The 143222-nt window shown below is 37.7% G+C and overlaps 12 protein-coding genes, 2 long non-coding RNA genes, 2 other non-coding genes and 2 pseudogenes across 20 annotated transcripts in view; 8 read left to right on the top strand and 10 right to left on the bottom strand.

The window, feature by feature from the left end:
- Positions 1–7927: 7927 nt before the first annotated feature.
- Positions 7928–9760, bottom strand: LOC147948544 (non-specific lipid transfer protein GPI-anchored 4-like). Its single transcript, XM_087467511.1, has 4 exons — positions 9559–9760; positions 9300–9434; positions 9110–9151; positions 7928–8286 (listed from the first exon to the last, which is right to left on the bottom strand). The coding sequence occupies exons 1-4, from the start codon at positions 9758–9760 to the stop codon at positions 8090–8092; spliced, it is 576 nt and encodes a 191-aa protein (XP_087323637.1). The 3' UTR covers positions 7928–8089.
- A 6917-nt stretch (positions 9761–16677) lies between these two features.
- Positions 16678–18570, bottom strand: LOC104720148 (non-specific lipid transfer protein GPI-anchored 4-like). Of its 2 annotated transcripts, none has more exons than XM_010438109.2 (3): positions 17987–18570; positions 17797–17838; positions 16678–16972 (listed from the first exon to the last, which is right to left on the bottom strand). In XM_010438109.2, exons 1-3 carry the CDS (start codon positions 18360–18362, stop codon positions 16776–16778), a joined length of 615 nt encoding a protein of 204 aa, XP_010436411.1. In that variant the 5' UTR covers positions 18363–18570; the 3' UTR covers positions 16678–16775. The 2 variants fall into 2 exon arrangements, with proteins under 2 accessions (XP_010436411.1, XP_087338840.1); XM_087482714.1 differs by having other exon boundaries at positions 17809–17838; positions 17987–18449.
- A 5319-nt stretch (positions 18571–23889) lies between these two features.
- On the bottom strand, positions 23890–25673 carry LOC147948543 (uncharacterized). Its single transcript, XM_087467505.1, has 2 exons — positions 25442–25673; positions 23890–24260 (listed from the first exon to the last, which is right to left on the bottom strand). The coding sequence occupies exons 1-2, from the start codon at positions 25671–25673 to the stop codon at positions 23890–23892; spliced, it is 603 nt and encodes a 200-aa protein (XP_087323631.1).
- A 9985-nt stretch (positions 25674–35658) lies between these two features.
- Positions 35659–44687, top strand: LOC104749719 (uncharacterized). The gene is made up of 6 exons (XM_087467499.1): positions 35659–35976; positions 36031–37824; positions 37900–39192; positions 43038–43259; positions 43725–44465; positions 44679–44687. The coding sequence occupies exons 1-6, from the start codon at positions 35659–35661 to the stop codon at positions 44685–44687; spliced, it is 4377 nt and encodes a 1458-aa protein (XP_087323625.1).
- A 6580-nt stretch (positions 44688–51267) lies between these two features.
- Positions 51268–53432, bottom strand: LOC109126511 (uncharacterized). The gene is made up of 6 exons (XM_087467495.1): positions 53253–53432; positions 52962–53005; positions 52314–52358; positions 51874–52032; positions 51659–51782; positions 51268–51591 (listed from the first exon to the last, which is right to left on the bottom strand). Exons 1-6 carry the CDS (start codon positions 53430–53432, stop codon positions 51268–51270), a joined length of 876 nt encoding a protein of 291 aa, XP_087323621.1.
- Positions 53433–54433: 1001 nt separating this feature from the next.
- Positions 54434–55436, top strand: LOC104720118 (protein DOWNSTREAM OF FLC-like). Its single transcript, XM_010438083.3, has 2 exons — positions 54434–54742; positions 54983–55436. The coding sequence occupies exons 1-2, from the start codon at positions 54589–54591 to the stop codon at positions 55306–55308; spliced, it is 480 nt and encodes a 159-aa protein (XP_010436385.1). The 5' UTR covers positions 54434–54588; the 3' UTR covers positions 55309–55436.
- Positions 55368–57847, bottom strand: LOC104720129 (uncharacterized). 2 transcript variants are annotated; one of them, XM_087482701.1, is made up of 7 exons: positions 57629–57847; positions 57103–57535; positions 56726–56825; positions 56466–56642; positions 56279–56377; positions 55943–56185; positions 55368–55872 (listed from the first exon to the last, which is right to left on the bottom strand). In XM_087482701.1, exons 3-7 carry the CDS (start codon positions 56795–56797, stop codon positions 55525–55527), a joined length of 939 nt encoding a protein of 312 aa, XP_087338827.1. In that variant the 5' UTR covers positions 56798–56825; positions 57103–57535; positions 57629–57847; the 3' UTR covers positions 55368–55524. The 2 variants fall into 2 exon arrangements, with proteins under 2 accessions (XP_087338827.1, XP_010436402.1); XM_010438100.3 differs by lacking the exon at positions 57629–57847 and adding an exon at positions 56955–57031 and having other exon boundaries at positions 57103–57247.
- A 331-nt stretch (positions 57848–58178) lies between these two features.
- Positions 58179–59321, top strand: LOC104720112 (uncharacterized). The gene is made up of 2 exons (XR_756730.3): positions 58179–58337; positions 58459–59321. It is a non-coding gene; the product is annotated as an uncharacterized LOC104720112 (long non-coding RNA).
- Positions 59322–59926: 605 nt separating this feature from the next.
- Positions 59927–61438, bottom strand: LOC104720103 (putative purine permease 13). Its single transcript, XM_010438072.3, has 2 exons — positions 61336–61438; positions 59927–61185 (listed from the first exon to the last, which is right to left on the bottom strand). Exons 1-2 carry the CDS (start codon positions 61337–61339, stop codon positions 60089–60091), a joined length of 1101 nt encoding a protein of 366 aa, XP_010436374.1. The 5' UTR covers positions 61340–61438; the 3' UTR covers positions 59927–60088.
- A 3580-nt stretch (positions 61439–65018) lies between these two features.
- LOC104749709 (uncharacterized) lies at positions 65019–65615 on the top strand. The gene has a single exon (XM_010471392.1). The coding sequence runs from the start codon at positions 65019–65021 to the stop codon at positions 65613–65615; it is 597 nt and encodes a 198-aa protein (XP_010469694.1).
- Positions 65616–69365: 3750 nt separating this feature from the next.
- On the bottom strand, positions 69366–75717 carry LOC147948542 (uncharacterized; annotated as a pseudogene).
- Positions 75718–87416: 11699 nt separating this feature from the next.
- Positions 87417–87525, top strand: LOC147948541 (small nucleolar RNA R71). Its single transcript, XR_015586164.1, has one exon. It is a non-coding gene; the product is annotated as a small nucleolar RNA R71 (small nucleolar RNA).
- A 10673-nt stretch (positions 87526–98198) lies between these two features.
- LOC147948540 (small nucleolar RNA R71) lies at positions 98199–98299 on the top strand (annotated as a pseudogene).
- A 2084-nt stretch (positions 98300–100383) lies between these two features.
- LOC147948539 (small nucleolar RNA R71) lies at positions 100384–100492 on the top strand. The gene has a single exon (XR_015586162.1). It is a non-coding gene; the product is annotated as a small nucleolar RNA R71 (small nucleolar RNA).
- Positions 100493–104454: 3962 nt separating this feature from the next.
- Positions 104455–105914, top strand: LOC104720093 (uncharacterized). Of its 3 annotated transcripts, none has more exons than XR_015578814.1 (2): positions 104455–104848; positions 105572–105914. It is a non-coding gene; the product is annotated as an uncharacterized LOC104720093 (long non-coding RNA). The 3 variants fall into 3 exon arrangements; XR_756729.3 differs by having other exon boundaries at positions 104600–104848; positions 105480–105914; XR_002033984.2 differs by having other exon boundaries at positions 104654–104848; positions 105294–105914.
- Positions 105915–106528: 614 nt separating this feature from the next.
- Positions 106529–107101, bottom strand: LOC104749690 (pectinesterase inhibitor-like). The gene has a single exon (XM_010471375.3). It carries the CDS (start codon positions 107099–107101, stop codon positions 106529–106531), a length of 573 nt encoding a protein of 190 aa, XP_010469677.2.
- A 22404-nt stretch (positions 107102–129505) lies between these two features.
- On the bottom strand, positions 129506–131610 carry LOC104749674 (uncharacterized). Its single transcript, XM_010471352.2, has 9 exons — positions 131438–131610; positions 131258–131306; positions 131063–131136; positions 130803–130946; positions 130570–130671; positions 130417–130473; positions 130145–130242; positions 129902–130045; positions 129506–129815 (listed from the first exon to the last, which is right to left on the bottom strand). The coding sequence occupies exons 1-9, from the start codon at positions 131459–131461 to the stop codon at positions 129560–129562; spliced, it is 948 nt and encodes a 315-aa protein (XP_010469654.2). The 5' UTR covers positions 131462–131610; the 3' UTR covers positions 129506–129559.
- Positions 131611–141032: 9422 nt separating this feature from the next.
- LOC104720085 (uncharacterized) overlaps positions 141033–143222 on the bottom strand; it is a 2212-nt gene continuing 22 nt past the window's right edge. Inside the window, exons 1-9 of the mRNA XM_010438059.2 lie at positions 143148–143222; positions 142973–143021; positions 142666–142751; positions 142424–142555; positions 142200–142313; positions 142036–142113; positions 141811–141953; positions 141564–141707; positions 141033–141469 (exon numbers count right to left, since the gene is read on the bottom strand). The exon at positions 143148–143222 is cut by the window's right edge and continues 22 nt beyond it. Coding sequence (XP_010436361.1) covers positions 141235–141469; positions 141564–141707; positions 141811–141953; positions 142036–142113; positions 142200–142313; positions 142424–142555; positions 142666–142751; positions 142973–143021; positions 143148–143180 — 1014 coding nt within the window. The 5' untranslated portion in view covers positions 143181–143222 and the 3' untranslated portion in view covers positions 141033–141234. The remainder of the gene's footprint in view (positions 141470–141563; positions 141708–141810; positions 141954–142035; positions 142114–142199; positions 142314–142423; positions 142556–142665; positions 142752–142972; positions 143022–143147) is intronic.

The following is a 143222-nucleotide window of genomic DNA, read 5'->3' as shown; positions in this document are numbered from 1 at the left end:
ATACGTATGTGAGTTGAATTCTCACATACGCATACATTTTTTAAAAAACAAAAAGTTAAAAAATTAAAAACCACACTAACATTTTAAACGCCTTCTTATTCATCAAAAAGGAGAAAATGAAAGAACACAAAAACTTCAGTTTTAGTTACCAATGTAATGTGTTTCTTGATCGAGTGAAAGCGAAAATTGAACAATTAAAGAAAATCTAATAATGAAATTAGCTACTGCCAAAAAGAAAATGCATGTATATATATATATTATATTTAATACTACACTATTTCAATACTCTTTTAAATCAAGCCCCAAGGGGAACAAACACAAAATCCCTCAATATTAATTACTCACATAATCGGTTTATCTAATTGAGGCAAAAACAAAATTAAAATTAAGAAAACATGAAAATAATAAAGTCAACACGTACCAGGAGATGCACCTGGTGTCGTACCGCTTGGAGTCATCATACCTGCAAAAAAAATAAAATAATAATAATAACACGTTAAAAACCTAAAAATATAACACAAGAAAAATAGAAAAAAAAAAGAAGAAGAAGAAACTAGCTTAGCATTTGAGACAAACTAAAATAATTTTTTTTTCTGAAAAAAAAAACTAACCGCAATGGGGAGGAGAAATGGAGAGTTTGCAAGTCTTAGGAGTGGCAAGACCTATTGTGTAAGATACGATTTCAAACTCTCCCAGGCACAGCAACCAAGGAAAGGATGAAGCCTTTTGTCCAGATCTCACCCACCCTTTCCCACCAATAAGAGCTGGACTACGGCTTTATCCGCCAGGTAAACAGCCCCTCCTGGCTTTGAGCAACTGTTCTTCAAACGTCTTCCTAGATCCTCAACCGCCTTCAACCAAAGAGCATACAAGCATTCACTCCATCAGAATCTGGTACGTACTTCACCACCCCACTGCATTTACTTCTACCTTTTGAATTTGAGAACGGGATTTGCTTGTCTCCACCCATATTTAAACCGCTTTCCTGCTGATACCTCTGTTGAACAACTACACCGAACCTCATCCTGCTTCCTATGTAACCCTGGTAACAATATGTCAAATCGGATACCATATCATATGAAAGGAAAGGAGTTAGCAAAAGATTACTCGCCTCCCCCCGAAAGAGAATTAAAGCACCAGAGTTGGATACTTCAGATCTAATCCAGGAGAACCATCTTACCCTTATCGGAAGACTCACAAACCCTGCTGGTCAAAGAATGTGGGCTATCTTCTCTTTTCTCCTGAACCTGAAAGGAAAAACAACTGGTGCTGACTTAGGACAAGGTGTTTTCCAGTTTAAGTTCGAACTTGAAGAAGATCTCCAACAAGTTCTAGACAATATGCCTTACCACTTCGACCAATGGATGGTTATCCTTCAAAGATGGGAACCAGTTATCTCACCCTCCTTTCCCTCACTAATTCCTTTCTGGCTAGAAATCCAAGGCTTACCAAAACATTACTGGAAAAAAGAAATCGTCCACTCCATCGGTGAAGCCCTTGGTGAGATCTTGGATTGGGAGATCTCTGATTCCTCTATCCAACTGAAGGTCCTAGTCAATGTTTTAGAACCTGTAACAAAAGAGACAGTCATCGAATTTCCAGATGGAAGCGAAGCGGTAATAGTACTAGAATATAAGAATCTGAAGAATTACTGCACACACTGTCTCCGCTTATCTCATGACAAGTACCAATGCCCAGGCCTGAAGGAAAGAATAAAGATAAGTCCTCCGAGAGCAAACCAAACACCATCGGGCGACTCCCTCATTTCAGTCTCAAGGAACTATTATACGCCCCAGGATAAATTTCTCCCCCCAAAGCACCACCGTGAAGAGCAAGCTGAAAAGAGAACCCATCAACAGACCCAAAGACCTACCACAAGGAAACGTACTTATGAGCACATGGAACATCGTTCCCACTCTCTCACTGAATCGTATTTGGGCACAAGGGACAAAAGAAATGATCATACGAGAAGACACTACTCCCGTGCACCATCAAGATCTTTCTCCAGGCCAGGTGACTCATATCGCCACCAAAGAAGGAGCTCTCAAAGACCCTCCCCACCAATCTGTAACTTTCAGTGGAGAGAAAAGTCCTTCTCCTCGACCGAACCCCACAGAGAACCTTCTGTATCCTCAAGAGCTAGAAGACCACCACTTGAGAGAATTTTACCAAACCCTGACCCACAAACTCCACCCCCTCTAGTGGACCAAGGAAACATATCAAACCTAGCTACTCAGCAAACTGTGGAAACAAACATTGAACTCCCTTCTAGAGATCAAGTCCTAAAGGACCTAAGGGAAGTCACAATCCAATATATGGCCTGCCCTGATCCAACAGAGAGCGCAGTTAGGCGTATGAGAGTAATCCAAGGGGAAACAGAGAACCTAATGGAACAAGCAGAAAACTCTATAATGGCAGCTAACCTGGCAAATGCGTCAGCAAAGAGCCCCCAACTCCTCATCTCTCTCCCAGAGAACTCACCCCAAATATCACCAAACCAAAATCTGACCTTTCAAAACAAAGAACTCGGAGAATAAAGCAAGCGGGGAAGGGGTCGCCCCCCTACACAGAAAAAAACGGCAAAGGAAATCAGCAACTGTTAGGAGCAAAAACACAGAAAAGAAACTTCACAAGAGGATCCCCGAGGAAACAGTTGGATACAAAAGGAGGAACAAAGACTGGTAGTACAAAGACAAACCAGAAGAAGAAGACTAAAACCCCCTCTGGAACTACTTCATCAAATAGTAGCCCCAATTACAAAACACCAACCAGAATCAAGATAATACTCAAACCCGAGATGGTGATGCACCAAACCTACCAGCTCCCACACCAACACCGCAGATCTCCTTATTTCCAACTAGCAGGAAGAAGAAGGTGGATTTTCATAATCCGCCGACTCCTCTTCCTTAAGAATAGTAAGCTGGAACTGTTGTGGGCTGGGGAACCCCATAACAGTCCAGAGACTAAAGGACATCAAGAGAACTGTATGTCCTGACCTTATCTTCCTCATGGAGACCAAAAATCAATCTGATATGGTGCTACAGACCCTTTAGTGGCTTGATTACCCGTCGCATCATCTGGTTCCCCCCCTCTCTCCAGGGGCAGGTGGTTTAGCTTTATTCTGGAAACAAAGCCTAGAAGTTGAAATCTTAAGCTCATGTCAAAACTTAATCGAAACCCGGATAAAAGCTAAAGGAAGGTATTTTTATGCTACCTTTGTGTATGGAGAACCTGACAGAACCAAACGAGTAGAAATCTGGGAAAAACTGAAGATGCAAACAGAATCTCGATCTGATCCATGGTTCCTAACTGGCGATTTCAGTGACATCATAAACTGTAATGAAAAAACAGGTGGTGCGCCTAGATCAGAAGGCTCTTTCTCCGACTTAAGATCCCTCATGTCCACCTGTGACCTCTTTGACCTCCAACATACTGGAAACTTCCTATCCTGGAGAGGGAAACATCACTCACATCTAGTTAGATGTAGACTAGACAGGGCAATGGCAAATAGCGAATGGACTATCGCTTACCCGTCAGGACGAAGTGAATACCTTAGATTTGAGGGTTCTGACCATCGTCCCTTAGTCTCGTCTTTTGATCCTATCAAGAAGAAAAGAAGTTGGCTTTTTAGATATGACAGAAGGTTGAGGCATGTTCCAGAAGTTAAAAAGCTCATACTTGATGCTTGGAATGCATGTTCGGATGCGGAATTAGAGAAAAGACTCCACCAATGTCGAATTGCCATCATCACCTGGACAAGGGAGCAACAAACAAATAGTCAAAAGAACATTGCTGATCTCAAAGAGCAAATTGAGGAAGCCATGACTGTGGATTCGAGCCCCCAACACCTTCTAGATGAACTGAACAGGAAACTTACTATTGCATACCGACAAGAAGAGGAGTTTTCGAAGCAACGGAGCCGACAACTCTAGTTAGCTTTGGGGGACAAAAACACTGGTTTTTTCCACGCTGCAACAAAAGGTCGAAAGGCGGTTAACAATATTTCAGTTCTTGAGTCAAAACAAGGTTATGCTGTGTATGAGGAACATGAAATTGTTAATACCATTACCTCATATTACCAAGAACTCTTTAATACTGCAGGAGAAACCAACACGACCATAGTAAGAGAAGCTATCTCACCCTGCGTGACTGAAACTATGAATGAGGAGCTTAATAAATTACCCTCCCAGCTTGAAATCAAGAATGCATGTTTCGACATTCATCCTGACAAGGCACCGGGGCCTGATGGTTTCTCAGCAAGCTTTTTTCAGTCAAACTAGGACACAATATGTGAAAGGGTGACTGTAGAAGTCCAATATTTCTTCCTCTCTGGAGCCCTCCCTGCACACTCGAACCACACTCATGTTAGATTAATCCCAAAGATTACAGTCCTAAGTGTGTAGCAGATTACCGCCCTATAGCACTATGCTCGATTTTCTACAAAATCATTGCAAAAATCATCTCAAAGAGGATCCAGCCCATACTACAAACCTGTATCTCCCAGAACCAATCAGCTTTCGTCCCAAGTCGAGCTATCACGGATAATGTCCTTATCACTCATGAGGCCCTCTACTACCTAAAAACATCAGCTGCACAAAAAAGAGTTTATATGGCTGTTAAAACAGACATGAGTAAAGTCTATGACAGGCTGGAATGGAATTTTATAGAGGAAGTGCTAACAAGAATGGAATTTCATACCCAATGGATAATCTGGACTATGCAGTGTAATCTATTTACGACTCTCTCCATTTTTAAAGAAAATGAAATACGTAGCCTATTAAAAAAGTAACAAATTTTACTGGTTACTCAAGCTAAGATGGTTTATATATGGACGATGGTCTTCGAACTTTCCATTAGCCTTTCCTGCACTGGCTATACAATTAGGTCAAACTTGCAATTGCATAGATGTCATGTTATACGAAACCTTTTGTGTTTAATGTTGTTTAACGAAGATTTAGATTCATATTTTAATTTAAATCTATCTATACTATTAAATGGGGAGTACACTTAGGGATAAAAATAAATAAATAAAATATAAATTCCATACAATGCCTCTATTATAAAGGGTGTATCCAAACATACATTTAGAGCCAAACACTAAAATTAATATCTAATATTATTCTGATTATGGATAATCAATTCAAATTAAGATTAACAGGATAAATAATTCGATTTTATATTTTTGCAAATATTAAGTTTTTTCCTCCTATAATTAACTCATTTGTTTCCTTTTATTTAGATATTATATTTATAATAATATTTATTTTTTGTAATATGCCTTCGTAGCCAATCATATTAAATCAAAATCTTCCCCAAATATCTAATATGTCTTTTGTAGTTCGAATTCTGTTAACTTGCTGCTAATCACTTACAAAAAAAAATCAAAATAAAAACTTAATTTTTTTTTAACACAAATGACAAAATAAAAACTTAAATTATCATTTTCCGTAAATTATATTTATTTATCACATTCGTTAAAATATTCTTAATATAACAACCATGAATTTCAGATTTGTTAGTTTCCTAAACTCAAAATAGACATCTTCAAAAAATATTCAAATTTTTAAATCTTCCCAAATATAAATGAACTAGAATATTCAAACAATAATATGCTAACTATAATATTTAATTTATAGTATTCGATATATTTGGAAAATTCTAAGGATTGTGGAAGAAGACACTTTACTTTTCTATAAATTCATTTTTGTGTGTTTATTTTTCATTCTTATGCTAGACGTTGAATTCTTACGGTGATGAGTTTTCTTATTTGATCGTATTTTGATATATTTTTTGTTAACAAAAAAAAACTTCAATTTCCATCAACGGTGAGTTTCGGATTGTTTATTTACTAAAATTGTTTGTTTTAAATATCTTGATATAGAATCTAACTAATGTTCTTTGTAATCGCTAGGGTTAGTAAGAAATCACTAATCCGTATAGCTGTTCTTTAACTTAGTGTTGATATTGTCGCTGTCAAGGACATGTTCATCACTAATGTTCTCAATAGAGCGTCATTCTCTATCATCCTTTGTCTGCCAATAAGGCTTCTTTGAGTTTCATCCTATAAGGCTTTTTTAGTTGCTTGCTGTTTTACCTGTTCCGATCATTTTTTTTTTGTTTTAATGCTGTTTTGATGCATTAATTACTTGGCTTTATTTAGTTATTGTTAGTATGATTGTCTCCGGTTTAATAATTTTAGTTGATTATTCAGTATGTTTTGATTGTTACAGGCCTAAATGTTCAAGTACAATTTTCTTCACCATCAATAGAAACACAAGGACATCTTAACAAATAGTACTCAATTGGTATCTTATGGTTGTGAATCTTAACAAAAAAAAAAGTATATTTTGGTATAAATATAATTACAGAAATTAAAATATTAAATAAAATATTCCTAACAAGTTCTAAAAAAACAATAGTGCAGTTTTTGAGGCAATATTTAAACTAATTTCCTTATCCAAGCAATGAATCACATGCTTATTACGGGTTTTAGCGGGTAAACTAATGCAGGTTGTGGATCTTGCAGACAAGTTCAGATGGATGTGGGGTGAATCGGCTGATCCGTTTGACATATGTAGTCTACACAAAAAATTGAAAAAAAAAACAAACAAACATAACAAGCTTGAGAAAATGTGAGTGTTTGCGCTTAAATGTACGGTGCATCAAAACCAAATGACAAATTTAACTATATTTTGTTTTATACAATAAAACACAAAATACATAACATTGACAAATATAACATCTTATAAAAAAATATATATATATACCGCCTGTGTACTGTTAGATCATATTTCTATATATCATATTATTCATATTAAATAAATAATTATTTGTATATTTTATTATATCTTAAAATTATTCATTGTAATATAAATTATGGTTTATCTATAAGGTTAACCAACAATTTTGATAGCGGTGAATTAACGGTTATAGTTAATATAATTATAACTATATATTACGCTTAACAGTCCGGTTATGATTTGAATACGGTTACAGTTTAGTTTTGATCATGCGTAGGACAAAATTACTTTTCCTCATTGTCTTTTTACGTAGTTATCTTTTTACTGATAATAATAATAATAAAAAATATCATTCATTTGTGTCTATTCTGAATTGAAAGTAAACCAAATATCATTGAAATTATGTATGTTATACTAAATAAATATTTAACAAACATTATTTGCACGTATGTGTACAGTCCGAATCTATTTTTAATAATAAAATATCTATATATTTTAAAATCCTAATTTTCAGTATTTCATATATCATTTCCTAATATATAGGACTACCGTATATCAATAGTTTTTTTAATTTCAAAATTAACATATTATCAAATTTTAGAGATTTTTAAAAATATCTAAACAAGAAATTTGATTTAAATTCCGAAAGGGAACAAAAATCACAGTTAAATATTCCCAAATTAAAATTTACAATCTCAAACAAAACTGTTATTAAAATCACGGTTATGAGATGGAAAACATTGATATATATGTGATGAGATGGATTTATGTCCCGAAATAGACATACTACTTTCTCTTACTATTTTTTTAGACTTATTTGTCTTTGCTCATAACAAGACAAATCCGATCATTTTGTGTCTAAACCAATTAAAATCAAATCGAATACTAAATTGGTATGAGGTTCGATTATGAATTTTAATAACATTCCTAAAAATTGGTTTACAAAGATAATCTATATATATTTAATATATTGCAAACCTGATTATAAACTTAGTTTTGAAATTAATCCCGCACATATGTGCGGGTCCGAACCTAGTTATAGTTATTATTGCGTTCCTCATATTTTATTCCATTTCTTAGATTCGTCTTGGGCCTCAAGGTTTAGATATGGCTCTGAGTAGACTTATTTTATAAGATCTAATCCTAATCGAATATAATTGAGCAGCCCAACACATGTTTTCACTTTGTTTTAAGGAAAACAAAATAAACATAAATAACGACGGTTGCATGATTGAAGAAAACTAACCTGAATATCCAAAAACATCAAAGAATCATGTATTCAAATGACGATCATAACAATGTTCAATTCATAGAAGAAAATACAAAGAAAAATAAATGAAAAGCTGTGATTAATTGGAAAAAGCCGAAACGTAAGCAATAGAAGAAACTAATACGGCAACGATGGTGAGTGCAGGAACTGAGACGATGCTTGTGCCAGAAGTGGGTGACGGTGCAGTCATTGACGGTGTCTCATCCGAAGATGGCGAAGTTGCCGGTGACTTGGCTGCAGATGGGGAAGTCTTGGGTGTTCCAGCCGATGGGGAAACTGAATCCATAATAACATTCATAATTATATATCTTTTTAAGTAACATACGAAAGTATTTATTAGTAAAAATAGAAAGGAGTAACACAAATGCAATGCGAGTAACACAATAACAATTACGGTATATCGAAATTCTTATTGGATAAGAATACAATACGGTAAAAGCTTTATAAAAAAGGTTGAGATTATGATTTTTTTTTCTTTTTTTCTTGTCAAAAGATATTTTATTAATTGATATGAAAACCAATTCAGAACCAAAAAACAAAAACAAAAAAGTAATGATTTATGGGTATGTGTACGTGTATAGAGTTTGTTTATATATAGGTTTTGCCGAAAAAGGTTGATAACTATAAACTAACAAAAGAAATCTTTATTAAAAACATTAAAACAACTCTAAATAAAACACATACGTATGTGAGTTGAATTCTCACATACGCATACATTTTTTAAAAAACAAAAAATTAAAAAATTAAAAACTACACTAACATTTTAAACGCCTTCTTATTCATCAAAAAGGAGAAAATGAAAGAACACAAAAACTTCAGTTTTAGTTACCAATGTAATGTGTTTTTTGATCGAGTGAAAGCGAAAATTGAACAATTAAAGAAAATCTAATAATGAAATTAGCTACTGCCAAAAAGAAAATACATGTATATATATATTTTATATTTAATACTACACTATTTCAATATTTTTAAATCAAGCTCCAAGGGAAACAAACACAAAATCCCTCAATATTAATTACTCACATAATCGGTTTATCTAATTGAGGCAAAAACAAAATTAAAATTAAGAAAACATGAAAATAATAAAGTCAACACGTACCAGGAGATGCACCTGGTGTCGTACCGCTTGGAGTCATCATACCTGCAAAAAAAATAAAATAATAATAATAACACGTTAAAAACCTAAAAATATAACACAAGAAAAATAGAAAAAAAAAAGAAGAAGAAGAAACTAGCTTAGCATTTGAGACAAACTAAAATAATTTTTTTTTCTGAAAAAAAAAACTAACCGCAATGGGGAGGAGAAATGGAGAGTTTGCAAGTCTTAGGAGTGGCAAGAGCTATTGTGTAAGATACGATTTCAAACTCTCCCAGGCACATCAACCAAGGAAAGGATGAAGCCTTTTGTCCAGATCTCACCCACCCTTTCCCACCAATAAGAGCTGGACTACGGCTTTATCCGCCAGGTAAACAGCCCCTCCTGGCTTTGAGCAACTGTTCTTCAAACGTCTTCCTAGATCCTCAACCGCCTTCAACCAAAGAGCATACAAGCATTCACTCCATCAGAATCTGGTACGTACTTCACCACCCCACTGCATTTACTTCTACCTTTTGAATTTGAGAACGGGATTTGCTTGTCTCCACCCATATTTAAACCGCTTTCCTGCTGATACCTCTGTTGAACAACTACACCGAACCTCATCCTGCTTCCTATGTAACCCTGGTAACAATATGTCAAATCGGATACCATATCATATGAAAGGAAAGGAGTTAGCAAAAGATTACTCGCCTCCCCCCGAAAGAGAATTAAAGCACCAGAGTTGGATACTTCAGATCTAATCCAGGAGAACCATCTTACCCTTATCGGAAGACTCACAAACCCTGCTGGTCAAAGAATGTGGGCTATCTTCTCTTTTCTCCTGAACCTGAAAGGAAAAACAACTGGTGCTGACTTAGGACAAGGTGTTTTCCAGTTTAAGTTCGAACTTGAAGAAGATCTCCAACAAGTTCTAGACAATATGCCTTACCACTTCGACCAATGGATGGTTATCCTTCAAAGATGGGAACCAGTTATCTCACCCTCCTTTCCCTCACTAATTCCTTTCTGGCTAGAAATCCAAGGCTTACCAAAACATTACTGGAAAAAAGAAATCGTCCACTCCATCGGTGAAGCCCTTGGTGAGATCTTGGATTGGGAGATCTCTGATTCCTCTATCCAACTGAAGGTCCTAGTCAATGTTTTAGAACCTGTAACAAAAGAGACAGTCATCGAATTTCCAGATGGAAGCGAAGCGGTAATAGTACTAGAATATAAGAATCTGAAGAATTACTGCACACACTGTCTCCGCTTATCTCATGACAAGTACCAATGCCCAGGCCTGAAGGAAAGAATAAAGATAAGTCCTCCGAGAGCAAACCAAACACCATCGGGCGACTCCCTCATTTCAGTCTCAAGGAACTATTATACGCCCCAGGATAAATTTCTCCCCCCAAAGCACCACCGTGAAGAGCAAGCTGAAAAGAGAACCCATCAACAGACCCAAAGACCTACCACAAGGAAACGTACTTATGAGCACATGGAACATCGTTCCCACTCTCTCACTGAATCGTATTTGGGCACAAGGGACAAAAGAAATGATCATACGAGAAGACACTACTCCCGTGCACCATCAAGATCTTTCTCCAGGCCAGGTGACTCATATCGCCACCAAAGAAGGAGCTCTCAAAGACCCTCCCCACCAATCTGTAACTTTCAGTGGAGAGAAAAGTCCTTCTCCTCGACCGAACCCCACAGAGAACCTTCTGTATCCTCAAGAGCTAGAAGACCACCACTTGAGAGAATTTTACCAAACCCTGACCCACAAACTCCACCCCCTCTAGTGGACCAAGGAAACATATCAAACCTAGCTACTCAGCAAACTGTGGAAACAAACATTGAACTCCCTTCTAGAGATCAAGTCCTAAAGGACCTAAGGGAAGTCACAATCCAATATATGGCCTGCCCTGATCCAACAGAGAGCGCAGTTAGGCGTATGAGAGTAATCCAAGGGGAAACAGAGAACCTAATGGAACAAGCAGAAAACTCTATAATGGCAGCTAACCTGGCAAATGCGTCAGCAAAGAGCCCCCAACTCCTCATCTCTCTCCCAGAGAACTCACCCCAAATATCACCAAACCAAAATCTGACCTTTCAAAACAAAGAACTCGGAGAATAAAGCAAACGGGGAAGGGGTCGCCCCCCTACACAGAAAAAAACGGCAAAGGAAATCAGCAACTGTTAGGAGCAAAAACACAGAAAAGAAACTTCACAAGAGGATCCCCGAGGAAACAGTTGGATACAAAAGGAGGAACAAAGACTGGTAGTACAAAGACAAACCAGAAGAAGAAGACTAAAACCCCCTCTGGAACTACTTCATCAAATAGTAGCCCCAATTACAAAACACCAACCAGAATCAAGATAATACTCAAACCCGAGATGGTGATGCACCAAACCTACCAGCTCCCACACCAACACCGCAGATCTCCTTATTTCCAACTAGCAGGAAGAAGAAGGTGGATTTTCATAATCCGCCGACTCCTCTTCCTTAAGAATAGTAAGCTGGAACTGTTGTGGGCTGGGGAACCCCATAACAGTCCAGAGACTAAAGGACATCAAGAGAACTGTATGTCCTGACCTTATCTTCCTCATGGAGACCAAAAATCAATCTGATATGGTGCTACAGACCCTTTAGTGGCTTGATTACCCGTCGCATCATCTGGTTCCCCCCCTCTCTCCAGGGGCAGGTGGTTTAGCTTTATTCTGGAAACAAAGCCTAGAAGTTGAAATCTTAAGCTCATGTCAAAACTTAATCGAAACCCGGATAAAAGCTAAAGGAAGGTATTTTTATGCTACCTTTGTGTATGGAGAACCTGACAGAACCAAACGAGTAGAAATCTGGGAAAAACTGAAGATGCAAACAGAATCTCGATCTGATCCATGGTTCCTAACTGGCGATTTCAGTGACATCATAAACTGTAATGAAAAAACAGGTGGTGCGCCTAGATCAGAAGGCTCTTTCTCCGACTTAAGATCCCTCATGTCCACCTGTGACCTCTTTGACCTCCAACATACTGGAAACTTCCTATCCTGGAGAGGGAAACATCACTCACATCTAGTTAGATGTAGACTAGACAGGGCAATGGCAAATAGCGAATGGACTATCGCTTACCCGTCAGGACGAAGTGAATACCTTAGATTTGAGGGTTCTGACCATCGTCCCTTAGTCTCGTCTTTTGATCCTATCAAGAAGAAAAGAAGTTGGCTTTTTAGATATGACAGAAGGTTGAGGCATGTTCCAGAAGTTAAAAAGCTCATACTTGATGCTTGGAATGCATGTTCGGATGCGGAATTAGAGAAAAGACTCCACCAATGTCGAATTGCCATCATCACCTGGACAAGGGAGCAACAAACAAATAGTCAAAAGAACATTGCTGATCTCAAAGAGCAAATTGAGGAAGCCATGACTGTGGATTCGAGCCCCCAACACCTTCTAGATGAACTGAACAGGAAACTTACTATTGCATACCGACAAGAAGAGGAGTTTTCGAAGCAACGGAGCCGACAACTCTAGTTAGCTTTGGGGGACAAAAACACTGGTTTTTTCCACGCTTCAACAAAAGGTCGAAAGGCGGTTAACAATATTTCAGTTCTTGAGTCAAAACAAGGTTATGCTGTGTATGAGGAACATGAAATTGTTAATACCATTACCTCATATTACCAAGAACTCTTTAATACTGCAGGAGAAACCAACACGACCATAGTAAGAGAAGCTATCTCACCCTGCGTGACTGAAACTATGAATGAGGAGCTTAATAAATTACCCTCCCAGCTTGAAATCAAGAATGCATGTTTCGACATTCATCCTGACAAGGCACCGGGGCCTGATGGTTTCTCAGCAAGCTTTTTTCAGTCAAACTAGGACACAATATGTGAAAGGGTGACTGTAGAAGTCCAATATTTCTTCCTCTCTGGAGCCCTCCCTGCACACTCGAACCACACTCATGTTAGATTAATCCCAAAGATTACAGTCCTAAGTGTGTAGCAGATTACCGCCCTATAGCACTATGCTCGATTTTCTACAAAATCATTGCAAAAATCATCTCAAAGAGGATCCAGCCCATACTACAAACCTGTATCTCCCAGAACCAATCAGCTTTCGTCCCAAGTCGAGCTATCACGGATAATGTCCTTATCACTCATGAGGCCCTCTACTACCTAAAAACATCAGCTGCACAAAAAAGAGTTTATATGGCTGTTAAAACAGACATGAGTAAAGTCTATGACAGGCTGGAATGGAATTTTATAGAGGAAGTGCTAACAAGAATGGAATTTCATACCCAATGGATAATCTGGACTATGCAGTGTAATCTATTTACGACTCTCTCCATTTTTAAAGAAAATGAAATACGTAGCCTATTAAAAAAGTAACAAATTTTACTGGTTACTCAAGCTAAGATGGTTTATATATGGACGATGGTCTTCGAACTTTCCATTAGCCTTTCCTGCACTGGCTATACAATTAGGTCAAACTTGCAATTGCATAGATGTCATGTTATACGAAACCTTTTGTGTTTAATGTTGTTTAACGAAGATTTAGATTCATATTTTAATTTAAATCTATCTATACTATTAAATGGGGAGTACACTTAGGGATAAAAATAAATAAATAAAATATAAATTCCATACAATGCCCCTATTATAAAGGGTGTATCCAAACATACATTTAGAGCCAAACACTAAAATTAATATCTAATATTATTCTGATTATGGATAATCAATTCAAATTAAGATTAACAGGATAAATAATTCGATTTTATATTTTTGCAAATATTAAGTTTTTTCCTCCTATAATTAACTCATTTGTTTCCTTTTATTTAGATATTATATTTATAATAATATTTATTTTTTGTAATATGCCTTCGTAGCCAATCATATTAAATCAAAATCTTCCCCAAATATCTAATATGTCTTTTGTAGTTCGAATTCTGTTAACTTGCTGCTAATCACTTACAAAAAAAAATCAAAATAAAAACTTAATTTTTTTTTAACACAAATGACAAAATAAAAACTTAAATTATCATTTTCCGTAAATTATATTTATTTATCACATTCGTTAAAATATTCTTAATATAACAACCATGAATTTCAGATTTGTTAGTTTCCTAAACTCAAAATAGACATCTTCAAAAAATATTCAAATTTTTAAATCTTCCCAAATATAAATGAACTAGAATATTCAAACAATAATATGCTAACTATAATATTTAATTTATAGTATTCGATATATTTGGAAAATTCTAAGGATTGTGGAAGAAGACACTTTACTTTTCTATAAATTCATTTTTGTGTGTTTATTTTTCATTCTTATGCTAGACGTTGAATTCTTACGGTGATGAGTTTTCTTATTTGATCGTATTTTGATATATTTTTTGTTAACAAAAAAAAACTTCAATTTCCATCAACGGTGAGTTTCGGATTGTTTATTTACTAAAATTGTTTGTTTTAAATATCTTGATATAGAATCTAACTAATGTTCTTTGTAATCGCTAGGGTTAGTAAGAAATCACTAATCCGTATAGCTGTTCTTTAACTTAGTGTTGATATTGTCGCTGTCAAGGACATGTTCATCACTAATGTTCTCAATAGAGCGTCATTCTCTATCATCCTTTGTCTGCCAATAAGGCTTCTTTGAGTTTCATCCTATAAGGCTTTTTTAGTTGCTTGCTGTTTTACCTGTTCCGATCATTTTTTTTTGTTTTAATGCTGTTTTGATGCATTAATTACTTGGCTTTATTTAGTTATTGTTAGTATGATTGTCTCCGGTTTAATAATTTTAGTTGATTATTCAGTATGTTTTGATTGTTACAGGCCTAAATGTTCAAGTACAATTTTCTTCACCATCAATAGAAACACAAGGACATCTTAACAAATAGTACTCAATTGGTATCTTATGGTTGTGAATCTTAACAAAAAAAAAGTATATTTTGGTATAAATATAATTACAGAAATTAAAATATTAAATAAAATATTCCTAACAAGTTCTAAAAAAACAATAGTGCAGTTTTTGAGGCAATATTTAAACTAATTTCCTTATCCAAGCAATGAATCACATGCTTATTACGGGTTTTAGCGGGTAAACTAATGCAGGTTGTGGATCTTGCAGACAAGTTCAGATGGATGTGGGGTGAATCGGCTGATCCGTTTGACATATGTAGTCTACACAAAAAATTGAAAAAAAAAACAAACAAACATAACAAGCTTGAGAAAATGTGAGTGTTTGCGCTTAAATGTACGGTGCATCAAAACCAAATGACAAATTTAACTATATTTTGTTTTATACAATAAAACACAAAATACATAACATTGACAAATATAACATCTTATAAAAAAATATATATATATACCGCCTGTGTACTGTTAGATCATATTTCTATATATCATATTATTCATATTAAATAAATAATTATTTGTATATTTTATTATATCTTAAAATTATTCATTGTAATATAAATTATGGTTTAACTATAAGGTTAACAACCAATTTTGATAGCGGTGAATTAACGGTTATAGTTAATATAATTATAACTATATATTACGCTTAACAGTCCGGTTATGATTTGAATACGGTTACAGTTTAGTTTTGATCATGCGTAGGACAAAATTACTTTTCCTCATTGTCTTTTTACGTAGTTATCTTTTTACTGATAATAATAATAATAAAAAATATCATTCATTTGTGTCTATTCTGAATTGAAAGTAAACCAAATATCATTGAAATTATGTATGTTATACTAAATAAATATTTAACAAACATTATTTGCACGTATGTGTACAGTCCGAATCTATTTTTAATAATAAAATATCTATATATTTTAAAATCCTAATTTTCAGTATTTCATATATCATTTCCTAATATATAGGACTACCGTATATCAATAGTTTTTTTAATTTCAAAATTAACATATTATCAAATTTTAGAGATTTTTAAAAATATCTAAACAAGAAATTTGATTTAAATTCCGAAAGCGAACAAAAATCACGGTTAAATATTCCCAAATTAAAATTTACAATCTCAAACAAAACTATTATTAAAATCACGGTTATGAGATGGAAAACATTGATATATATGTGATGAGATGGATTTATGTCCCGAAATAGACATACTACTTTCTCTTACTATTTTTTTAGACTTATTTGTCTTTGCTCATAACAAGACAAATCCGATCATTTTGTGTCTAAACCAATTAAAATCAAATCGAATACTAAATTGGTATGAGGTTCGATTATGAATTTTAATAACATTCCTAAAAATTGGTTTACAAAAATAATCTATATATATTTAATATATTGCAAACCTGATTACAAACTTAATTTTGAAATTAATCCCGCACATATGTGCGGGTCCGAACCTAGTTATAGTTATTATTGCGTTCCTCATATTTTATTCCATTTCTTAGATTCGTCTTGGGCCTCAAGGTTTAGATATGGCTCTGAGTAGACTTATTTTATAAGATCTAATCCTAATCGAATATAATTGAGCAGCCCAACACATGTTTTCACTTTGTTTTAAGGAAAACAAAATAAACATAAATAACGACGGTTGCATGATTGAAGAAAACTAACCTGAATATCCAAAAACATCAAAGAATCATGTATTCAAATGACGATCATAACAATGTTCAATTCATAGAAGAAAATACAAAGAAAAATAAATGAAAAGCTGTGATTAATTGGAAAAAGCCGAAACGTAAGCAATAGAAGAAACTAATACGGCAACGATGGTGAGTGCAGGAACTGAGACGATGCTTGTGCCAGAAGTGGGTGACGGTGCAGTCATTGACGGTGTCTCATCCGAAGATGGCGAAGTTGCCGGTGACTTGGCTGCAGATGGGGAAGTCTTGGGTGTTCCAGCCGATGGGGAAACTGAATCCATAATAACATTCATAATTATATATCTTTTTAAGTAACATACGAAAGTATTTATTAGTAAAAATAGAAAGGAGTAACACAAATGCAATGCGAGTAACACAATAACAATTACGGTATATCGAAATTCTTATTGGATAAGAATACAATACGGTAAAAGCTTTATAAAAAAGGTTGAGATTATGATTTTTTTTTTCTTTTTTTCTTGTCAAAAGATATTTTATTAATTGATATGAAAACCAATTCAGAACCAAAAAACAAAAACAAAAAAGTAATGATTTATGGGTATGTGTACGTGTATAGAGTTTGTTTATATATAGGTTTTGCCGAAAAAGGTTGATAACTATAAACTAACAAAAGAAATCTTTATTAAAAACATTAAAACAACTCTAAATAAAACACATACGTATGTGAGTTGAATTCTCACATACGCATACATTTTTTAAAAAAACAAAAAATTAAAAAATTAAAAACTACACTAACATTTTAAACGCCTTCTTATTCATCAAAAAGAGAAAATGAAAGAACACAAAAACTTCAGTTTTAGTTACCAATGTAATGTGTTTTTTGATCGAGTGAAAGCGAAAATTGAACAATTAAAGAAAATCTAATAATGAAATTAGCTACTGCCAAAAAGAAAATACATGTATATATATATTTTATATTTAATACTATACTATTTCAATATTTTTAAATCAAGCTCCAAGGGAAACAAACACAAAATCCCTCAATATTAATTACTCACATAATCGGTTTATCTAATTGAGGCAAAAACAAAATTAAAATTAAGAAAACATGAAAATAATAAAGTCAACACGTACCAGGAGATGCACCTGGTGTCGTACCGCTTGGAGTCATCATACCTGCAAAAAAAATAAAATAATAATAATAACACGTTAAAAACCTAAAAATATAACACAAGAAAAATAGAAAAAAAAAAGAAGAAGAAGAAACTAGCTTAGCATTTGAGACAAACTAAAATAATTTTTTTTTCTGAAAAAAAAAACTAACCGCAATGGGGAGGAGAAATGGAGAGTTTGCAAGTCTTAGGAGTGGCAAGAGCTCTTGTGTTATTCAATTCGATTCCCATATTATTGGCACTCACCAAACCGGAACAAATGCACTGTGGGTTAAATTTCAAAACAGTCTCTATCCCATCACAACAGGATTTCTCTGGCATAGTCTCGTTTGATCCGATGCTAAGGTAAGTGAGACAATCCATCATGTTTAATATCACCGAAGAACAATCAGCGCCTGATGGTCCTGGTGCTGGAGCTCCAACGGGGGACTTTTCCGGATGTGGTTTGTTACGTGCATGGATCGGTGTAACGAGTGATGATGATGATAGTAATAGTAAAACGATGGAAAGAAGAAGAGATTGCTTCATTATTGCTAGTTTTTGTTTTCTTTCTTTGAAGAGCGTATTGAGTTTATTTTGGTAGCTTTAATTTTTTTTGCTTGAGATAATATATTGAAGAATGGGGATTTTATATATGGAAGTGAAGCTCGGAAAAGAAAGGATAAGAATTATTTTCAAAGAAGAAAACGAAAAAAAAGATAAGGATTGTGTTGTTTGTTTTTTGAATTTGAAGTCCGATTCTTGTTCCTTAAATCTTGGAGTCTTGACATTATTGTTGAATAGAGGTTATTATTAGTTTATTATCATCGATTTGATTGTTTTGTGTTAGTTAAGTTACTCCGTTTTTGACTATCCGTTTTTTTGTAAAGCGTTAGTTAATTATCATACTATTTTAAAATAAAAAAATTTGACTTCTCCTATTAATTTGAATATTTATATAACGGAAAGTGCTAGTAGGATGCCTTTTTACAAAGAAAAGGATAGTTGCAATTTTGATTTTTATCTTTCTGTTATAAATTCTTTTACATATATTAATCTTGAATTTTTCTATAGTTTAAACCGAAACGGTTATAAATAGATTGTGTATTTTAACAATTTTCCTTCTAACCAATTTTTTTTTTTATATATTGTTAACACAATAGTTGCAGGTTTTCTGAAAATAATACCCTAATGCATTAGACATTTAGACTGAAATCAAAATAGCTTTTAAACATAGCACGGGTTGAAATTTCTTTTATTTATATTACAATTTTAGAATAAAATATAATTTATATGATTGTTTTTAAAAGTATTTTTGGATTATGCAATAAAACCATATGCTAAATATGATGGTTTGAAAAAAACACCTATTTTATAAGTTTTATATTGTTAATTTTTTGGTTTTATGTATGAGAAATGGTTATGTTTGTTGTTTGTGTTATTTTAATTTATGAACATGTTTGGTGAAAGTTTTTTAATATGACCCGTGCTTAGTTAAAATTTTATTTTTAACTGCATAATAAGATCTGAAAATCATGATTAAGTGTGATATATTGCCAACATTTTATTCTTTTTTACGTATAACAGTATATTTTTATGTCTAATAATATATATTTTGTAACAATACATGAAATATTAAAGACTTTTATTTTAGAAATTTTATAAATCATTGGAATATTCTCTTTAATAAGATTCTTTGGAATATTTTTACGTGTATTCATATAGCCCACAATTGACTAACTAATCTATAACTTTTTTTTTTTGTAACCAACCTATATTTAATCTATAACCTATTTTGTAACCAACTTATAAAAATTATATAGTCTACAAAAAAAAGTTGTGTACTTCCGTTTTATTATAGAGGGGATAGTTTTACAACAACTGAAAGAAGAAAAAAAATACTTGATAAAGAACCATATAAATGTTAGAGCTTCTCCAGTGGGGGCTTCTTACACGAAAAATAGTTAGGTTCACCCCTAGGGGTGAATGCTTGTATTCACCTCCTTTTATTACAACCAATCAGAATGTTTTATCTAATATTTCATTTAAAAATAAATCAAAATTAAATTAAAAAGCAACACAAATTAAGAAAACAAATTCTGTATACTTTTAATTAAGGAAAGTTAAATATTGAATAGGTTTAGATTTTACAATTAAACGAGATTATATATCGGTTTGGGTTTATAAATGAGAATTAAGATTTAGATTTTACAATTAGAACGAAATTATATGTCGGTTAGGGTTTACAAATGAGATGATTAATGTTTAGATTTTAAAATTAAAACAAAATTATAAGTCGGTTTGGGTTTACAAATGATGTGGTTAGGGTTTAGATTTTACAATTAGAACGAAATTATATATCAGTTGGTTTATAAAAAAATGGTTTGAGATTTTTATTTTACAATTATGTATACAAATTTTGTTTACTTATTTTATAAGGAGGTGAATGAAAAGGTTCACTCCAAGAGGTGAACCCAAGTATTATCCCTTCTTACACCATTTTTTATATTATAAGGACAATTCATGGGTTCACCCCTAGGGGTAAACCTCTCTTATTCACCTCCTCTTAATTAAGGAAACAAATTATAATTAAAGAAACGAAATCTGTATATAATTCAATTTTAATTATAAACATTATATTATAGTTTTTAATTATAACATCTAAATCCAAGTTACATTTTTATAAACCCAAACCGACATATAGTTTTGTTTAATTGTAAAATCTAAACCCTAACTACTCTTTTATAAACCCAAACCGACATATAATTTTCTTTAATTGTAAAATCTAAACCCTAACCACTATTTTATAAACCCAAACCGACATATAAATTTCTTTGATTGTAAAATGTACACCTAAACCCTAACCACTCTTTTGTAAACCCAAACCGACATATAATTTCGTTTAACTATAAAATCTAAACCCTGAACCTTAACCACTCTTCTATAAACCCAAACCGACATATAATTTTGTTTAATTATAAAATCTAAACCCTAAACCCTAACCACTTTTTTATGACCCAAACCGACATATAATTTTGTTTAATTATAAAATCTAAACCCTAACTACTATTTTGTAAACCCAAACCGACATATAATTTTGTTTAATTGTAAAATCTATACCCTAATCACTATTTTGTAAATCCAAACCGACATATAATTTTGTTAATTGTAAAAACTACACTCTAATCATTCCTTTATAAACCAAACTTAACATAATTTCCTTATTAAAAAATATACAGAATTTGTTTCCTAATTTTTTTTGTCTTTTTATTTTAATTTTGATTTATTTTATAAATATGATATGATATGATGTTTTGTTGTATTTTGATTGGTTAATTAAGAGAGGATGAATAAAAGAGGTTTGAACCCAAAATTTTTTCTAATTATAATAATAAAAAACTAGAAAAGGGTGAAGTGACCTTAGTGCAATGGCCACAGGTAAGTCCATCACACCCGGGATCATATCCCGCTCCCTACGAATGTAGAGATTAGGCTAATGGATAGGTCTGTTGTGGCCCAGTGGTTGACAAAAAAAAAAAAACTAGAAAGGGAAGGAGGAAAGAAGAGAATCTTTGATTATTTAATCAATCTAGAAAACGTTGCTTGTCATTTGTCATTATGTTACTAGGTATTTTTTTTATTGTCATTATGTAACTAGGTATTTTTTATTATTATTTAAAATTTAAATAAATAAAGAATATAATCCCCTTTTTAATAAAAGGGAAGTACACAATATAGTTTTTATAGACTTTCTATTTTTAATAAATGATTACAAATGGTTAAAAATAGGTTATAGATAGGTTATAGATTAATTTATATATTAATCGGTTACACCTAAATATTGGGTGCAACCTTAATTGGGGATATTCCAAATTGATAATTGATATATTAATTGTAACAAATAAAATCATGGATATTCCAAACTGTATTTTCGGAAGGTTTTAGTCCTATATCAAGTTGTACCAAAGATCTTTAAACACAATATTACAAATTTACTTTCCACATATTTTATTGATAAACCACAACGTTCAATAAAAATTAGGACCTGTGCTAGAGCACGGATTGAATTTTTTATATTTATATTATAATTTTAAGACTTACATACTCTAGCACGGGTTAAATTTTTATATACTCTAGCACGAAAGCTGCTGGACACACTCTAGCACGGATTAAAAATTTTATATATTCTAGCACGGATTAAAATTAACAATATAAGACTCACATAATAGATTTACATTCCATAAGTGATATTTACCATAAAAATTGTTTGCATGAATTGCATCCAAATAATATTATAAACAATTACATATATAATATTTTAAAAATAATGAAATCCATTTCAATCCGTGCTGTAGTACGAGTCCAAATCTAGTTAAATGAATATATGGAAGAATTCACATCCTCTCCCACCGTTGTAGAAGCTTTTATAGTCCCCAACCTGCAAAAAGGATCATGTAAATACCTACACTCAGTTCCTATAACTTCTATTGACCAGATCAATAAAACTAACAACGACTAAGTCTCAAACTAACAAATAACAAGCTTGTTAGTTTTCATACGACTCCAACAAATCTCTCCCTTACACTAGACATGTTACACTAACATCCAGTTTTCATTCCATGCACTCCAGAAAAGTAGAGATTCCAGTTGAGTTTTTTAGTAATTTAATAATTACTATTTTAAAGTTATATATATATTATTAATAATAAATAGATGAATAAGGGTAAATTTTTTTAAAAATCTTGTTACGAGAACATGAATGTGTAAATAATATTGTTAACTTTTTTATATTAAAATATGCATTTTTATTAGTATGTATATAATATGTCCAGCTGAAGACTTTGAAAATGAAACTTCTAAAAAATAAATAAGGATGCTTAACTATTATATAGAGTATATATTTAATAGAATCTTTGAATAATGCCTATTGGGTATCTCTTTTTTTAAAAGTATTGTTATTCTATCTATTTTCAATTTTATCTTTTCTAACTTCGTGATTCACAAACACAGTTGGAAAAATGTCTATTTCCTCTTTTATCTCTTGTTGTCGCTGAATTTCCTCTTTTATTTCTCGTTGTCGCTGAATTTTTTCTTTTATTCAAATAATATTTTTTATCTGCTGCTGGTGCTTGTTTTTTTTGTTGTTGGTAGAGATGAATTAAGATATAAATTGTTGGCGTAATAATATTTTTTTTATTAAAATCCTTATGTACTAATATTATAACACTGGTTATAAATAGATTTTGTAGTCATTTAATGTTTTTCTATTATTACAGTGCCAAATTAGTTCAAATATGTTTATTGAGAGTGATATTTAGTGGAGGTTATTGGTTTGAGATTTGAATAAATCAGTTTTAAAGACTTTAAATGTTATGTAGAATCAATTGTTATTAGATCAAGATTTTGTTAAATTCTGTTAAAGTTTATTTGTTATTTGTTTATGATTTGTAAAAAGTCATTTAAAATCTTAACAAATTTGAGTTATTGGATTCAGTCTTTTATAAAGTTTATAAATTTTTTGTGTTATTCACTTAAACAAAAGAATCTAGGATTGTTAATGAATCCAATTATTATGTTATTGATTCATGAGTTTCTATTATTTCTTCAGAAAATAAAGTCATGGAAAGTATCACAAAAGTACAGAGATTGTTTAGAAAACTTTACAAGATTTTAGAAAACTAAATAACAAAACTATAGAATACTCTCTCTAAGAATCTTTAAAAATCTTTCACTTATTATTTTTGATGATTTTGTTGTAGTTTTCAAATTTTATTTATAAATTAAAATCCAAATTGTTTGAGAGGTGAGACCGAAGAAAACAAAAAGAAAAGAAGAAATAAAAATAGAATTTGCGTTTTTGTAGCGAAGTGGGAGCAAGATTTTTTGCCACAATTATCGTCTTTTAATTCGTTGATAAAAGAGAAAAAGAGAGAAACCAACCGGGAACTGATTATGAGAATGAGTATTTTATTGTGGTCATTTTAGTTAAGAAATTATATATTACTAATAAATAGAGATATAATGGAAAAATTAGAAGAAATATTTCTTTACTTTTTTTTTCCTTCTAATGACTTTATTAAGGACCAAAGTTAAGATCTGTGTTTACAGCAGAGTATAAAAAGGATGGACAAATGTGATACAAGGCATATGGTTGATAGCTTGTAATCGCCGATTTTACTAAAGTATCAGCACAAGATATTTGTTCTCGTCGTTGGAAAGAGAATTGGATATCATCAAATCTTGTGCACCAATGCACGATCGTATCCATATAGTGTCGTAATCGTGGGGTGGATGCCTTCCTGTTGATGAGTCTTATAATGTCGATGTTGTCACCTTCAAACTCGACTCTTCTATAACCTAAAGCCCATGATGATTGTAGTGCCCACACGAGTGCTGTGCATTCTGCTTCTTCTATTGTGACTCGTTCTTGAAATTTTCCCATTCCTGCTTCAAGAAATACATTTGTGGAGTTTTAGAGTGAAACGACCCGACCCGTTTTTTTTTTTAATAAATAATAAATATAATATAATAAATAAACTACAACTAGTGGTCCCATACCCACTAGCCACCTAAACACAATCACAATCAACAGCAGAATACAATATCAATATCCAATAAATATAAATAACCAATATTCATAACATAACCAATATCCAAATAACCAATCATCAGAAAACGTGGAACCAGCAACCTAGCAATGTTTCTAATGACTCAACTCTAGCAACCTAGCAATGCCAGACAACATCCAATCGAGTCCCTAGAACATCCTCCTCTTCATTGCCTTGATTCCACGACCACACTTTGCCTTTACCTGCACTACAAACACAAATTGAGATGCATGAGTATTTTATAAATACTCAGTGAGGCAATCCTCCCATCTACTGGGCTATACACACAAGAAACAATGATTCCAATGTTCCAAACAATCAACAAACAAAGCATACAAAAAAGGAAAACGAACATCAACTTGCTGGAAGGGAGGTGTCGACCGACACCAACCAAGTGTCGATCGACACTGGCTCTTGGTGTCCATCGACACTCCCTCTGCATCTGCGATCCGCTCGAAGCTGAGAGTCGAATCTCGCTCCCAAACTCCACCAAATCGTCCAATACTCAAAACCCAAGCCTCATACATCCGTAGGAACCTGTAGCAACCAATCCCAGCAAGAAAAACACACAAACAAGCAACAAACAAGCAAGAACAAGCAAATCAAAGGCTTAGATTAGCCATGGTCATGCACTCACCTCTTTGCAGGAGGTTTCTGACCAACAATGGACGAATCTACACTCCCAGCAAGCTTCCTACACGTTCCTAACCTTGAATCCTCACTCCCACAGCAAGATCTCTCCCACAAAGCTCTGAAATCTCACAAACTCTCTCTAGAACCTCAAGAACAAACTCTCTCTTTGCTTTTCTCTCAAAGCGGCGAGACAACACCAAAAACACGACCCTAGGTCGTTTTCTTCCTTTTAAGACTCGGTTCAATGGTTTCCTTAAACCAAACTGGTCCAAATCGACGATTAAAGCAATCTAGTCGAACCAGAAAACAATGGTGTCGACCGACACCACCTTGGTGTCGATCGACACCCATCCAAAAAAACCAATTTTTGGTTCGCGGATGTTACACAAAGAATCCATCCCAATCCTGAGTCCCTGTTACCTTCATGATGGGAAGCATCGAAGTTGCATTTCACCCATCTTTGAGCTGGTGGTTTCCATTTTCCATGCCGTGAAGGTAAATGTTGGCTCCCCTGATATTGTTCTAGCTTCTCTGTTGTAGTGTTTAACCATTCTTCTGTATCAGTGAAAGCGTGTGTTCTTGTAACATTCGGATCAATCTGTTTCCGGTTGAACACCATTGAATTTCTGCTTTTCCATATGTACCACATAAGCCAAAATGGGGTGTATCGATCGAGTTTGGGAATACGAGTATCCTGGTGAAGGTGAAACAAGTGTCGTAGTTTTTATTCAAGTGAGACATTTGAATCCCCTAAGATATGTGTATGTATGCCAATAGATCTCCACATTGGTACGATAGTAGGACAAGAGAAGAGGATGTGTTCGCTTGTCTCTAATTCATAACAGCAACTTGAACAGTAGGGGTTTATCATTATGTTTCTTCTTCTTAGGTTCTCCGCAACACCAATTGTTCCGGAAGCAATACGCCAGAGAAAGTGCTTAAGTTTAGGAGCAATATCCAGTTTCCAAATGCTTTTAGCAATATATGGTTTTGTAGCCATGGGTGCCTTTGGTGTATTATCAGTTTTGGCGAGGTCAAGAGCTTTCTAGTAGCCAGATTTGACAGTGTACTAGACATCCTTCATGCAGCTCCATAAGATACTCATCATCAATCTCTTTGTATGGTAGATATATCTTGTGAATGAGATGGTGATCTCTTGGATCAACATATCTGGAAAGCATATTGTCATCCCTTTGTTTTGTCGAAGCATTAATCAATACACCAACGCTTAAATCTGGGTCAGTGTCATTGATTAGATTCGGGGCCTTGGGGGTATTTCTTTATTTATTACTAGGGGACACTCCGGACTACGCCCGATATAACAATTAATAGGTTTATTTTCATTTTTCATTTAATGTTGTATACAATCTATCATCATATTTGCTTATTAAAACATTTGCATACTTGTTCAAATGTTAAATATATTCATATAAATGTTACTTTTTTTTTAAAAAAATTCTTATAATGTGGAAGTCTTATTATTTTGTTGAATTTCTAAAATAAAACTTTTGACTAACATTAGCTTTTTTTTTGCTTTTACAATGTGAAACTATTTGTAAAACATGTTTATGTATGGTATTATAAGATAATAGATTTAAAGCTTAAATTTTTTTGAAACATGAACTGTTTATGTAATTGAATTTGCTAAGTTACATATGTATCTTCTATGAACATTACTGTCTTTGTTTTGATCCAGTAAATATTCAGTTTCTTTCATACCACCTTATGAACCACTATCATTTGGTAGATAGACTATTGCAAATATTAAAGTGTGACAATAATTAACTTGACTTATAAATTTGGGTTTTAAACGAAATAAAATAAACAATGACGAAAACAAAAGTCAAAGGGTTTTTCACAAGGTCGAGAGAAGGGAAAGTTCCTTTTTTCGTTAACTGGAGAGAACATAACTTTCAGATTCTGTAATTTCATTCGATTCTTATACCTTATTTCTTTCTATATCTATTGCCATCGCCTAATGAAGTCTGGGAATCGCCATAAACATCCTGATTTGCTGACTGAAACGAAGAGCAATACGAATCAGTTTTGGGATGGCAGATAAGTTTTGGGATTGCAGATAACCTTTCATTTTCCAATCGGAATGGAAATCTATTTTTTCATAGAGGTTAGCTTAAATCTCTATTCATCCTATTTAATTGTTCGGCTTTAAAAAACCAATTTGATAAATTGCTTTTAGCAGTTTTTTAATTTACATTAGAATGTCGATCCCTTTTCTTTCGATTACTGAATGTGTGATTTGGTGTGTGATCTCACATGCAGAATATGCAATTAAGGCAGAGAGGTGGTTTGTTGTCTATTCATCATCGACACCGGGAGAGCTATGAGCAAAGATTGATTCTATACTACGAAGGTTCGTTTACCAGATCGAGTTGACAAATTGTAGACTTGATTACATGTCGGAATTGAAGCTTTAAATTAGAAATCACATAGGTGCGTAAGAGAATACAAACCTGATGTAATAGATTTAAGCTTATATCTATGAAAAAGTTTAGATCATTGTACTTCTACATATTGGGCAATTTTGTTTTGCATGCAACCATGGAATTATACATTCATGGTGATAGATGTACTTGCAATTGAGGTTGTTGATATCATTGCATCCTTTGAATGTTTGCAGACAGATGGTGCACTCTTCATTTTCTTCTTCTGCGGTTGGAAGTCTTTGGAAGTCTCTAGATCGGCAATGAGGACATCTATGTCTAATCTGGAATTGGCATGGAGGGAGAAATCTGTGATTGTGAAACTTGGAAGAATAGACCTACCAGTTGGAGGTTCTGCTATTCGAACTGCATTGAAGAAGGTGATGAACCTTGATGTCATTCTTGTTGCGTCGATGTCTTCGATTTCATGATATGATAGAATGTAGTGAAGGTTGCTGCTCAAGGTTTGTGAGGTAGGTCCTCCACTGTTTGGGGTGTAAGGGATGCGTATGTTGATGTGGTTTTGATTCGTGTTTGGTCTTCTGATAATGACGGCGATTTCATGGGATCTTTGAATGTTAATGCTGATAGTTTCGTATGAAAAAGTAGAAATGAGATTTGGGTTATCTCCCATGGCTTTTTTTTTGAGCTTTTTGGTTTTTTTTTTTGTTTCTCTTTTCATAAGAGTAACTGGTTATTTATATTAGAGCTTAGTCGTTTAGAGTTCCATGGACGGTTGGTAACTTTGTTTTTGTTTCGAATTTCTTCTGTATTCATTGCCATGACTTTCTTATTTATTATTAAAATTCATTGAATCTTGGTGAGGTGGGTGTTTTTTTTTTTTTTTGAATCTAATGTTAAATTATATTCAAAAGAAAAATAAACATTTTTACAAAGCTTGGATATAAATTGTTTCAAAACATTTCAAAAACAAAAGAGCTTTAAACTTAATTGAATCTTGCTTCAAACCATAGCTGGATGCTAGAACCACCATCATCCTTGATTGTGCTCAGGCGGTTTCGAATGTTCTTATCAGCGAAGGTGACAAGCTTCATAACCGTTTAAGGTGTTTCACCATGGCGCTGTTCATTCCGCTCTCGCCAAAGTGAATGTATCGTATTCTGGAAGACATATCCCACAATGTATCGTATCCTGTTGCAATTCTGTTTTTTACCACCAGCCAAGTGATGAATGCGTATTTGGGGGTAGCATGTGGGAACCAAATCCCTTTGTGTTCCTCCATTATGAGACGGTTTACTCGGAGAAGCTGCCAAGTAGCCTTCGTCGAGAACCGTGCTTGATAAACACCCTCCTTGCATCGCCAAAGAGATACGTCAGAATCTGCAGATGCTCTTGTAAGTCGATATCTTTGGATTTCCTCGTCTACAGAATAGAACAAATCAAGTCTATGTGTCCGCTGTCAAGGCATAGCTAACACATCATCCACCATAGCAGTTATCGGGATCCCATTGCAATATATCCCCGATCACCAACCAAGTCTCGTAAACAGCCCAGGGAGCACAAGTTGTCAAACCAAAAAGAAGTCATGGAACCATTTTTTACCTCTACACGATGAAACTGCTTCGCAACCTCTCTATATTTCAGTAGTTTCTTCCAAATCCATGAACCTCCATTAGCGTTTTCTCTAACAGCCCATAGAAAACCATTATGAAGGAGATAACGTTTAACCCACTGAACCCACAGCGAGTCCTTAGCGGATAGGATTCTCCAGATAGGTTTAAACATGCATACTTTATTAGCCTCCTCAATAGAGCGCAGACCTAGACCCCCTTCACTTTTCGGCAGAGAGACCTCGTTCCATGATACCTTTGTTTTCTTGGCATTGAGAGATGGCCCCGACCAGAGAAAAGCCGAACACAACTTATTTATTTCCTGAATGCACGCTTTAGGTAGCCTAAAAGCTAATCCGACCAGAGGTGGGTGTTTGATGTTCAATACTCTATAGTTACATATTTTAAACTACCTTCTACAGGGAAGCTGATCCGACAAAATGGTAATCGTGTTGTTTTAAATCAGTTATATTATGATGGTTTTTTTTTTTTTGTATGTAGGAATGATCATTTGTATTTATGTTTTCATGATGATATTTGTTTTTGTTTTTAACGGGCCTTTCATTTAAATGTCTGTAGGCCCATTGAATTGTACCCATTGTTGTTTGGCCTTTTTAGGTAGTCCAACAACTTATGTATTGTTTTTTGGATTAGTTTTGTTTAAATGGGGCTGCATCCTAAAATTTAGCTACTTGGTCTTTTTTTTCTTCGTAAAATATCGTTTGTAGATTATTAGTCTCATTGACTAAGAGTAGATGTCTATTTGTTAAAATTGACTTGATTTTTTTTTTTTAACTACAGGAAACTCCAAATCGAGAATAAAGAAGAAGCTGTTATGTTTGGTTTACAGAAACATGTCTCATGGAAGTTTACATAAGATCCTTGTGATGCAAGTTCTGTATCTCTTCTTGTGGTAGTTAATCTATACTTGAGAGTCTTTTTCATTCCTCCACTTTCCCCGACTCTGCTTTCTTCCTTTTGGTTAAACCTGCATATGTGCGTGATTATAGACTTTGGTCAGTCGGTTTTTTTTTGGTTTGCATTGAAAAGCTAACATTGTTGTTTTCGGTCATTGGATTAAAATCTAGAGTATTTCTTACAATTGGTGTTCTGGAAGGTGTGTCTACGGTCTGAAATTCGATGGAATTTGATCCTGCATCATTAGAGAAGAGTGTCAATAAATTACATTTGTTTGGTAATAAGTGTAGGGATTTACCATTGTCTTTGGGTAGGTCATTGTAGATTTCCTTGTATACAATATTTGTAGTACCATCTTTTTTAGATTCTTCTCCTTGTAGAATAGTGAGGCCATTAGGAGATGTAACTCTAGAAAGAGCAACATATAGTTGTCCGTGACTAAAAACTGGACTTGGCAGATAGAGGACAACATTCTTTAAGCTTTGGCCTTGACTTTTATTAATTGTCATTGCATAACAAACTCTAACTGAAAATTGTCGTCTTCGAAGTATGAAGGGATGATCTGATTCTGGGGGTGATAAAATAATCCTTGGTATGAATACCTTCTTCCCAACATGCGTTCCTAGTTACTATTTCAGCTTCTATCACTCTTTCTCCTAAATTAGTGACTATCATTCTTGTACCGTTGCACATTCCTTCCTTTTGATTTAAGTTCCGTAGAAGCATTATTGGGACTCCTTTTTTGAGGGTTATCTTGTGCTTGGGCAAACCAGGAAACTCTAAAGAGTTTAAATACTCTACAAGATATAATGCTTCATAATCTGCTCCCACTGTATCCGCTTCGCCTATGCTATCTAAGCTTAAGTATTCTTTTGATTCTCCTCCAACCTGAGATAACATGTAGGCATTTATCTCATCAACATACTCATTTCTTGGAGTTAGGATTGCTTGTTCTGTCAAATATTTAAAGGTGGTGTCGGAGCTTTCTTGTAGTGGATATGCTGCTTCAGTGATTTGTTGGAGTTGGTTTCCTTTTGGTTTTAGAAAAAAAAAGAATGGTGAACTTGTACGACTTCACCTTCATCTTTATCATTCGCATCATCTGTTTCACATGTTGGTGCGGTTCCATTGCCAATAGTTAGTAGCCAAGCTGCGAATCTTGTTTATGAATGGTGTAGTCTCATGTTTGTTTCCAACATATATACTTTGCAGGAATTCCATAAATATGAGTGGCTTATAGATGCAAGTACCGTATCTGCTCTGGTTCCATGCGGTATCACAGGTAGGATCTGCCTAAAGTCTCCACTGAGTAGGACCGTCTTTCCGCCAAAAGGTTTTTCGCACGTTGAAGAGTCTTCTGTGGAAAGCAAGTCTCTCAATGTTCTGTCGAGCGCCTCAAATGTGTGTCGATGAGACATGGGTGCTTCATCCCATATGATCAAGTCATATTTGATTAATAGCTCTGTAAGCATTGTACCTTTTTTAATTTCACAGATGGAATCTTCAGTTACGATTAGAGGGATCTTGAACCTTGAATGGGATGTCCTTCCACCTGGGAGAAGCAACGCTGCAATGCCAGATGAAGCAACAGATAGGACTATCTGTTTCTCTGATTTTAATTTGGAGATTATTGTCTTGTAGACAAATGTCTTCCCAGTTCCCCCAGCTCCATAGAGGAAGAATAGTTGTCCCATATTGTTGTAGACGGATTCCAAAACTGCCTTGTAGACATTTTGTTGTTCTGGATTAAGTTGGTTGAACAGTTTATGATGTTCTTCTCCCTCTTTTTTTTATGTCGTATTGTTGTTCTTGTCGCCATAAGCTGTTGCCTAATTCTTTTAGGACTTTTAAATCAGGTTTAGGCATATCATTGAAGTCCATGAGTGACCGTTCATGTTGGTGGAGGATTTGTTCTATCTCGATCAAAGTATAATGTTGCAGCTCATCCTCTTTGAAATTCATACTGGGAAATCCAAAAGCTCGCCGTTGCTTCTTAGGTATGTCATCTGACATTGATTTCCACGTCTGTTCCCACAATCATAGTGGTTTTGCAGCTTCACAGTATATAAGCAATAGAACAAATAGTTGGCGTAACTGAAAAGCTGTTGCCCATTTATTCGCTTCATTCATAGCCTGATGCCACTCTTTATCGTTGTTTAGCAAACCTCTTGCGTAACATGTTGTCTTATAATCTGCTTGAATTACTCCACCTACTGTTTTGATGTCGTCGTAGTTTCATGGCCCTCTAACGACATTGAGCAATATCCTAAGGTAGTATAACTCACCAGAAGTTGGGTGGATATTGACTATTCTGCCTATTGAATAACCCCGTTGTCTCTTATGCCAGAGTTTTTTATCATTGTCCCAGACAAAGTGAACTGAAAATTCGACATAGGTATATTGTCTTGCTTTTTCACACTGGTCACATATTTCCATCCATGCTATGAACATGGTCCTTTCGATATTAGCTCTTGATAAGACATATTGCAAATTTGCTGTCTATTTGTAAGCAACTGATTGTTGACCTTCAAGATGGATAATCAATTTCTGAACTGAAGGCTTCCTTTGGTGTATGTGAAATGCAAAAATACGCCACATAGCTTCACAAGCAGAGAGATATCAACAGTCTAAGTACTCTTGAATTTCATTTCTTTCCTTGTCAACCCTTGTAGTCTCTTGACTATTGCTTGTGTTAGTAGTACCTTTCTCGATCAAAATAGTTGCTTTATCCACTCCTTTTGTTACATATTTGAAAAGTTACTTCACAGAATTTGAAGTGTTGCACCATTCCACATTGATGTGTGCTTGATATTTTTTCAAAATAGGCAGATTGTGTGGTATGACAAAGCGATTATCCAACCTTGTTCTCCTTTAATGACAGTGTTTTCTTCGTTAGGATGTCGACGATATATAATATAGCCGGATTGGTTAATCGTCGTGTGCTCATTGTAAGGACGGGGATACTTTTTCGTGCAGACTTTATTTGCCATGCAAGGAGACGATGGCCTATCAATTCCACAAGGTCCATGCATTATGTGCTTTTCCACCAGTTCAAATCCAAGTGTGTCTTCACTTTTGTTAGGTATATTGTCCTTCTTTTTTTAGGGATCTTCTATTTTTTTCATCATGCGGGAATTAGAATTAATTTCCGTTTATCTACTTTTATCCATGTGGGGTGGAAAGAAACGTCTCTATTCAACTACAAAATTTATTTTGTACACGGCAGGAAGTTCTATTTTTTTATTAATAGGAGTTTTAGGTATAAGTTTATATGGTTCGAACGAACCAACATTAAATTTAGAACTTTTAGCTAATCAATCCTATCTTGTTACACTCAAAATACTATTTTATTTTGGATTTCTTATTGCTTTTGCCGTCAAATCATCGATTATTCCTTTACATACTTGGTTACCTGACACCCACGGGGAGGCACATTACATTACATGTATGCTTCTTGCTGGAATCTTATTAAAAATGGGAGCATATGGGTTGGTTCGAATCAATATGGAATTATTACCCCATGCTAATTCTATGTTTTCTCCTTGGTTAATGGTAGTCGGTACAATCCAAATAATTTATGCAGCTTCAACATCTCTTGGTCAACGTAATTTAAAAAAGAGAATAGCCTATTCTTCTGTATCTCATATGGGTTTTATAATTATAGGTATTAGTTCTATCACGGATCCTAGACTTAATGGAGATATTTTACAAATAATTTCTCATGGGTTTATTGGTGCTGCACTTTCTTTCTCGGCAGGAACAAGTTATGATAGAATTAGGCTTGTTTATCTTGATCGGTGGAATGGCTATCTCCATTCCAAAAATATTTACAATGTTCACTATCTTATCGATGGTTTCCCTTGCATTGCCGGGCATGAGTGGTTTTATTGCAGAATTAATTGTTTTTTTTGGAATAATTACCAGCCAAAAATATTTCTTAATTTCCACAATATTAATTATTTTTGTAATGGCAATTGGGATGATATTAACTCCTATATATTTATTATCTATGTCACGCCAAATGTTCTATGGATACAAGTTAATTAATGTCAAAAACTTTTCTTTTTTTTGATTCTGGACCCCGAGAGTTATTTCTTTCAATCTCTATTCTTCTGCCCATAATTGGTATTGGGATTTATCCTGATTTTGTGCTCTCGTTAGCAAGTGACAAGGTCGAATCTATTTTATCTAATTATTTTTATGGATAGTTTTCAAGAAATTAAAAAAAGCATTAAAGTGAATTGTAATGAGAAGTCTTTGGTCTTTGTATTGAGAACCTTTTGAATCATTGTACTACTTGATTCAAAAGTTTCTTGATAATTTACTACTAAAACTAAATTAGATTTCTTAACTTATACGAAGTTAGAGTTAGATATAAATGCTATTTTTTTATTTAGATTTGGATTCCTTTTTGTTTAGTACTTTAATTCGATGTAAAGGAACCATAACTATGTAAACCTTTTCCTAAAAGATTGACGCCAAAATAGCATATCCAAATTAAAAGAAAACCTATCGAAGCCACAAGGGCAGAATTTATACCCCTACCATTCCTATTCGTTTTAATATGTAAATAAATTGCGAATACCGTCCAAGTAATAAATCCCCAAGTTTCTTTTGGGTCCCAGTTCCAATATGAACCCCATGTATCATTAGCCCAGACAGCTCCTGAAAGAATGCCAACGGTTAAAAAGATAAATCCAAGACTAATAATACGAAAACTCCAAAAATCTAATTGTTGAATCAGTTGATACCTATAATAATTTCTAGAAAAACTAAAATTAATGTTTTGTTGTAGTAAAATAGAATTTCTTTCATATATGTAGTAAAGTACATCAAAAGAAAAAAATTCATTTAATAAATATTTTTTTATATTCTTTTTCCAAAAAGAAAAAGTAGGTCCGACTTTCCAAAATGTAATCACTAGAAGAGCTATTGATAATAATGATCCGCATAACAGAGCGCCATAGCCTAATATCAACATACTTACGTGCATCATTAACCACTGGGACTGGAGAGCTGGTACTAATATTGCAGACTGAGGCATTTTGTTTAAAAGACCTGAAGTAGCAAAACCCTGAATAAAAAAAGCACTTGGCGCAGTTATTGCGTTTAAGTGATTTTGTTGTTTTTTATTAAAATAGGAAACCATATGAATAAGTGAAAAACCCCACACAAGAAAAATTAATGATTCATATAAATTACTTAATGGAAAATGTCCTGAATAAATCCAGCGAGTGAATAATAATCCTGTTATACCAAAAACCATAATTATGATTCCTTTATCTGATGAATCAAAAATCCTATGATTTCATCTAAATTAACTAAAAAAGTTAAAACAAATAAATTGTTAGTACAATTGAAACGACCAAAATATATATATGAGTTAATATATGCTCTAAAATTGAAAAAATCATAAAAATTTTGTTAAAAATTAATAAATTAATACTAGGTTTTACCCGATTTTATAAAAAGTCAGGTATTATTTTGATTATAAAACTTAGAATATCTCTTTTAGAAGATCTTATGCCGCTACTCGGACTCGAACCAAGATGCTCTAGCACTGCTTCCTAAGAGCAGCGTGTCTACCAATTTCACCATAGCGGCAACTTGTTCAAAACAATATTAACAATATAGTTGCTTCCATAGCGGCAACTTTTTTAAACCGTTTATCTCAATGATTCGAGAATGTGGGATGTTAGAGTTTCCGTGTTATGGGGAGTCTCTTTCATGGCGAGGTAATCGCTGCAATAATCAGGTAGTCCGCTGTAGGTTGGATCGTGCTCTAGGGAACGAAGATTGGCACACACTCTTTCCATGTTCGCGGGTGGATTATCTGGAAATGATAGGATCGGATCATCGTCCTATATTAGCCTCTTGTGCGAAAGCTGATGGAAGACACTTTCGTCAATTCCGTTTCGATAAGCGGTGGATGGGGAAAGAAGGGTTTTCTGGAGCAGTGGAATCAGGGTGGAATCGTACAAAAAATTTCAGAGTACCAATGTTTGTGGATAAAATCAAAAATTGTAGGAATTCTATTTCATGGTAGAGGAAGCAGAATGTTCCGAATAGCAACACTCTTATCTCTTCCCTAAAGATGGCTTTAGAGGAGGCAAAAAACGATGATTCTATTTCACACGCGGAGATTCACATTATTGAGAAGAAGTTAAAGGATGCATACCATGATGAGGAACTGTATTGGCAACAGAAAAGTCGAAAATTTTGGTTACGAGTGGGGGATAAGAATACTAGTTTCTTTCATGCTTCTACTAAACAGAGGAGGACTAGGAATAAGATTGTGGGGCTGTTTGATTCAGAGGATGTTTGGGATGAATCGAATGAGGGTATGGAGAGGATTGCATCTGATTACTTCAATAAACTATTTGCCCAACCAGATGTGTGTGGTATTTCAGAAATGGTTCAAGCGGTCAATCCTTTTGTCACCGAGCGTATGAATAGGGAGTTAACTAAGGATATATCTGAGATGGAAGTTCGTAAGGCCTTATTTGCAATGCATCCGGAGAAAACGCCGGGTCCGGATGGGATGACCGCACTTTTCTTTCAGAGGTTTTGGCCTCATCTTAAAGGGGATCTGATTGCCCTCGTTAGGGATTTCTTTCGAACTGGGAAATTTGACCCCAGACTTAATGAAACTAATATTTGTCTGATCCCAAAGGTTGATGTGCCTAAAAGGATGGCAGAATTCAAGCCTATTAGTTTGTGTAATGTGGGTTATAAAATTATATCGAAGATTCTGTGCTTTCAGTTAAAAAAGATTTTGCCCTTGATTATTTCGGAAACACAATCGGCCTTTGTGTCTGGACGATTAATTACAGATAATATTCTGGTGGCACAAGAGATGTTTCACGGGTTACAGACCAATAGGATGTGCAATACGGAATTTTTGGCTTTCAAAACGGATATGAGTAAGGCCTATGACCGAGTTGAATGGGATTTTCTGAAGGCGGCCTTAATTAGGCTAGGTTTTGATTCCAGATGGATTTCTTGGATAATGTGGTGTGTGAGTTCGGTTTCCTATCAGGTGTTGCTTAATGGTCAACCATGTGGCTCCATTTTACCAAAACGAGGCCTGTGGCAGGGGGATCCTTTATCCCCTTACCTGTTTATTTTGTGCACTGAGGTGTTGATTGCTAATATAAAAAAGGCAGAAAGGGAAGGAAAAATATCGGGCATTAAGATTGCCCGAGATTCCCCTCCTATTTCTCATTTGTTGTTCGTGGATGATAGTCTGTTTTTCAGTAAAGCGGATGAAGAACAATGTTCAACAGTTATGGATGTCATAGGCAACTATAGTAAAGCATCCGGCCAGGAGGTAAACTTAGACAAATCATCGATTATGTTTGGTAAAAAGGTGCCTGCAGAGGTCAAGGACAAGGTAAAATCTGTTATTGGAATTTCCAATGAAGGGGGAATGGGCTCCTATTTGGGAATCCCTGAGAGTCTCGGTGGCTCAAGAGTACAAGTTTTCGGTTACGTTCGTGATTGGTTGAATGACCGGGTTAATGGTTGGACTGCAAAATTTTTATCTAAGGGAGGAAAGGAAGTTTTATTAAAGTCGGTGGCTTTGACCCTGCCTACGCATGTTATGTCCTGCTTCAAACTTCCTCAAGGATTAACATCCAAATTGACGAGTGCTATTTCCAATTTTTGGTGGAGTTCTGATGGGAAAGATCGGGGGCTCCATTGGGTGGCATGGGATAAAATGTGTAAAGATAAATCTGAGGGAAGATTAGGATTTTGGGATTTGGAGATTTTTAATGATGTGTTATTGGCCAAACAGTATTGGCGGTTAATACAGTTCCTGAATTCTCTGTTTGCTCAAGTTTTTAGGAGTCCATATTTCAGGAATAAGCATCCGTTAGTGGCAAAAAAACCTTATTCTCCCTCCTTTGGGTAGAGAAGTATTTTCTCAACTAAAAGTTTAGTGGAAAAAGGAATCCGATGGACAATTGGCTCAGGGTTTAATATATTGGTCTGGCATGACCCGTGGATCCCTGATCAACACCCTCGACCTGCTCGTGGTAGGGGACAGCATCTGCACCCAAATTTAATGGTTAACCATCTGATTAATCCTCGAACTAAAGAATGGCATTTACCTATACTTCAGGAATATATGGATCCGGAGGATATTCAAATTATTCTTAGTTTGCCAATTAGCAAATATTTTAGACCAGATCGATTGGTATGGCATTATACACAATCGGGACGGTATTCGGTTAAGTCAGGGTATAAGGTAGCTCAAGACATGAAGGCTGACATTGAGGTTGGTCCCAATGTTAGTGCCCTGAAAGCTAAGGCTTGGGAACTCCCGGTACCCCCTAAAATCAAACACTTTTTCTGGCAGATCGCCTCGGGTTCCCTTCCGGTGACGGTGCGATTAGCCTCCCGGGGAGTTAATTGTGACACGATATGCAAGAGATGTGACTTGGAGGAAGAGTCTATTAATCATACCTTATTTGAGTGCCCTCATTCACGTCAAGTTTGGGAGAGGATTTTTGATGGACCTGACATGGATAAGTTCCCAGCTGGTTCAATCTACTCAAATTTAGATTTTATCTATGGCAAAGGTTTGGCTCATATGGCTTTAGGCACTACCCATAGCTCGATCCCATGGTTGGTCTGGTTTTTATGGAAGGATAGGAATAGCAAAAAATTTCAAGGTCTACGATCAGAGCCAATGGATATTATTAATCAGGCTTTACGTGAACAATTGTGGTGGAAGGAATCACAATTAACTGCAAGGGTTGATTCTGCCTCGACAGATTCTCCGATTACGCTGGAGCCTTTAATTCATTGTCAGGTGGATGGCTCGTGGAAAGCCACAGAACCTCATTCAGGGTTAGGCTGGTGGTGTGGTGATGGTGAGAATCAGACTTTGGTAATGGGTGCCAAATGTCATCGTCGCAGTGCATCTCCACTTTATTCAGAGTTAGAAGCATTATTATGGGCGATGGAGTGTATCCGATCCAGAGGGATTGATTACCGGAGATTCGAGACGGATTCTGCAGAGTTGTTAGCAATGGTGCAAGTTCCGGAGGAGTGGCCGGCCTTCTCAACGCTTCTGGAGGAGTTTCAGGCGCTTAGTGCTTCAATGCCTTCCTTCACCCTTATCAAGATCCCAAGGACGTCCAATGTGAAGGCGGATTGCTTAGCTCGTTCTTCCAGAGACTTAGTTTCAGAATCTTCTTTTGTTAACTTTTTTCCTCCAGTTTGGGCAACCAATCGAGGAGTTTTATTTTAATTATTTAATGTGAGGTTGAAAAGAAAAAAAAACAATATTAACAAGTTTTGATTCAATCGTCGAGATTCAAATTTAAATAAAGAAGCCAATTGATTCAAATTTCCAATTGATTTAATCAATTAAAACTTTTTGAAATATGTATTCGGGTTTTAATTCAATTAAGATCTTTTTTATCTGAGTTATTTAAAATTATTTAAATTCACCTTTTGTCCTTTATATTTTTCTAGAATACAATGAAAAATATAACTAAATTCAACTTTAACCCAAAGACAAAATTCGAAAATCTCTTTATCATTTTTTTTTCATTTATATGATAACAAAATGATTTTTCAAAAAATAAAAATTTCTTCAAAACCTTTAGACATATTAAATAAAATTAGATTTTCTTAATTGCTCGAGAGAAATCAAAAAATTCTCAAAATATTTTTTATGTATCTTTTTATATTGTACAAACATAAGATTTTTTTATCACTTGATTTTTTGATCACTTAAAGTAATTAATTTAAAAATATTTTATTTCCTCATTAAGAGGAAATAAAAGATCTTTTTTTTTATTGTATCAAGATAGTGGTGGGGAAAATATGAACCCCCCTTCTAAAAAAATGTGAACCTTTTTTTTTTTTCTTTTGGTTCCTATTTTTTTATATGTATTTTCAAAAATTAGTTTTTTAGTTAGGCTAATTCTAATTTTTATAGTTTTTTTATTTATTTTGCTGTACAATAAAACTTTTTGAATTACCTGTAGAAAGTGATTTCCCTAACGAAAAAGCTTTCAAAGCTGTCCATTATCCCTTCCTTTTCCAAATTTTTTTACGAATACGCTTTTTCGAGACAGAAGTATGTTTTTTTGGAACTACCATTCAAAAATGAAAAAAAAAATTTCAGTGGTATAATTGGATGTCAAAGACATTTATTATTCTATTCTTTCGTACTCCATATAGAGTTATTTTTTTATTATATATTATTTTCAAAACAAAAAAGACATAGGTATATTGTCTTGCTTCTTCACACTGGTCACATATTTCCATCTATGTTGTGAACATGGTCCTTTCGATATTAGCTCTTGATAAGACATATTGCAAATTTGCTATCTATTTGTAAGCAACTGATTGTTGACCTTCAAGATGGATAATCAATTTCTGAACCGAAGGATTCCTTTGGTGTATGTGAAATGCAAAAATACGCCACATAGCTTCACAAGCAGAGAGATATCGACAGTCTAAGTACTCTTGAGTTTCATTTCTTTCCTTGACAACCCTTGTAGTATCTTGACTATTGCTTGTGTTAGTAGTACATTTCTCGATCAAAATAGTTGCTTTATCCACTCCTTTTGTTACATATTTGAAAAGGTACTTCACAGCATTTGAAGTGTTGCACCATTCCACATTGATGTGTGCTTGATATTTTTTCAAAATAGGCAGATTGTATGGTATGACAAAGCGATTATCCAACTTTGTTCCTCCTTTAATGACAGTGTTTTCTTCGTTAGGACGTCGACGATATATAATATAGCCGGATTGGTTAATCGTCGTGTGCTCATTGTAAGGACGGGATACTTTTTCGTGCAGACTTTATTTGCCATGCAAGGAGACGATGGCTTATCAATTCCACAAGGTCCATGCATTATGTGCTTTTCCACCAGTTCAAATCCAAGTGTATCTTCACTTTTGTTAGGCAGTTCCGCCGAAATGATTGAATTAATTTGACCAGGGCTTGGTTGTTTCGGTGTCTTATCCAACCATAGAAGTATATGAGCGTGTGGGAGGCCGCGTTTTTGGAACTCAATGGTGTGTAGCACTGAAGGAAATGTGTAAATCATGTAAGTAATTAAAAATTTTAAATTGATTTAAACATAAATTAACATTGAGAATGTACTATTTTGTCTTTTAGTATTTTTAGGGCTTCCACTCCCCTCCTATATAAAGCCTTGTACCTGCAGCCACCAAAGGGGTCCAGCTTTTTAGATATTCTCTAAACCTAGTTTTTACCCTTTTGGGAATTATTCTTTTTGCACTTTTATTTTTCTTAGATCTTGTACTTGAAAAAGACTTAATTCTTCAATATTGTTGGTTTCATAACTTTCTTAATATTGAGAATTTGAGTTTGATCCTTTCATCAACATTGAAGATCTTTGTTTCATCTTTCTAATAATGCAAGTTTCAATATTTTCTGGGTTTTTGACTTTGTTCATCATGTATTGTTGTGAGTAGTTTGCTTAGGATCTTGAGGATGGGTTAGGATGGATTGATCTTGTGGTTTGTGTGATTTGGTCAAGCTTGATTGTTGTAGATCTCTTCTAGGCTAGATGTTCTTAATGCTGATCCTATATCTGAGAGGGTAGGATCTGATTTCAAGCTTCTTAGCATCACACCAATGTTTAAGAAGCATAGATAAGGCTAGATCTAGAGCTTACCATTAGGCTTGCTAAGAGATTAGAGGTCTTGTTTGGTTTGAGATGTATTGCTTAATGTCTGCTTGTGTAGCTTCTTTACTATGTGAGAACAAGTCTAGAAATGCATAGGTTTGATTGTTTCTTGCCATGAGAGTGGAAGAAACTTGTCTTAGATTTATATGTCTAGAGGTTAGCTCAAAGTTTGCTTGAGATTTGTTGACTAAGTTAGATAACCACAATGATTAGTTCATCCCATGAATCCATCCTCAGGACCTTCTTTCTTTATTGATTTTAAAGTCTTAATCCTGTTATCTGCTTGTTGTTTGATTCGTATTTGCATTGCTATGTTTTTCTTGAGTTGCTCTGTTTCCGGATTTAACTAGCTTGACCTACACTCGGTCGAGTGCTTGCTCGAGTTCATCCCCAGAACTCTTGTTTATGATTTGTGATTGTCCTGTTTCATTCCTGTTTCATTCAAGTTGCATACATTTAGTTTTCAGTTCATTAATTGTCTTGCAATAGTTCATTAGTAGTAGTTTCTATTTCTGTTCTTGCTTCATTACTGTTACAATCATTCTGTTTCATTTGCATTTAGTTCTTAGTTCTTGTAGTTTATTTTCTGCATTTTACATTTCCATCTTAGGATTGTTAGTGACAAGCAATCTTTACATTTGTCTTAACTTAGATTCATATGCATATCTTAATTGTTCACAAACACTCATTTAGGATTGATACCTCTTATACTGCAACAGCATAAGGGGAATTGAAACACCCATCCATCATTCCATTCATATCTCACCATTGCATACATTCATCATCATTCATCACCACCACACAATATAAACTTGTTTCAATTTGGTGTCGTTGCCCATTTGAGTGTGTTTTTGTGACATTTAGGATCCATATTAGTCTAAGATTAAGTTCGTTTATACACTTGTGAAGTTGCTGCACTCGAATCTTCTGTTGCTGGGTTGTCTTGAGTTTCAGGTACCCACTCGACCAACCACTCGACCACCACTCGACCGAGCAGTGATCGAGCACCTGATCGAGTTAGAAGCCGTATCTATTTAGACACCACTTCCCAGTCGACTCGACCTTCCATTCGAGCTGGTGCTCGACTGAGTGTCAGTTCGAGTCAGTAATCATGTTTCAAAGCAGTATGTTCCATTATGTACCCATGCACCAGCAACCAGAGTTCCAGGCTCAATGGTGTCACCCTCCAATGTTTCAGACCTACTATGCCCAAGAACCTGACTTAAGAGCTATGATGGAACAATTGTTGCTTGGGCAAGCCAATAAGCAGACTGAGGAGGCAAGGCAGTTTGAAGAGCTGACCCAAAAATTGAATTCATATTCTCATGACCTGAGTAACCAGCTTGAGAGTCTGACCTCTTCATTCCAGTACATGGAGAGCTCCATTGCTTCTACTTCAGCTCCTAAGCCACACCAACTTCTTGAACAAGCCATTCAAAACCCAAGGGAGATCACTGTTAAAGCAATCCATCTCCATGAGGAAAATATCACTGAGGACAGTGAGGTTCAAGTTGGGGAGGATTTGTCACTTATGGAAGCCCAGAGTGAAGGTTTTTCAATGCAGACTGAAGCAGGGAAACCACTCGACCATGTGCTCGAGCTAGCACTCGACCGAGTGCATGATCGAGTGGCCGATCGAGTTGAAGACATAAAAGCTGTCAAGCCTGCTAAGTACATTCCTCCAGCTTAAAAACCACCTCTGCCATTCCCTGGGCGTTTCAAGGCACAAAAGCTAAAGGAACTAAGGGAAATTATTGAGAAAAAAGAAATGATGGCTTTGCAACAAGAGGAAGTGAAGGTTTTTAAAGAAGGGGTTGTCATTGAGAAGAAAGAGGGAGTGATGGCTTTGAAGGAAGAAGTAGTCATTGAAAAGAAGGAAGTAATGGCCATACAACAAGAGGTTGTCATTGAGAAGAAGGAGGAAGTGATGGCCTTGCAACAAGAGGAAGTGAAAGTCTTGAAGGAAGTAATGGCTATACAAGAGATTACCATTGCCTACAAGGACTAGGAGAGAGGGCCTGACTAGGACAAATTTGTTCAAAATACTTCCTACAAGGACATGCTGCTTGAATTATCCAAGATGAAAGCTCAGGAACAAGACATGAAGGATCTAAAAGAGATTGGGGAAGCTGTTATACCAACAAAACTTGAAGATCCAGGATCATTTAATCTACCTTGCTCCATTAGTTACATGCACTTCAACAAATGTTTGTGTGACCTGGGAGCTTCAGTGAGTTTAATGCCATACTCAGTGGCTGAAAAGTTGGGGTATGAATACTTTAAGCCTTGTAATCTCTATATTGGCATGGCAGATGGATCCAAGAGGGATGTACTTGGGATAATTGAAAACCTTCCAGTCAAGATAGGAAAGGCAAGAATCCCAACTGATTTTGTGATCATGAACATGAATCAAGAGCCAGCAGATCCTCTCATCTTCGGGAGACCATTCTTAGCCACAGTTGGAGCTGTAATAGATGTTAAGATGGGAACCATCAAACTTCACCTTGCTAAAGACTTCACTATGAAGTTTGACATCAAGAATACTACTCATCAGCCTACTATTGAAGGTCAGCACTTTATGATAGGGAAAAAGGCTAGTTGTGAAGTTTTTGAGGAAGGAGGGAATCCTAGGATTAAAGGTTCAGCCCAAGCCAAGACTGTCCAAGAACTAGAGGGTTCAATTCAAGTGCTAGATGGTTTAGTGAAGGAACTTCAAGCTCAGCTCAAACAGAAATCTTTGAAGAAGGCAAGACCAAGACTCAAGCTTGAGAAGCAACATGGTTCAAGTGCTAAGGCAGTAGTGATCAAGAAGGAATACAAAGGTTATCAAGTAGAACCAATGGGGATTTCATCACCTCCTTGGTATCCAACTCAAGCTTGAAAAACTAGAAGAAGTCAAGCTTAGTGACTTTAAACAAGCTCACTAGGGAGGAAGTCTGTAAGGTATCCCTGTATATATTGCTTTGGAATTTTGGTATTTTGATTTTTGCTTTAGTGTTTTCATGGTCAGGGAGGCTAGGGAGTCTGAATAGAAGAGGAAGGGCCAAGATTTTGAGACACGCGGTCCAGCTCGACCCCCCCCCACTCGGACACGTACTCGACCGAGTCACGGTCGATTGCCATAGTCGAGCTGCCCCAAAGTCCATCTCCAAGTCACCAACAAGACCCTAACTACTCCTATGACAGCATGCAGATGGATGTGGACAACTTCTTCCACAATCCCTAAGGTACCACTATCACCTTCACTTGTAAATATCATTGCATTTCACAGTTGTGTTTTGTTTTTAGTCTTGAATCCTCTTACAAATTTCTTTCACACAGAGGACTGTGTGATTTAAGTTTGGGGGAGGGTTTGAGATAGCATTTAATGTTGTGTTTTGTGTTCTTATTTCAAATTTTTATCATCATCATGTTAGCACTTGCATAAGCATCTAAGGCATAGAAAAACCATAAAAATTTGAAAAATTTTGAAAAAATCTTCATAAAAAAAGAGTGTTCATGTAGTTTGCATTGCATATTAGGATCTTGTTTAGCATGTTTCATGTAGAATTGTATAATATTTGCATTAGGGATCTATGATGAGTTTGCCTTGTTAGCTAGCTTATTCACTAGACTAGGATCAATGCCCAAGTTAATAGTACTTTGATGCTAGTTGAGTAGTTAGAAGCATAAGATTGAACCAAGCCTTGAATTCTTGCATTGCATTTGGTCTAAACCGAAGCATGTTGAGATTTGAAACCATTTCCTATTTATAAGAACCTAATATTGACTTATAATTATCAATGTGTGCATTGCTTTAAACTCATGGATACCATATACATACTTGGATCATCTTTCTCCTTTTTACTACTCTTGTTGATCCAAGTAGCTGATTAAATCATTAAGATCAGTTCCCCTACCCCTAAACCAAACCTTCTTTCAAGCCTTGTTTATTCTTGAGTGTGTGAGGCCTATTTTTGGGATTGAGCTTGGTAGAAAGTGTTAGGTTTGAACTGACAAGAGTAAGACCTTGTGTAGTTCTAGTTTGCATTTTTCAAACTAGATAGGACTAGGTGGTTCACTTGTTGGGTTTGGGACTTGGCTGTTATAAAAAGAAAAGAAAGAAAAGAGAAAGAAAAAGGGTAGAGTCTTTAAGAGGAGATTGTGTTTAAGCAAAGTCTAGTGAAAGGGTGGGAAGTAAAATGTTGTTTAAGATGGTTCTAGTTAAGGAAAAGAAAAGAAAGAAAAGAAAAGTTTAGCAAAAAACTTATATGTCTTAAGAATAAGAAGAGAAGAGAACCATAGCAAATAAGTAAGAATCCCCCATCCCACTAGAAAGATCAAATAAGAAACATCTCCTAAGACTTGAAAACCAAAAGAGAAAAGGGTGAAAGAGAAAAGAAGAAGTAAAGGGTAGCACTAGGATCATTTGGGTTTAGATTGCTAGGATAAACACTTTGGGTACCTTTGGGTAGACAAGGTTTTGTTCTTGTATGTGTCTAAGTGTTCTTACCTTTAGCATTCTTCTAAAGCTCAATCCATTTTCATGAGAGAACCTTGATATTGACAAGCCCCACTCTAAAAAGAGACCATCATTGTCTCAAAACCCTTTATTACCAAGCCAAATGAGTTTAAGCTTTGCATAGAATTGATTCATGTTCTTGATTAATGAATGTTAAAGGAAATGGTTGATTTGAATGCATGTGGATAACTAAGGCTCAAATCAATAAAGGTTGTGATATGCTTGTCTAAAGTCTTTTATTCCAGCTCATTCAACTTGCATCATAGTATTAGTAACTTGGACATTAATTCTAGATGGTCTATTTGCAAGCTTTAGGAGCTGAGATCCCACTTTCAAACCTCACTTACCTTCTTATGTCTTGCTTATTTGCTTGAGGGCAAGCAAAGACTAAGTTTGGGGGTGCTGATGTTCATATATTTTACCTTGTTTTCCCTTAGTATATTCACATCTTTTGCATCTTTTGCTATCCATGCTAACCATTATTGTGTAGCTTTAGCACTAATCATGCATTAGAGTTTAGTTGCATTGCATTTGCATCATTTCATGCATATTCAGGTGATTTTGGAGCTTAAGGAGCATGGAAGCAATGCTGAGGAGAAGTGAAGCAATCATGAGGAGAAAGCAAAGGAGTTAAGGCTGAAACAACAAGGTCCAGAGTCCAACTTGACCGCACACTCGACCAGACACTCGACCGTGTGCTGAGGAGGACTCGACCGAGTGGAGATTGCACGAGAGAAGCCAGCTCAACCTGCCACTCGACCGAGCACAGGTCGAGTTGACCGAGCCGTTGACTATTTTGTCTTTTAGTATTTTTAGGGCTTCCACTCCCCTCCTATATAAAGCCACCAAAGGGGTCCAGCTTTTTAGATATTCTCTAAACCTAGTTTTTACCCTTTTGGGAATTATTCTTTTTGCACTTTTATTTTTCTTAGATCTTGTACTTGAAAAAGACTTAATTCCTCAATATTGTTGGTTTCATAACTTTCTTAATATTGAGAATTTGAGTTTGATCCTTTCATCAATATTGAAGATCTTTGTTTCATCTTTCTAATAATGCAAGTTTCAATATTTTCTGGGTTTTTGACTTTGTTCATCATGTATTGTTGTGAGTAGTTTGCTTAGGATCTTGAGGATGGGTTAGGATGGATTGATCTTGTGGTTTGTGTGATTTTGTCAAGCTTGATTGTTGTAGATCTCTTCTAGGCTAGATGTTCTTAATGCTGATCCTATATCTGAGAGGGTAGGATCTGATTTCAAGCTTCTTAGCATCACACCAATGTTTAAGAAGCATAGATAAGGCTAGATCTAGAGCTTACCATTAGGCTTGCTAAGAGATTAGAGGTCTTGTTTGGTTTGAGATGTATTGCTTAATGCCTGCTTGTGTAGCTTCTTTACTATGTGAGAACAAGTCTAGAAATGCATAGGTTTGATTGTTTCTTGCCATGAGAGTGGAAGAAACTTGTCTTAGATTTATATGTCTAGAGGTTAGCTCAAAGTTTGCTTGAGATTTGTTGACCAAGTTAGATAACCACAATGATTAGTTCATCCCATGAATCCATCCTCAGGACCTTCTTTGTTTATTGATTTTAAAGTCTTAATCCTGTTATCTGCTTGTTGTTTGATTTGTATTTGCATTGCTATGTTTTTCTTGAGTTGCTCTGTTTTCCGGATTTAACTAGCTCGACCTCCCACTCGACCTACACTCGGTCGAGTGCTTGCTCGAGTTCATCCCCAGAACTCTTGTTTATGATTTGTGATTGTCCTGTTTCATTCCTGTTTCATTCAAGTTGCATACATTTAGTTTTCAGTTCATTAATTGTCTTGCATTAGTTCATTAGTAGTAGTTTCTATTTATGTTCTTGCTTCATTACTGTTACAATCATTCTATTTCATTTGCATTTAGTTCTTAGTTCTTGTAGTTTATTTTCTGCATTTTACATTTCCATCTTAGGATTGTTAGTGACAAGCAATCTTTACATTTGTCTTTACTTAGATTCATATGCATATCTTAATTGTTCACAAACACTCATTTAGGATTGATACCTCTTATACTGCAACAGCATAAGGGGAATTGAAACACCCATCCATCATTCCATTCATATCTCACCATTGCATACATTCATCATCATTCATCACCACCACACAATATAAACTTGTTTCAAATAAGCGTCCTGACTTTATGATTGTCATTCATTCAGCCAGTCTTGTTTGGATTTGGTAAGCATAGAACTCTCGTATACTTATGTAAGTCCTTCTTATTTCGCCATTTTGTGTGACCGCATGGGGGATTTCTGTGTGAAACCCATATTCGCCAAATGGGAACAACAATGGATATTGCAAGCTCATGAACAAAGGATAGTCGTCCCTAATTTCTTGCAAGTGGCCTGACTGCAATTCCAAGATTACATCTCTGTAACCGGTAGTGGCTGTTATATCTCCCACAATAAGACCCGCCACTTCTCTCACTTGAGGTAAATCATACTGCTTACCTTTACCTCTTTGACCAACCAATCGCATTTTTAAATCTTGGATTTCATTTGCTTTGTATCTATCCCTTGCTTTTCGGAAGAACATACACAAACAATTGTGTTCATCTAACATCTTAAGCAAGCCCACAACTACTTCCTCTTAAAGATCGTTTCCTGTGTTTCTTTGTGACATTGTCTTCAATCGATTGGAGACCTCATTTTCAGTATCAAAGATATACATTTGTAAAAACTTTGGTGAGACGCCTGGCAATGGGATTAAGGAACCAATCTGATGGTAACTTTGGCCATGTATCCTTAAACATGGTGGGCCTCTTCCTGATGTCACAGTATGATCTATTTTGGCTCCCATTGATGTGAATGCTAGGATAGAATTGTAGACTCGTATGTTCATACGAAATGAGAAGCTATGTTCTAGGAGGTGGTCAAGATAAGCAGGAGTTTGTCTGATTGGTGGTAGTTTAACTCGTCCTTGTCCGCAACATCTTGTGAAAACTGGTTCTCCAGTTATAAAATCATCACCTGTTTTCTCTGAATACCATACTAATGCATTACAATGGCTGCATTGTAAAATTGGATTGTCTTTTGCCATAGATGTTGTTGGATGAATAGTTAAAATATAGTCAAATTTTATCCAAGGGTTAAAGAAGGATGATTATGGAGGATATAGTACTGTAGGATGAAGAGTGACCTCGAAGTTCTTTTCTGGCTTGCCTGGATAATTTTTGTGGCGTTTGAGAGGATTCACCTATACAGTAATTGTGTTATGGATAAGGAATGACACATATATTAGGTATTATTTTATAGATGGTAGAGGTTTTTTGTTTCCAATGATCAGCAATTGACCTTGTTCTTTGCGGGTTAGTCTTTTGGATAAGATAAGGGTACGTCTCATTGTTCTTCTGTTTTTGCTCCTCACTGTTTTTAAGTATTTATCTAATGTGTGTTAGTTATTGTAGAATATTTCTTTTGTAAATGACATAGCCGTCAAATAACATTACTGATGATCATCTTACCATATTCAGAACACCTGTCGCATCCACCTGCATTTAGCAAATGCTTTGGTAATTAGGAAATAAACTTTAGCATAGGTATATGTTTAATGGAGTAGTACTATCAGGAGAAGCTTACAATCATGATAGGCGGTGGGTTGATGCTTTGTTGTTTTGTTCATGTATTGTCCCTTGTCTGAATGAAGAAATGAAAAGTTTTAGTAGTACATCAGGTTGAATATTTCTATTGAATTAGATATACCTTTTTGATTTGTCGAAGTAGATGCTTGATGGTGAGTTGTGTTTTGGTTAATTCTTTGGCGCTTAATAGGTCGTCGGTTTGTAGAGACAGAGCGTTTGTTGTGTCGTAGCCATTTCTTTGAGACTATTATTGCTTTCTGATATGATCGGGCTTCCTTATGATGCACTGTATTAGAAATGCAATGTTCTATCTAGTATATGTGTTAAAGGGGTCGTAATATATATGTACTTATTCCAGGATAGAGGGATGGACCGTGTATGTTGTATTTTTTACAGCCACCTATTAAGACAATAGCAAAATTTATGTTAGCGGCCTATTTCCTGAATCGATGACTCTTGACCAGGTTTTTTTCGTTAGGGGATTGATAAAACTTACAATTGTAATAGCTGGTAATGGGACGCTATTTAGTTATATTTTTGAAGAAATTTAAGTGACCAGGTACCTTGCTCGTAAGTTATTTTCCTTTTTCTTTGATTGTCTGTATCCTGTAGCAGTGCTTTGTGCTTTTGTTTTTTTATTTACCATCGTTTATCCAACCTGAAATATGTAAAAACGTTTGGATAAGTAGGTGTGGTTCGGTATTTAGGTGTTTGTGAAGTGTAGAGTATATCAAACCTACGCTGGTGAGAAAGCTTTGAAGGTAGTAGGAGATTGAGGGTCAGGCGTCACTATATTATTTTTGTTTTTAGGGAAGTCAGGGAAGCTTTAGGGAGTTATGATGTAAGAACGTGAGGAGTTTTGTTTATAATTAGTGGGAAAGTTAAAGAGTGGATGCTTAATTTAATTATGAAGTGACGCCTGACTTCACTCTTATGAGTGGTTTTTAAAATGTAGCATTTTTATATTTTCATGTATGTTTTCTATAATTTGTATATAAATAACTTCGCTTTAACTACTAAGTTCTTTTTTTTGCGTTTTAGGTTCCTTATATTTGATGACAGGATAAGTACAAGGAGTTGTTCTTGAGGAAAGTCGAAAGTGGCATATGATGTTCCCAGAAGCTACATTAGATATCAGTTGGTTTTACACGGTATTTGTAACTTTCAGAAGTGCATTGTAGTTTTTCCTTTGGCCGTGGAGCTTGTTTGATGCATCTTGTGATGTTTACTTACGTTTGTTGGAGTTTTCCAACTTTTGATTTGCAATATAGATAGAACAACTCTTGTGATTAGACTTGAATCTCTGTCCTTATTAATAATATTTCAAGTACGTACTTGACCATAACTGCTACGATAGTGAGAAAGCAACATAATTTATTCAATATATTTAAGCCTTTGAACACCATAGAGTTCATAGAAAGACAGTGGGAAAGCATAAGTCTTGACACACAATGGAAATTATGAAAACAAAGAACAGCACTACTTATTATCCGGGCGGGGACGTTTCTCCTGAGTAGATCCATTCTTATCGGTTGAATCATTGACATGTGATTTTCCTCGAGATTTGCCTGTAGTGGTAGTACTCTGAATTTCAGGAATCAACTTGGTAGAACTTCCTTCTTCTGATTCGGCTGGATGGTCAGTGATGGTTTCCAAAATGCGGGAGATTGAGACAGTTTGGCGAGAAGTTTTGAAGTTGTATTCAGAGAGCTTGATTTGGAATTTGCAAGTATTGCCAACGATATGTTTTAAACATTCTGGGGTCTGCAAATTTATTTCAGTATACGAAGCTGTGCTGGAAGCCTGAGCATGAGTGTAGAAGTTAGAAAAGTAAAATTTCAAAAAAAAAAGTATAGTTGATCTACAATACCTCCATTTCTTCGTTTAAAACATCAGCAGCTCTATGCCCAGCAATTTTGGTGGCCTCACTATCGAGGACAACAAAAGTTGCAACATCTTTGTATATGTCATATACTCTTATCTCAAAACGATATCTGTGTAGTCATGAAAATCTTTAAATTCTGGTTTTTATTTAAAAAGGGCAAGACTATGTAAAGCACATGTCTGAGTTAGAATTTATGAAACCTGTTGACACCGATGTTGTTGGATTCCTTGCAATAGTTGCAGTACAAAGATGAATCAGCCTTCTCAAGTTTGTTGTTGCATTTGCTGCATGAGATGTAGTACCAACCATATTGTGGTTGTATGTCAAGAATGGTACCAAAAACAGTAGAAGCTAGCTTCTTGTTTTGTGTTTAAAACTGTTTAGTTAGATGAAGTTGTTTCAAAAATTTGAAGAATTGTAATTAAATGGAAAGTCGAACATCACCTAGGGATTCTCATTTTGTAGAAATTGGAGAATTTCCTGGATTGTAACTGTCTCAAGTTTGGTAACGGCAGAGGAGGAGCTTGCAATTTTTGGAGTGTTGTGACCATTATCACCTAACTTGTTAACCAAAACTGACTAAGATTCGATTTCAAGAGGAAGTGGAGATGTGTTTATTAGTAAGTAATGAAATGAATACCATGTCAGGTATTGTTTGGTTTCTGCGACGTCTGCGTCAAAAGATATGTGTGTGGAAGATGTTGAGCTGAGTGCCATAGCAGCTGAAAATATGTAGAAAAGTTTTCTTGTTAGATATTTAATTTATCTATTCTTCCTTACCAAGATTATGTCGAGTGTCAGAAAAGATTACATACGTCCTACTGTTTTTGGGTTGACAGTAGTGATGAGGAGGACAACTGGTTTGACTTCACTTTCGTTCCATCTTTCTCTAAATAGTGCAGCAATGGTTCCCCCTAGAGGTATATACGAATAGTCTGGCCACTAAATATGAGAATTATGTTATTTAGTTGTTTGTAAACTTAGTAATGGGTTTGCTTTTAAAAAATAACGGTAGAATGCATTACTCTTTCAGTTGGAGATGTAAGAACACTCTATCACTTGATCGGCTGCCTTCCACTTGCGGTGCTGTTTCCAGTGTTGAAGGAGAGTGGATATTGTCGCCAACAATTAGGCGTAATTGGCCAATAACATCTACAACATACAGGGAAATAAGAAGGTATGAAAATGGATCAAAGTTTAAGGTTTAAATAAATAAACAACCGTAAAGATTAACTGACCAAATAAATCTGCATTTGTGTCTACAATAGAGGCGAAATATTCATAGTTACGGAAACAAAACTTTTGTTCGTCGATCTGATGGTCTCCAATAGGCTCTCATACCATTGATGTTTTCTCCGTAAAGACGATCCCGTGTTTGTGGTCTGACATTTTGTACACCTTTTTGCTGGCAATGATCATGAAATTGTTGAGAGTGTAAACAGAGTTGGATTTCAGACGACCTTCGTAGTGGAATAGGCAGTTTTCTGGTATGTAAGCTTGGGCTGCATTAGACTGTAAGTTTGACAGTTAGGTTTCGTTTTTTATGAGAGTTTATTGGAAACATATATGGTCAACATACCTTAGAGTCGATGAGAAGCAGTTCAACGCCCATAAGCATGTTTCTTTTCTTGAAGTTTCGAGCTTCCCAAAAATAGATGAGGCGGACTAAAACGTCTTCCTTGCAAAAGTCTCCATCAATGGTATCAAAAATCTGAAAGGTGAATGATTGGGGAGGGGCTTGTAGTATCGATTTTTCCATCTATAGATTGTAGTGGTTCTCTGCATTTTTTTGGGTTGGTTGTATAATCGGTAAGGGTAGTCGACTTTATAGATTTTAATTTTGAAACTGTTGATGACTTTGGAGATAATAGCCATTAAATTGGACTTTGAAGAAGACGAAGTAGGGAAACTCAGAGGTTTGATAACTGTTGTTTCTTGGGTAAGATGAATCGATTGAAATTTAAGGTTTTGGGAAGACGACGACGGTGGTGGAGAGCGGAGGAAGAGTTCTCGATGAAGAGGTTTTTTTTTTTCTCTGAGTTTGGAATGTTTTAGATTTATGGGCTTATTAGCTTAAAGTTTATCAATGGGCTTAAGTAATTACGAAGATGGCCCTTTTAATTGGCTTCCATCAAAACAAAATAATACCTTGTATTGTCTCTAATTTATTTGAGAAAAAAAGGAAAAGAAAGAAAAAAAAAGGGAAAGGAAGAGATATTAGGTGATGTGGCATCTTCTAAGGTGTTTTAGAATTGGCTGATATAGATAGTCTGAGGAATTTCAAATAATCCCTTTTATTAGTAAATAATTATATATAATAATAACTGATATTGATGAATAAGGGAAATTTTTTAAAAAATTGTCATGATAACGTGGATTGTAAATAACAAATATTTTTTTTTGGTATTAAGTATAACTCCAAACATTTTTCGAATATTAAACGCCTAAAAGATAAATAAATAAACTCCTTTTAAACGCATTTCGGTAACTCTCACTAATATGTGACAAACAACTTTGCTTATTGGATACTCTTCGATCAAAACAAAATTGATCATCATATTCATAAGGTCTATAACTAATTATGGCATTTCACTTTTTAATAAAGCCACCGCTTTAATGACTGACGACTAATCTACAACTTTTAAGACCCAACCAAAACACTCACTCTTTTGCAGAAACTACAGTTACACTAGTAACCGTTTCTCTAATTCGGCGCGTACGAGAGAGAAAACACACTACTCCACGCGCTTCAATCATTTTGTTCGTTTCACGTTTAAACGACACTTAAGTGCTTACTCTGGCCACTTCCCATTCACACTCATTACTCTCTTCTGTGTCCCTCTCTCATTTAAAAAACCTAATCCTCTGTCAAACCTTTTCTGAGTTTCTCCAGTTAAAATCTTTCTTTTGCAAAAATGTCCAAAGCGGTTTTACTGGTTGCTCTCTGCTTTTTACCGGTTCTAACCATCGCGGCTAGGCCGAATAAGAACCCGTTTGTCGTGCGAGGCCGTGTCTATTGCGACACTTGCCTCGCTGGTTTCGAAACATCAGCCTCTACTTACATTCCTGGTAACGTCTTACATTAACATCCGAGATCTAAGATCCAATTTCCTATGATACAGATTTGCAATTTCCTATGTTTACATTTTTTTTCTTTCAGATCGTGTTTGGACTATGAATCAGTTTTGAACTTGCAGATCTGTGTTTTTGTAGAGTTTTCGATTAGAATCTTGAGAATCTGTTATACGTTTTCGGGTTTTGTTTTATAAGAGACTTGAGATCTTTACTATGAAATATGAATATATATAGGTGCGGTGGTTAGATTGGAATGTAAAGACAGGAGAACAATGGAGTTAACGTATAGCCACGAGGCGCGGACCGACTCAACAGGATCATACAAGATCTTGGTTAACGAAGACCATGATGATCAGTTCTGTGATGCAACGTTGGTTAGCAGCTCTCAGTTACGTTGTTCCACTCTCTCCCCTGGCCATGATCGTGCCCGTGTGACTCTCACCCGTTTTAACGGTATTGCTTCAGACGAGCGTTTTGCTAACACTATGGGATTTCTGAGGGATGCACCAATGCCAGGTTGTGCGGAGATTATGAAGCTATACCAAGAAACCGAGGACTAGTTTCTGTATCAGGGTTTACTGCGACCTATTGGTATTAAAAAATGTAATTGCAGCTTGTGTTTTCGTGCATTCTATTGCTTGCACATCTCTGTTATGGTTTTATTACTATAAGGAAAAAAAAATATACATATGGAAACTCTTCGCGGTGGAGAACAAAATACAAAAACATACAATGCTTGCAGCTACAAACATTGGATTGTAACATTGGATACTCAATCACGGGATTGGTCCCTTTGTCTGAGGTTGATGCTCGTCTTCAGAGACATCCTGAGAGCTAGGGTGACCACTGTTAGAGGCAACACCATCAGAGACTGATAAGATGCTGAGCGAGTCTAGAGAAACAGAAGCAATACCCTCCAAGGCAGCAAGTCTTTTCTTATCGTCCTCTTTCATCCTCTCTGAATGTATATTTATGTTGAAACCCGAGTCATCGTTTCCACCAAAAGCTGACTCCATCTTGTCCATGTCGAAGTTATCATCCATGATCTGCTTAGTATTTGGGTCATCCGAGTAAACAAACTTCACTTTGTTCCGTGTCTTCGGTTCTAAGAAGGGCCTCGCCACCTATATAATAAAACCAACACACTCATTAACGCTTTAAACCAACACAAACTTAATGAAAACAAATTCTAACCTTCCAGAAGGGTTCAAAGAACTTGGGAGGATTGTAGAGAACAGCGAAAGCTAAACGCTCAGGGTAATGTTCTTGTAACACATGAGCAGTTTCTTTTGTAGTTCTTAATGATACGTTAGCCAGACTATATCCGTGGAAGTCTATCATCCACACCATCTGTTCTTCCCCTGGTGGCAAATTTTGGACTGCGTTCTCCATACAATACACAAGGTATCTAATTTGGCCTTTCACTGACTTAGAATTCTGAACAACTCAGATCAAAAACTACATATGAGATCTCAAAGTTTCAGCATATATAATGCTCTCTGTGCATTGCAATTGATGATGGGAACAAACCTCAACACTCGGTCTCATGATAAGAACAGGTCTTCCAAGTTTATCGACACAAGTCGATCTATATATCTTCCCTGTCTCAGCTTCACCAGCTACTTCCTCCTACGTAACACAAAACAAACACATGAGTCATACTCAACAAGATCACAACATTGTAACTTCCATAAATAAATTTCATTATTTTTTTTACCCAACAAATCTCCTCAGGTTTGTACTGAACTCTCCATTTCAAGGTTTCTTTAAGCATTTTAGTAGCTTTCTTGACATGCCAATTCCTTGCTCTTAAGTACCTCAAAACCGCATCATCCGAACAAAAACTCGAAAGTTTCTCCGGTAATGTACCTAGCAGCTTCCTCACTTCCTCAATCTAAAATACAAATTAATACTAACAAAATCACAAATCTGATTAGAAAACCAAACTCTAAAAACACTGAACATATTCAAAGTTACCTTTGCTTGTTCTTCTTCAGTTGGAACAGGTTTCACACACCCATTAGTACTCATCACTGGATTAGGATTCATAACCTCGTAATTACAACTTCTTTAAACTCTAAAAAATGTTTCGAAAAAGAAAGAAACACATCAGTTTCCAAAACCCAAGTCAAATGATTACATTAAGAATCTTATTATTGGGATAAGAAAAAATTAGTGGTCGGAAAATGTCGATCTTAAATCTTACAGACAACAATCGTTTATCACGGAATCATAAAATCATGTGGTAGAAAATGTCGTGTCGGGAGGATCTTTGTCTATTACCTAATGAGTACAAAGATCAAATTTCATATCTGGAACATTGAAGAAAGATTTCGAAGGTTTTAAGAACTTACCTTTGCAAAATATTGTCTTTGGGAATCGAAGCAGAGAGAAAGGGTACGAGTTTTTGAAGTCAAACAAACAAAAAAAACGAGGAAATGTATTGGACCATTTTATGATGAAAAAGATATAAATATATTTTGTGATTGAGATCTGGTCATCTAACGGGTAGGTGAGTATTTTGCACTTTTGTGACCATTTTTTCTTTTGGGTCAAGATTTAGTGGTAATTGTAATGATATTTCTAAGATAATAAAATTTGAAGACTTAGCATAGAGAATCCTCAGAACCAATTATGTCCAAAAAGACAAAAACCCACGTATCGTGGCAGTTACTTTCAGCCTAGAGCTAGCTCTTTGCAACACAACAAAGCTCCATACAGGACCAGCCAAAGTGCCTATCTATTAAAAAGGCAAGCTCGAGAGTCGAGATGATGATGCAACAACTCCTGGTTTCACATCAAAAACAATATCAAGAAATCAATAGAAAGCTAGATACTATCTATGATGAATATAAATGGGTGATTTGAAGGCTTTTCAACCCATGTCAAGGAGCTATAGATGCAAAGTCGCTCAAACCGCATAAGCCGTAAGCAGACAAGCCAAGTCGTTAGAACACAAACCGGCGTGTTACTAGGGCATGTTGAAGGGTATTGCAATGCATTCTCCACCGTACCAATCTCTAATTTCCGAGTCAACACAGAGAGTAAAACCAAATCATGTAAGAAAATAATAAGAAAATAATTATTTCTTACCCATGTATGTGGTCTTATAGTTAGTAGGTTATTTAATTGGGTTTGTTATATTTTCATCAGTTGGGAACCAAAAGGACATGTGTTAAGCTACATGTAAAGCTTATGCTTATAAGGACAAGTATTAAGCTACATGTCATGCTAAAGCTTATAAGAGGACAAGTGTGAAGTTGCATGTTGTGTTTGAAGCAATACTAGACACTTGTTATCACACATGTCACCATTGTCTTCATCTCTACTATGATGGATGGTTGAGATTAAATCATGAGACAAAACCCTAATGAGGAGTAAGGTCCTCTTCCCACCTATAAATAGATGGTTTGCTCCATCACAAATCATCATAAGAACAAAAACAACACATAAAGAAAAGAGTTTATAGGAAAGGGGAGAGAAACCTTATCTTCCACCTAAAGATCATCTAAGAGTTTCTTTTCAAGCCTTCAAGCCATTGAAGAAGAAGAAACTATTCAAGGAAGCATCATTTCTACAATGAGTGGAGGTATTACTTTAACCCTCTTTATGATTCTATTATGTGATTAATATAGATGTTTAAGATTTTGGGGTTCATGTTAAAAGTATCTTTAACAAATCAATCATGCCTCTCTTTAATTCACATGAAGATATGATTCACAAGACGTGTCTAATCCTCAATGAGAAGCTTCCCCCGCTAACGAGACTTCCAAATACCGCAGACCCTGGGCGTTTTGTCTTCCTTTGCTCTATAATAACATGCATATATCATTTTTTTTTTGTTACTATCTTTGTGATTCCGGTTCTAACGTTAATGTAATGCAGAGATATTACCGATAAACATAGATTACGAGATAGAATGTTGATCCAACCTTAACTTAGTCATTAAGGATTCCTCACAAAAGTCAACGGAAGATAAATTCGTGATCTACAATTAGTTGTGGGAAACTGTATCGTGTTCATATGGACTTCATTACTTCAACATCCTAGGAATGGACAAAAAAAACTTGGTAGACCTTTGATTCTTGGAAGAACATTCCTAGCTATAGCTGGTTCAATCATCAACAAAGTTATCTTCTCCAAAATCGACAAGAGGAGGTTCTATTAATCAACCCATTGTACAAGACCGATTCAAAGAAACAAGAAGGATACAAGGAGTCACGAGATTGATAAGATGGACGTCAAGGATGTCACTAAAAGAACCAAGAAGTCTATGGAAAAGTTTTATGTGACTGAATGTGAAAGAGAGAAGAGAACTTTGGTCTGTTTGTGAACAAACTCTTATTTTCAACATTTACAATTGGGTTTTACACAGCCATTCCACTGTTTGTTGCAACGTAAAAACATCCTAAACCTGTTGGGTTACACAGCTTGTGTAGCCCTTCTGCTTTGCACAACTTCATGTACATTTCACACCAGCATTTGTTATAGTTATAGGATCAATAGCTCTGTTGCCAGTGACACATACACAAATGTTGCTTTGCTTTTCAGTAAAATTCCATGTTTTACTGAATTGTCACTATATACTGCTTTAGGAAATCATTCCTACTCTGTTTAAGCCAAACCCGCTGATTTACAATAACACTTTGATGAAGCTACTAATAATACGAGCTCGTAGAATGATTAACCTCTCTACAGGAAACGTTTCTGTATCCGTGGTTCTCTGGTTTCTGTGGCACAAAGCCTCTTGAGGCAAGTTTTTTGTTAAAAGACTTTCAATTATAAACATATAATGCCCAGTGGGCTATTTTCGGAGTAGGCCCATACATATATCCCAGAGGGTCCAACTCATTTACATCAAACCGGACTAAACCGTTAGAAAAACAAAACCGGTTGGGTTACAGTTACCGGATTAAACCGGCTACACACGAAACCCTAATCTACAAAACAAAGAACTCGTTTGTAGCCGCCGTCCATAATTGCGGATGCTCGACCGGAACAGGACCTCCGGCAAGCCTGGACGACGGTAGCCGAACGAAGATGGTGATCCAAGATCCGTTTGCCATCTCTTGAGGCAAGTTGTGTATCTATAGAGGAGACCCTCCAAAATGCCATCTTCTAGGTTGTGGTCTTGGTAAGAGGTTATTTGGGATCTGCTATATCTCATGAATAATCCAAAGTTCCAAACACTAGTATCTGGTTATATATCACGAATAATATCTGAATAAGCTTCTTCCGTTCGGCAATAAATTAATATTACAAACCAATACAACAATAGTAGCTTGTTGTTCTAAGAAAGATTACTAAAACACTTAACTAATAATAGAACACCTTAAAGAATCATTCAACCTGAGCTTCTCGTGCTCTTTGTACTTCCAAGTCATTAAGGTAAATCTGGTAGATATATAAAGCGAATCCCATGAAGGCGATAACCATAGCGACCATCTTAAGCTCAGTCAGCTTGTCGTGGAACACGGCAATGGCTGCAAGAGGTGTAACAATGAGAGAGAGCGTACCAATAAGGTTCGAAAACAGCGAAGTCACCAAAAATATCAGTGCCACGGCTCCAACAGAACCCAATTGCCACGAAACCGCGGTTCCAACTAAAGTCAAGACGTATACGACTCGACCTTCGTGAAACTCATCCATCTCCACACTCAACAGCATCCATTCCCCGCTCGCAAACAACCCTATAACCGCAACACAAGAGGCCACGAGGGACGTGTAGATTTGCATCTCGAGAACCATAGAGAAAGTCTCACTCTTGATAACCTTCTCGAATGACAACTGCATAAGAGAGAGCTGAAGAGAATAGATAAGAGAACCAAAAACAGTACAGAAACACCCAACTAAGTAACTCCACTTAGAATCTCCTGATGGGCTATTATTCGAATCATCATCATCGTCAAGAGAAACCAACACAGCAGAAACAGAGAGCAACAAAACAGAGAAGAAAATCAAAACAGTGATTTTCTGAGAGTTGATGTAATAAGAGAAGACACCATTGAAAGCTAACTGTGAAGCACATAGAATCGAGTAAGCTGAAGCAGAGAGATACGAAAGACCGAAAGAATATAGAAGATTGTCTAAACCAATAGCAAGACCGAGAGAAAGATAAATGCAAAGCAGAGTAGTGAAAGAACAAGAAGAAGAAGAAGAGTGTGATGAAGACGGAGGAAGGAGACAAAGAGGGAGATAAAGAATGGGAAAGCCACCGGTTTGGACAAGAGTAGAGATCCATTTACTGTTTCCACCTTGATTGTAATAAAACCGACCAAGGAGAACAGCGATAGCTTGAGCGGAGATGAGGAAGAAGATACTAATGAAGACAAGAATCCACCATTGGGTTCGTTTTAGCTTTAAGAGCTGAGTAGGAACACTGGTTCTTCTGATTTTTCCTTCATCTTCTTCCTTTAGAAGCAACAACGCTTGTTCATCTGTAACAACCAAAAACAACACATAAAGTTCACAGCTCTTTGGTTTCAATCACAGAGGAGGAAAACAGAGAGACCCTAAGAAGAATACAGGGAATTAGGGGTTTTTGATGGAAATTGGAATTGAATTGAGGAAAACTAGAGAAATTTTACCCATGATGAAGGGAGAGTAGTTGAGTGATGGATGAATGAGACGATTGAGAAAAGTCTGATAATTTCTGAAAAGATCTGGTGGACGAGAGATAATATAAAGTTTTTAAACATGTATAATCGAATATTTAATTATTTATTTAAATGAGAAATTTATCGATTGTGCGCATGTACAGTAACAAAGTAACAAAGTTTGTGGCCAATGCCAGTTTCAACTGAATATTTTCTAAAATGTTATAGGACCCACTATTAATACATATAAAATAGCAAAATTGTCCATGATCAATTCTTTCACATTTATGTTTGAGTTCTTTTAACAAATGTACCACATTCTACAATCAAAGTTGTGGGTTCTACTACATTGACTTAGTTTTTTCAGACTCTACCACAACGACGAAGTGCAAAGATGCATATAGCCATGAATTTTATACGAAGATTTTTTGTAAGTAAAAAATATTTTAAATTTGTCTAAACTTAGCGTGTATGTCATGTCTTTTCATTTCCAAGGAGTTAGACAATTAATATATTTGTTTAAATTTTTTTTGGTGCATTAACCTTCGAACTCTTCATATTTCCTACTCATGCTGAAACCAAACCCGATAAAATTTAATAGTTTCGTTGCCGGAGTTCCTATGTTAAACCCTAATTGCTGGCGGCGGAGTTTGTAAGTATAACCATTGTTTATGCAATTATCACTTACTATCCTATTTGTAGAGTTGCTTATTATGTTTTTTTTTCCCTTCAGATTGAACTACAACTTCAATGGTGGACCCCCCCCCCCTCTCCCCGGGGAATAGACACTAACGGTGACCCTGCCGGTGAACAGGCAGATCCTCCAACCGTGGCCATGACCCCCAATTTTAACCTGATTCCCGAAAGTTCTTCTTGAGATGCTGTCGAACTGGCCGACCCAGTTTTCTCGTAAGTTGAAACGGAACTTTCTAGTGATTTTGCTTTTTCGTACTTTTCAGAACTTTTTGGTGATTTTGCTATTGGTAGACCACCTTATTAAATTAAGTTTTTTTTTAACATAACACAGAGATCCCTCCGCAGTTGAGAATAACGCAGATCCCCCACAAGTGGTTCCTTCCCCCAACTTTGTCCTTATTCCAAAAAGTACATTTGTGGAAGCTCTCAAATCTGCTGACCCAGTTTTAGGGTAAGTTGCAACGGACATAGATTCTCTAATTCTCTCGGTGGACAACCATTTTAAACTCAATTTTGTTTTGTCTATACAGTGATATCAATTTCCCAGATTCTCAGCAGCCTACTTCAGACCGTGTTGAAACCAACAATGGACATCTTCCTCCACGTCTTTTTGCAACGGATCACTATCCTCTTAAGGATCGTATAAACTCATATTCCAAGCCTGAGTATCTTCTCGACATCGTAGATGCGTTAGATGGGTCCCCTGAGTTAGAGTGGCTGAAACAGTTTTGTTTTGGTCGTCTTCTCCAACTTCCTGTTCGCAAGAGTTCCCTCTCCGGCAAACTTGTCTATCAATTACTTTGTTGATCACTTGTCACCAGGAAAAAATACGAGATGTGGTTCGTTTATGGTGGACATCCAATCATGTTTTCTCTCCGAGAATTTGCAATCTTAACTGTTATAAATTGTGATCCATTCCCTTCGTCTGAGGATGATATATCTTCTTCTGATTCTGCTGGTTCTTCTGATCCTGATTATCTCAACAGTCTTGTTGGTCCGAACAATAGTTTCACAATCTGGCAAATTGTGGACATTCTAAAACAAGACAAGATGTTGCCGAAATCAAAGAGAATGGATGGTGATCGTAGGCTTCGACTGTGCCTTGTTGTAATCATCGATGGTATTCTAATCTACAATTCATCGAATGTTAAAGCTACCAGTAAAGTTGTCAATTTGGTTAAAGATATAAATGCTTTTGTCAAATATCCATGGGGGAGGCTATCTTTCGTAAGGACCTTGGAGAGGGTTTCCATTGGTGAGGTAGTTCAAGGTGCGGCTTCATTAGCTGACCTGTTCTCACACAGCTACTCACGGTTTCAGTTTATCGTTTCAACTGCTATTTCTCGATGCAATCCCAATGCTAGAAAGAATCCTTCCAGATGGAGACGACGCACAAACTTTTACTGACTGATCTGTGATTCATTTAACAAAGCTGAAGAGCTTTCACTTTTCTAACATATTGGAGACGGAAATCGATCCTACGGTAAGTTGTCACTCTTTAAACTACTTTAACATATATACGCATTCATATATTCATCATTTGTGTGTTGTTGCCTTTTATAGCTTCACATTGAGAATATTATTCACGGCAACAACTCCGATCTACCAGATCTTCAAAACTACTCATGGGATGGTGTTGACGACGAGGATCCTTGTGTTGATTTCATATTAAAAAATCTGAAAGATGGCCACAAGTTTAGTAAGGAAGACTGGCATGGCGGCCTTTCTTGTTTACCATTTATTACAACGGGTGTGGCAAAGACTAATACAACAAATCCATCTCTTAAACAGCGCAATGCAAAGCTGAAGTTCTTGAGGAAGTTCCTTCATCTTTGTCTACAAAAGGACTAATTCCCAAATCACCTCTCGAGATGCATTCAGATCTTTTGGCACAAATTCATAATTCTGCAAATTTGTACCAAAACACAAAGGCAGAAACTCCAATCAACTCCACAACTATCCCACAAGAGGTATTATGTAGAGTGTAATTAGTTAATTTGGCTTCTCTAGCTTATATTTCTCTAAACGTTTTACATTAATTTCACATGTATTTTCAAGGAGGCTGTGGACAACAACAACAACACTCAGTGGATAAACTACGGTCCACATACCCCAACAATCCTGAAAAGCATAGGCGACCTATACGAGGAAGACCCTACTTTAGTCCACAAGGTTTTCATATCGATTCTTTATTAACCAACAACTTTTAATGTCCACCAAATCAAATTAAATACTCAGGGTAATTCTTGTCAGGATAATTCCCCAAATCCGACTACCGACTCAGGGGATGGCTAGGCCTCATTATCTGATGATCCTATAATAGACGAGGTTATTTTACAAAAAAATATAATATTCTTCTCTTAGTTTAAAATGTTTGGAATTTTAAACTTTACTTACAATGCTCAATCAACTTGCAGGTTGATCTTGGTAGTCCCACATAAAAAAGGGGATCCAAATTATTGGAGCTATAAAATCCTTCCCTCCCTTCCAAAAGAACGAGGACGATGCCAAGAAGAAGATTTGGTCAGTGTTCTTCCTCTAAGAAAAAGCCTTCACAACCACTTGAAGAGCCTGAATATGAATACTCCTCTTTCTGTATTGTTAAACCTGCTATTCGAAAGGAATTTCTGACCACACTCTCCTCTTATCTGCATAAGTAAGTTGGTGGACAATAAATGTTAAGCTTTTTAGGAGCTATTTGTCAGAAAGTGCAAATCATTTGATTAATATAATCTACTTTGTTTTACATAGAGTATATCATAGATGGTCACGACGTTAAGCGTACGTTCTTTAAGGTTTGTACTCACCCACTTATTGGGTCGATTCTCTGGTATTTTTACCCTTTTTCCTCTATATGCATCCATTATTTTCATTTGTTATCATCTCAATCACTCCATCTGGGTTTTCTACTAATTTGATGTCCTTTTACTCGGCTTCTACAACATATGGAAGCAATGCTCAGCTGGCTTTGGAGGACGATGGGCCCTTTTCTTCGAGAGTCAAGAGTGGCAGTCTTGGATACTTGGTTTACTCACATGATCAGCATTGACTACGTCCACTACAAGAAGAGTAAGAAGAAATCAACATTTCAATGGAACAGCCTCATCAAGAACTACGTCCGTGGATCTGTCTACAGCCGTCAGTGCAATCTCACTTGGTTCAGCGATGTAGACACAGTTTACATACCAATGAACTGGGGTAAGCGCCATTGGGTTGCATTGGCGATTAAATTAAAAGAAGGCGTTATCGAGATACTTGATCCTCTTATTGCAAACCACGACGAGTCTAAGTTGCCACATCTCATGAAACCGCTAGTTGAGATGTTACCTATCATAATCAATGACCTAGTCAACCCTAAAGTAACCAACTGTCCTCTACCTGAATCGTTCAAGTTTGATAGATTGGTGGACGTCTACCAAAACGACAGAAACAGAGATTGTGGTCCTCTGAATGTGAAATACATCAAACTCCCCGCCCAAGGATTGGGCCTTGATACCCTCACGGAGAAGATGGTGGACGATATTAAAATGGCTTACGCGGTTGATGTCTACCAAGAATTCGTTGTTCAGTTATAAAACTGTACGACTTTTACAAATGTTTCACGTGTTTTCTACTATGACCATCGTTTGTTATGATGTTTTCCTTCAAAGTAGATGTTTTGAGGTTGTAACTGACACATGTTACTCTTCTTTTATTATGGACTATATTTCCTTTTGAATTTGCCTTTAACAACATATTTTTTTGTCTACTGTCAACTTGTCCCTTGACTTAGTTCTAGTCCACAAGGTACTATCACGTTGTCTACAATTAGACTATTTGTCCTCAATACTTGTCCACAAGGGTGAGTACTGTCCACTGATAATTAGTTCAGTCCACAAATTGAAAAGTTATTTAGTCTATTTATTACCATGATTAAAGAGCTATTTAACGTTATTATCATATGTCCTCAAAGAGAGTTGTCTACTTCCTTTTCAACATGCCCCTTTTCTTGTGGACAAGTCCTCAAAGTTGCACCCTTTCTTCATAAGGTCTGTTAAGGCTGGCAACCCTTACGCCTGTTACCAGGAAAGTCTTCGTCTTATAGCTAGAGATGGTCAGATTGACAAAGCCATCAACCTATTGTTTAATACCACCCCATTTTCTGAAGAAATGCAGTTTGCACTTGGTTTGTTCTTAATCTGTGCTGGCCATTACCACGAGGGGGTCTCCACGATCACCTCATTTAAGGATCGTGTTGGCTCTTATGCCATGGCTGAATATTTTTCAGAATCGGTCTTCGAAAACATTTGTCAACTTGGTCCATGTAGGATCAAAAGGTATTGCGATACTTGGAGGTTTTATAATGTTCCAAAGTGTGCCGGCGTTGGCTACACATGCACCATGGATTCCCGTTGTGAAGCTTGCTTTGTCTGGTGGAGGAGTATTCAATTCATATGTATATTTTAAGTGTTATCTTTTCCAATTTTCTCATTAAGTTCTGTCTTTTGTTGTTACAGTGGACTAATATATGAGCCTTGTCCACCTATCTACAAAAGTCTACGTCTTCGGTTGCATGTACTTGTTTGTTCACCATGTTTTAATAGACATATCTTTTTCTACTTTGTGGACTTAACATACAACTTTTGTCTACATTGTAACAACTCGGCTAGTCTAAACAAATATAGATTAACATCATTACAACCAAACTAGATCCTCTAACTATACTTAAACGCTAACTTTATTTTTGTCCTTTCTCGTTAAAGTCATGTCGCCATCAATCAGGTATGATATTGCTCCTTGCCTTACACAATGTGCAAATAACTTTACAACATGTATCAACAGATCCTTTAAAATTATAAAAATAATGGTCTATTACCTATTAAAACCACAAAATTCAAGAGAACATACACCATCACTTTCACAAACCCCTCATATTTCTCTTTACATTTTGGCGGATTGATCAACGACATGGGGAAATACAGTTACAGCCAGCCTTCTTTCTCTTCAGCTGACTTAGTTAAGTCACGCGACCGTCAGAATTCAAACTATGGGATACCGAAAAAATGCTGGTGTGGTGGAAATCTTGAACTTACTACCCATCAGGACGGTGGTAATCAAGGTCGTCTTTTCTACAAATGTGCTAGATCTGAGGTATTCTTTCTTTGTTTGTAACTACTAAGTTATAATTCCATTTATTAGATTTTAAATGTCCCTAGATCTGGCATAATAAACACATTTTATGATTCATTTCAATTAAGGATGGTGGTTTAGACCTCAACAAGCTGTGGCACAGGGCAATTCTCGAGGAAATCCACGACCTGCACAGCAAGTTTTCTGAGGGGGCGACCTTATGAACTACTTCAATCTTGGACCTAATGGAACGAAGGTATACCCTTCTATGCTGGCGGCCCAAATTGAATATTATGGAGAAGAGATTGGGCACCTTAAACAACTTATTCGTGAGATCAGTGATGGCTACGAAGAACTTGCTTCCAACGTCCACAACCTCACACCTAGGAACAATCCGTCTTCTACTCCATTGACCTTTGTCCACAAAGTGTTTATAGGATTCACCCTTGGCTTCCTCTCCTTCCTGCTGATTGCCTTCCTTTTTTTTTTTTGTTCACCAAGATTTTATACCATACTAATCAACCTCCAAAGAGGAAAACATTACAAAGGGAGGAGCCAAAGCTAACCAACTCCCTGATCCAAAAGCAAGTCCAAAGACAAGATACAAGCAGATAGAATGATAGAGCAAAGCAATCCTAAAACTTAGACAACAAATGTAATCGCGGAAACTTCGATCCTTGAAAACAATATAGCGAATAAGTAAGAAGACACTTTGGACAACACCAAACACTCAAGGTGAGATGTTTCTCAAGATTGAGTTCGCCACTAGGGCAGACAAGACAATCATAATATTGGCTGAAAAGACAAAGGTGACAGGGCACCAAGCTGACAAGCCGTTGAAACCATCAGAGGAAGAAATCTTTGGAAAGCATCCTTTAGACGGTTGAATGCACAAGCGCCATGGAAGCAAGGATGACGGTGTAATGCTTTTCTCCAATAACCTGGAAAGAGAAGCAAAACCAAAACCGGGGAGGAGGATAGAAGTATATCCCCTCCAGCAAGAGTGATGGACAGAAGTTTTTTCAAAACAAGGTCTTCTAAAATTCAGCAACGCAAAAACCAATCGGTCACCCATCAAAGCTTGACGAACACACCGAACAACCTCACAAGAAACAGAGTTGTGCAGTGGAGACATACTCTATTAATGGGCCAGACACACAAGCACACTAAGGAGAAGACACACCCACAGGTCCAAGAAGTAATGGACCAGGCCCACCAAAGAAACAGCTTCAGGGTCCTCCGCACAAGACCTAGCTCAGGCAAGAAAATATCACGGCGGCAGATAGGACGGGGAGGAGCAAAAGATGGATCGGAAGGCACCAGCAGCACCTGAAGAGACGGAAGCAGAGTCGATGTAGACGCTAAGGGGAGGGAGATCCGGTGAGGAAAATGCTAGAAGGAAGTTAGTGGCGGATGGGGAGAGAAGGGTTCTCCCAAAATTCATTGAGGGAGACTCAGACCCAGATCCAGGACAAGACACGGCAACACTTGGGCAATCGCCGGAGAAGAATCCGGTAGACGAAGTGATTTCGGAGGACCCGGTAAGTCGAATGCCAGAGACGAGAAGAGAAGACAAATCACAGCGGAAGTAACGCTAGGTTTGTAACCGGGAGTACGGTTTAAATGAGATCTTAAATTGAGACGAGCTTGGATCCCTAATATGTTGTCTATCATCTGCATCCCTCACAGTTGTCTATCAGCTGTTTTACATTGTCCACCTATATCTCCTTATCCTTTTGTAGTGTTATGTACTCTATGTTTCCCCTGGGATACTTTCTCTTTTTATGTCCACATAATTAATTATGAAATGATCTTCACTTAGATCTCCACAGTATCAATCCTTGTCTATCATTTCGCATAATCACTCCATAGTTAACGATTTTAGCCATGGTTAATGACTCTTACAACAATAGTAGGCATATAAACATTCAACCATAGTAGACCAAATATCTTACAACCGTTGATGTCGAAATAGTAGCAATTCAAGCCAAAATACCATCCTAATGCTGAAGGACATTAAGTATCTTACAACCATAGTGGGTAAAATGAGTTATATTTGAATCCATCAGTAGCAATTGTAGCAATTGTAGCCAAAATACTATCCTAATGCTGAAGGACATGAAGTATCTTATAATCATAATGGGCAAAATGAGTAATATGTGAATCCATCAGCATCCAAAAAACGTAGTGAGATAGACCTCTTAAGTAACCAATCTTCATTTCTTCAAATTAACGTCGAGCATGTTTTCCTGTTGTGACCTTGTCCAAAACATCTCCCACATTTTGTTACTCTCTTCTTCTGAAAAAAATTTATATCAAACAAGAAACGCTTATTTAAATGGACCGAAATTTTAAACAGTGGACATAAATGTTTTAATAGAATCACTTACGTGATGCACTTCACCCTATGATGGAATCTTTTTCTTTTTTGGCCTTCCCCCTTGGCGCTTTGTCCTTGGTGGGTTCACAGCTACATCCGTACATTCTTCTGGGATGTCGTGGTCTTTCTCATTAGGACGCGGCATTACAACTCTGTTGTAAATGTTTACTTCATATGGGCTTATTTGGTCTGAACCAAGAACTGGGCCTATATTGGTGTGAAGCCCATACAGGATCCGTGTTGTGTGGCCTGCAGGACTAAACCGACATAAGCTCTAGGGTTTCACTATAAAAGGGAAACTAGAGTTGAAGAAACATGTATGCTGAAGAAAGCCGCAGAGCACGCACTAAAGAAGCTGGAGGTACATTGGTGACAGCTGTAGGGCACAGCGCAGGGCGCTGTGCATGGCAGACGCAGAGACGCAGGGCGCAGTGCAGAGAGCATGCGCTGGGCATCATACAAGGAGCTTGAAGCTGTGCGCAGAACCATGATAAAGGAGCAGAAGCTCGGCTGGGGTCGAAGGGCTGAGAGTCGGACATAACCTTGTCTAGGTTTAAGGTGTCTTCAGGACACTCTGATGAGAGACGGAGGTGGAGCTGCTTCTTTGGGGTTCTGGAGGTGTTTCAGGATTATACATGGAGGGGAGAGCTGAACCAGAGACAGAGAGAGAAGAAGAAGAAAACCTAGATCTATTATGTGTTTTCTTCTTCAGGTTCTCTGTAGTTGTTAGTTCTCTAAGCTTGTATATGTAACACTGTGTAAACCTTGGTTGATTGATAGTGGATGTTTATGGGAGAAGGTTCCCACACGAGATGTACCCTCTGCATGAGGGGAACTCGTTAAATCTCTGTGTTATGTTTATGTTATGCAAACTGATATGTGAAGTAGAAGAGGAGTAGGGGTAGAGTCGCGGTCTGCGGTTCACTACAGAGGTGAATCGGGGTCTGCGATTCACAACAAGTGGTATTAGAGCTCGGGCTTAGGATTTCACAGACTCAGGCATGACGTTGTAAACATACAAGGAGGATCCAGAGACTTTTGTAGAAGACTCGGAGGTTAAATCAATTATGGGGTTGATTTAAGGTGAAGTTATCTACAATGTTTGATTCAGGTTCATGGATGGATGTGTGAAGGTGATTTGCACATGGCTGTGAAGAAGGAATTGAAGCATCATCCATAAGGCTCAAAACTTATCAAAACAGGAGTTCAGTTTTCCGCTGTGGTCACAAGGTACATGTGATGATCTGTTTTGGAGCTTCTGAATACTCAAAGCTGTTTCAGTTTAAGGAATCTAGACATAGGAAGAACAAAGGGATGTAGACGTCTTCAACTATTGAAAATTTAGTTTTCGGTTGTTAAAGGTCTGTGTGGTGGTGTTCAGGAATTGGTTGAAGGTACAACGACAAGGAATCACAGATTTACTAAGGGACGCCTTCAGAGGTGAATCTGTGTGTAAGCTGGTTGTTAGGTCAACAAGTTGTGTCGAAGATTCAGATGAGTATGAAGATGGACCAAGCAATTTATGTTGAAGTGGTCAGTTTTAAGAGGTGTTGGGTGAATGGTTAAGTCTCAAGAGGATCTGGTTGTTAGAGATTTGAAAGGACTACAATCAAGGTAGGTCTACAGAGAATGGGAATGCAGAAGAGTACCAAGAGTCGAAGTTGCAGTCAGTGAGATTTTTTTTGTCAAGGTGGAGTTTGCTCTACAAGGTGACTTAAAATCTCTGGAAGACTTTTGTAGACGTTGCAGGACTGTGCAAGAGTTTGCAAGTAAGTGCAAGAATCTACAAGGCTGGCGCAAGGTGACAGGGGTTAGGTTTTGCATTGAGAAGAGAATCAGAAACAGAAAAGTTCTGGTTTGCCTGTTTGCATCTACAAAGATGATCTGGTGGATGAATCTTCTGAAGTATCACTTGCAGGAAGTTTAAGTGTTTTGTCGGCACTTAATAAGGAAGCATGTGAGTATAAGGGGAAGATTCAAGTAGAACTTTGTTGGTTAAAGATGCATGTTATGCTAGACAAAACTAGTTGAAGACTAGTGGGTCTAGTAGGATCATTAAGTTTCTCAAGAAATTCACTTACATGGAGGTTAAGTGAGGATTCATCAATGGTGATGACATGTCAAGTTGGTGTTGATGAATAGTGAGAAAAGGTATGATGGTGGTACCAAGGTTCTTCTTGGTAAGGTCTGCAAACGTGAAGAACTATTGCAGGGTTATGTTAACAGTAGGTGTGGCTTCAGGGATTCTAGTGTGAAGCACTAAAGGCTGTTACAAGGAGACTAGCACATGTTTTAAAGCTGTTGGTCAGACATCTGTTTTAACATGAGGTTGAACAGGAGGTTGTACTGTCATATCGTACAAGCTGGGTTCAAGAGTCAGTTGGTTAAACAGATGGGATGTAAACTCAATCTCAAGAGTAATGCATTGGGTTGAGATTGTTTACAGGATGAATCAGGGATTGTTTCAGGTTTGAAGCATGTATGATTCATGTGTTCTGCATGAGATTCAAGGAAATTTGTTTTAAGCTCAGTGCACATGAGGGGAATCAAAGGTCGACCAAGTGAATCAAGTTGCAGACATATACAGATGATATACAATCATGATAACAGGTCTGTGGTATTTATCAGAAACCATGGAAGAGGTTGTGTGATTGTTGTAATCGTGTTCTGAGAGGTTGATGTCTCAGGTTTTACTAGTTCTAAAAGTTTCAAGATCAAGGTTCCATAAGCAAGCAAGGTGTTACTTGCGGGTGAATCAGAAGTTCTGGTTCTAGGTGGAGCTGTTGTGAGGAACAGGGGAATCGAGTAAAGGTCTTCATAAGTGTTTCTAAGACCAGGAGAAAAAAGGTAGAAGAAGATGATTCGTGTAAAGAGTTACACGAACTTGTTGGGACAGCTGAAGAGCATCGTAAGCTATTCAGGGAAGCTGTCAAGAACAAGGTGAAGCTGTATTGCTTCGCAGACTGAAATTTCAGAAAGTTCAAACATAGGGACAGTCATGACAGTCTAAGGATTCGATAGGTGCTGGGAATTTTAGAGCAATGTCAGAGGATGGCATTGAAGAACACAAAGGAACATCAATGGTTGGTTGTGTTCTATATTGATTATCAAGGTTTTCTTCAAGGTTGTCAGGTTTAGTGGTCAGAGTTCTTCTGCAAGTGGGATTCAGTCATCTGCAGATGGAAGCTTGAGGGAGAGTCGCGAATCTCTTGAAGTTTCTGAAGATGGAGTTGAAAATTCCTATGGTCGACGAACATAAGGATCATCGGAAGTTGCAGGTTCTCATGAGAAGAAAAGCTTTGTTTTTCTTCTCAGGAAAGAATCAACACAAAGGGGATTTTGTGAGTTAGACCAAATGAAGCAAAAGGTGGAGTTTGTTATAAATGTTTGCTTCATATGGGCTTATTTGGTCTGAATCAAGAACTGGGCCTATATTGGTGTTAAGCCCATACAGGATCCGTGTTGTGTGGCCTGCAGGACTAAACCGACATAAGCTCTAGGGTTTCACTATAAAAGGGAAACTAGGGTTGAAGAAACATGTATGCTGAAGAAAGCCGCAAAGCACGCACTAAAGAAGCTGGAGGTACATTGGTGACGGCTGTAGGGCACAGCGCAGGGCTGTGCATGGCAGACGCAGAGACGCAGGACGCAGTGCAGAGAGCATGCGCAGGGCGTCGTACAAGGAGCTTGAAGCTGTGCGCAGGACCATGATAAAGGAGCAGAAGCTCGGCTGGGGTCGAAGGGCTGAGAGTCGGACATAACCTTGTCTAGGTTTAAGGTGTCTTCAGGACACTCTGATGAGAGACGAAGGTGGAGCTGCTTCTTTGGGGTTCTGGAGGTGTTTCAGGATTATACAAAGAGAGAAGAAGAAGAAAACCTGGATCTATTATGTGTTTTCTTCTTCAGGTTCTCTGTAGGTTTTAGTTCTCTAAGCTTGTATATGTAACACTGTGTGTAAACCTTGGTTGATTGATAGTGGATGTTTGTGGGAGAAGGTTCCCACACGAGATGTACCCTCTGCATGAGGGGAACTCGTTAAATCTCTGTGTTATGTTTATGTTATGCAAACTGATATGTGAAGTAGAAGAGGAGTAGGGGCAGAGTCGCGGTCTGCGGTTCACTGCAGAGGTGAATCGGGGTCTGCGATTCACAACAAACTCCTTTGTACTTTTCTCTCCATGGTCCAACAAAATAACACATGGATATAAGTGTGTAGGGGTCAATGTTTCTTACTCGACTAGCAGCCAAAGCATGACAGCAAGGTACCATAAGTACATCAAACACCCTGCAAGTGCAAGATTTTTTCTCAAGGTCAACTGTAAACTCACACCCAATCCCGTCGTTCACTTGGTAAATCCAGTCAGTAGCTCCCAGTACCGCACAATTAAGTGACTCCTTCAGATGGTTAATCAACATTTCTTCTATCTCTTGTGTACACCTTGTCCTAGTCTTCTGAGCAAAAGTCCTTCTACACCAAAACCACCTCATCAACATTGCCCTTATGAATTCTACTATTGACACTATCGGATAATCCACAGCTTTTTGCATTGCGGCGTTTAATGACTTTGAGATGTTACTACTCATCAAATTGTAATGGTTGCTAGGGAAGTGTGATAGTGTCCAATGTGGTAGTCCTATATTAAGTAGATACTCTGCACACTCTGGTTTTGTTTACTCTATTTGCCTCCACCAATGACGGAAATCACCAACCGTATATGCTCTTCCTGCTTTTGAGACAAGACCAGCTAGACCACCGCAATTATATTTGTGTTTAACATTTCGGAAAAGATGGACTGCACACGCTGCATGATGTGCTAGTGGATACACTTTCGCCAGTGCAGAATATATGGAGGCATGCCTATCAGATACGAAAACAAGGTCTTCCTCGTCTGGAACAAATTTTGATAGATTCTTCAAAAATCACACCCAACCAGCACCATTTTCCACTTCCACTACCCCAAAGGCCAGTGGATATATCTGCATATTTCCATCCTGCCCACTAGCTGCTACAAAACAGCCTTTGTACTTACCCTTCATCGCTGTACCATCTATCACTATAACCTTCCTCACAAACTTGTACCCATCAATACATGCACCAAATGCGAAGAAGAGATATTTGAACAAAGTGTTACCCTTTTTGTCTACTGTTGTATGCAAATCTGTTATCGTCCCAGGGTTTGTTGACGTAAAGAGGTGTAGATACGTTGACAGAAATTCAAAGCTTCCTTCTTCAGTTCCTTGTGTAGCATTTACAGCCAATTCCTTAGCGTTCCATGATTTCATGTACGATATCGTTACATTCAACTCTGACAATACCATTTCTGGTAACTCGCAAGCCCTCGGTCCTTTCTTGCCATTGGTTAAATTTGCCTCGCAAAAGTCCAGCCAATATCTTCGCCGTTGCTTTCTCTCCATATCTAGACCTTGCGGCAACGTCGCAATTGTATTCCATTGTAACGTTATTCACTTCCAAATTTAAGGTGTTTGGATGAGTTACAACATAAACCCTCCAACCACAATTCTTGCCCATGCACGATGCAATTACTTTGGTTTTGTCGGAAGCAACTATTCAAAAGCAAAAAAATCTTCTTCATAGCATACAGTGATAGCACCTTGTGCATCTCTGCCTTATTTGCAAAGACTCTACCAATATAGATTGCATCCCCCGCTCTTTTCAAATCCATGTGTCTTTCATGGCTTGGCAAGCCTCTCATATTATCATGGCATGGTGGAGCGTCAGTCAACAATAGAGGATCTGTTTTATCTATCACAGGTCCTCCAAGACAATCAACCATATCGACATCCGAACGTTCATAACCAGAAGATGATCCCATTGCTACTATTGCATTGTTTATTAGGATGCCGCATTGGTTTCCCTCTTCCACAACCACATCCTCATCCTCGTCCTCATCTTCAGTCGTCCCCACCATGTTAGGATCCCAATCCGGAGGATACTCTTTGTTAATTCTTTCAGTCCACTCATCGTAATTATACTCCGGACTGCTATCCCCTAAAATAAAATTGTCCACTAATGGTTCTACAGTGGACAATGGATCAACAACATTACCAGATATGGCAACTATGTCTACGTTAATCATATTGTCCCCCATTTCTCTCATTTTGGACACTGGTACATCACAAAGGCCATCTTCCCCATTGACCACTTCCTCAACATGGTCAACAACCATTATATTGTTGACCACTTCCTCAACAAGGTCAACCATCATTATATTGTCCCCCCGGTTCTATTTCAGTAACCACATTGACCTCATACAGACCATCTCTGAGATTGTGGTCCATTTTCCCATTGTCCACCAACAGAGCTCTTGTGGACAACCCCTGAATATCCTTGTCTACTTTAGAAAACTTACCCAAATTTTCATTGTTGTCCACTACTTTAGTCATCTTAGCCTTATGACTTGCTTCTATCTGCTCCACATACGCCACCAAAAATTCATCATCAAGCCCATCGTCTCCTTCTTCCGCATCCATACCAACACACTCGTTACCAATTTTGTGACTCTTTTCTCCAACAGCCGACCCATTAAAAGTCACATAGAGATATAGTCTACCGTAATCGGCCATCAAACCCTTGAACTGATTCCAATTAATTTCTGAGTTTAATGCAACCAGAGGCATTTTTCCTTGACTCATAACCCGCGCATCCCCTCTAAAGCAAAAGCTCAGGTTTATGGTAGTCTCCTATAGTCGGACCCTGAACACTTGGCTAATTATCTCTTTCAACTCCACCAATGTCGTCCCGCTATTATACCCTACACACCTAGCCAATTCTCCCACGCGAGGAACAAACTTCCAAATCCCGCTGGGTTCACAAGTCCATTCACCAACTAAAACACATACACTTTCTTCCATATCCTACAAATTTAACGCCAAGTTATTTGAGGAAATTTTCAATAAATTATATTTTATACTACCATAAGATGGACAATAAATGCAGCAAACTGAAATACCAACTCGTTCTGTAAAAAAAAAAATTATCACAATAAATACTAACCTACCTGCGTCTTCGTCCACCATAAAAACCTCAATCTTCGTCTTCTACTCTTAAACGGAGAGAGACAAGTCCTTTTCTTTAATTTATGTTTAATTAACTTTATTTTATGCTTCCTTTTCCTCATGCTTCCTTTTACCCAGCATTTTCCCCTTTTGTCTAAATTAAATGCCAATTCAACTTACCGATGTAATTAATCCCATTAGGAGCGCCGAACACCTACGCTATTTCGCTGCAAGAGTTGAAGCACGGGATAGAAACGTCATTTGATCTCCCTCCTTTTGGTAGATTGAAAAAGGTTTATGAAATGTGGTAAAATTGGAAACTTCTATATCCAATGTGGTACATTTAACAAAATTCCCTTTATGTTACTTCTTCTTCTCATCTCTCTCATCTCTCTTGGCCACCATCTCTTTTTTTTTTCTTAAAACCTCCAAAACTTCAACTCTCTCTCTCTCTCTCTAAACCTCCATCTTTCCAAACCTCCAGCTCTCTCTCTCTCCAAACATCCATCTCTCTCATTTCAAAACTCCATATGATCCACCTGTCTCAGAAATTGCGATTTAAGAGATACATCTGATACATTTCCGGTGGACTAGATCCACAATCCATTGTCTATTGTCTCTCGATGGACCAGATTCGGTGGACCAGTTCCGGTGGACCAGATTCAACAGCCTGACAGGTTTTGTCCACTCCAATTGTGTCCATCGATCTCTTTGTGGACCAGATCCGTTTGGTTGTACTCTATTTGTCCATCATTACCAAAATAACTTCTCCACATTGTTGATATGCTCACATATTAAACGTGTTGTGCCTCCTATGGACCAGATTCAACCCCGACCATATTTTTGTCCATCACAAGTTTGTCCTTCTCTCTTTTTAGTGGACCAAATCTTCTTGATTGATGATACTTGTCGACAACAAATAATCCCGACATTAAAAAAAATCTCTCTTCACTTGTCTCTATCTCTAATTCTCTTCCCTTTTCCTTAAACCCATATGTGTTTCCAAAAGTATGATTTGAAATTGGACCCTCAACATATGAATTAACACCAAACATAATACAAATGAGTTCTCCTCTTTTAAACAAAGGGTAATTTCGTCTTTAAACTCCTCCCCAAAAATCCTAAACTGGCATTTTTCACAAACAAAAACAAAACTGGCATTTTAACAAGTTTTTCCATAAAAATTGCATTCTTAGCCAAATTCCCGTAAAAGGGCTCAAATGACATTCTTTACAATTCCTTACGTCTTTCTTTACCTTAATTTTTGTACATAACTATATACCTCATGATTTTGGCTATTTCATTGAACCCTTTATTCTGATGCAGATTGCCCAAGAAATTGGGTTAGAAGCCAAGTTTCAGAGGGACTTTGAAACAAGGTTTTCTATGGTGGTGTTGAATGATGATGAATGTATGCAATGAGATATGAATGGATGGATGGTAAGGTGTTTCAATTCCCCTTATGCAGTTGCAGTATAAGAGGTGTCAATCCTAAATGAGTGTTTGTGAACAATTAAGATATGTATATGAGACTAAGTCAAGCCAAATGTAAAGGATGTTTGTCACTAACAATCCTATGATGAAAATGAAAAGTGCAGAAAGTAAAACTACAAGAACTAAGAGCTAAATGCAAATGAAACAGAATGATTATAGCAGCTATGAAGCAAGAACATAAATAGAAACTATGCTAATGAACTAATGCAAGACAAGTAATGAACAGAACACTAAGTAAATGCAACAGAAATGCAAATAGAATGAAACAAGAGATAAGATATGACAACTACAAATCATAAACAAGAGTTCTGGGGATGAACTCGAGCAAGCACTCGATCAAGTGTAGATCGAGTGCAGGGTCGAGCTGGTTAAATCCGGGAAACAGAGCAACACAATAAAAACAAAGCAATGCAAAAACGAATCAAACAACAAGCAAGCAACATGATTAAGACTTTAAAATCAATAAACAAAGAAGGCCTTGAGGAGGGATTCATGGGCTGGACTAATGGATGAGGTTACCACACTTTGGCCAACAAATCTCAAGCAAACTTTGAGCTAATCTCTAGACATATAAATCTAAGACAAGTTTCCTCCACTCTCATGGCAAGAAACAATCAAACCTATGCATCTCTAGACTTGTTCTCACAAAGTAAAGAATCTACACAAGCAGGCATTAAGCAATACATCTCAAACCAAACAAGACCTCTAATCTCTTAGCAAGCCTAATGGTAAGATCTAGATCTAGCCTTATCTATGCTCCTTAAACATTGGTGTGATGCGAAGATGCTTGAAATCAAACCCTAACCTCTCAGTTCAGGATCAGCATTAAGAACATCTAGCCTAGAAGAGATTCTACACAATCAAGCTTGACCAAAGCAAACAAACCTCAAACACAGCCCAGCCTAACCCATCCTCAAGATCCTAAGCACTACTCACAAGAACACATGATGAACAAAGTCCAAAACCCAGAAAATATTGAAACTTGCATTATTAGAAAGATAAAACAGAGATCTACAATATTGATGAAGAAAATATACTCGAAATCTTGATATCTTGAAAGTTATGAAACCAACAAAATACAAGAATCTAGTCTTTTCTCTCTTAAAACAAGTACAAGATCTAAGAAAAATAAAAGTGCAAAAGGAATAATTCCTAAAAGGGTAGAAACTAGGTTTAGAGAATATCTAAAAAGCTGGACTCTTTGGTGGCTGCAGGTACAAGGCTTTATATAGGAGAGGGAGTGGAAGCGCTAAAAATACTAAAAGGCAAAATAGTCAACGGCTCGGTCAACTCGACCTGTGCTCGGTCGAGTGGCAGGTCGAGCTGGCTTCTCTCGTGCATTCTCCACTCGGTCGAGTCCTCCTCAGCACACGGTCGAGTGTCTGGTCGAGTGTGCGGTCGAGTTGGACTCCGGACCTTGTTGTTTCAGCCTTAATTCTCTTGCCTTTCCTTCATGATTGCTTCACTTCTCCTCAGCATTGCTTCCATGCTCCTTAAGCTCCAAAATCACCTGTTTATGCATGAAAAGATGCAAATGCAATACAACTAAACTCTAATGCATGATTGGTCCTAAAGCTATGCAATAATGGTGAAAATAGATAGCAAAAGGTACAAAAGATGTGAATATATTAAGGGTGAACAAGGTAAAATATATGAACATCAACACCCCCAAACTTAGTCTTTGCTTGCCCTCAAGCAAATAAGCAAGACATAAGAAGGTAAGTGAGGTTTGAAAGTGGGATCTCAGCTCCTAAAGCTTGCAAATAGACCATCTAGAATCAATGTCCAAGTTACTAATACTATGATGCAAGTTGAATGAGCTGTACTTAAAAGACTTTAGACAAGCATATCACAACCTTTACTGATTTGAGCCTTAGACATCCACATGCATTCAAATCAACCATTTCCTTTAACATTCATTAAACAAGAACATGAATCAATTCTATGCAATGCTTAAACTCATTTGGCTTGGAGATAAAGGTTTAGAGACAATGGTGGTCTCTGTTTTAGAGTGGGGCTTATCAATATCAAGGTTCTCTCATGAAAATGGATTGAGCTTTAGAAGAATGCTAAAGGTAAGAACACCTAGACACATACAAGAATAAAACCTTGTCTACCCAAAGCCACCCAAAGTGTTTATCCTAGAAATCTAAACCCAAATTATCCTAGTGCTACCCTTTACTTCTTCTTTTCTCTTTCACCCTTTTCTCTTTTGGTTTTCAAGCCTTAGGAGATGTTTCTTATTTGATCTTTCTAGTGGGATGGGGGATTCTTACTTATTTGCTATGGTTCTCTTTTCCTTCTTATTCTTAAGACATACAAGCATTTTGCTAGATTTTCCTTTTCTTTATTTTCCTTTCTTTAGCTAGAACCATCTTCAACAATATTTTACTTCCCATCCTTTCACTAGACTTTGCTTAAACACAATCTCCTCTTAAAGACTCTACCCTTTTTCTTTCTCTTTTCTTTCTTTTTTTTCATAACAGCCAAGTCCCAAACCCAACAAGTGAACCACCTAGTCCTATCTAGTTTGAAAAATGCAAACTAGAACTACACAAGGTCTTACTCTTGTCAGTTCAAACCTAACACTTTCTACCAAGCTCAATCCCAAAAATAGGCCTTACACACTCAAGAATAAACATGGCTTGAAAGAAAGGTTTGGTTAAGGGTAGGGAAACTGATTCTTAATGAGAAAATCAGCTACTTGGATCAACAAGAGTGGTAAAAAGGAGAAAGATGATCCAAGTATGTATATGGTATCCATGAGTTTAAAGCAATGCACACATTGATAATTATAAGTCAATATTAGGTTCTTTAAGTAGGAAATGGTTTCAAATCTCAACATGCTTCAATTTAGACCAAATACAATGCAGGAATTCAAGGCTTGGTTCAATCTGCTTCTAACTACTCAACTAGCATCAAAGTACTATTAACTTGGGCATTGATCCTAGTCTAGTGAATAAGCAAGCTAACAAGGCAAAACTCATCATAGATCCCTAATGCAAATATTATACAATCCTACATGAAACATGCTAAACAAGATCCTAATATGCAATGCAAACTACATGAACACTCTTTTTTTATAAAGATTTTTGCTAAAATTTTTCAAATTTTTAGGGTTTTTCTATGCCTTAGATGCTTATGCAAATACTAATATGAAGATGCTAAAAATTTGAAATAAGAACACAAAACACAATGTCAAATGCTATCTCAAACCCTCCCCCAAACTTAAATCACACAGTCCCTTGTGTGAAAGAAATTTGTAAGAGGATTCAAGACTAAAAACAAAACTAAACAAAATATGAAATGCAATTATATTTACAAGTGAAGGTGATGGTGGTACCTTAGGGATTGTGGAAGAAGTTGTCCACATCCATCTGCATGCTGTCATAGGAGTAGTTGGGGTCTTGTTGGTGACTTGGAGATGGAGTTTGGGGCAGCTCGACGATGGCGATCGACTATGACTCGGTCGAGTGCGTGTCCGAGTGGGGGGTCGAGCTGGACCGCGTATGTCAAAATGTTGACCATGCTGCTGGCAAAACTGCTGGTAGAGAGCTTGATCCATGTAGTATTGAGGTGGGATGGGAGGGTAACTTGGATAACCTGGATAAGCAGCTGGAGGTGGGAAGCCATAGGGTGATCTGGGCTGGTACTCGGTCGAGTACGTCCGTGGTGCTCGGTCGAGTGGGTGCTCGAGTGACCCGGTCGAGTGCCTCGAAAATTGTTGTTCTCGGGTACTTGAGCTCCTCTTCCTCTGATTTGGCTCATACATTGAAGCCCTAGCTGGTTCCAAAGGGTTTGCAACTCTTGAAAGTGCTCTAGTTGAGCTACTTCTCCTCAAAGGGCTTGATGGTGTAGGTGAAGAATTCCCACTCTTCAACTCAGCAATCTCCTTCTTTAAACCCTTGATAGACTTAGCAATGTTGGTCACCTTCTTCTTCAGCTTATCAAATCTCTTCCCATGCCACTTATTCCATTTTTGCAAAAGAGTCAACCTCTTGGTATTCTCCCTCACTCCTCTACTATCCCTTGGATTGGGCTCATCTTCAAAATAGAACCGCTCCTCCCCATCAGCCACTTGTGCATTCCCAGCTTCCTCAACTCTAGGTTGAACTACTCCATCAAACCAGTGCTCCTCAGCTGGCCAAAAGTCAATGTTGGCTCCTTCTTGAATGGTGGTGAGCCCTTGGTTAGGCAAGATGAATTGCTTTTTCCCAAGTGTTGGAAGCTCAAAGTTGAAGATGTGATTCCCTTGATGCATTTCCTTGGCTAGGATGAGAGTAGAGGTGAGGTAGCTTGAGTCAATCCATCTTGGTGAGACCCTTTCTCCCCTAAGTGGAACCTTGGCAGCTTGTAGAATTGGAGTAATGATGCCTCCAATGGTTAGTGCTCCTCTTGACCCTTTGTTCTCCAACTTGCCTACACAACTTCTCAAGTGAACCATGTAGTCAATGAGCACCATTGCTAGGTTAGTCTCCACAGTGCTCCCAAGAATGATGGTACCATTTCTTGCTTGAAAGATGATTCCATTGAGAGCCAAGTCAATCATCTTTAGCTCCCCCTCATTGATGTTCCCAGTTTCCTTCCTAGCAAAGAAGGTGTTGGCAAGAGCTTTGCGGAAGTACCTTAGGACTGGGCTCCTTATCCTTGAGCTCTTGGAATTGGAGGATGAGTAGAGTTTGTTATCCCCAATGGTTTCCCACACAGCATAGAGTTCTTCTCTTGGAATCATCAAACTCCTATTGCTCCCAACCTCAAATCCAAACACATTTGCTATCTTCTTCATTGAAAGATCATACCTCTTCCCCTTGATTGTGAAAGCAATGTGACCAGCTCCAAACTCAGCATCTTTCCTTGCATATGTGGTCAGCTTGACAGTGGCTAGGAACTCACAACTTTCTTCTTTGTAGCCCTCCATGCAAAGCCCCATGAACTTGGTAAGGTTGCTCTTCTCAAAGAGATACTCCACATCCTCATCAATGGCTAGCTTCTCCATGGTTTCCTTGTGTGGATACCTAGTCCCCAGGAACTCCATTCTGATGAAAGCATCATAAAGCTGTCTCTTTGATAACCCACAAGATTCTGCCTCTCCATTATCCCTTAACTCTTCTTCTTCACTTTCTTCCTCACTCTCATTTTCACTCTCCTCTTGCTCAACCTCAACTGCTGGCCTCTTCCCTTTGGCCTTGTGTCTCCTCATAAACTCATTGAGAGTTGGCTCCCTTTCTTCCTGACTTGCAGTCCTCTCAGGATCTTCCTCAACTGACTCTCTCCTTGGACACGGCATCTGGCTCGACCGGCTGCTCGAACCGCCACTCGGTCGAGTGCATGACCGAGTGGGGAGTCGAGTGGTTTTCCCAGATTCTCCTCTTGATTCAAGGTCAGCATCACGACGTTCCATGGAGCTTGCAGCGGTTTGTTGAGACTTCTGGGTGATCTTTGAAGACATTTTCAAAAGGAACTGAAAGGAATAGACTCAAAGCTCAAAGTTAATAGGTTAGTGACCCAAAAACTTGAAAGAACAAAGCTTGAGCAAAAGATGAACTTTGAGAGAGATTTTAAAACTTGAATTTAGTTGTTTTGAGCAAATGAGAGAGTGTGAGAGGTATAATTTCGTACAAGGTCTATATAAAGAAGCTAAGGGGACAAGGAGACAAGGGTGGAGCGTCCATACCATTCAAATTTGAATTGGGAATCTTTGACCTACCTTTTGTTGCCACTCGACCCCACACTCGACCAGCACATGCTCGAGCTCCCTTGACCAAAGTTTGAAAATTCAAAATTTTCTTCTTGTTCTTCCCTTCACTCGATCGTTCTAGCGATTTGAAGATCAAATGGGCCTTAGTTCTTTTCCAACTCGGTCGAGTACCTCTCGTGGCCTGGTCGAGTGGGCTTGCGTTTCCCCTTCTCCAAGTCCAAATCTCTCCTTACCCATCTACAATTTCACTAAAAGGCTTGTCCAACACAAACATAAAAGAAAACACATCAAAACTACTAAGAAAATAAAGCATATTTACAAAGGATACCTTAGGGACTTCCTCCCTAGTGAGCTTGTTTAGAGTCACTAAGCTTGACTTTGGGTTCCTTCTTAATCTTGGTCTAGATACCAAGGAGGTGATGAAATCCTCCCTGGAACCTCTTGGTCACTGTGAAGTTGATCCTTGATAACCTCACCCTTAGCACACAAACCATACTTCTTCTTGATTTTGAGCCTTGGCCTTACTTTCCTCAAGAGACCTCTTGCTAAGCTTAAATTGGAGATCATCAACCATACTAGTCAGCTCTTGAACTGACCTCTTAAGCTTTTCCACAGAATCTTCTTGAAGAGAGAGCTCAGCCTTTGGAGTTGCCTTATCACTTAACCCTTCTTGACCTCCTTTGTCCTTGATAGTGAAAGGCTGATCATCAATGGTAGGAAGGTTGGTTGGGTTATAAATGTTGAACTTCATAACTATACCCTCAGCAATGTTCAAAGTCACAAGACCTTCCTTGACATCAATGACTGCTTCAACAGTGGCTAAGAATGGCCTCCCAAGGATGATAGGATCTTCAGGTTCCTTGTCCATCTCCAATACCACAAAATCTGTATGAACCCTTGCCTTCCTTATCTTGAATGGGACATTCTCCAACCTTCCAACTACTTCTCTGTTTGACCCATCAGCTAGGCATACATGGAGGTTGGTGGATTTGAAATCAGTTCTCCCAAGCTTTTGAGCTATGGAGTATGGCATCACACTAGTTGAAGCTCCCAAATCACAAAGGCATTGGTTGTAGTGAAGGTAACTGATTGTGCAAGGCAGATAGAATGGTCCTGGATCCTTAAGCTTAATTGGGATGATCACTCCTCCAAGGTTCTCAAGATCTTTCTCATCTTGAGCTTGAGCCTTCTTTTTTGACAAATCAAGCAAAAAATCTCTATAGAGAGGATAAGGTTCGTACTATTCCAAGGCAGGTCCTCTCTCCTCTTCTTGATAAGCAATGATGATCTCTTGAATAGCCATCACTTCCTCTTGTTTCTCAACCACAACTTCTTCTTTCAAAACCCTTACTTCCTCTTGTTGCTTAGCCAACATTTCTTTTCTCTCAATGATTTCCCTTAATTCCTTGATCCTTTGTGCTTTGAAACTTCCTGGGAATGGTAGAGGTGGTTTGTAAGCAGGAGGAATGTACTTAGCAGGTTTAACAGCTCCTGATCCTTCAGCTCGATAGACCACTCGATCAGTCACTCGGTCGAGTGCTGGCTCGAGTACCTGGTCGAGTGCAATGGTGGATTCAGATTTCTCTGCACAAACTTCACTCAAAGCTTCAATAACTGACCAATCCTCCCCATCTTGAACATCACTGTCCTCAGTGACTTCCTCATCAGAGATATGGATGGCTTTTGCAGTGAACTCCCTTGGATTTTGAACAGCTTTTCCAGGGAGTTGGTTGAGTTTAGGAGCAGAAGTAGAGGCAATGTTGCTCTCCATATACTTCACTCTAGAGTTGAGACCTTCAAACTTCATGTTAAGATCATTATACTGGGATGTTAGCCTTTGATTCACCTCAGCAAACTGTTTGGCTTCCTCAATCTTTCCTTGTGTTTGCCCAATCAACAATTGCTGCATCATGGCTCTTAAGTCTTGCTCTTGGCCTTGGTTAGTCTGAACCCTGGTGGGGGACACAACTGAGGCTGGAACACTTGATGTTGTTGTTTGGGGACATAGTTTTGTTGCTGTTGAGGCTGTTGAGGTGGATACACTTGGTCTTGAGGGTTAGCCACATTGGTACTCCTATAAGAGAGATTGTTGTTCTTGAAACCTCCTTGGTTGTAGCCTTTGAATCCTCCCTGGTTTTGCATGTAGCACAACTCAGCAAATTCAGTCTCTCCCTCTTGAACTGGAACCTCTTTTTCACCAATGAAGTGAATAGACTTTTGTTGGCTAAGAAGGATCTTGTCAAGCTTCTCATTGACCATCTTCAAGTCCTTCTTGTACTTGTCCTCTTGATCAGTTGATGATGATCTTATGGTTCTGTCATAGTCTTCATTATAGTTGCCATCTGACTGAGCAAGGTTCTCAACTAATTCCCAGCCTTCTTCCACATTCTTGTTGAGGAAGTTGCCATTAGAAGCTGTGTCAAGAAGCATCCTTATCTTGGGAAGTACTCCTCTATATAATGTGCTCAAGAGTGACTCATTGTTGAAGCCATGATGAGGACATTTGATAAGCTCAAATTAATCCCTAGAGCTACTCTCTCAAACAAGAGATCACTGCAGTACTTAGGGGTCGAATCCACAGAGACTCAAGATCAAACACAATAGATTGTAAAGTTTTGTAAATTACGCTAAACAAGTTAAATTGAATTAAAATACAGCAATGCAAGTATTTAAATAAAAGTGTTGTGAATTCAGAAAATCAAAAGAGCTAAGCCTAGGGAATTTCTCAGGAAATTATGAAATATTAAATCAGATAAATTAATTAAGGTTCAAGCAATAAAAATCAGATCTAGAACTCTAAACTTTTGGTAAAATAATCAGTTCTCACTGCAATTATAATCTAAATTTAAAACCAGAAAATCCAAATCTCTTTGTAAAATTCCAAGTAATAAATCAGCTTTAAGCACAGGTTTAGATAAGTTCACAGAATTATTAATTCAAATCTCTTTGTAATAAACAATTCTGCTCATCAATGGTTTAATCAGGAAAACAATTATATTTTCATATCAATTATTTCCCTAAGATAACAATTCTAGGTGATCAATCAAGAATTATTGTGAAGAACAACCAAGGATGAAGATCATAAAAGATTAAGAACCCTAAAAATCTCAGATCTAATAAATCATAAAAACCCTATGAAAAACCCTAAACCTAACAAGCAAATTACTCAGACATGTTTAATGAAGAACAAATCATAATTCTGAATAACATGCAATAGATATTAAAAAGTAGAAGAGGGAGTTCAAGAATTCTTCTCTACAAAGCAGATCTCTCTCTCCCAAAAGCTCTCAATATCCTTCTCTCAAAAACTGCTAGAAAATAACTTAAGGGTTTCTAAAACCCAAAAACCATATATATACATCCTAAAATATGTCCAGGGGCTTATGTTGCAATTATAGAAGACTTTGGGCAAATTTGTAAAACTTCCAAATTTGTTGTTCTCTCGTCGGGTAAACACGAGTGTCGATCGATGCTCCTTTGTGTGGTGTCGATCGATGCTTGGTCTCTGATCCGACTCCAACTTGATTTCCTTCGGTAAAGTGCTCCAAAATGATCCAGATTGTTCTATATTGCTCCCTCCGTGCCAAATTCCTAAATAACCTGTTAAGACTCAAAAATAACCTAGAAACAAATCAAAAGACTCAAAAAGCACACTTATATCATGGTTAAAAACCGTAAAAACCATGATATATCAACATTGACTCTGAAATCCTTTGAACCTCTCCCAAGCTTCACAAAAGCTTTCATTGTTCCTTTGAGCAAACCCAGAAATTTCATTTCTCAACCTAGCAGTCCTTGCATTGGAGAAGAATTTGGCCAAGAAAGCCTTCTTGCAAGCATCCCATGTGGTTATTGCTCTAGTAGGAATAGTCTTCTCCCAAAGGTGAGCCTTGTCTCCAAGTGAGAATGGAAAGAGCCTCAACTTGAATCCATCTTCACTCACTCCATTAATCTTTGTAAGACCACAGATTCTGTCAAATTCATCAAGGTGGTCTAGGGGATCCTCCATTGGCAACCCATGGAACTTGTTGGCTTGAATCATGGAGATCAATCCACTCTTGATCTGAAAGTTGTTGTTTGCTACTGTTGGAGGCACAATACCAGCCCTTTGGTTGTGGGTGTTGGGTGCATCTCCAGAACCAATGTGCCTAGGTCTCTGCTCATGGTTAGCTTGTTGCTCCATGATCACTGGATCCTCTTGCTGAACTTGAACTACTCTTCTTCTCTGATTTCCCAAACCCTTTTGCAGCCTATGGATGTTGTCAAGAGGCTTTTGAAGATTTTGTTTCCCCTTTGACCTTGTGTGCATCAACAGACACGAGTACAAACTCGAACAGGTTCACAATTGAGCTCAGGCTCGTGTAGGCAGTCAAGTCGACTAGGAAGTGGTGTTCAAATAGAGATGGCTTCTAACTCGATCAGGTGCTCGATCACTGCTCAGTCGAGTGGTGGTCGAGTGGATGGTCGAGTGGGTACCTGAAACTCAAGACAACCCAACAACAGAAGATTCGAGTCCAGCAACTCCACAAGTGTATAAACGAACTTAATCTTAGACTAATATGAATCCTAAATGTCACAAAAACACACTCAAATGGGCAACGGCGCCAAATTGAAACAAGGTTTTCTATGGTGGTGGTGAATGATGATGAATGTATGCAATGAGATATGAATGGATGGATAGTAAGGTGTTTCAATTCCCCTTATGCAGTTGCAGTATAAGAGGTGTTAATCCTAAATGAGTGTTTGTGAACAATTAAGATATGTATATGAGATTAAGTCAAGCCAAATGTAAAGGATGTTTGTCACTAACAACCCTATGATGAAAAGGAAAAGTGCAGAAAGTAAAACTACAAGAACTAAGAGCTAAATGCAAATGAAACAAAATGATTATAGCAGTTATGAAGCAAGAACAAAAATAGAAACTATGCTAATGAACTAATGCAAGACAAGTAATGAACAGAACACTAAGTAAATGCAATAGAAATGCAAAAAGAATGAAACAAGAGATAATACAGGACAACTACAAATCATAAACAAGAGTTCTGGGGATGAACTCGAGCAAGCACTCGATCGAATGTAGATCAAGTGCAGGGTCGAGCTGGTTAAATCTGGGAAACAGAGCAACACAATAAAAACAGAGCAATGCAAAAACGAATCAAACAACAAGCAAGCAACAGGATTAAGACTTTAAAATCAATAAACAAAGAAAGCCTTGAGGAGGGATTCATGGGCTGGACTAGTGGATGAGGTTATCACACTTTGGCCAACAAATCTCAAGCAAACTTTGAGCTAATCTCTAGACATATAAATCTAAGACAAGTTTCCTCCACTCTCATGGCAAGAAACAATCAAACCTATGCATCTCTAGACTTGTTCTCACAAAGTAAAGAATCTACACAAGCAGGCATTAAGCAATACATCTCAAACCAAACAAGACCTCTAATCTCTTAGCAAGCCTAATGGTAAGATCTAGATCTAGCCTTATCTATGCTCCTTAAACATTGGTGTGATGCTAAGATGCTTGAAATTAAACCCTAACCTCTCAGTTCAGGATCAGCATTAAGACCATCTAGCCTAGAAGAGATTCTACCACAATCAAGCTTGACCAAAGCAAACAAACCTCAAACACAGCCCAGCCTAACCCATCCTCAAGATCCTAAGCACTACTCACAAGAACACATGATGAACAAAGTCAAAAAACGCAGAAAATATTGAAACTTGCATTATAAGAAAGATAAAACAGAGATCTACAATATTGATGAAGAAAATAAACTCGAAATCTTGATATCTTGAAAGTTATGAAACCAACAAAATACAAGAATCTAGTCTTTTCTCTCTTAAAACAAGTACAAGATCTAAGAAAAATAAAAGTGCAAAAGGAATAATTTCTAAAAGGGTAGAAACTAGGTTTAGAGAATATCTAAAAAGCTGGACTCTTTGGTGGCTGCAGGTACAAGGCTTTATATAGGAGAGGGAGTGGAAGCCCTAAAAATACTAAAAGACAAAATAGTCAACGGCTCGGTCAACTCGACCTGTGCTCGGTCGAGTGGCAGGTCGAGCTGGCTTCTCTCGTGCGTTCTCCACTCGGTCGAGTCCTCCTCAGCACACTGGCTTCTCTCGTGCGTTCTCATTACATAAATTAAAGCAAGTACAGGTGAGTTCTTACTTTGTGGTATTCAAACAGTGGCATATGGACTCTCTTCAGGCCAAGACATTCTTCTTACATCTCCTTTCCTCTCCCTTTTCTCACTTCCTTTTTTTTTCCTTATTCTTATTCTTTTTTTTTTTAGCAAAGGTGTAAGCGAATACCAGGGTCATCGGTAATTTACCTACCCCTCACTTCCAAGCTTTGTGTGATCATTTGACTCAAGAGTAGAATAATGAGGTCACTGGTAATTTACCTACCTCTCTAAACTGATCAAAATCATCTCATCTTTTATTTTCTCTTTTTCTGATTTTTCTCTTTTTTTTTTTTTTTTTTCTTAAACACTGAAGGGAAGAGAGAGGGGAGACATACTTTGAAAAATTGCACTGTCTTGTATGGCCTGAAGAAGAAGTCTAGTCCACTGATTTCCAACCCCAAAGTAAGAGATTAAGTCCGGTTAAAATCCTGATAAAAGTTGAGACAGCATTAGTTGAACTAGATATCCTTTGAATAAGGGCTTTCAGGATTGTTGATACAGCTCATAGTCTTTCCACACTTCAGTTCTGAGGTCAAGCTTAGTCAAGAATCATTAGAGTGTTAGCCAAAGAACAAGAACCATCAGTTAGAGATCATAATTCAACAGAAATTTTTGAAAAATTTGACTCAATAAAAACAAAAATACAGTTTTGACACAAGACAGAAAACCAAGTAAATAGTTAGTACTAACCTCCCCCAGACTTAAACAACACTGTCCCCAGTGTTATCAAAGAAGGGAAAAGTCAAGAAACAAAAATTGTGTTGAAAAATTGAATGAAAAAGTGAACAGATTCTCGGGTTACCCAGTGGTGTCGATCGATGCCGATATAAGGTAGCATCGATCGACACCTTCGGCGAATGGTGAATTCTGGCCGAATCTCCTTGTTAGTTGCAGTTAGTTGTGTGTGTTGTGGTATCAATCCTTTGATGTTAATTCTGTTAAGAAGCACTCAAACACAAACACAGGTTAAAAGCAACATGATAGATAGATAGTTCATAAATCCAAACAACTTTCAAACACAAACTGACTCAAAGCAAGAATAAAAATGACTTAATCCTAAAAAAGGAAAAAGATAAAAAAAAAAAACCATGATCAGAAGCTAAAATGTAACAGAAACATCATCAGCACCATCATCACCATCAGTATCGTCAGCATTCGCAACATCCTCAGCATCCTCAGCAGATGGTGAAGATGGCGAAGGGGACCTGCGCCTAGTACGCCTGGTAGGACAAATGCAGCCACACTGGGAGAGTCGAGCCATGCCATTCCAGATAGCACGCAAAGCAGAAACCACATAAGTCTAATGAGCTCCCTGGTCCATAGTAGCAGGATCCTCTGATGGCTCGGGAAACTCAAATGCTGCAGTCCCAGAAGAAGAACCAGTCTCAAAACCCCCAGCAGGGTTAGTAGCAGCTGCAGCATCAGTAGAAGTCCGCGAAGTGCGATGGCGACGGGAAGGAGCATAAACAACATAGTCATCTGGTGAAGGGCGAAAACGCAACTGCTCAGGATCATCACTGCGAAGTGCGATGGTGGTAAGATCAGGTCGTGGAAGGCGGACAAAGTGCTCTCTTGTCTCATCAACAAACCTCCACAACAAACCTGGTTTTAGCCAGTGTGCACTCCTCAAATATGGCTCATCCATAAGCTGTCTCCTAGTGATAACACTATAACCAGTAATAGGAATCTTCTTGAACTGAAGGATAACAGTAATAAGGCTCCCCACAGCCTCTCTCTTAACTCCAGTACCCGAAAATGGCTTGGTCTGAAGCTCAACCAAGTGATGTGCGAAAATAGCCCCAAGGTTGAGGCACTGAGGGTCGCGACGTTCAGCAGAAGCCAAAGAAGGGATCATGGAACGCAAAGCAATGTTCAGAAAATTAAGCTCTACTGCTCGCATCTTATTAGGCTCCATCTTACACTGCAAAGTGGTAGCAACAGCCCTAAGAACATACCGTAGTACAGGATGGCGGACCTCAGATTGAAGCATCTTCTTGGAATTATAAGGACCAAGTCCTATGTAGGACCACAAAGGAGAGAGATCCTCATAGTGCTTAGGCAAAGCAACATTCTGATAAAAACGAGTCCAGCGAAACACATCACACAAATGAGCAAAATTGATATCATAAGGCATTCCATTGATGAAGAAATGCAATACACCCCCAAACGCATTTGGTGCTCGCTCATTTCTGTAAGTAATCCTAACTGATGCCATGAACTGTCGCACTAAATCCGGGTACAAATCATACTGCCTAGTACAAACAGTTCCTAATCCCATCCTATCAATCAAAGCCAAGACCTCATCATGAATTCCCAACCTACGAAGAATGACAGGATCAACAAACCTTGTAGGCTCAATCTCAACTCCCAACCATGCATTGTAGAGCATTGTTTCATACTCTCCCCAAACACCCACTGGCCTGTTGATGAATTCAGGCTTATTGAACTCAAGAAGCTTGTGTTGAGGCCATTCTCTCTCTGATGGAATTGGTAGACCTTCTTCTTTTGGCCATGGGAACCTTGATTGAATGGGAGATGGAAGAGAGAGATCAGGTAAGGTTGCTGAGGCCGTCGTCGAACATCGTGTAGGCTGGGGAAGGTCCGCCGGAGCTCGCGGAGGCGGACGGCGGTCGGATTGACGAGGTGGCTGAGCTGAAGAAGAAGCTTCGCCGTCGTTCTTTCGAGTCCTCTTGTTGGCTGTCATCACTCCCAAACACGAAATTGACACTAGATCCAGGTAGAGGAGAGAAAATCGAGTGGATTAGAGCTTGGAATCACTCAAAACAGAGTTGAAATGAGAGAGTTATGAGCAATTTACTGTTTAGTCGATTTGGGGGTGAAACGAGGAAGAAGACGAAGTCTCACGATTTTAATCGGTCTTCCTCGGGTTTAAGTGGTATCGATCGATGCCGATATAAGGTAGCATCGATCGATGCTCCTTCTGTTGGACCCGGCCCAGTTTCGATCCCAAGCCCATTCAACTGAAACCCAGCAAAAATCAAACCCGATGGTCCGTTTTCTCGCCTCTGTCCATAAGAGTGTCGACCGATGCCCATTTACATGGTATCGATCGATGCTCGCTCTGATCAATGGTATCCGTAACTTTTTTATTTTTTTTGTTTTTTTCTGAAATAATAAAACTCAAAACCAAAAATTAATATGTTAGTGATCCTAAAAAGCAAAAATTCAAAATAATTAATTCTTACCAGTGGGTTGCCTCCCACTCAGCGCTTGTTTTAAGTCATTAGCTTGACTTGGCAGCGGATTAGGCAGAGGGTGCATCCTCCAAACGCACAATGTGTCCGTCTGGTATCTCAGCTTTTGCCCAATAGTGTTTCACCCTTTGGCCATTAACAGTAAATTTCTCTCCTTTGGAGTTCAACAGCACAATAGCTCCATATGGTCTGACTTCTTGCACAGTAAAAGGACCAGACCAGCGGGAACGCAGCTTTCCAGGAAACAGCTTCAAGCGGGAATTGTATAGGAGAACCTGGTCCTTAGGCTCAAAGTGTCTGGAGATGATCTTCTTATCATGATAAGCCTTGGTCCTCTCCTTGTACAGCTTGGAATTCTCAAATGCATGAAATCTCAGCTCATCTAACTCATTCAACTGCACTAACCTTTTCTCTGAAGCTGTCTTGGCATCAAAATTCATCAATTTAACTGCCCAGGCTGCTTTGTGCTCTAACTCCACTGGAAGATGACAGGCTTTCCCATAAAGCAGATGGAAAGGAGTAGTGCCAAGTGGTGTTTTATAAGCAGTCCTATATGTCCAAAGTGCATCATCAAGCTTCATAGCCCAATCTTTTCTTGTAACACCCACTGTTTTCTCTAGAATCTCCTTAATCTGCCTGTTGGAAACTTCAACTTGTCCACTGGTCTTAGGATGATATGGACTAGCCACTCTATGTTGAACACCATACTTTTTCAGCAGCTTCTCAAACACTTTATTGATAAAGTGCTTACCTCCATCATTGATGACAATTCTAGGAACTCCAAACCTTGGAAAGATAATGGTCTTAAACAGCTTAAGAACCACATCAGAATCATTGGTTGGACTTGCAATTGCTTCAACCCACTTGGAGACATAGTCAACAGCCACTAAGATGTATTGATTCTTGTAAGAAGATGGGAATGGTCCCATAAAGTCAATGCCCCAGCAATCAAAAACTTCAACCTCAAGGATAAAGTTTTGTGGCATCTCATGCCTCTTACTAATCTGACCTTTCCGCTGACAAGCATCACATCTGGAAACAAACTCATTAGCATCCTTGAACATTGTTGGCCACCAAAACCCAGCTTGTAGAACCTTAGACACTGTCTTGAAAGTAGCAAAGTGTCCAGCATAATCTGATCCATGACAGTGAAAGAGAACATCAGGAACCTCTGTCTCAGCTAGACATCTTCTGTAAACACCATCACTGCAATGCTTATACAGATAAGGCTCATCCCAATAATATCTCCTTAGCTCTCTGAAGAACCTCTTCTTATGATAGCCTGTGAATTGATCAGGTTCTACCTCTGCAACAAGATAATTGGCAATATCAGCATACCAAGGTTGATTGGAGCTAGCCACAGCAGCTAAATCTCCATCATTCGACCAATCTGATTTGGGAATCAAAGGGTGTCGATCGATGCCACTATGGTGTCGATCGACACCACATGCATCCGAAGACAAACTCTTGAAATCATCAGTCCGAAACCCAGTTTCAACAAGGTACACATGCTCCTCAGGTAGACAATCACGAATTGGGACATCATCATCAATTCTAATCCTGGACAAGTGATCAGCAACACCATTCTCTATCCCCTTCTTATCCCTCACTTCAATGTCAAACTCTTGTAGAAGAAGGATCCATCTCAAAAGTCTAGGCTTAGCATCCTTCTTCTGCATCAAGTATCTCAATGCAGCATGATCAGTATGAACAATGACCTTTGAACCAACCAGATAAGATCTAAACTTCTCAAAAGCAAACACCACAGCCAACAACTCCTTCTCTGTTGTTGCATAATTTCTTTGTGCCTCATCAAGTGTCCTGCTTGCATAGTAGATTGCATGAAGTTTCTTATCTTTTCTTTGCCCCAGCACTGCTCCCACTGCAAAGTCACTAGCATCACACATTACTTCAAAAGGAAGATCCCAATCTGGTGGCTGAACAATATGTGCACTCACAAGCTCCTGCTTAATCCTCTCAAAGGCTATGCGACATTCATCCGTGAATTCAAACTTGACATCTTTGCACAACAAAGCAGAAAGTGGTCTTGCTATCTTGCTGAAATCTTTGATAAATCGCCTATAGAACCCTGCATGTCCAAGAAAGCTCCTCACTGCCTTCACATTCTCTGGTAGTTGAAGACTTGTCATCACCTCTATCTTAGCGCGGTCAACTTCTATGCCAGCTTCTGAAACCCTGTGGCCAAGCACTATGCCATCTCTAACCATAAAATGACATTTTTCCCAATTAAGTACCAAATGCTTCTCTTCACACCTTGCTAGCACCTTACAGAGATTATCCAAACAGCTTTTGAATGAAGACCCATAAACTGAGAAATCATCCATGAAAACCTCCATATAATCCTCAATCATATCAGTGAAGATTGACATCATGCATCTCTGAAATGTTGCAGGAGCATTACAGAGACCAAAAGGCATTCTGCGGTAAGCAAAGGTACCATAGGGACAAGTGAAAGTGGTCTTCTCTTGGTCATCAGGATGAATAGGAATTTGGAAAAAGCCTGAGTAACCATCCAAAAAGCAGTAGTATGGATGATTAGCTAACCTCTCCAACATCTGGTCAATGAAAGGAAGTGGGAAGTGATCTTTCCTTGTTGCAGCATTCAGCTTCCTGTAATCGATGCACATCCTATGACCAGTAATTGTCCTTGTAGGGATCAGCTCATTCTTGTCATTCTTCACCACTGTAACTCCACCTTTCTTAGGAACAACATGTACCGGACTAACCCAATTGCTGTCAGATATTGGATAGATGATCCCAGCATTCAACAGCTTCATGATCTCCTTCTTGACAACATCTTGCAGATTTGGATTCAGTCTCTTCTGATGCTCAATGGATGTCTTAACTCCTTCCTCAAGATGAATCCTATGCATACACAAGTCTGGAGAGATTCCTGCAATATCATCAAGAGAATAGCCAAGAGCCTTGCGAAACTTGCGCAGCTTGCTTAGCAATAAAGTGAGCTCTGCATTGTTTAAGGAAGCACTAACAATAACAGGATAGGAAGAGTTCTCACCTAGATATGCATACCTTAAACCTGCAGGAAGTGGCTTGAGATCAACCTTTGGAGCTCTTTCAAGACTCCAATCAGAAACCTTTGCAGCTTGTGAAGAAGTACAAACCAATTCCTCTTGTGCAACCAGCTTCTTCACTTGTTCATTAGCATCAAGCAGTTTGACATACCCAGCAGCAATGTCATCTAGATGCTCAGCTTCTTAAGCAGAAGCAACTAATGCTCTCTCTAAAGGATCCTCAAGATGCAGCTCCTGGAATATCTCTTCAGCCAGATTAGACAATGTGTCTACATAGAATATTTGGCCATCAATGGTTGGCCTCTTAACCAGTTTCTCCATGTCAAAGTGCATTTGTAAATCACCAATGTTGAGACCAATCTGACCCTTCTTGACATCAATTATAGCTCCAGCAGTAGCTAAGAATGATCTTCCCAGAATAAGAGGGTCCTTGGGTTCCTCCTCATACTTTAACACCACAAAATCAGTAGGTATCAAGCACTCACCAATCTTAATTGGAACATCTTCAAGAACACCATCTGGAATGCGAACAGACCGGTCAGCAAGGATGAGAGTGAGCTTAGTAGGCTGGAAGTCTGTCATTTCCAGGCTGAGTGCTACTGATCTTGGCATAAGGTTGACACTAGAACCAAGATCACACAAAGATCTAGCAAATCTGTCAGTGAAGATAGTGCAATCAAGAACAAAGCTCCCTGGATCAGGAAGTTTTTCTGGGATCTTGTTCTGAATGATGGCACTGACTTGGGCTGATATCATCATAACTCCTTGCTCAGCATTAAAATCCTTGGTTACCATCCTCTTGACATATCTCCTAAGCATTGGAGAAGTCTTAACAGCATCAACCAAAGGCAACTCAAGAATAAGCTTATCCATCATGGCTTTGCACTTGGCATCATCTAGCTCTTGTTTAGACTTCCTTGGAATCTTGGGGAATGGAACCTTAGGTATGTAGACTCTTTCTGCAACTGGAGTAGAAGACTTCACATTCGCAGTTTCTGTCCGTGGTTGGCGTCGATCGATGCCACCTGGTTGTGTCGATCGACGCTTTGTTCTGGGATTTTGTCCGAAACTTCGCATGGTTTGGGTGTCGACCGATGCCCATGTGTGTCGGTCGATACTGGCTCGGCAGAAACATCTTCTTCGTCGTCTATATCAATCAACTCCTGTAGATCATCAGTTTGATTCTTCTGGGGTATAGGATGGAGTTGTTTGCCACTTCTCAAAGTCACTGCATTGCAAGAATGTTTAGGATTTGATTCAGTTCTTGAAGGGAGATAGCCTTCTTGCCTTTTCACAGACCCAGCAGTCTGCGCAACCTGACTTTCTAGCTTCTTGACATGGATGTTCAAAGCTTCAAACTTCCCATTAAGATCAGTGTAGACATTATCCAGCTTCCCATTGAAAGTCACTGTCATCTGCTCTTGGCCTTGCAAAAGCTGCTCAAGCATGGCTTCCATCTTACTAGTTTCAGCTGACTTAGGAGGTGGAGACTGATATGAGTTGTTGCCATAAGTCCTTGTGAATCCACTGTTTTGTTGCTGCTTCTGATATTCAGGTTTGGGTGTGAAACCAGAAGAGTTGCCCTGAAAGTTACTGCGCTGGCTGTTTCCACTGTAAGGCCTACTACCTTGCTGATTTCCAAACCTCTGCCCCTGATTCCCATAGACATAGTTCACCTCTTCTTCTTCATAATTTCCTTGATCAGATTCTGGCTCATATGTCTCAACTTCAGCAGCAAAATGAACAGATTTCTTACCCACAAGGAGATTATGCACAGAATCCAGCTTAGCATTAACAGAAGCTAACTGATGTGAGTCATATCCTCCATGTAATCTCTTTCTTTCAGCATCTGCTCTCTTAGTACTATTACTAGCAGCTAAGTTCTCAATCAACAATTCAGCATCTACTGGCAATCTTGTCTTGAAATTCCCATGACTTGCAGCATCTAAAGCCAGCTGATACTCCCAGTCACACCCTCTGAAGAAGATACTTAGCAGTTGAACTCTTGAGAAACCATGGTGTGGACAGTCCCTTTGGTAAGCCTTGAATCTCACCCAAGCTGCTTTGAAAGCTTCATCTGGTCTCTGCTTGAAGGAAGACAGCTTGATTCTCAACTCATCTGACATTGCATCATCATAGAAGTGGTTGAGGAAGGCCACCTTGACATCACGCCAGCTTGTTAATGATCCAGCAGGCAGCTGTTTCAACCATTGAGATGCCTCTCCTGCAAGTGAGTAAGGGAAGAGTTTGCAGAAGATGTAGTCCTCAGTTACCCCATTAGCCTTGATGCTAGTCACCAAATCCTCAAAATGCTCAATGTGATCCAAAGGCTTCTCATTGGGCAAAGCAGAGAAAGGTCTCTGCCCAACTAGTTGAAAGTATGCAGGTTTCAACTCAAAATCATTCCTCTGAAAAGGGGGAGGAACAATAGCAGACCGGTTCTCATACACCAGATCAGCCTGATTGTAGTCAGCAATGGTCCTGATCAGATCCCGGTTGTTCTCCTGTCGTCGAACTGGGTTCTGTACGTGGTTAGCAGCTCCACGCACGTCTGCAAGTTGGTGTCGATCGATGCCACCTGGTTGGTGTCGATCGACACCCAGATCCGGATTATCAACGACACCAGCTTGCTGGTTCACAACAGCCTGCTCGTTGACAACAGGTTCAGGGATCACGTTCCCTTCTGCATCAAGCTTTTGGCCCTGCTCATTGCGCAAGTGGCCCTCTTGATCCCTCAAAACACCAGCCTCATCACGCATCAGAATGATTGTATTAACCATCTTCAGAGATTTAGCTGCCTTTCTGTTCTCACGTTCCAGTTTTCCCAACTCTTTGTTTGTCAAATTCACAGTAGGACCAGATTTGTTGCTCCTTGTGTGAGGTCTAGGAGGCATGCACCTGAAACACCAAAGAGAAGAAAAACAAAAACGTGTAAGCAGAAAAATAGAAATAAAAGTTTAGACGAAATTAAAAACTTAAATCTAATGGTAGATCAGAGAGTCCCCGGCAACGGCGCCAAAATTTGATACTCAAATTAATCCCTAGAGCTACTCTCTCAAACAAGAGATCACTGCAGTACTTAGGGGTCGAATCCACAGAGACTCAAGATCAAACACAATAGATTGTAAAGTTTTGTAAATTACGCTAAACAAGTTAAATTGAATTAAAATACAGCAATGCAAATATTTAAATAAAAGTGTTGTGAATTCAGAAAATCAAAAGAGCTAAGCCTAGGGAATTTCTCAGGAAATTATGAAATATTAAATCAGATAAATTAATTAAGGTTCAAGCAATAAAAATCAGATCTAGAACTCTAAACTTTTGGTAAAATAATCAGTTCTCACTGCAATTATAATCTAAATTTAAAACCAGAAAATCCAAATCTCTTTGTAAAATTCCAAGTAATAAATCAGCTTTAAGCACAGGTTTAGATAAGTTCACAGAATTATTAATTCAAATCTCTTTGTAATAAACAATTCTGCTCATCAATGGTTTAATCAGGAAAACAATTATATTCTCATATCAATTTATTTCCCTAAGATAACAATTCTAGGTGATCAATCAAGAATTATTGTGAAGAACAACCAAGGATGAAGATCATAAAAGATTAAGAACCCTAAAAATCTCAGATCTAATAAATCATAAAAACCCTATGAAAAACCCTAAACCTAACAAGCAAATTACTCAGACATGTTTAATGAAGAACAAATCATAATTCTGAATAACATGCAATAGATATTAAAAAGTAGAAGAGGGAGTTCAAGAATTCTTCTCTACAAAGCAGATCTCTCTCTCCCAAAAGCTCTCAATATCCTTCTCTCAAAAACTGCTAGAAAATAACTTAAGGGTTTCTAAAACCCAAAAACCATATATATACATCCTAAAATACGTCCAGGGGCTTATGTTGCAATTATAGAAGACTTTGGGCAAATTTGTAAAACTTCCAAATTTGTTGTTCTCTCGTCGGGTAAACACGAGTGTCGATCGATGCTCCTTTGTGTGGTGTCGATCGATGCTTGGTCTCTGATCCGACTCCAACTTGATTTCCTTCGGTAAAGTGCTCCAAAATGATCCAGATTGTTCCATATTGCTCCCTCCGTGCCAAATTCCTAAATAACCTGTTAAGACTCAAAAATAACCTAGAAACAAATCAAAAGACTCAAAAGCACACTTATATCATGGTTAAAAACCGTAAAAACCATGATATATCAACATTGACTCTGAAATCCTTTGAACCTCTCCCAAGCTTCACAAAAGCTTTCATTGTTCCTTTGAGCAAACCCAGAAATTTCATTTCTCAACCTAGCAGTCCTTGCATTGGAGAAGAATTTGGCCAAGAAAGCCTTCTTGCAAGCATCCCATGTGGTTATTGCTCCAGTAGGAATAGTCTTCTCCCAAAGGTGAGCCTTGTCTCCAAGTGAGAATGGAAAGAGCCTCAACTTGAATCCATCTTCACTCACTCCATTAATCTTTGTAAGACCACAGATTCTGTCAAATTCATCAAGGTGGTCTAGGGGATCCTCCATTGGCAACCCATGGAACTTGTTGGCTTGAATCATGGAGATCAATCCACTCTTGATCTGAAAGTTGTTGTTTGCTACTGTTGGAGGCACAATACCAGCCCTTTGGTTGTGGGTGTTGGGTGCATCTCCAGAACCAATGTGCCTAGGTCTCTGCTCATGGTTAGCTTGTTGCTCCATGATCACTGGATCCTCTTGCTGAACTTGAACTACTCTTCTTCTCTGATTTCCCAAACCCTTTTGCAGCCTATGGATGTTGTCAAGAGGCTTTTGAAGATTTTGTTTCCCCTTTGACCTTGTGTGCATCAACAGACACGAGTACAAACTCGAACAGGTTCACAATTGAGCTCAAGCTCGTGTAGGCAGTCAAGTCGACTAGGAAGTGGTGTCCAAATAGAGATGGCTTCTGACTCGATCAGGTGCTCGATCACTGCTCAGTCGAGTGGTGGTCGAGTGGATGGTCGAGTGGGTACCTGAAACTCAAGACAACCCAACAACAGAAGATTCGAGTCCAGCAACTCCACAAGTGTATAAACGAACTTAATCTTAGACTAATATGAATCCTAAATGTCACAAAAACACACTCAAATGGGCAACGGCGCCAAATTGAAACAAGGTTTTCTATGGTGGTGGTGAATGATGATGAATGTATGCAATGAGATATGAATGGATGGATAGTAAGGTGTTTCAATTCCCCTTATGCAGTTGCAGTATAAGAGGTGTTAATCCTAAATGAGTGTTTGTGAACAATTAAGATATGTATATGAGATTAAGTCAAGCCAAATGTAAAGGATGTTTGTCACTAACAACCCTATGATGAAAAGGAAAAGTGCAGAAAGTAAAACTACAAGAACTAAGAGCTAAATGCAAATGAAACAAAATGATTATAGCAGTTATGAAGCAAGAACAAAAATAGAAACTATGCTAATGAACTAATGCAAGACAAGTAATGAATAGAACACTAAGTAAATGCAACAGAAATGCAAAAAGAATGAAACAAGAGATAATACAGGACAACTACAAATCATAAACAAGAGTTCTGGGGATGAACTCGAGCAAGCACTCGATCGAATGTAGATCAAGTGCAGGGTCGAGCTGGTTAAATCCGGGAAACAGAGCAACACAATAAAAACAGAGCAAGCAAAAACGAATCAAACAACAAGCAAGCAACAGGATTAAGACTTTAAAATCAATAAACAAAGAAAGCCTTGAGGAGGGATTCATGGGCTGGACTAGTGGATGAGGTTATCACACTTTGGCCAACAAATCTCAAGCAAACTTTGAGCTAATCTCTAGACATATAAATCTAAGACAAGTTTCCTCCACTCTCATGGCAAGAAACAATCAAACCTATGCATCTCTAGACTTGTTCTCACAAAGTAAAGAATCTACACAAGCAGGCATTAAGCAATACATCTCAAACCAAACAAGACCTCTAATCTCTTAGCAAGCCTAATGGTAAGATCTAGATCTAGCCTTATCTATGCTCCTTAAACATTGGTGTGATGCTAAGATGCTTGAAATCAAACCCTAACCTCTCAGTTCAGGATCAGCATTAAGACCATCTAGCCTAGAAGAGATTCTACCACAATCAAGCTTGACCAAAGCAAACAAACCTCAAACACAGCCCAGCCTAACCCATCCTCAAGATCCTAAGCACTACTCACAAGAACACATGATGAACAAAGTCAAAAACGCAGAAAATATTGAAACTTGCATTATAAGAAAGATAAAACAGAGATCTACAATATTGATGAAGAAAATAAACTCGAAATCTTGATATCTTGAAAGTTATGAAACCAACAAAATACAAGAATCTAGTCTTTTCTCTCTTAAAACAAGTACAAGATCTAAGAAAAATAAAAGTGCAAAAGGAATAATTCCTAAAAGGGTAGAAACTAGGTTTAGAGAATATCTAAAAAGCTAGATTCTTTGGTGGCTGCAGGTACAAGACTTTATATAGGAGAGGGAGTGGAAGCCCTAAAAATACTAAAAGACAAAATAGTCAACGGCTCGGTCAACTCGACCTGTGCTCGGTCGAGTGGCAGGTCGAGCTGGCTTCTCTCGTGCGTTCTCCACTCGGTCGAGTCCTCCTCAGCACACGGTCGAGTGTCTGGTCGAGTGTGCGGTCGAGTTGGACTCCGGACCTTGTTGTTTCAGCCTTAATTCTCTTGCCTTTCCTTCATGATTGCTTCACTTCTCCTCAGCATTGCTTCCATGCTCCTTAAGCTCCAAAATCACCTGTTTATGCATGAAAAGATGCAAATGCAATGCAACTAAACTCTAATGCATGATTGGTCCTAAAGCTATACAATAATGGTGAAAATGGATAGCAAAAGGTACAAAAGATGTGAATATATTAAGGGAGAACAAGGTAAAATATATGAACATCAGACTTCTTAGATGAACTGGTATGTTCTTTATGTATGTATCATAAACATATTCTAACATCAGCAACATGCACTTATTCTGCCAATCAATGATTATATAGAATATCCGAATGTGTGTTTCCTTTATTTGGTTTCAAATAACTGTGCTCATTATTTGGGAAACTACAGCATCATCCGAACGCATGTTAGATAAAAATTCTACTGTAGCTTACAAACCAATGAATCTTGATAAATGCACAGTTTAGATTAAATTCAGACTCGTCTGGTCTGAATTCTTGTGGGTAGGAATATATTTCTTCCATCTCCGCTAATTAGGTGAATGCAACATGAAATAGTTATGAACTTATCATTGTGAAGGAGAATATGGTGTTTAGTTTGGGAAAACAGCTAAAATCAACCCCAACTATTTGCTAAACGTTTTTTATACCTAAACTCTAACACCCTGCAAATAACAACCTGAACTGTGTTAAAATTCAAATTTGCTACCTAAACTATATAAAATGTTGTTAATTTCAACCTCTGTTTGAACAGTGTTAAATCAGAGTTTGATGATGTTGAGTCAGACGGTCCGTAACTTCAACGTAGCACTGGGATTTACCAAAACTACGTCGTTTTGGTCATTTTTGTTCCAAGAAATGACCAAAAATGAATTCTCACAACGCACCCGAAAATGGATTCCAATACTCCATTTTTTGTCAAACACTTTGTTTCTTGCCACAACACACCTAAAAATGACCAAACCAACTTAGTTTTGGTCATTTTCAGTGCCATGTGGATGTCACAGATCGTCTGACTCAATATCATTAAACTCTGATTTAACACTGTTCGAACAAATGTTGAAATTGACAACATTTTATATAGTTTAGGTAGCAAATTAGAATTTTAATACAATTCAGGTTGTTATTTGCAGGGTATTGAAGTTTAGGTATAAAAAAGCGTTTGGCAAATAGTTGGGATTGATTTTGGCCATTTTCCCGTGTTTAGTTCCTTCTAGTTTTACCTGAAGAACATCCGAAAAAGATAATGACCAAAAAGTAGATATGGTTGTGTGAGACTGCAGAAACATGAATGAAAGTGCTGTGATACAGAATGATGTCCTCTTTCTGAAATAGAAAAGCCTCATGATGGGTTTTTTCTTCTTTTGTGACAGCAAATGACATTGATAAGAGCGCAAGCTGGGGTGAAGAACAACATAAGGAAACTGAACTTGAGCATTATCCGGAGTGGCAACAACCACATCATGCATGTGGTTCTTTTCGCACTCGTCCTCTTCTTTATCCCCTACATGTGGTCCAAGATGTTCAAAAGATAGATGGCATACTTGTGTAAACCCCCCTCCCCAACGAAAAGCCCCTTGATGAATGTTGGTGACAAATTGTTGAAATATAAATCCTTTAGAATACAAACATTTCATGAGTTTTTGTAATACGTGTCTTATCCTGATTGGTTCTAATGGCTGAGTTTACGGTGGTAGCGCCCGTAGAGGATAATTCTTTACACTACCGGAGAGAATTGGGTTTGGAGATAAGAAGAAGAGAGGGGGAACTTCATCAATGGCTTTTGTTGTAGCCTCGGCTTCGTTGCGTTTATGGAATCCCAATGGCAAAACCGGCGTTACTTCGCTCTGTCTACGTAATGGTTCAATGAGAGAGAGAGAGTCAGAGTGTTCTCTCAGCTCTTCCGCTTCTTGGCAGTTTCTCCATTGCTCGTTTCTCTCTTCACCTCTCTCGGCTAGCTTCACCATTTTCTGGTAACTCTCTTGAGATTGGTTCTAATTATTGTTTCTGGTTTAGCTGCTACTGTTGTTTGTAATGTTGTATTAAGTTTTTGACTTTGGTTCTCGCGTTTCTTTGGGTTCGCGTATGGGTTTGGCTCTAGCTTTACTTTTTGAACTTATATATTAGATATTGTTTATTTTGTGAATTGTGTAACATAGCTGTTGTCATGGGGGATTCGATTAGGGAGTGAGGGAAGCCATGTGTTTTTTTTTCTTTTTTAGCTCATGTAGTTGTAGCCGCTAGTGAATGTTGTTTGTTTTTCAGTACAAAAATGTTGCCATTTAGCTTATTATACACTAGTAGATCTATCTTACTCGAAATTTATTGGCGTGTTTTCATTCTCTGTTGAACTCTTTGAGATCCAACCTAGTTCTGTTGACTTTCTTTGTACTCATCTAGTCCATGGCGATTATTTAGGTTCAATGGTTATAGGTTTTCCGCACAAATTGCTTCAAAGCGTCAGATGAACTTGTCCTCCTCCCTTGATCATAACTTTGTTGTAAAGTTTATTGTAACTAGCCTCTAAGAGTTGTGCAGTTAATATAAGCTTTGCCAGTTTAGCAGAAACAGACCTTAGCTCAAGGGTCATTTTGGATTGTCTAGGTCTTGGTTCTGGGCAGTGTGTCAAGAGTTAAGGGTATACTCTAATTGATCAAGTCTCTAGTATTATTGTATGATGTGGAATGAATGGCCAGAGACGCAGAGGTGAGAGCTGGAAAAGCTGCTCTGTGTCAAACATAGAGAAGCAGATCAAGAAAATCTCTGGCTAGGACTCATGGTTTCCGCAGGAGGATGCGGACCACTAGGGGTAGAGCGTGTCAAGGGACGCTGGAACCTCTGTCCTAAGTCCAACCCTAGCAGTGGCAAACAGTCTTGAGTGTTCTTTCTCTTCTCACTAATCTGTAATCTTGTTTGTGTTGCCAGAAGATACAATGAGAGAAACATGATTGATGATGATTATATGAGCTCTTTTCTTCGTTTAGATCTTATGTATTCTTGATCTGTTGTTATAAGTCAATGTTCATGGAATCCATCTCACTATCTCAGCGCCACTGTTGTACTTGCGTCAATTAGTTTGGACCTGATCAAAGCCAAAATTACTTAAGTATCATACATTCATACCTGATACGGACTTCCAAATCCACACAAACGTTAAACATCATGTCCTGTCAACACAAGTTTCTGATACAATCATGGGACCATGTGTGAGACACGGAAATAACCCAGTGACACCAATTAGTCTTGTGTGTGAGACGAGTGAAAATGAAGCGCTCTGTTCATTGTTTCATTACATACGGAAACTGAAAAAACTACTAAACATACTACATGTTGTGGGCGTTATATATTGAAAAAGACATAGTGAAAAATACAAAGAGGGTTATATATTTATTGGTTTGTTGAATTGAGAGAAGTTATTGCGGCATGGCTATGATTGTTAAAGCATGTTTTGATTTATAATAGAGGTTATGGGTTCATTCAAGACTCCAAGTCAAATTATTTTGTTTTTCATTTAAATGTCAAAACACGTAGTTTAGGTATTTTTATGTAAGGATACACGTCGGAGGGTTATATTCCGGTCTAAAAGATAATAATTTAACTATGAATTTATTAATTAATAGGTTTCAAAAAAAACTACAAAGATAATGACATTTTCATAGTCCAAAAGCCAAAATATCAAAGAAAGCCATGCCAGTGTTACACATTCTTTCATACCACATATTGCGTTTTGAAACATCAGCTGGTGTTGCCAATCCTTCTAGCAGAGATTCGCACATGCCAATACTATCAAAGGCCTTAAAAGCTGCCTTAGATGCTGACACGTACGCATTAGACCTTGCAAGCTGTTTAGCTTTTTTCAGTGCTTTATTTGAGAATTCATAACCTGTCATGCAAGACCCATATGGGATCTTAAGCGTCGGATCATTCGTTGTTCTATACAAGCCTTCAATCATCGCCAGATTCTTATAGCCCAACATTTCCGCCTTCTGGAAGACCATAGGGACAAGACCTTTCAGGTCAAGGGTGAACGTTGTAGGGTCAGAGGTTAGCCAAGGGATACAGAAGTGCTTGTAAATTGATGGTTGTGAACAGAGTTTGTCAAGTAATGCTTTTGTGACTTTGTCACTCGGTGAAAAAGATGAAGACGAAGACAAAGGGGTGATTGATAAAATAAGAAGAAGAGGAAGAAATGAAAATACATTACTTCTCACACCAGAAACGGCCATCTTCGTGAGTGTTGAAGAATAGTTATGTTTTATTTTATTTTTCGATGTAGCTCTTGTATAAGAGATTTTGTATCTTTATAAGATGTCTACATTATTAAGAAAAAAATCACCTTAACTTTTTTTTTTGGACAAAAAAAATCACCTTAATTAAGTAACAAATTCTACATTTAATAAGGAATTTTGATAAAATAGTAAAAACATTTATAATAAAGATAAAAATTAGCCTAATTTTTCTTAAATTTAAGAAATCAGTCAAAACCTGATGCCATAGTAGCTAATATACTAAGTCCAACCTAAAAAACTGTAATATCAAATTTGGTGTAAAATATTGTGATTCCTATTTGGTAGGGTTAATAAAATCTTGACCCAATATTGTTTCTCAAGGACAAGCTAATATAAGAAGGTTCTATACTATTCCTTACTGAGACATGGATTAAGATTTGTTTAAGATACTTAGGAGTTATCTAAGTTAAACATCTATATATAAAAAGTTAACTTTGCTAACTTCTCCTTCCTCCACATCAGCATCCACCTAATCATTTTTTTTCTTTTTTTGCATAAAAAAAATATTTTTAATATTCATTCATTGCATATTTATTACTTATAATTAATAATAGTAAAAAATAAATAAATAACAAATTAACTAAATTAATTAAATTTTAAAATAGTATAAACAATAATATAATTTTTAGTAAATAATAAAATAATAACTATCTAAAAATGAATTAAGTAAAATAAATGAAAAATTTAAAATAGTAAAAATAATACTAAAATTTGTTGTAGTAATAATGTTATTATTAAAATTATAACCAAAAATGATTATATTCCAAAATTTAGAATGTGTTAATGAGTTTTAGAATGTTAGTAAAAATTTAATGCATGGTGGAGTAAAAAAATAAGTTATGTAATTATATTTATAAAAATCTAAACATGAAAATAAAATTAAAGTGAAAACATTAGTTTCTAAGAAACATATACCATAAAGATTTATTATTAAATTTTACTTATAAGAAAGAAAAAATTAATTACTTAACTTAACTTAAAAGTTTTGATCTAAAACAAAGACATTGTAAGGGGCACACTTTTTTTTGGGAAAACTATGAAAAAGAATTTTGAAAAAAATAATATATCTAAAAAAACAAAATCAATGGTCAGGAAATATAGAAAAAATGATATATATATGTAAGCTGTTACAAAAAGTGACATGTGATTTGTGTAGCCATATCTCATAAGGTATATTATCAACTGGAGCTACAATTCTATAACATGATATAAAACATATATAACAAATATAACATATATACATATATATATATATATCTATATATTATCAAATACTTTTAACCCAAAACATTGACAAAAACAACATATTTAAAGTACATTATGTTTTTTTTTTGAGAAGACGAAGTTGAGGTTGCATCACAAAATTAACATCTGCAAATAACATATGAGATTTTAGAAAAATATGTAACTTGGATTAGTGAATAAATATTCATTTTAGGGTTTAAACGTTTTATCATTTAAGCATTCTTGACTTAGTCGGAAATTCTATTATGGCAGATGATGCATTTGGACAACCTCATTGTAGCGACATAACACTAAAACTGTTCATGAAACTTTGTATATTCGCATTTAATGTAGGATATCGATATGTTTAAATGGTCTCTGTAATTAGGTCAACGATCGACATTGACGTTAGAACTTTTAAAATTATGTTTTCATGGGATATAAATATGGAATGAACTCTTTTAAAGATAAAAGGTCAGAAGATTGTCGACAATATTATTGCGACACTAGATAATATATGTTATATATAGATTAGTAAAATAAGTACGGCATTTATATAGATTTATCTTTTAATCTTCAAATTATATTCATATTCAATAATTTTTATTGATAAAAATATTAACTAAAATCCCACGTAAAATCGCAAATAGATATAACAAAGAAATATTATCTTCAAAAATATATGTTATATATCATTGAGTAAAGTAAGTTTAGTATTTATATAGATTTATACTCAAAAGTTGGAATGATTATATTTGAGCTCAACAATTTCTACTGATAGGAAATATTTTAAATTAAAATACCGCACGTGCGCGGGTAAAAATTCTAGTATCTTATACAATAAAGTAAGATTTCTTCAAAGTCATGTTCTAAGAAGCTGACAAGTGGCACTGTATTCTTTCGATATGTGTCAATACTCTGAAATTTAAATATATTACTCCCTCCATTTCAAAATATAAGATGTTTTAGAGAAACTTTTTGTTTCATAATATAGGATGTTTTCAAGTTTTATGCATCTTTTAGGTTAGTTTAGTATTTTATATTATATAGTATTATTTCTGATTGGTTGAACTTGTTAAAAGTAAAAACTTCTTAATCTGCGTGCTTTAGTTAAAACATCCTATATTTTGAAACAAAGAGAGTATTTTATATTCACTAAGTTTAATTATAGTTTTATACTAAAATAATATCTTATCATTTTTCAATCTCGTTTTAGTAGTTATATAATTACAAGATAAATTAATATTGTCAGGAATTAAAGAATACAATATTACTATTCAAAAGATCAATTCATTCTAAAGTAAGAATGTAAAATCAAGATATAAAAATATGAAAAGATTCTGTTATTAATTTTTTGTTAAAAAAAATTAAATAATTATTTTACAATTTTTTACGTCAGAAAATCAATTCATTTATTTTAAATATTTTAAAGATATGAAATACGAAATTTCTTAATTTTGCGCCAAAAATCAATTCTTTTAGTCTAAACTGAATTCAATATATATGAAACAACCCGACCTGTTTTTTATTTTTTTAATAATAATAATTGAGCACTCAATATTACTTAATCAAACCAACTAACCCACAAATCATCATTAAACCAACGTCAACAAATATGCACAACAGAAACATACCAACAACATAACCATCTACAACATATCATCAATACAAGAACGTTCCTAACTATTCTTATCCAACAACCAAGCATAATTCTATTCAAGGTTCCAACAACATAACAAGACATAATTATCAACACACAAACGAGACCCTAGATCATCTTCCTCCTCATTATGATTCCACGTCATGTACCTGCACCACAAACAACAATTGAGATGCGTGAGTATTATCATAAATACTCTGTGGCGATCCTCTCATTTACTAGACTATACACACAAGCGAATAGACAATCACAAGCAATACACAAAAGCAAGCAAATAATGCAACTCTGAGCACATGCGTGACTCTGCGACCTTGCGTCGACCGATGCACAACTTGCATCAATCGATGCAACGCCTTCGCGTTGACCGACACACTCCTTGCATCGATCGACACATTGCTTTTGCGTCGACTGATGCACTCTTTGCATTGATCAATGTAACCTCGCGTCTCCTCTGAATCCTTAACTGCATCGACGGATGCACTCTTTGCGTGGATCGATGCAGTCGCATGAACCATCCCCACAACGTTTGTGACGCACTCCCCGCATTAATCTCTCTCGCATTATATCAGCTCCAATCGTCCCCACAGTGTCTATGACGCCAAAACCAACCTCAACAGGCCACAACCACCACGACAACCTTGTACAAACAAGCACACAAGCAATCAATCACCCAAACTCACACATCTAATAGCTTAGATCAGCCATGGTCACACACTCACCTCTTAACAAGAAAATTCTGAACCAAAACGACAAGAAACACACCACAACAAGTTTCTCCCATGACCCTTGCCTCAGATCTTCACTCCCACAAACAGATCTCACAAGAAACGGCTTAGAACTCCTCAAGAACGCTCAGAGGAACCTTTTAGAGAGAAAACTCTTCTTCTCACGTTCCAGAAACGACAATGGCCAAAAACCCACTTAGGGCGTCGAGGTTTTCTTTTTATACACGAGCCCTAGGGTTTCCACATAGAACTGCATCAAACCAGAGAAATTAGAACTAAAACGAGCAAAAACCACACATTTGCATAGATCGATGCACTCCCCTGGCGTCGATCGATGCACGAACCAAAAATTCAGTTCACGGACGTTACAATTCTCTCCCATCAACAAAAATTCATCCTTGAATCTCCCAACACCGTCCATCCGCCAAAGAACTTCGTGCAATCGCCACCATGGCTCTCACGAAATATAAATGTATGTGACTTCACATCATTGTATGTTCCTAAAAAAAACCAGTTCATTCATATATGTTAATCTCACTAATTAATAAAAACATGTTTAATCTGATAACTTTGAAAGTACTCAAAATTTTACAATTTACACACATTATAATCAATATAATATATACAACTTCAAATTTGAAATCTAACAGTCAAAGTAATGTTGCATATGATTTTCACAAATTTAATTCAAACACAAGGTTTATGTTATATATTAATATTGTAATATGTTCCTTTTGATCAAGTTGATAAATTTTAATATAAAAATTAGTTTTAGATAATAATTGTCCAATCCTAGTCCATGGGCTCACCTTACTTAATGGGCCTCACTTTTCTCTCACTAGGCCCTTGAGCCCATCCATATTCGACGGTCGGTTTGCTACGTCCGGGAGGCTTTAAAGCCTTGTTTACCATCCCTACAAATTACCACATCATTTTTTTTCCCTGTGTTTTGTCCTCATTAGCATAGTTCTGACAATCACTTCCCGGAAGGTCACCCATCCTGAGACTACTCCAGCTCAAACATGCTTAACTCTAGAGTTCTTTCAGGATCCTTGACCGAAAAGATAATTGCACTTTGGTGACATAGGTGATCAAATCAATTCTTTTAAACCTCTCCGCAAGTCCGTGAAATAGGGGTGTCACAATTCACCCCCACTAATAGACCGCATTGTTCTTGTTGCGCACCAAGACCGTCACCCCCAATTCTGTGAGCCCACTCCACTCCACACTCGTCTGGGTTCGGCTCTGATACCACTTGTAACGCCCCGACAGCCACCTCTTAGTGGATCCCATGTTCAATCCCAGTCCATGGGCCTACTTTCTTTAATGGGCCTAACGTTTCTCTCACTAGGTCTGTGAGCCTATCCATATCCGACGGTCGGTTTGCTACGTCCGTGAGGCATTAAAGATTTGTTTACCTTCCCTACTAATCACCACATGATCTTTCCCTTTGTTTTGTTCTCACTCGCACAGTTCCGACGATCATTTCCCGAAAGGTCACCCATCCTGAGAATACTCCAGCTCAAGCACGCTTAACTCTAGAGTTCTCTCAGGACCCTTTACCAAAAAGATAAGTGCACTTTGGTGACATAGGTGGCCAAATCAATTCTTTTAAACCTCTCCACAAGTCATTGAAACAGGGGTGTCACAATAATTCATAACACCTGATAAATTTTCAATTTACAGTTAATCTTAGTTACAATCTTTATGTTAATTAACATTGAATGTATCTTAAAAAAATTAAATATATATTAGTTCCAATATATTGCATATTTCACTCCAACTGCCTCTTCAACTCTGCCATCTCTGTTGGAACCTCCCGTAAGGCGTCTTAGATAACGACGTCGTTCTCGGTTCCAACTCTATCATGAAGGAATCAGACCGACATGGTGGTAATCCCTGTGACCACTGAAACACATCGTCAAACTCTTGAACCACCCAAATACTTCCAACCGTAGACTGCCCTACCGACTCCGGCATAGCAATAGACAATAGTAACCAAATAGGCCTCACGATCATTCTCGATCCTTTTCCCTGCCTACATAGACGAGATCACGAGACATCTTGAAGTCGGTCTCAATCCATGAAATACAAACTTCCCTCCGATCCGCTCAAGTGCTACTCTCCCCCGGTGACAATCCAGATGCTCTTTGTACCGATCCAGCCAACCCATACCAAGGTTAACATCATACAAATCCACGAGACTGATAATCAAATCTGCTGGCATTGACTCTCCTGCAATCTGAATATCCACATCCCTCGTCCGTCCAAGTACCGCCAGTAACTCGCCTCCTGCAACCTTAACGGCTCTAAACCGCTCACCGGGATCCCCTCTAATTTCAAAATTTTGCATATTTCACTACATTTATTTTACCCATGCATCGCATGGGACTTTTTCTAGTTACAAATAGGATTTGGTTTTAAAGGTCTCTTGATCTATATATAAAGATGTGTCGAGATGTGATATAACTTGTGAGAGATTAAAGAGTATGTTTAAGCTTTAGTTTTGAGTAAGTTTCTAAAGCAATAAAAGGTTTTATAAGAGAGTTATTCTAATGTTCTATTTTGTTTGATTCAATATTTGGTGAAACGACCGATCCCTTTTTTTTTTATAATAATAAATAATAAATAACTACAACTAGTGGTCCCATACCCACTAGCCACCTAACCACAATCACAATCATCAGCGGAAATAACAACACCAATTAAATATCCAATAATACTCCAACAATAACCAATAACCATAACATCAACAATAATCAAACACCAAACAACAAGAAACAACGAACCAGCAACCTAGCAATGTTTCAAATGACTCAACTCTAGCAACCTAGCAATGCCAGACAACATCCAATCAAGTCCCTAGAACATCCTCCTCTTCATTGCCTTTGATTCCACGATCACACTTTGCCTTTACCTGCAAACCATAAACAACAATTGAGATGCGTAAGTATTATCATAAATACTTAGTGAGGCAATCCTCCCATCTACTAGGCTATACACACATACAACAATGATTCCAAAACAAGCAACAAACAAACACACAAACCAGGAAATCAAGTGGTGTCGACCGATGCTTGACTTGCTGGTGTCGACCGACACCAAGTGGTGTCGATCGACACTCCCTCTGCAACTGCGATCCACGCGAAGTCGAGAGTCGAATCTCGCTCCCAATCACCTCCAAATCGTCCAATACTTAAAACCCAAGCCTTATACCTCCGTAGGAACCTGTATCAACCAATTCCCAGCAAGAAAAACACACAAACAAGCAACAACAAGCAAGAACAAGGGAATCAAAGGCTTAGATTAGCCATGGTCATGCACTCACCTCTTTGAAAGAAGATTTAGACCAAAGGAAACGAATCCAACACTCTCAGCAACCCTCTATCACGTTCCTAGCCTTGGATCTTCACTCCCACAGCAAGATCTCACGAAAAACGCCTTGAAATCCCACAAACTCTCTCAAAAACCTTTGAAACTGTTTTTGTCCTTTTCTTTTTCTCTCAAACGGCGACAACAACATCTGAAACACGACCTAGGTCGTTTCCTTCCTTTTAAGACCCGGTTAAATGGTTTTTCTTAAACCAAACCAGTCCAAATCGACGATTAAAACAAACCCGACGAACCCAGAATTAGTGGTGTCGATCGATTCTACAAGGGTATCGATCGACACTACTACCAAAAACGCAAATTCCGGTTCGCGGATGTTACAATTCTTCCCCACCAATCTAGATCCGTCCTCGAATCTCAAACAACCATCAGTCAAGGACTCCCATGCAACCGTCTCCATGGTCTGCACTCCTCTGACCGATCTACAGAAGGTCACCTCTAGGCGATAGACTCACGCGCCAAGCGTCATTTGCTCTTGACTTTTTGGACTTTCCTTTACTCATAGACCTAAACCTTGAGTTTTTATTGGCTCCTCATCAGACATAAGTCTGCATGACAAATGTTGGCTCCTCATCGGGCCTAAGCCCGCATGCCATAATATATAAGGAAAAGTCCAAACTCGTCTCTCGGGTTGCCACCCTATAGCGCGCCTCCGGATCGTCATCCGAAGTCGATATACCAACCATACTCCCGAGCCACAAAGTCTCTGAATATGGCAGTACTAGGAGAACCTAAGTCCCTCAAGAGTCGCGAGCAAACGATTCTGAACACGTCTGAGTCCTATCCCTATCCAGGTTTCCTTCCCGTGGCTTGCGTAAAAAAAAACATCTCAATGTCCTACCAACCACATATCCCCTCACCGGGATACCCCATGACCACACAAGGATAATATACACGCCACAAGGGCCGCCACAAAGGCCAACAAGATGTCCTAACGAGGACCGCCACCAAGGCAAAACAAATGTCCTAAAGAGGACCGCCACCAAGGCCACTCGTCCCGAAGGACCGTCACAAAGACCATCCGTCCCGAAGGACCGTCACAAAGACCATCTGTCCCGAAGGACCGTCACAAAGACCATCCGTCCCGAAGGACCGTCACAAAGACCATCCGTCCCGAAGGACCGCCACAAAGACCATCTGTTCCGAAGGACCGTCACAAGGACACTGTGGCTAAACAGCCCGCCACAAAGGCCAACAATTGGCTAAAAGCCCGCTACAAAGGCCACATAATTGGCTAAAAGCCCGCCACAAAGGCCACACAATGTCTAAAAGACCGCCACACATATGCACACTGACTCGAGAGTCCGCCAAAAAGGCCACAAAAGCCCCTCCAAGGCTTCCCACCGCTAAAATGGACAAATTCTAACTCCCGCAAAACTTTCCATATTTAACACTTTCCATTTTTGGAAACTTTCCACTTTAAGAAACCTCCATTTTAGGAAACTTTCCTCCAAAACTTCCCACCTCACGGAAACTTTGTACCCCGAGCACCACCTCATCTTGTTACTGAGTCGCACAACCAACCACCCCAAGCGACCGAGTAACAAGAGAGATGGGCTGGAATACTCCATTCCCCTCCAGCCACGGATTACTGATGGGACCAGGCTAAACAAGCTCAAGTCGCGGCTTGCTTCTCATACCACTTCTTGAACCTTGCCTTCATCTTTGCCTCAGGCTCCCAAGTCTACTCCTCAACACCATCACAGTCCCACAGGACTCTCATCAAAGGAATCTTCTTCTTCCGAAGTTCCTTGATCCTCCTCTCGAGAACTCTTACTGGTCTCGCCTCCACAGTCATGTTAGGCTGAAGATCCTCAGGAATCTTAGCCAACACCTGCTCACCCTCACGGAGACACTTCCACAACATAGACACATGGAAAACCTTATGGAATGCACGCATAACCTCAGGTAACTCCAATCTATATGCCACTGGTCCAACCCGCTCAATCACTCTGAATGGACCCATATACCTCAGACTCAACTTAGTCTCTGACAATGACCTGTTCGGACCCCGCAACATGGCCATCTTGAGGTACACTCTGTCTCCTACCTGAAACTCAAGATCTCTCCTCCTCCTATCAGCATAACTCCTCTGCCTATCCTGAGCCTCCTTCATGTTCAGCTTGAGAACCCGAATCTTCTCTGAGGTCTCCTGAACAAAACTAGCACCAAACATGCTCCTCTCCCCCACCTGAGTCCAGCATAATGGTGTACGACATGGCCTCCCATACAAAGCCTCATAAGGAGCCATCTTGATACTCGCCTGATAACTGTTGTTGTAAGCCAACTCTACCAGGTTCAGGTGATCTGCCCAATGGCCACCCCAATCCGACACACACATCCTGAGCAAATCCTCCAGCGTCTGGATCGTCCTCACAGACTGCCCATCTGTCTGGGGATGATAAGCTGTACTCATATGCACCTTAGTGCCGACCTCTGCCTGAAATGCCTTCCAGAACACCGAAGTGAACTTAGAATCTTTGTCAGACACAATGCTCGCTGGCACCCCATGCAATCTAACTATTTCTCTCACATACTTCTTAGCCAAGACCGTTGCTCCATCAGTCTTCTTAATGGCCAGAAAATGTGCTGACTTAGTCAACCGGTCCACAATGACCCAAATAACATCAAAGGTCCGTGACACTGGCAATCCTACCACAAAATCCATCGTGATCATATCCCACTTCCACTCTGGAATGGGTAGACTCCTTAGTAATCCGCTTGGAACCTGATGTTCAGCCTTCACCAGCTGACACACGTTGCACCTCGCGACCCAACTAGCTACAACCTTCTTCATCCGGACCTAATGATAGTACCTCTTGAGATCATGGTACATCTTAGTCGCTCCTGGATGAATAGAAAACATGCTCGCATGAGCCTCCCTCAAGATCTCCTATCTCAAATCCTCATCCTTGGGCACACAAATCCGACCGCGCACCAAGATAGTACCATTAGCTGAGACATGATACTCTGAATCAATATCCTTAGAGACATTCACCAGCCCCAAATCCTTCTCCTAAGCTAACCACACCCTCCTCAGAAGATCCGCTCCATAAGCCGCCTCCTAACCCAATGGTTCTCGAGAAACCGCACACAAGCTCAACGCACTGATCTCTCCTAACAGAGACTTCATCTCCTGGTCCTGTAGTAACCTGTCAAACCAAGGAACTCCTGATCTCAGTGACATTATGTAGTCTAGGCCAATCCCTGATAGCCTGAATCTTCTCCAGATCTACATAAACTCACTCTACAGAAACAATGTGACCCAGAGAACCCATAACACGCTGCCAAAAGCTACACTTGCTCAACTTAGCAAACAACTTCTGCTCCCGCAGCTTCTCCAGAACTGCCCTCAAATTCACTGCATACTCCTTAGGACTCTTAGAAAATACCAGGATATCGTCGACGAAAATGATGACAGACACGTCCAGAAACTCCTGAAACACACTGTTCATCAATCTCATTAACGCTGTTGGCGCATTAGTCAACCCAAAAAGGCATCTCCACGAACTCATAATGCCCATACCTCATCCTGAAAGCCGTCTTTCTCACATCTACCTCATCTATCGGTATCTGATGATAACCCGACGCTAGATCTATCTTAGAGAACCAAGTAGCACCCCTCAACTGATCCAACAACTCATCGATCCTAGGAAGAGGGTACTTGTTCTTCACAGTGACCCGGTTCAAACCCCGATAATCAATGCACAACCGGAAACTCCCATCCTTCTTCTTGACAAATAACACTGGCGCTCCCCACAATGATACACTAGGACGGATGAATCCCTTACTCAACAAATCCTCTAGCTGCTTCTTCAGCTCTGCCAAACAAACACTCAAGTATGCCGACATCAACTCGATGCCACCTGAATGTCAACCCTCTTGTTCGTCCAAGAACCTCTAGTAACTTGTCTCTTAGGGAAAACTTCCACAAGATAGATTAATCCAAAATTAGCTTTCCGCTTAGCTATTCTCCACAGCAAATCATAAATACGAGCGTAATAAAACAAACAAGTATCATACGTTCGCATATTCCGATTCACTGTATCAAATGCTTTGCAGGCCGCCAACTTAACCTACTTGACTTGTTTCCCCCCAGCAAGCTTACCAAAACCTTAAATCTAGTAACCTTGTCCATCTCCAATGAACTTCATCCATCATCGTCGCAACGTTTAGTTTATCCTCCCATGAAGGCTTCTCGTGAGCTTATGTACCTGGCAACCATGCCCTTGCCGGCTCATATCTGCTGCAGCTCTCCTTCCCGGGACTCCAACACCACCGGCCACTCAATCCTGGCACATCAGCCACACATTCTTGACCGCTCCGGCCATAAAACCCTAGCCCACTGGACAACATAATCCTAAAATCCAAGATTAAACCACCATCACTCTCGAGGTCTACATTCCGTCGTTGTGTTTATACTCACCTTCTATACATTGCTTGCTCTCACCTCTTCCACTCTTAGGTCGCAACCTTCGAGTCATACCGATCTCACTCTCAAACCAGCGTCTTCGAGTTATACCATCTCACTCTTGGACCACAATCCTTAAGATCTCGGTATCAGGGGAACTACTCATCTCCTCAGGGGAACATCATCCCCTCTGCCACTCTCGGAGCCCTCAGCCCCTCGAGCTATCGTTATTCAGGGGAATCACCATCCCCTTAGAAGCAACAATCCTTAACGACTATAAACATCTCTCGACACAAAGTACCTCCTGTGGTCTGAGTATAACAATGCAATGTTACACCTGCCCACTAAACTTCTAATATCCAACTGGATTAACCCCCAAACAGAGAAATATCTGCTCCAACTGCATATGTCCACCTATCCGCCTCTCTAGGTCCGATACCCCTTGAGAATAATCTCATACCGGTCATCTACAACCGCCCCATCCTCTAAACATAAGGTGGAAAGTCCTCAACATCCGCAGCCCTCAGCTGCACCTCGCCACATGCAGCACAACTGGAGCCTACACTGGTATCCCTCTCGGTAACCGCTCCAACAGCACGCCAACAGATCTGCCAAGCGATCATCTCGACCCTGGGCTCCACCTGCTGCAACCCCACACCTGGTTTCCCAGCACCCCCGGCACACTCACCGGCTAACCCCCTCTGGTCCCTCCTGATACGCTTGCGACCCTCTGACGTACCTCCTCGTGGAACTCTGGACCACACACTCGCTGGCCTCGGGACCCGCCCGACAATGACCACGACCACGTCCCCGTCCACGACCAACAACTCAAACACCTTAACCACTAATCTTCCAAGAACAGAGGCTAACAAGCATAAAACAAATCAATACCACACAAAGAAACATAACAATAACTCACCGTGGAATCTCATTGAAGGCTCGAAGAGGATGTTCTAGGACTCCATGCCACACACAATTGACTAACTCACATAATCAATCAAGACATGCAATCCCAAACATCACAACAGAAACCTAGTGAACCCAAACCTAGAACCGTAAGGGCTCTGATACCAAAATGAAACGACCGACCCCTTTTTTTAATATAATATAATAAATAACTACAACTAGTGGTCCCATATCCACTAGCCACCTAACCACAATCACAATCATCAGCAGAAATAACAACACCAATTAAATATCCAACAATAAACAATAACCATAACATCAACAATAATCAAATACCAAACAACAAGAAACAAGGAACCAGCAATCTAGCAATGTTTGTAATGACTCAACTCTAGCAACCTAGCAATGCCAGACAACATCCAATCGAGTCCCTAGAATATCCTCCTCTTCATTGCATTTGATTGCACGATCACACTTTGCCTTTACCTGCACACCACAAACAACAATTGAGATGTGTAAGTATTATCATAAATACTTAGTGAGGCAATCCTCCTATCTACTGGGCTATACACACAAGCAACAATGATTCCAAAACAAGCAACAAACAAACACACAAACCAGGAAATCAAACATCGTCTCGCTGGAAGGGAGGTGTCGACCGACACCAAGTGGTGTCGATCGACACTCCCTCTGCAACTGCGATCCGCACGAAGTCGAGAGTCGAATCTCGCTCCCAATCTCCTCCAAATCGTCCAATACTCAAAACCCAAGCCTTATACCTCCGTAGGAACCTGTATCAACCAATTCCCAGCAAGAAAAACACACAAACAAGCAACAACAAGCAAGAACAAGGGAATCAAAGGCTTAGATTAGCCATGGTCATGCACTCACCTCTTTGAAAGAAGATTTAGACCAAAGGAAACGAATCCAACACTCTCAGCAACCCTCTATCACGTTCCTAGCCTTGGATCTTCACTCCCACAGCAAGATCTCACGGAAAACGCCTTGAAATCCCACAAACTCTCTCAAAAACCTTTGAAACTGTTTTTCTCCTTTTTTTTTCTCTCAAACGGCGACAACAACATCTGAAACACGACCTAGGTCGTTTCCTTCTTTTTAAGACCCGGTTCAATGGTTTTTCTTAAACCAAACTGGTCCAAATCGACGATTAAAACAAACCCGACGAACCCAGAATTAGTGGTGTCGATCGATGCTACAAGGGTATCGATCGACACTACTACCAAAAACGCAAATTCCGGTTCGCGGATGTTACATTTGGTAACTGAGATTTATTGAATTAATCAATCTAGACGTCGGTTTGAACTAAGAAAAAACTTGTTCACAAAACATAGATTTTTCGCAAAAGTCATATTTATACTAAACAAGAGACGCAACCCTTGTTCGTGATCTAAAAAAATGGGAGATACATAAGGAACTGCAGGTGTGATAGTAGCTCCTCGTCTATTCAATGTTCAGTGCTTAATACTACCAACTATACTTTTTGTTCCATGAGGATGAATGTCACGCTCCGAATTCACAAGGTATGGGAGGCAATTGAACCAGGTTCTGACAATGAAGAGAAGAATGATTTGGCTAGAGGTTTGTTGTTTCAGTCCATACCTGAAGCACTAATCCTACAGGTGAGATATCTTGATACTGCAAAAGTTGTATAGGAAGCGATAAAATCAAGACATGTTGGAGCAGACAAGGTTCAAGAGGCAAGATTGCAGACCCTAATGGCAAATTTTGATCGACTAAAGATGGATGAAAGAAAGTGACAAAAATGATGATTTTGTTGGTAAACTTTCTGAGATATCCACAAAATCGACACCTTTTGGGGGAGATTATTGAAGAACCGAAGTTTGTCAAGAAATTTCTTAAGAGCTTACCACGAAGAAGATATATACATATCATTGCTAGTCTCGAACAAGTTCTTGATCAAACCAAAGCCTTGAACAAGTGCTAGTTTGAACAAGCTTTGAAGATATTGTTGGCAGACTCAAAGCCTATGAAGAGAGAATTTGTGACAAAGAAGAACGATAACAAGAAGACCAAGGAAAGCTCATGTATGATAATATGGACTCTCAATCTTATCAAGAAAACTATAGTGGAAATAGAGGAAGAGGACAAGGCAGTGGTAGATTCTATGGATGAGGACGTTTTGGGACTCAACAAAGTGGAACTTACAGAAGAGACAAATCCAAAGTTGTATGTTATCGATATGATAAAACGGGTCATTATGCATCTAACTGTCCAGATAGGTTGCTCAAGCTTCAAGAAACACATGAGAGCGAGGATGGAAACACTCATGAGGCTCATGAGTTGTTGATGCATGAAATGGTCTATCTAAAAGAACGAAATGTGAAACCAGACAAATTTTAAAAACACTCTGCTGATGACAATGTCTAATACTTGGATAATGGAGCCATCAATCACATGACAGGGAATCTTAGCTACTTCTTCAAGATCAATGAAACAGTCACGGGTAAGGTTAGATTTGGTGATGACTCTCGTATTGACATTAAAGGAAAAGGGTATGTTCTATTTATCTGTGAGAATGGCGATAGAAAAGTCTTAAGTGAAGTCTATTTCATCTCAGAGCTACGAAGCAACATCATTAGCCTTGGTCAGGCTACAAAATCTAGATGTGATGTTGGGATGAGGAAGGACTATTTGACTATGTATGATCGGATGGAAAATTATTAGTAAAAACCAACAGGTCAAAGAATCAACTGTATAAGGTGGTTAGGAGGTTGAAAGCATGTGATGCTTAAAAATTCACGTCTTCTAATGATTCTGCAAAATGGCATGCTAGACTAGGTCACATTGGGGTCAAGAGTATGAAGACTATGATACGAAAGGAGATTTTCACATGAATATCTAGGCTTATTGTTGAAAAGGAAACATGCTCTTCATGCTTGCGTGGAAAGCAAACAAGACAAGCTTTTCCTAAAGCAACTTTGTATCGAGCCTCACAAGTACTAGAGATTGTTCATGGAGACTTATGCGGCAATCGATATATTTTTGTGTTGATAGATGATCATTCTCGTTACATGTGTACGCTTCTTTTGAAAGAAAAAGATGAAGCTCTTGAAAAATTCAAACGGTTTAAAGATCTCGTTGAGCAAGAATAAGGGACTACAATTAAGATTTTTCGAACAGACCATGGATGAGAGTTTGTGTCACAAATGTTGAACAATTTTTGTGAAAATTCAGGGATACAACGACATTTAACAACACCCTACTCTCTAAAACTAGCACTGGGCATATTAACTGGATCCAAAACCCAAATCCGAACCCGACCCGAAGTAGGCATTTTAGTTTGGATACGGATGGTGTATAATACCCGATCGGGTTTAGTTTTCTTGATGATCGAATATTCGATCGGGTTTGGGTATTACCCGATATCCGAAGACACCCAAACTAATCCGAACATATCTACACATAACACATGTATTTGTAAATCCCTAAGTATACAATTAAACAAACCTGCAATAGCCTGTTCGGCTTCCCAGCTTCAAAACCGAGACTCGTGAATCGTGAATTCATGATAAAGGTGTAAAATCCCCAATTGTTCAAGCTGGAAACTCACACTGGTGATATAGCATCATCTCCTCCGTATGCGATTTCACGGAGGCGATCACATGTACATCTTCTTCATCTTTTTACTTGTCCTCTTGAAACTTTTGGATCAAGGTTTAATAATTGAAACTTAAGAGTCTTAGACGAAGGAATATAGTCATATAGAGATAGATATAATCAATTGCAGATGTTTGAGTGTTTGTATGTTTGTATAAATATATATATATATATATTTAGATATCTATGTTTTTGTGAGTTTTGGTAATTCTTTAGTGCTTGTAAACTTTGAAAATGTCGGAATCAGTTCACATTGTTGATTTTATGTTCTACTTATCATCTATCTTGAGAATTTTGGTAAACTGTAAATTTTATGGCATTTTTTTTATTTACAGATGGATTCATCATCTCCAACTCATGATAACAGAGACAAAGAGAGATATGAACGCGAAGAAAAAGAATATTTGACACCAAAGTCTAATTTAAGGGTCAAAAGAAAACAAACTCATGGTCATGGAAGTCAATTTGTTGGTGGAAGAACTGTTTCTGAGCAAAATAAGAGCCCAAGGATACTTCCCCCAAGATCCGGTGTATGGTGCCATTTCACAAGAGTACATGGAACCCATGACAGATGTACCTGCAACTATTGTGGAAAGGGGCAAGGATGTGCAACAAAGTCAGAGACAAAAAAACTTGTGGAATCATAAAGATATATGTTAGGCATTCAAGGTGTTGGACGAAGTTCAAGATGCTACACAAAGACAACATGTTCTTAATCAAGAAGGAAATCTACAGAGTGAAAAAGTGCCTAAGCATGTTTTCAGAGAAGCACTTAATTAAATGGTGGTGATAGGAGAGCTACCATTGTCGTTTGTAGAATCCATGGCATTTAGATTCTTTTGCAACAAAGTTAGTCTTCTCTTAACATGGTTAACCTTCTTGAAATTCAGATAAGCAATTTTTTTATATTAGATATGTTTTTACTAATCAAATTTTATCTTGTATAATCTGTTTAGGTAAACTTGTATAAGCCTTACTCCAGAAGGACAACAACAAGAGACAAAGTAAAAATGTATAATGAGAGGAAGGCCACACTTATACAATGGTTTCTTGAGAATAAGCAAAGAGTATCACTCACAACTGATATTGTATCCTCGGTAACATGTATTGTTTTTTCACCATATCCTGATCATTACCTTCTTATTCTCGATCATGTTCTCTTCTATAATCTGTTTACCTTCTTTTTTCTATCCACAGGTTCAAGTTATATGGTTATAACAACACATTACGTTGATAAATAATGGCGATTGAAGAAGTTAATCATTGGATTCAAGTATGTGTCGGATCACAAAGGTAAGACAATTGCCAATATTCTTTTACTATGACTGTGGATAATGCAACTGCTAATAGCAATGCTCTGAGTGAGTTTCAGTCTACCTTCTCTCTAATTAGGAAGGATTATTTAGTGATGAATGGAGATTTCATGCATATGAGATGTGCTGGTCATATTATAAACTTGATAGTCAGGAACGGAATGGCTGAAATGAATAGTAGTGTGACTTCAGTCCGCAATGCCATCTCTTATGTCAGATCATGACCAAATAGGAGAATGGCTTTTGAGATGCAAGTGGAAACTGGTAGATTCACAAAGGGTAGTTTGCCGCTAGATGTAACCACTAGATGGAATTCGACATACTTGATGTTGACAAGAGAAATTAAGTTTAGAGGAGCTTTTGATAGGATGGAGTTCAAAGATTAGCTTTACAATGATCATTTCTTAGAGTATGAGAACGGAGAAAAAGGATAGGACTTCCTTTGATGGATGATTGGCGTAAAATAGAAAGGTTTGTGAAGTTTCTTAATGTTTTCTATCAGGCTACATTGGTAGTTTCTAACGTCATTTAAAGAAGGAACATGACATTGCTTGAAATGACCAGAAGCAACATGATGTTGCTTGAAATGATCAGAAGCATTCTCAAACACATGAAAGTGCCAAATTATCTATGGGGAGAAGCTATGAGACAAGCAATGTATCTCATGAATAGAGTAGTAACCAAAATATCTAGAAGACTATGTTCTTTTAACCAAATTATACAGACTTAATTCAAGCAATGTCATGTTCCTACTCTATTTATGAGATATTTTGGTTACAACTCTACTTTTGGAGGAACTGTGGGATTTTGATCAAGCAAAGAAGCTACAAGTATGGAGAGATGCATGTGATGAAGAAATTTCTTCAATAACTAAGAACAATACTTGGTTTTTGGTTGATCTTCCTGATGGAGCTAAATTGATTGGTTTGAAGTGGGTATTCAAGATAAACCACAACTTAGATGGGAGCATTAACAAGTATAAAGCGAGATTGGTAGCCAAAGTTTATGTTCAGAAGTATGGAATAGATTTTGATGAGGTTTTTGCCCCAATAGCTCTTATTGAGACAATTTTGCTGATCATCGCATTGGCTGTTTCACGAGGACTGGAAGTGCATCACCTTGATGTTAAAATGGCGTTTATTCACGGAGAGTTAAAAGAAGAAGTATACCTTTGACAACCTGAGGGTTTTGTAGTTGCAAGAAGTGAGGCCAAGGTGTATAAGCTGAACAAAGCGTTGTACTGCTTAAATCAGGTGCCGAGGGCTTGGAATGCTGTAACATCCCGGTTTCCTAATTTTAAAAATTGGCTGGTTTGGTTTAAGTTCACTGGTTTAATGTTGGTTTTGGAAAAACCCTAAGAAGTGTTTTATAAGTCTCGACACCTTCTCCTTGCTGCTGTTGTTGCTGATTTAGTGCTTGAGCTGTGAATAAAGTAAAGAGAGAGCAAAAGAGAGATGCCAAGCTGTGTGAAGGAGATTAAGGAGAAATCAGGATCGTTAAAAATTGGTAGGAAAAGGATTCGACATAGCAAATCGTTTTCAAAGGTAATGAAACTTGGTAGAGTCATACATAAGCCTTGTATCTAGATTCTACTTTTTACGTTTTTGGATTTGAATTAATAATCGAGGAGATATATGCAGTTTTGTAAGGTTTTTCGTCTCAGACGCGAACTGAGACCAGCAGGGATTGTAAATGCGATCGTGGTCTCATCTGTTACCTGATCGGCACGAGACTTTGGGGGAAGCTCCCTGACTTGTAGGGCTAGCTCTCCACTGGAAGGATTTGATAGTTAACAGTTGGTCTTTATTTTAGGGTTTTCTCTTTAAGACTGAAGTTTTCTGTTATTTCTGTCAGTTTTGCTTCAAGGTCGTTTTGGTTGTGTGACTTGTTGTAGAGAGTTGCTGAGCTGTTTCAGACACAAGGAGAGTCTCTACTAGTTGTGTTTTGTTTTTCGAATCACCTTGTTAAGGTGAGTGCGTGACCATGGGATCTAGGTTCTGGACTTTCTGCTTCTTTGCGGGAGGAGATTCAGAATCAACAGCTGCTTTAGCTTTTAGCTTTTTCTTCTTATCACACCCCTTAACATCCCAAAAACCTTTAACAAACTTATCCTCATGTATGTCTTGGATAAGGCAATCAAGTGATGGGTCGTCTTCTTGATCTGGCCACATATGAAATAGCTCGCGTACATCATCCTTCATAACCATTTTAGTCACACGCAGCTGTAACATAAGAGATTATGAAACCCATCAGTAAATCATAACTCAGCCATCACTAAATAATAACTCATTTATCACTAAATCATAACTCAGCCATTACAAAATAATAATTCAGCCATCACAAAATAATAACTCAGCCATCACTAAATCATAACTCAGCCATCACTAAATCATAACTCAGCCATCACTAAATCATAACTCAGCCATTACTAAATAATCACTCAACCACATATAAACATTACCTCGCCAAGCGCTATGATCTGTTTAGCAATTACGGATTCCATCGTTGAACGTGTACGGTTTCCACCCCAATGAAGCAACAATATGCCACCATTTTCTTTTTTTTTTGCATTCCCAAATCGTTCTCCAAAGCATTGGACTGACTCATACGCCCAAGCCTGTGTAACACAGGTTTAAAACCACTAAGGGTGTAGATCCTCCCGTAGGCTTCAACATCTTTACAGAATCAACAAGATCTTCAAATGCTGACCGACCCCACGGATAATTCTTCATGGCATCATCATCAAAAACTCTTTTCGCACTTTCAAATGGTTTTCTAGAGTTATAATGCATGGCATAAAGTCCAATGGCTTGAAAACACAACAGCCCCAACCATTGACGGGGCTTAGGGTCCCATCCCTGGCTCACTTTTAATGCTGCCCTGAGTTCAACTAGCGATGGACCTTCCCCACCAAGCACTTTCAAAAGTCTAAAGAACTCTTTGTGTTCCTCATTAAGTTCAAACCTTTCTGTAGGCATTGGGTCTATGTTTAACCCCGTGACATGAGCAAATTCATTCAGGCCAAACCTGATAGGTTGACCACCGACGATAAACCAAAGCTCCTTCTTATGTATTCTTAACTGGTTACATAGTAGGAAATGTACAACCTTACCACACCACACGAATTCACCATCAACTAGCTTAGGAATTATTCCAATAGGTACTTTCTTTGTTTCTTCCCACGCATCTTGTCCTATTGATTCCCTAATCTTAGGGAAATCTGCCATCTTGAAATTGTTATTAATTTGTTTACCATCTAGAATAGACTTCTTTTCTGGGTAAAGTCCTGGGGGGTAATCCCTTGCTTGTTCTTCAGAAATAACCTTAGCCATCTAATAAATATAATTCAGCAGTAAAGCATAAAATAAGTCAGCCATAACATATGACAAACTCAGACGCAAAGCATATAATAACTCAGCCACAAATACATAACTCAACCGTAAAGCATAAAATAACTCAGTCACCAATACATTGTTAACCATAACTCAACCACAACAACAAACAAACTCAGTCACATGCATTAATAAATCATAAATCAGTCGTAAAGCATATAGTAACTCAGCCATCGAATCGAATGGATCTAACAAATCAGCCATCATATGTAAATCAACGACGGCGACAATCAGCCATAAACTATCAACAAAAACCCTCAATCAGGCGCAAAACTCAAAAATAAAGAGGAAGACACATACCGGAACTCGAAGACGAGACGGCTTAGACGGAAACGAACAAGAGAGAGAGAGTTTTCGCCGACGAAGAGAGAAAGAGCGAATGACGATATCGAGCAAGGACGGCAAGAGATAACGGCGAGAGATGACGGCGAGAGAGTAGAGAAAGACAAAATATTGCCGGCGGAATTAGGGTTCGTCGAAGAGAGAGAGAGAGTTTTTTTTTGCAGTTTGTGAACAGTGAAAACTGTTCACTTTCCCTCTCATTTGATGTAAACAAGAAAACTGTCGATTTTGGGAAAAAAAACTGACTAGTGACGTGGAAAATAAAAAATGATCTGTATTTTAATTTGCTGATGTATATTTTTTTATATTTTTACTCAAAATTGAAAAGCTAAACCCACAGGGTAAATTGTAATTACACCCATACATAAATAAACCAACTTTTGGATAACATTTGATTAATTCTTTTTAATTTTAAATCAGAAAATAAACTTTTAACTCACAGACTCATCCAGTCCTGCAAAAGAGAAGCGAGTCACATTCAATAACTCCATATCTCTTCACCAGCTTTGATCTACAAAGTCAAATTTTCTTAGATAAGTATGAGACAAAGAGACATGCGACATTCACTTATCAAACTGGTACGAAAATGATTATGTATTTCATGGATATTTGGTCACGGGATGGTCGAAACTCGGGAATAGAGTCCGAGTCAAATATGGTTGTACATAAGCTGTTTCAATCAAAAGTTCTAGCAAACGGCTTCCAAGCTGAAAAATTGATATGAGTACAACAGCAAAGATTAAGTTTTTGGGTCACCATCGAAAGCAATTATCATCAATTCCACTCAAAAGTTTAAAATACACCACATACCTTAGCTTGTGTAGCTCGCTCCCATGGTTTGGTATACGTTCACTTTTCACCAATTTGAGTGCATCAATAATCTTTTTTTTTTTTTTTTTTTTCTCGAATCAAACTATTATTAACAGGTTTCCTATACAATTGCTTTCTATTCAGTTCCTCTTGTGAGTCCCTTGCATTATTCTTTTGAGTTTTCTTCAAGAATGCTTCAGTCTCTTCCTTAAAGAAATCAAATTTCCTCAAAGAAATCAAATTTCCTCTTATCTTTGTGCAATTGTGCTCGAAGCTCTCGATGAGATTGCCATTGAAATGGACGGAATTAAAAACGGGTTTGTCGTGAACAGAGAGAGAAGTAGAAGAGCAAGAAGAAGAAGAAGCTGAAATCGGAAGTGAGTGGAGACAATTTCATCATCAGAGAGCTCATCGGGAGATCTATGGAACTCCGGCGAGACATATGCTGGCGACCAAACATTGACTAGACTTGACTGTGTATGTTATTGAAGGACTGGTTAAGTTAATGAATACGATTGACAGATTGTTCTGGTAAAATAAAATCAATTAAAAAAGACAAATAATGTCGTCGACCTCCAAAGCCTCAACAACGGCCACACTTACCGTAACCTCCACATCGACCACCGCCAAATCGGCCGCCAACATTTCCAAAACGACCACCAAATCGGCCGCCAATATTGCCAAAACGACCGCCAAAACGTCCGCCTGAACCAGAATGGCCAGGGGAGGAATCTCTCATCAGTAGAGCCGTCTTAACTACAAGTTCCTTTCCAATCATATGACTACCATTAAGTTCCAACGCCTTCGTTGCGTCTCCTTTTAGATCAATGTAAGCAAATCTGTAAAAGAAAAATAAAACATAGCTTTTAGTTATAACGTCTTTAACTTTAAGTACTTGTAACAATTTGAGGAGGAAGTCACAAACCCTTTGAAAAAACCGGTTTCAAAGTTTGTTGGAACAAAAACCCTTGTGATCTCCCCACAGGCACTGAAATGTTTACTTAATGCGGTCTTGATATCATTCTCTGGAAGTGAAGAGCCGAATCCTTCAACGTAAATCGTTTGAACACTGCCATACCACCAATATCAGTGACAGTACTTTAAGAGAGAACATTATCAAGCACAGCAACATCTTACGTACAAACATGGAAAAAGTCAATATATTCACCTGCTTTGTGGAGCCATTTCATCAGAATTTTTATCTGCTGAATCTGAACTGCTTGCATTATTGCTAGTTGGCGGAGCTGCCTTCTGTCGCAGGCATGGCTACATTTTCATAAACAAGTAATGCGACAACAGTTTGATATTTATAGATAGAAAATGAATAAACAACTAGCTTGATGCCCTAATATGCAAAGTATACATATGCAAAATTAGTGACTAAAAAAAAAAAAAAAAACTTTAGACACAAGTCATTAATGAGATATTAATAAGTATCACCTTGTCATCCTGATGAGAATCATCATCAGAAGATGAAGAAGAATCTTTAGCAGGTTCCTATTTTTTTCCGCATTAGCAATCACAAAGTAAGTATATAAATGTCTCTCTGATCTAAGTTATTCTTAAACAAAAATTCATGTCGGGTGAGCGTACCGCATCAGAAGATGATTCATCTTCAGACGAACTTCTCTCTGCTTTCGCCGTTAAAGAATTATTTTTAGCAGCTGCATCCGGATTCTTGGTTTCAGAAAATTCCTGAAATCAATATTAAAAGAAAAGTATGCATAACTACTAATTCAACATAAACAATACTACAATATATACAACATATAAAACTTATCTAACAATAAAGCACACTTAATTTAAATTCACACAAAGTTATAAACCTTCAGTGAGGTCAAAATCTTCTGTAGATCTGCATTGGTCGCCAACAAATCCACCTTTGAGGTCAAGAAATCCACTTTTGTTGTTAACAAATCCATCTTTGCTTCCATCAGCTGAAGAGAGAGAACAAATCCTTCCATTGTCTCCTGTTACATGACTAGCTATTAAAACACTACTTATGAGAACAACGGAGAAAGACTGAATTTAATCAGTAGTACTCTCCCAAGAACATGAATAGGAGTCCTCGGAATCCAAGTCCAACCTTGTTCTCATGTTTTTTCTTTTGCTTCTTCAGATTTGCTTTGCTCTCCAAATCATCTTTTGCCTCTCTCTTACCTAAAAGGAAACCAGCAAACACACAAATATTTTAACTTATTCCCTCAGCCAAAGCAGCTCTCAAAAGTAAATATGGAGCTCATAATACAGCAAAGAGAGAGCAACACAAAAGAAACCTAACCTTTCGTTAACGGCTTCATGGCCTTAATCACAGCAGGATTTGCTTCAACCTGAATATATAAAGATCAAAACCAAATTCATGTTATCCATGTGAATAAACTATTAATAGAGAAAGAGTGCTTCAAGACTGAGTAAGAAAAACAACAAAGAACAAAGCCATAATTATGGGTTAAAAGGTTACTCTGGTGGCAGATTTCCTGCCCATGGAGAATGATATAATTCGAGAGAGAAGAGCTAACCCCCTACAGCTGACTAAGATAATTTTCAATTTTAGGGCTTTTTGTCGTAGTTTGTATTCTATTTTATTCTTGAACACGGAGAATTTTATCCAAAGAAAAAGAACAAGAAAAGACACATTAAACTATAACTTACATCTAAAATCAATAGAGAAACCAAACCTAAAAAGATATTTTAAAAATCATTTAAAGATATTGTAAATTTGTAAATGTGTAATTGAGTACAAAAATGAAAATGTAAAAAAATGAGTATTTAAAAAAAAAAAAATCTAGTAAGGACATTTCTAACAATTTCACTATTAAATTAAATATGGTTAGTATGAGACTGGACCTAATCGCCAAAAAGAGAAAAGGACATGATTTTTTAGTGAAGAAAAGGGAAAATTAGGGTTCTTTTTAGATATTGATATGTATATAGTTTTTTTTGTTTTTTTTTTCTATTTTCTTAAGAAAAAACAAAGTTAAATTTTTGTTTTGACCCATATCACGATATTATAGCGTTTCAAGTTCGATTCCCCTTGATAATGGGAAGCAAAAAGGATGATCAAGTGGAGGCTGAGCTTGTTCCTGAGGATGATATGCTTGTACCAGTTGGACCAATGACAAGGGCAATGACCAAACAGCTTGCTGAAGCAGTTCATTTGATATTTGAAGATATTTGGAGCAAAGAGAACATGAGAATTTCTATTGGGGATGATATCGATCAAGTACAGCCCACTTTGAGCCTAATACAAGCCCAAGATAATCACTTTATTTTGTGGTTAAAGAAGAGTGACGAAAATAAGAGATACATGCACCAAGAGTTGGGTCTTCATTCAACTATCTATCTTTATTGTCTTTTAGTTTCAAGAATAATTAATACTTGGCTTTGTCACCAAGTTTTCTATCCCTATATAAACACATGTAATCTCATTTGAGAGGTCATTCAATCAAGAAATCTTTTATCTTTTATTTGAGAGTAGTAAATTCCTTTGTTCCTTTGGAACTTGTTCTTTCTCCTTGGTGGGGGTTACATCAAAGAGTTTTCGGTATATCAAGTGATTCCACAGCACTTGACGTTGCCATTCACTAGCTGAGGATTGAAGAGTCGTTATAAGAGAGTCTACGACACAAGGATTTTCGGGATTCGTCTCACGCCTTGTCATCTGTCTCCACGAAGCTTCTATCTAAAGTTCCACCGCCTTGCTTTGTTTGGTTTGTTTTAAGAGAGTTTGGGGCATAAGGATTTTCGAGTTCATCTCACGCCTTATCATCCAGCTTCGCTAGCCATCGGAGTTCTAGGATTATCAGTCTACTAACCTTAGAGCGTCGATTCCTTGGGAGGATCACATCACCCCTGCTGCGCGAAACTAAGTCACATTTTCCTGAACACCTTTACACAGATATGGGCCTATCTAACTGTAATGCCCCGCACCAAGACTATGCCCGGACAATCAAACTGGTGCGGTAATGCTCGACCCAACGTCAGTACAGTTTAACGCCAAGGAGTCTTCCAAGCGTGACTGGTGACTTAGGCATCCTTAGGTAAATAGAATCAGACTTTGACCGTTAGATTTATGATCAGTTCGTTAAGGATTGGAAAGGTACGTTCGATGGTCGGAAAATCTTTCGGTACGGTTGTGTACCGCGTGCGGGCAGGACGGACGGCCATGGGATGGCCTAGTAAGCTGCTTAAGGGGATAAACCGCCCTACCTTGTGGATAAGGACGCCCCTTTTGCTGTGTCTGACCGTGATTTGTCCTTACCTTGAAGCTTATCCATCCGTCCAAGCTTATCCGATCATTGTCCTTATCTTATCCATCCACCCAAGCTTATCCTGTCCCAAACCGACCCTATAAATACCTTACCCCCTCGTCCATCATTCTTCATTTCACACCCAAAAACCTCTAGAGCCCCCTAGGAGCACTAGCCCGCGAAGGAAGCTCTCGGAGAACCTTCAGCCGCCCGCCTAAGATCTGTGAGTTCGGTCGCGTGTGGGCAGCACGTGAATAGGGTTTTAGTTTATTGTTTTAGTATTTTAATATTTAGTTTATTAGTTGTTTATTTATTTATTTATTTTAGTAGTTATTTATTTTAATAGTTATTTATTAGTTAGTTAATTATTTATTTAAGTAATTAATTAGTTTGAGGTTAGGTAGTATTACTTAGAATTATTTAGTAATGCTCTTAGGTTGGTTGGTTGCTATATTGTTTGTTTTGTTGCTTGTTGCTTGTTGCTTGTTGATTGTTGTGATTGCTTGTTGCATTACTGTTATGCTGTCTGCATTTTTGTTATAGCGTCGCGATAGTATAGCCGTGATGCTGGACGGTTAGTCGCATTGCCGTTATGCCGTCTGATTGCTATTGTTTGCTGCATGGTAGTTAGTATCATTTAGCTAGTTGCATTAGTCGAATCATGTGGATCTCGTCGTCTGCTGTGCGTTGCGTGTAACTCCGTAACGTGATGGCTTACGAAGGTTCGGAGCGGGTCATTCCCGGCCGGACGCTACATGACGATGTAGTATGAAGAAATGTATATCCTCTGTAGACTTTGTGTCTAGGGGTGGGGGCATTGCCTTGAGGAATGTATATCCTCTGTAGACTTTGTGTCTAGGGGTGGGGGCATTGCCTCGGGGAGATCATGTATTCGATAGGGGCCCAACTTAGGAGATTAGAATGGCATATTTAATTATATTGTTTATGTATACTCATTGTAGTATACTTTGCTTGTTGTTTGCATTGCTTGCTGCGTGTTGATTGTTATTTTGGGATTTTTGGGGTTGGGGCATACTAACATTAGAGATCCCGAACTCATTGAGTAATCTTATTCGGACCAGTAGAGGGATATTTTAGAGGGGAAGCTGGACGTTAGGAAAGCCAGTGTAGGTTTTCTGCCATTTTCTAAAATATGTTTTCAAGTATATGTAAGAATAATGTTTTGGAGATTAGCTCCGTCCGAATAAAATGTATGCCTTTTGGTAACCTATTTCCGCTGTACTTGATATATTATGTATAATAAAGATGTTTTACATTCGGAGTTGGCTCTTAATGATTATGGTCTAGTCCGGACCGCCCAAACATTCGTTCATGGTAAGGGTTGGCAAGCCTAGACCCATGTCCGAGTGGGATGGCCTTGTGGTATGGATGACTAGGGAGACTGAATTTGTTTTGGTAGCCTCGGTTGTCCGTCTGCGAGCGTCATCACGTAGCATCTTTGGCCGTCCTATCTATAGAATGGTTCGAGGGTGTTACACTAACGGTTCATTTGAATACTCTGAGAGATGGTCTGTAACGCCCCTGAACCGTCCTATGACCACGAAGGCTGTCGGACAGCCACGGGACGCTACTTGTAGAATTGCGCCAAGGTGATCCGGTCGAGGGACGGAAGCTGCAGACTTCCCGACCGGTCCTCCCTAGCATAATCCCACCCGCAGCCGAGGTTACTTAGGCTTTGCAACCCTCGCGGCCTGGTGCGTTGTGTTAGCCCGGACTAGGCCGAGTATCAGTTGCAACTTGCCATGCTTTCCTGAAAACCGAATATATATTACTTTAACAAAATATTTCATCGTAAATAAGTTATTAAAGCAATATATAAAGATAGTCGGAAAACTTTACACTTATTCGTTTAAGAAAATATAGGGTTTTACAAGAAACACAAGAAAACCCTATCCGGTACCCTAACGTTTGCTCCGGCTCTAGACTCACTTAGGCTTCCCTGCAAGACCAAAAATAGAGTCGTGAGTAATCTAAGATTACTCAGTGAGTCTGGGTACCCCTCTATCCTAAACAGGATACTATTTTTCCCAAGCCGACTACCCCGGCAAACAAAGAAAGCTAGCAAGCTACAAAGCTAGCAATAACATCAAAGCAACGCAGCAAAAGCTATAGCGGAAGCAATCCAACAATAACATGCAAGTGAGGTTAGATCTCTATGACTTCATTCGAACAATCTATACTTGCCACCATAAGAGAAAGACGATCTAAGGAAACAAGGGTTACTTGAACCTTAGACTCTTACCTCGTACACGACTTACTAAGTCGTCTAGATACTTAAAATACCGTAGACTCTTAAACAACTCGCAACACGCAACATGCAAAGACAACTAGACATAAACAAGGGACACTTGAATACTCTAGACTCTTTACACCCAGGGCCCTTTCGATAGTCTGTTCCGTTCCAACACTTCCCATGCCGAGACCACAAAGTTCTCCGGCATAAACCCACAAATAGCCACATCGTCATGTAGCGGTTATGATGGTAGCTAGCCAACCGTAACTATGTCCCCGCGTGAGTGGTCGTCGGGAACTCGCGCGTGACATCCACATTTGGAACAGAAAAATCGACTCATTATTCTAGCTAAGACTCAAGAAACAAAATTCAAGAGACCAAGCTAGGATAAATCACACAACAATAATTCAAGCCTTGATGAATCGAGCACCATAGCAAGAAATCAAGCAAGAATACCACATGAATTAATCAACAAGAAGCAAGAAATATATTTCAAGCAACTTAAGATTATTTTACGTGCATGCAACCCACTTAAGAGACTTAAGCAAAATGAATGCAACAAGTCCATTTACGCATGCAATCCATCTGATTTTCCCCTTTTAAAATTCTTAAGTCCAATTTACGCATGTAGGTCCAATTGCTTTAACCACTTAAATCTCTTAAGTCCAATTCATGCATGAAAGCCAACCGCTTAAACCATTTAGTCTCTTAAGTCCAATTATCCATGCAAGCCAACCGCTTAAACCGTTTAATCTCTTGAGTCCAAATTATGCATGCAAGCCAACCGCTTAAACCGTTTAGTCTCTTAAGTCCAAATTATGCATGCAAGCCAACCGCTTAAACCGTTTAGTCTCTTAAGTCCAAATTATGCATGCAACCATCTTTAACCAACATCATGCCTTATAATGCAAATCGCGTCGATGATGATTACTTTTAAACCCAATTTTTAAGCAAGACTTATTACTTTTAAACTCCTCCAATTTCGATCATGCATGCAATAAACTTCAACCGCAACAACATGCATTGACTCTACATGCTTACCACAGACTCACCTTTACGCGTCGATGATGATTACCCGGATTTCACTGCACCACTCGATCAGACAATCTTCGCGTCGATCAGCCTTCCGCTTCTTCGACCGCAATCACCGTCTCGCCCTCGGCTTCCCTTTACCGTAAACCGCCTATCTCCTCGATAACTTCGATTGCGATAGCGTCTATATTCAACTCCCTTCAATCGCAAGAGCTCCTTCTATCGAACGTTTTGATCACAGCAACACCGTTCCTTGATACAAGCGTTTCTCCTTCGATCTCCCTCTCGATCGTTCTTGATCTCTCACTCGACAATTCTCTCTATTTCTCTCTCGAAATAGCTTAAGTGTTTTTGAGTGTTTTTGGACTAAACACCCAAATAAAGTCGAAAACCTTGTATTTATAGGCTTCAAATTCTCTTCATTCCCTTAGTGCATTTCGACAAGTGGCTCTCTCCCTCCTTGCATGTGCTGCGTGAATCTCACCCCCAATGGATGCTTGCCATTAAGCAACTAATCTTCTTTGTATTAGTGCATGTAAACACTTCTATTAGTGCATGATGCTTAATCGCGATTTAGCATTAGCCCTTGGCCAATAGGATTCCGCCATCTTCCTTAATCTCCTTGATTAAGTTAATCCTCCACTATCTCTCTTAATCTCCTTGAATTTTTTTTAATTCCTCCCACTAACTTCTCCTTAATTAATTTAATCTCCCACTTTCCTTAATTCCCATTGGTCGAAATTTTGAGAGAAGAATAATTTTCCCAAAATACTCGATCCTTCGTCCGGCACCTTTGACTATGCGTCTCGGATGTCTCGACAATTTTTCTCGGGTCATCGGCAAATTCCTCGGGCTCTCGACAATTTTCTCGGTTACTCGGCATCTTCCTCGAGCCTCGACAATTCTCTCGGGTACTCGGCAACTTCCTCGAGCCTCAACAATTCTCTCGAGTACTCGGCAACTTCCTCGAGCCTCGACAATTCTCTCGAGTACTCGGCATCTTCCTCGGGTCCTCGATAATTCTCTCGGGTACTCGGCAACTTCCTCGAGTCCTCGACAATTCTCTCGGGTACTCGGCAACTTCCTCCAGTCCTCGATAATTCTCTCGGCCTTCTCAAAAAATTTCTTCGACGAATTTTCTCTACCTTCTCGGCCAACTCTTCTACCTCCCGATCGGTCTTAGGGTCTCGGTCGTGCATCCGGTTACTCCGGTCTTGGCTCGGCCATTCTCCGACTCACGATTATTTTCTCGGGCTTCTTTGGGTCGTTCTCCTTTATTTTCATTCTTCTCCTTTCTTAGGTCTTTTCCAGCCCCTTTCCTCAATCTTTTATTTTGAGATTGCTACTCTTGGTGAGGGTCATTACATGGTCTATCCGTGGGCTGCACCTTCCCCATAGATTAGTCTGCCTTCCATAAGCTTGGGGATTACTCTGAGTTAACAAAAAAAAAACAAAAAAACTTTATAGAATGTCTAGATTAGGACCTGCACGATGTGTGGGTTTAAAAATCATCCAATAACATTAAATATTAAAAGAATATCTAAATATTTGGTTGTAAGTAAATATATTTTTGGAAGTAAATATATAAATATTTTTAGTTAGAGAGAAAATTTTACTTTAATACGTTAATTTCTATTTTAAAATTATTTTTAAAATTCTTACAATCATCTAAAGCTAAATTAACAACCACCAAAAACTAGGAGTGTTTATACAACACTTATACCCATTTCGTCACAAAACAGACTAAAACCGACAAAAAATTGGTTTGTTAGTGTTTCTAGGGTTAAAATATGTCACAATCCAATGCATTAGACTAATTATAAGAGTTAGAGATGGAGTATGAGTGTTTAGACAACACTTAATTATACCCATTTTGTTCCAAAACAGGCTAAAACCGACAAAACGTAATGCAGCGGAAAATCCTAGGTAAGGCAAGCGCTAAACCTATTTGAAAAACGAGTTTGCAAGCGACAAACTCAAAGGATAAAACTCTGCAATTCACCAGAAAAGGGTTCTGGAATCCACCAGAAAAGATAAAAGAGATAAACTCTAAAACTTTATTGATAAGAATAATAAGATATCCTCGATAGGTTACAACTAAAGTTGTTTATTTAGTAAAACAAAGCTAGCAAAACCCTAACCTAGAATGGAAAACCAATAGAAATTGACATAATCAAGAATTAATAAATAAAAGCTAAATTAATTAAAATCCTAACGATTATGCTCCTGCATCAAAACGTTTCTTAGAAGCAGTAAACAGCTTGGTTAGTGTTTCTAGGGTCAAAATTTGTCACAATCTAGTGTATTTGACTAATTATAAGAGTTAGGGATGTATAAAGAGTGTTTAGACAACATTTATACCCATTTCGTCCCAAAACAGACTAAAACCGACAAAACAGGCTAAAACTGGCAAAATGTTGTTTAGAAGCAGTAAACACCATTCTTACTGTTTCTAGTATCAAAATGTGTCACAATCCAATGAATTTAACTAATTATAAGAGTTAGAGATGAATTAGAAGTGTTTAGACAACACTTATACCCATTTCGTCCCAAAACAAGCTAAAACCGACAAAACATTGCTTAGAAGCAGTAAACAGCTTTGTTAGTGTTTCTAAAAAGAATAATAAAATTTAAAGAAATAAAATTTTTGATAAAATCTTTAGCAAAATCTTTCTCTATTAAATAAGCATGATAGAGTATATTTACATAACCATTTATATTGTTAGGCAATTAAAGAAATAGAATAAAATCTCCAGAATTAATTATATCAAGCAACTAAATTTATAATTTTGTAATCAATTTTATTCAGTTATTTGTCTCCCTTTTTAGATGAACCGTTAGTTATTCAAGATATAATAAATTTTAAATTTCAAAAAGTTCAAAATATTATAAATATTTATACTTGTTAAAAAAGTATCACGAACATGGTTATATACTTATATGGCGGAACGGTTTATTTTAATATTAATATAAATTTTAAATTATCATTAACTATTACACCATGTATGAATCATTAACTAGAATATGACCCGTGCTAGAGCACGGGTTGAAATTCTTTCAATTTGTTTATTTGGTAATTTTTATTTAAAACATCGTATATGTGATTATTTTATTTGTTTTCAAAGTTTTTTTGGATGGAACATTATGCCATAAAATCATATATTGAATATGACTTATGAAAATAACATCTATTTTGTAAGATATATTCTAATATATCTAGATTTTGACCCGCGGTATAACGCGGATTAAGTTGTGTGATAAAAAATTAATTTTTCTTTGTTAATTTTATTTGATTTGTTTAGTATTTAAAATTATATATTGTATTTTGATTGTTAATTCTATGATTTAACCTATAGTATAACACATACTAATTTTAGAACCAAATATGTAACGTATGATTGTCAAAATCATCGTGACCGAGAAAGCCTACCAAACAACATTATTCCAAACTTAAATTTAATCTAAGAAATCATATTTTTGAAATTTTAACCGTGCTCTAGCAAGAAATCATATTTCTTGAAAAATTTTTCATATTATAGTGACGTATTATTGATCCGTGCTATAACAATCAAATTAGAGTGTTTATAATTTTTAACTTTTTGTTCTATCATATATTTATGATATTCTTAAAAATATCAGATTAAACTATTTCTAAAGATTCCAAATTAAATTATTTAAATTTTTTATTATAGTATATAAAACTATACAATTCAACAAAAGAGATATATGAAATGAATTTAAATATTAAAATTTTGACCCGTTACTTAGTCAAAATTTTCTGATAAAATAAAGTAAGATTTTATTTTTTAGTATAATCGGAAATCACTTGCAATCTGCGGAAGAGTGATTAATTTCTGAGATTTTTTTGCCTATATATGGTTAGTTAATATTCTTTGGAGATTCTATTTTATTTTTTAGAATATATTTTTAAGAGCTAATCCTAAATCTATATAACCTATCAAATAATTAATCTATATAACCTATCAAATAATTAATTTTAGTTATAACCTATCTTAATATTATATGGTCTACCAATTTGAAGTCGTGTACTTCTGTTTTATTAAAAAGGTGATAATAGAATATTAAACATATTTAATTAAGTTGATTAAATTACGGTTAAGTAAAATTAATTTATTTTGTAGTATACCGCAGGTTAAGTTTTAAAATTAGCAATCCAAATACTGTACATTTATACAATCTTAAGCACTATATAAAACAAACAAATTAATAAATAAATATAATTTGAAATGTTTTAAACATAGTTTTTAAAAATTCTGCGGTTACCACGAATTAAAATCTAGTTGGTCCAATTATAATGATCTCCTCCACTTAGTCGCGATCACGCAGAGCTTATTAAATGGGCTACATGCTTGATTTCATGTGTTGGGATCATCTAGGCTCATGGTTACAGCCCTACCACAACATGCCTAGCGACTGATTCAAGAGTAATCTAAAGTTGGAGACAATAATTTTATGGGTTTGAGTCGCAGAGACAACGGGGTCTAAAGTTGGAAGAAAGGTTTGGAAAGATGAATTATATAGAAAGATCAAAGATGTATAGTAGTTTCAAACTCAAAAGGTTTAATAACTTTTCTCTAATAAGAAAAAATACTTCGGAAAATTGGTCGTCAATGGCCGACAAAGAAGAACAACATTAGCTGTCGTTGGCCTTTATGTCGATGAAGGTGGTAGTCTGCTTAATTTGCCTGCACAACAAAAGCGTCAACAGCGTCTACACATGCCAAAACCTCCACAGCGACCACCACCATATCGGCCGCCAACACTGCCAAAACGTCCGCCAAATCGTCCGCCTGAACCAAGATTACTACCAGAATGGCCAGTGTAGGGATCTCTCATAATTAGAGCCTTCTTAACTACAAGTTCCTTTCCAATCATAACACTACCATTAAGTTCCAACGCCTTCTTTGCGTCTTCTTTTAGATCAATGTAAGCAAATCTGTAAAAGAAAAATACAACATAGCTTATTATATCATATAGTTAAAAGCTTTTAACTTATAAGTTGTCACAAACTTGAAAAGGAAGTAACAAACCCTTTGACAGAACCGGTTAGAAAGCTTGTTGGAACAAAAACCCTTGTGATCTCTCCACATGTACTGAAATGTTCACTTAATGCGGTCTTGATATCATCCTCCGGAAGGGAAGAGCCAAATCCTTCAACGTAAATAGTTTGGACACTGCCACACCACAAGTATCAGTACTTTCAAGAGAAAACATTATCAACACAAGAATATCTTGCGTACGTAAACAAATCTCGCAAACATCGAAAAATCAATTCACCTGCTTTGTGGAGGAGTGAATGCAGCTATATTGCCATTCTCAGCAGCCTCTTCATCAGAGTCTTTTACTGCTAAATATGAACTGCTTGCAGCCTTGCTAGTAGGCGGCGCTGCCTTCTGTCGTAGCAAGTTTACATTTGATGCCTAGTAAACAAAGGACATATGCAAAATTAGGGATCAAAAAAAAAAAAGTAAGACACAACAAGAATGAGATATAAAGTATCACCTTGTCATCCTGAGAATCATCTTCTGAGGATGAGTCAGAAGATGAAGAAGAATCTTTAACAGGATCCTTTGAAGGCTCCTATTTTTCTCCATTAGCAAACACAATTAAGTTTGTAAATGTCGCTCTAAGTTGTTTTTAAACAAAAATCCGTGTTGAGTGTGTACCTCATCAGAAGTATAAAGTATCACCTTGTCATCCTGAGAATCATCTTCTGATTCATCCTCAGACGAACTGCTCTCTGCTTTCGCCGTCAAAGAACCATTGGTTTCAACAACTTCCTGAAATTAATGTTAGGAAAGTATGCATAACTACTAATTGAACATGAACAATACTACAATATAAACAACATATAGAACTTATATAAAGTTGAATTCACATAAGTTAAAACCTTCAGTGAGGTCAAAATCTCTTGTAGATCTGCAGTGGTCGCCAACGAATCCACCTTTGAGGTCAACAAATCCACTTTTGTAATTAACAAATCCATCTTTGCTTCCATCAGCTGAAGAAAGTCCATTGTCTCCTGGTACATAACTAGCCATTAAAACAGTATGTAAGAGAATAAATAACTGAGAAAGACTGAATTTAATCAGTACTCTCTCAAGAACATTAGGATTCCTCCGAATATTTAACCTTGTTCTCAGATTCTTTCTTTTGATTTTTCTTTTGCTTCTTCAGTTTTACTTTGGTCTCCAAATCATCTTCTGCCTCTCTCTTACCTTAAAAGAACACCAGCAAACAAAAAAGAACCAATATTCACAAATCATTATTATTTTCCCCCCTATAACCACATATACCCAAAAACACAAGAACACATATCATATATGTAAGTAATTAAATAACTTATTTCCTCAGCCATAGGAGCAAAACTGCACAAGTCATATATTCACTCATATAGTAGTAAAGAGAGAGCAACATAAAAGAAACCTAATTTTCTTACCTTTCTTCAACGGCTTCGTGGTCTTGATTATAGCAGGATCTGCTTCAACCTGAAAATTTGAATAAATTAAACCAAAACAAATTCCAGTTTAGCTTTGCGAATAAACCACAGCTTAAAAACTGAGTAGGAAGAACAACAAAGAAGAAAGTCATATCGTGGGTAACAAATTAATTACTTTGGTGGTATATTTCTTGCTAGACTTGCCCATGGAGAATGATAAGTAAGGAGAAAAGCTCAAAGAGACCTTTAC

This window comes from Camelina sativa, chromosome 2 (genome assembly GCF_030686135.1).
Source record: "Camelina sativa cultivar CO46 ecotype springtype chromosome 2, ASM3068613v1".
Taxonomy (NCBI): Eukaryota; Viridiplantae; Streptophyta; class Magnoliopsida; order Brassicales; family Brassicaceae; genus Camelina; species Camelina sativa.
Note: the sequence above shows the minus strand (reverse complement) of the source record. Positions and strands in the feature narration are given on the sequence as shown.

Coding starts and splice junctions, on each gene's coding strand:
- LOC147948543 (XM_087467505.1), bottom strand. CDS start 25,673: ATGGTGTTCAACCGGAAACAGATTGATCCGAATGTTACAAGAACACAC. Junction 24,261..25,441: donor AGGATTGGGATGGATTCTTT/GTGTAACATCCG, acceptor TATTTCTTGAAG/CAGGAATGGGAAAATTTCAA.
- LOC104749719 (XM_087467499.1), top strand. CDS start 35,659: ATGATTCGAGAATGTGGGATGTTAGAGTTTCCGTGTTATGGGGAGTCT. Junction 35,977..36,030: donor ATCGTACAAAAAATTTCAGA/GTACCAATGTTT, acceptor ATTTCATGGTAG/AGGAAGCAGAATGTTCCGAA. Junction 43,260..43,724: donor CAGGGAAACCACTCGACCAT/GTGCTCGAGCTA, acceptor ACTTCCTACAAG/GACATGCTGCTTGAATTATC.
- LOC104749690 (XM_010471375.3), bottom strand. CDS start 107,101: ATGGCCGTTTCTGGTGTGAGAAGTAATGTATTTTCATTTCTTCCTCTT.
- LOC104720148 (XM_010438109.2), bottom strand. CDS start 18,362: ATGAAGCAATCTCTTCTTCTTTCCATCGTTTTACTATTACTATCATCA. Junction 17,839..17,986: donor CATTTCTCCTCCCCATTGCG/GTTAGTTTTTTT, acceptor TTTTTTTTGCAG/GTATGATGACTCCAAGCGGT. Junction 16,973..17,796: donor GACACCAGGTGCATCTCCTG/GTACGTGTTGAC, acceptor TTATGGATTCAG/TTTCCCCATCGGCTGGAACA.
- LOC104720118 (XM_010438083.3), top strand. CDS start 54,589: ATGTCCAAAGCGGTTTTACTGGTTGCTCTCTGCTTTTTACCGGTTCTA. Junction 54,743..54,982: donor AGCCTCTACTTACATTCCTG/GTAACGTCTTAC, acceptor GAATATATATAG/GTGCGGTGGTTAGATTGGAA.
- LOC109126511 (XM_087467495.1), bottom strand. CDS start 53,432: ATGGAAAAATCGATACTACAAGCCCCTCCCCAATCATTCACCTTTCAG. Junction 53,006..53,252: donor TGCTTCTCATCGACTCTAAG/GTATGTTGACCA, acceptor ATGGTATGAGAG/CCTATTGGAGACCATCAGAT. Junction 51,783..51,873: donor AACAACATCGGTGTCAACAG/GTTTCATAAATT, acceptor ATGACTACACAG/ATATCGTTTTGAGATAAGAG.
- LOC104749674 (XM_010471352.2), bottom strand. CDS start 131,461: ATGGGCAGGAAATCTGCCACCAGA. Junction 130,046..130,144: donor GAAATGGCTCCACAAAGCAG/GTGAATATATTG, acceptor GTGGTATGGCAG/TGTTCAAACGATTTACGTTG. Junction 129,816..129,901: donor GAAACCGGTTTTTTCAAAGG/GTTTGTGACTTC, acceptor TTTCTTTTACAG/ATTTGCTTACATTGATCTAA.
- LOC104749709 (XM_010471392.1), top strand. CDS start 65,019: ATGGGCCCTTTTCTTCGAGAGTCAAGAGTGGCAGTCTTGGATACTTGG.
- LOC147948544 (XM_087467511.1), bottom strand. CDS start 9,760: ATGGTATCCGATTTGACATATTGTTACCAGGGTTACATAGGAAGCAGG. Junction 9,152..9,299: donor CATTTCTCCTCCCCATTGCG/GTTAGTTTTTTT, acceptor TTTTTTTTGCAG/GTATGATGACTCCAAGCGGT. Junction 8,287..9,109: donor GACACCAGGTGCATCTCCTG/GTACGTGTTGAC, acceptor TTATGGATTCAG/TTTCCCCATCGGCTGGAACA.
- LOC104720129 (XM_087482701.1), bottom strand. CDS start 56,797: ATGAATCCTAATCCAGTGATGAGTACTAATGGGTGTGTGAAACCTGTT. Junction 56,643..56,725: donor CTGAAGAAGAACAAGCAAAG/GTAACTTTGAAT, acceptor TTTGTATTTTAG/ATTGAGGAAGTGAGGAAGCT. Junction 55,873..55,942: donor TCTTTGAACCCTTCTGGAAG/GTTAGAATTTGT, acceptor TTTATTATATAG/GTGGCGAGGCCCTTCTTAGA.